At 43.8% G+C, this 144,179-nt stretch overlaps 1 protein-coding gene and 1 pseudogene across 6 annotated transcripts; both read left to right on the forward strand.

Annotated features, from left to right (window-relative positions):
• The first annotated feature begins 2,694 nt into the window (after positions 1-2,694).
• Positions 2,695-83,088, forward strand: LOC122552626 (N-acetyllactosaminide beta-1,3-N-acetylglucosaminyltransferase 4 pseudogene; annotated as a pseudogene). 5 transcript variants are annotated; one of them, XR_015758515.1, is made up of 4 exons: positions 2,747-2,760; positions 36,237-36,319; positions 79,403-79,498; positions 80,070-83,088. The product of XR_015758515.1 is annotated as an N-acetyllactosaminide beta-1,3-N-acetylglucosaminyltransferase 4 pseudogene, transcript variant X4 (transcript). The 5 variants fall into 5 exon arrangements; XR_015758518.1 differs by lacking the exons at positions 79,403-79,498; positions 80,070-83,088 and adding an exon at positions 37,485-37,631 and having other exon boundaries at positions 2,742-2,760; XR_015758513.1 differs by lacking the exons at positions 79,403-79,498; positions 80,070-83,088 and adding an exon at positions 46,060-50,093.
• A 22,899-nt stretch (positions 83,089-105,987) lies between these two features.
• cdc25b (cell division cycle 25B) lies at positions 105,988-142,287 on the forward strand. The gene is given in 17 exon segments (XM_043695578.2): positions 105,988-106,355; positions 106,357-106,499; positions 109,322-109,395; positions 112,920-112,971; positions 117,039-117,080; positions 117,940-117,973; positions 121,984-122,097; positions 125,057-125,167; positions 127,807-127,935; positions 131,440-131,526; positions 131,615-131,788; positions 132,717-132,818; positions 135,498-135,560; positions 136,235-136,333; positions 136,942-137,075; positions 138,250-138,367; positions 139,998-142,287. Coding segments are annotated over 17 exon segments (1,683 nt in total). The 5' UTR covers positions 105,988-106,289; the 3' UTR covers positions 140,139-142,287.
• The last annotated feature ends 1,892 nt before the right edge of the window (positions 142,288-144,179 follow it).

Raw genomic sequence — 144,179 nt, forward strand, 5'->3', positions numbered from 1 at the left:
CAGAGAGTGGTGGTGTCCGACATTGAACAACAACATGAACACTCTATAAAGAGTGTTCAAAACAAAACAGACCATTGTTTCTTATTCACCAAAGGAAATGTTCCTTCCTCCTCTGTAATCTTTCATGAGGTGTGCCAGAACATTGTGCTCTCTGATTAAGCTGGTCTCAGAAATAGTATTGGGCAGGGAAGTTGTGGCCCAATGATGAAGAGCCTTCAGGAAGCTTTTTAGTAATATATCCTTCATTGTTTTATCAGGGGAGGTGATGGTCTATTGCCAATATCACTGGACTGTTAATCCAGAGATTTATGTTCTGGGTTCAAATCCTGTCATGGTAGATGGTGCAATTTGAATTCGATGGTAATGTGGAATTGTGAGTACTCCAGCTGTGGCCTAACTAAAATCCTTTTGTGCTCCAAGATAACCTCCCTGCTCTAATAACCTATGCCTTGATTGATAAAGGCAAGTGTCCCATACGCCTTCTTAATGATTCTATTAACCTGATCTGCTACCTTCCAGGATCCATGGACAAGCATCCTGAAGATCTCTCTGTTCATCTGAGCTTCCTGGTATCCTGCTGGTTATTGACTACTCCCCTGTCTTGTTTCTTCTTTCAAATCACTTCACATTTATCAGGATAGGATTCCATCTGGCACTGACGTGTCCATCTGTCTAATCTGTCTTTATCGTCTTGTAATTTAAGACCTTGTTCCTCACTGTTAACCACCCAACAATCTTCATGTCATCCACACTTATCATAAAGCCCCACATTCTCTTCAGTATCGTTTATATACATCACAAATAATAAGGGACCCAGCACTGGCCCCTAGGATACATCATGGGACACCATGCTTCAGTCACATAAACAGCCTTCTACCCTTTGTCTCTTACCACTACTGTTGTATTCCCCAGTTTGCCAAGTCACCTTGAATCCTATGTGCTTTTGAGACATTGTCAAAGGCTTTGCTAAAATATACATGAGTTATATCAACTGTGCTGCCCTCAGATTTCACCTGATGAAAGAATAGCCCTTTGAAAGCTTGTGATTTCAAATAAACCTGTTGGACTATAACCTGGTGTCATGTGACTTCTGACTTTGTCCACCCCAGTCCAACACTCGCACCTCCACATCATGGCTACCCTTATCTACATGCTGGTCACCTCCTCAGAAAATTCAATCAAATTTGTTTGGCATGATCTCCCTCTGACAAAGCCACGCTGTCAAACCCTGATCAAACCTTACTCTTCAAGTGAAAATTAATTCCCCTTTGTAATTTTCTCCAATTGTTTCCCCACCAATGATGTAAGACTAACTGGTCTGTAATCCCCTGGTTTATCTTTATCATCCTCCTTGTAAAATGGAACTGCATTCATTGTCCTCCAGTCTCTCCCCTCTGGCCAGAGAATCATAGAATCCCTCCAGTGCAGAAGGAAGCCATTCAGCGCATCAAGTCTTCACCACCTCTCCAAAAACCATCTCACCCAGACCCACCCCCTACTCTATCCCTGTAACCCTGCAGTTCCCATGGATAATCCACATAGCCTGTACATCCCTGGACACTACAGATAATTTGAGTGATGCCAATCCACATACCCTGCACACCTTTGGATTGTGGGAGGAAACCAGATCACCCAGAGGAAATGTACACAGACACGGGAAGAATGTGCAAACTCCACACAGACTGTTGCCCGAGGCTGGAATCAAACCCGGGTCCCTGGCCACACTGAGACATCGTGGCACTCCCTAAACATTTGGGCAGAGCCCCTGTAATTTCCTCTCATGTCTACCACTGAAGCCTGGGATATAACTCATCTGGGACCTGGGGATTTCTCCACTTTGAAGCTCATCAAAGCTTCCAATGCTTCCTCACTGTCCCTGTCAAACTGCTCAAGATCCTCACAATCCCTCTTCTCCAACTCTGTATCTCCATTCTCCTTCTGGGTAAAGACAGTTTTTTAATTCATTGGATGAGGGCGTCACTGGCTAGACCAGTGTTAATTACCCATTCCTAATTGCCCAGAGGGCTGTTAAGAGTCAACCACATTGCTGTGGGTCAGGAGTCACATGTAGACCAGACCAGGTAAGGATGGCCGTTGCCTTCCCTAAAGGACATTAGTAAACCAGATGGGGCTTTCCAACAATTAACAATGGATTCATAGTCATCATTAGACTCTTAATTCCAGATAGAATTAGAATAATCCCATGGTGGAATTCAAACTCAGGTCCCTGGAACATTACCAGGGTCTCTGGATTAACAATCCAGCGATAATGCCATTAGGCTATTGTTTCTCCTCATTAAGCACTCTGCCATCACACACACGGATTGGTCCTTAATGGGGTCTTGTTCTTTCCCTGGTTGTGGGCTGTTTCAGCAGGAACAATGGCAGGGGGGTTGGCATTGCGCCCTAGGCAGAGGGCCTGAATCAGCAAGAGGGAGTGAGCACAGGGCATGTGAAGCTGGATTTGGGAGGAGGGGGGGATGCGTGGGGTCACTGGAGAGGTTGGACGGCATGAAGGGCACGGTACTGGCTATCACTGACTGATTCCACGTCTCTCAGTCAGGCAGAAAATGCCAACTGATTAAACAAAACAGCAGGAAAGGTATGTGAACGAGGCAGGCACTAGGACCCAGTGAGCATGTGTGGCAGCTTCCCTACGTCACAGGGCATCTCATTCTAGAATAAAGTCGCTGCATGGAATGAGCTACTGGTTAGATGAAGCTGGTACTGGTTTGCTGCAGTGAGAGGGCAATCTATCAGGTGAGTACGCCTTATAGTTTAATTTCAATAGAAATGTTATAGGGCACTTAAAGCTTTGATTGCTGTTTGCAGAGAAATACAAATTACAGCAGGAATGAAAATCAAGCCTTGTAGTTTTTGTTCAAAGTGTTTACATTAGAAAGGAAAGGTCTACACTAGAAAGGAAAGGTTTACATCCTGACAACCAAAATACTGACTTTAAACATTTTCCCTTGTTAACACTATCATATTTGTGAACTGAAAGTTTTAGAAAAGGGGAAGTGATTACAAAGTAAAAGGAAGCTGTTATTTTTATGGCTGAAAATGTCTGCCTATTTCATTCTGGCTGACTGTTTGCTCACCTTTTCTATTAAATTGCGTAACTTGAGGGCATACTCTTCTAATAACTGGAGGGTGTTTGAACCATTGCGATGAAGCAGTCTCCCAGCAAATACTGCTTTCAAAGGCTCGATCCAGAAATGAGCTTTCTGTTTTGTTTCTCGTGCAAGTCAAGCTTTTTCATTGTTAAGAGGAGCAGAATTAGGAACGGACTTATATACTCCTTAGGTTTGTTCTACTGTTTAGTAGTGTCATTTCTGGTCTTCCACTTAAGACTGAGACAAAGAAAAATATTTTCACTCAGGAGGTCATGAGTCTTTGAAATTCTTTTCCCCAGAAAACACTGGAGGCAGGGTCTCTGAATTATCTTAAGATGGAAATAGATAGATCCCTGACGAACAATAGATTCAGAGGTTATTGGGGTAAGAGAGAGGGTTGAGTCAGGTCAACCATACTCTCATTGAACGACAAAGCAAGCCCAAGGGATCAAATGCCATACATTCATAGAATCTCTACAGTGTGGAAGCAGGCCATTTACCCTATTGAGTTTACATCGACCCTCTGAAGAGCATCCCACCCAGACCCAACCCCCAACCCCCAACCCCCAACCCCCAACCCCCAACCTTATCTCTGTATGTCCCATGGCTAATTCACCTCACCTGTACATCCCTGGATACTGTGGGTAACTTAGCATGGCCACTCCACCTAATCTGTACATCTTTGGACTGTGGGAGGAAACTGGAGCAAACCCATTTAGACAGTCACCTGTGGGTGGAATTGAACCCGGGTCCTTGGTGCTGTAAAGCAGCACTGAGCCACTGTGTAACCCCAAATGCCCCACTTCTACATCAAGTTGATAAGTTCATTTTATATATGTTTGTGAGTGAAGTAAACCAAAATACTGCATGTGCTGGAAATGTAATGCATAATGTTACAAACATAAACTGGCCAGATAACATCAGCAGAGACTGAAAAGCCCAGCCAGGGTATTGCATGGAAACATGTAAACAAGCTGTTCAACCAGAAGTCATTGCTGAACTACATGGAGACACAGAGAGGTGGGATAGGTCTGACTTGAATATTGAGGTTGTCTTGAAGGTTCAAAATGATCAATTTCAAGAATATTGCAAAAGTCAACTGAAGAACTTCTACCTTTTGGTGCTTTTAAGACTACAAATTAAGTCTCATGTCTGCCAATTAGCACATTATCAAAGCTCAGCAGGAACTAGGGAAGGCAAATGGACTTTTTTTATTTCAAAATATGAAAATGGGGAATTAATATTAAATCTATACAAGGTGCTAATCAGACCACACCTGGAAGACTGAGTAGTTCTGGGCCATTATCTAAGGAAAGATATACTGACATTGAAGTCAGACCAGAGATGTTTTGCTAGCTAAATTCCAGGCATGAATGAATTTTGTTGTGAAGTTGTACAGGATGTTGGTGAGGCCTCTTCAGGAATACTGTGTCCAGTTCTGGTCGCTCTGTTATAGGAAGGATAGTATTCATCTGATTTACCAGGATGTTGCTGGGAATGGAGAGTTTGAGTTATGAGGAAATGTTGGATTGGATGAGACATTTTTCCCTCAAGAGTAGGAGATTGTGGGGTGACCTTACAGAGATTTATAAAATCATGAGGGGTACAGATAAAGTGAATGGCAGGTGTCTTTTCCCTAAGGTGGGGGATTTCAAGACAAGGGGGCATGTTTTTAAGGTGAGAGGAGAAAGATTTTAAAAAGTCACGGGGTGGAGGGGCAATTATTTTACAGAGAGTCTGTGGTTTGTGTGTGGATTGAACTTCCAGAGGAAGTGGTGAATACAGGTAGAGTTACAATGTTTATTGGGGTAAGAGGGAGGGTTGAGTCAGGTCAACCATATTCTCATTGAACTGCAAAGCAGGCTCAAGGGATCAAATGTCATACAATTATAGAATCCCAACAGTTTGGACGCAGGCCATTCGGCCTATCGAGTCACACCGACCCTCCAAAGATGCTTAAAAACATGTTTAGAAGACATTTAGATAAGCACATGAATAAGAAATGTTTGGAGGGATTTAGGCCAAGTGTGGGACGAGTTTAGTTTGAGATTATAGTTGACATGGACTGGTTGGACCGAAGGGTCTCTCCCATGGTGTATGACTCTCTGACTTTGAAAGATTGAATCATTTGGGCTTGTAATCAGTGGAGTTTAGAAGAATGACAGGAGACCTTAGATTCCTATGAGGGGCCCTGACAGGGTAGGCACAGTGAGATTGTGTGTGGGAAAGTTTCAGGTCAGAAGGTATAATCTCAGAGTTAGGAGTCGCACATTTAAGATAGCGATGAGGGGGATGTTTTTCTCTCACAGAAGTCTGTAGAATTCTTTATCACAGATAGCCATCATCACTATGTCATTAGGTATGTTAGAGGCTGAGAAAGAGTTTTACTTAGTCAGGGGATCAAGGCTTATGTGGATAAGGCAGGAAAGTTAAGCTGAGGATCATCAGATTACCTATGATCACATTGAATGGCAGTGCAGATGGGCCAAATGGTCTACTTCTGCACGTTTAGCTTATGGAGCAGATAAATTAATGGGGGGAGAATGTTCCCTCAGGACTTTGCTCATAAGCATATAAGACATAGCAGCAGGAGTTGACCATAAGATCTTACATGCCTGCTTCACCATTCAACATATTCAATACCTTTCTTCCATTCAATCTCCACTTCCTCCCTCTCCCACCTCCTCTCTCAGCATTCTCTCATTCCCAGAGACCCCAAATATGTCTCTATCTCAGCCTGGAATATACAATGATACATGACTCTGTAAACTTGAGGTTTCCAAAGATTCAAAACTCTGAGGGAAGAAATTTCTCCTCATTTCAACACAAATAGCCACCTTTCGTGAGACTGTGTGCCTACCTTCTAGAATTCCCAGCAAAGGAAAACGATGTTCACTGTGAAAAATCATCTCAAAATCTTGCATGTTTCGATGAAATCAACTCTCATTTTTCTAAAGTTGCAGACATAGGCTCAATTTTCCCAGCCTTTCATCATACCAAATGCACACACTATTCCAAGTCTGGTCTCATCAGTGCTCTGTACAATCATTGTTAGATGTTCATTTTTGTGCTCCAATCCACTTATAACAAAGGGGAACATGCTACTTGCCTTTGCATTGGCTTGTTGTTCCTGCCCGCTAACTTACTTGTTCCTTTTGCGACTGCAAGCAAGTGGAATCTGGAGGGTGTGTTCCTTCCCTGGTGCCAGGGTCAAGAATGCCATTCTGAAAGGCGAGGGAAAATAGCCAGCAGTTTTGGTCTGGTTTGGTAAAAGAAGAGGAAAGAGGTCTTGCAAGCAGAATATAGAGAGCTAGGAAATAAATAGGGTGGCACGGTGGCTCAGTGGTTAGACCGCAGCCTTACAGTGCCAGGGACGTGGGTTTGATTCCAACCTCGGGTGACTGCCTGTGCGGAGGTCGCACATTCTCCCAGTGTCTATGTTGGTTTCTTCGGGGTATTCCGGTTTTCTCCCACAATCCAAAGCTGTGCAGGTCAGGTGAATTAGCCAATGCTAACTTGCCCATAGTGTTTGGTGCATGAGTCAGAGGGAAATGGGTCTGCGTGGGTAGCCTTTGGAGAGACGGTGTGCACTTGTTGGGCCAAATGGCCTGTTTACACACTGTAGGGGATTGAATCTAAAAAAATTAAAAAGCTTGATCTCAAAAGGTAGTAATATTAGGATTACACTCAGCGCTACAGGGTAGAGAATTCTGGAAAAAGAGAATAGAACAGCCAACGGCATTTATTGTAGATATAATCCTCAGTAACATGTAAACTCTCCCTAAACTCCCACATCCGACAAGAAGAGCATATCATTCTACTAAGGGCCATTTTTGCTTTTTCCAATCTGCAGATCCAGAAAATAGCCCATTCTTATTCCTCTACAAACACTTCTCCAGGCTTACTTAATACTTATCGTTTTTATTTTTAAGTTTAATCAAGAGACATATCTCAATAAAACATATAATCAGGAAAGAACCCACTGTATTCACTACAGCAGACTTACAGCAAACCCTAAGGCCACACTTAAAACTATTCACTTATCTGTCTCTGTGTTGTGACCTTTCCCAAACAGGTTCCTCCAAGATCAGTTGTGAATGTCACTGTTTGTTAATTTTCCCAGGTGCACTCTGATGTCTAGCGATACATGAATTCAACAGTAAAGACAGTAACTGCGCAGGTTCACTGCTCTGTCAGTTAGCAGTATGGTTTTCTCTCCCTCTCTCTCTCTCTCTCACACACACACACACTCTCCTGCACTGACCTCGCCTTTGTCTGTTCCTCACACTTTTAAAAGTGCCGTTGTTTTGACTTTTTTTTCTCCAAAGTTCCAAAACAATGCAACATCATATAAAACAAAAACATAAATTGCTGGAGAAATCCAACAAGTCTGTCAGCATCTATGGAAAGAAAGTAGGATTAACTTTTTTAATCTAATGATCCTTCTTCACAATGGGTCCCTCTTTATCCATGACACTTATTCTGGGCTTTAGTATAGAGTTCATATCCCATACACATTATCATAGGCTTTATGCCATATAAATAAATAAAATCCTTTGCGTTAGTTGCAGTAGTTGCTGCTCCTAAAATTCGAGGAAATCACCTCCAACATCTAAAATACCTCAAATAAAGGAGCAGCCTGTTTCAGCCAGAAATTTTTCCCGACCTCCATCTTGGATTGGATTACCCAGACCAGTTGAATGCATAGTTGAGAGAATGATGGAGAAGGAAGGGATTTAAATTCTTACGACATTGGGATCAATTTTGATGAAGTTGGACAAGTTGACAGGTCACACAGCAGCAGGACTGGGATCAAAATCCATGTGGGAGTATTTACTAGAGCAGTGGGGAAGGGTTTAAACAAGAATGGCAGGGGCTTGGGATCTGAGTGGGAAGGATACAAGGAAGGAAACAACAATGGAAATGAAAGATAGGAAGGTAGAAAGCAAAATTGCAAAGCAGAGGAAACATGACCAAGAAGCAAGTAGGAATTCAGTAAACGAAAGTAAACTTGTTCAATGCATGCCTGTTTTTAAAAAAATTAAATGCACTTACTTCATCACTAGTTTCATAATGTCATGTCTACTGGTTTTACCAAAGTGAGAGATCATTGATCATAATGTATAAGCCTCAAAAATTCTTCTAAAAACAGGGATAAACTTACAGGCGAAGATTTAACTTTTGGAAGGAAAAATATTTTCAATATTTGATTAGATAAATCCAGAATTGTAGAAATCCAATGGCTAACAATAGACATTTCAGCAAAAAAGAAAATACATTACTTTTCACTTGTTTAACAGCAGGCAAAGAAAATGAGACATTTATTCACAAATTCAACCCTTTTCTTACCTTTCTACTGCAGTCTCTGAATAGACAAATAACATTAGGGATTGTATCTTTTTATTTGGTTCATTGATGCAAATGTAACACCAAAAATGTTGTGAAATTGCATTCAAGTCAATTGAAAAAACGCAGTTAATGCAAATGATTTTATTTGTTTATATGACATAAAGCCTATGATAATGTGTATGGGATGTAAACTCCAAACTAAAGCCCAGAATAAGTGTCATGGATAAAGAGGGACCCATTGTGAAGAAGGGTCATTAGATTCAAAAAGTTAATCCTGCTTTCTCTCCATAGATGCTGACAGATCTGTTGGATTTTTCCAGCAATTTCATTTGTTGCTTTAGATTCCCAGCATCCACAGTTGTAAAATGCAAACACAGTTAATAATGCAAACTAACAGGATTTATTGGACAATAAATGGAAGGACTTAGAACAAGGGCAGGCAGAAGGGGTTAGTTTCAGTTGGAGCCACGCTGGGCACAATGTTGTGGGCCGAAGGGCCCGTTGCTGTGCTGTACAGTTGAATTAGAATTAGAATTCCTACAATGTGGAATGTTCTATGTTCTAATAAGATTAAGACTTAACCTTCTCCTATTTGTGGCACAACTTAGTGTATGTGTCAGTATACAATTCTGTAGACATCAGGATAGAACATAGAACATAGAAAAATACAGCGCAGTATAGGCCCTTTGGCCCTCGATGTTGCGCCGATCTAAGCCCACCTAATCTACACTAGCCCACTATCCTCCATTTGCCTATCCAATGCCCGTTTAAATGCCCATAAAGAGGGAGAGTCCACCACTGCTACTGGCAGGGCATTCCATGAACTCACGACTCGCTGAGTAAAGAATCTACCCCTAACATCTATCCTATACCTATCACCCCTTAACTTAAAGCTATAAATTAATCTTTGGGGTTTTCTCTTCGTGGTTCCTTGGAGCTTATCCCTTGTTTCCCAATCTCTTGAAGCTAGTCTCTCAACTCACGATATACTTTAAGCTTTTATCTTAGTCAGTTTAACTAATGTACAAGCAAATCTGCCTGGCAGCTATATGACTTCAATTCTGATTGCCCATTCAACCTGAACCACTGTAACCATAGATACTCACAGAATACTTCTCTCACTCTCTGTTAGGATAGGCTGGGACTTTTTTCACTGGCGTGTGGGTGATTGAGGGATGAACTTACAGAGATTTATTAAACCATGAAGGGCATAGATAAGGTGAACAGCAAAGGTTCTTTTTTTTTCCCCCGAGGATGGGGGAGTTCAAAACTAGGGGGCACAGTTTTAAGGTGTGAGGAAAAAGATTTAAAAAGGACATGAGTGGCAACTTTTTCACACAGAGGTTAGTTTATATGTGGAACAAACTGCCAGAGGAAGTGATGGAGTCTGGTGCAATTACGACATTTCAAAGACATTTGGACAAGTACATCGAACAGGAAAGGTTTAGAGGGATATGGACAAAACACAGGCAAATGGGACTGTGTTTGGGAAACATAGTCAGCATGGACTGGTTGAATGGCCCATTTCTGTGATGTATGACTTGATGACTGTATGATCCCTTCTGAAAGGAGTTTCCACAAAATTTCTCACTTTGGTTGAGTTTCTCCTAAGGCCCACTGGTGATTTCCAACACTGATCCAATACCTATACTTGGATATGTTATGGCAAACCCATTATCTTATACACAGACTCCTTGAGTTAGAACTTATGAGCAGGAGTAAGACATTCAGCCCTTCAAGTATGCTCTAGCATTCAATAAGGTCATGGCTGATCCGGTTATGGTCTCAGCCCAACACAACCTATCTTGCTCCACCCCAACCCAAACCCCAATAGCCCCTAACTCCTTCAAATCAAAACTCAATTGTATATTACCTTGAAAAATTCAATTACACACCCTCCGCTGCTTTCTTAGAAAGATGATTCCTCAGTCAGACAAAATTACACCTAATTTCCATCTTAAAAGGGATACGTTAATCTTAAACACCGTTCCTGAGGTCTGAACCCCCCCCAAAAAGGAAATATCTTCTAGTTTTTACTCTACCATGTTCCCACAGATTCTTATGTTTCCACAAAATCATGGTTCATTTTTCTAAACTCCATCAGTCACAGGGCAAAAGTGAAGACTGCGGATGCTGGAGATCAGAGTCAAGATTAGAGTGGTGCTGGAAAAACACAACAGGTCGGGCAGCATCCGAGGAGCAGGAAAATCGATGTTTCGGGCAGGACCCCTTCGTCAGGAATGGCCTGAGGAAGGGCTCCTACCCGAAACGTCAACTTCTCTGCTCCTCAGCTGCTGCCTGACCTGCTGTACTTTTCCAGCACCATTCTAATCTTGACTCCATCAGTCACAGGCCTACCCTGTCCAATTTTCCCTGTTGTTCCTGAACATAGTCAAGTACATATTCCTATTCCGCTTTGAATGCAACTGTATCCTTTTTCTAATAAGGAGACCTGGGTGTTCTTGTAAACCATGCAGTAAAAGTAGTTTTTCAGGGGCAGTAGACAATGAATGGTCTGTTGGTATTCATAGTGAGCGGATTCAAGAACAGGAGCAGTGACTTGGCTGAGACCACTTCTGGAATGTTGTGTGCCGTTTTGGTCTCCTTAACTGAGGAAAGATAGTCTGGCTGTGGAAGCAGTACAACAAAGCTTTACCAGATTAATTCCTGGGATGGCAGGATTTCTGGATGAAGAGAGACCATGGTCTCTCAGCAGTTAGGACTATGTTCATTGAAGTTTAGAAGAATAAGAGGAATATCAATAGAAACCTGTTACATTCTAACAGGACTGATAGTAAAGTGGCAAAGTGTTCTTTAAACATATAGTTAAAATATATATTAATAGTAAAAGATTAATGAGGGATAGAGTGGGGCCCATAAGGAACAGGCAGGGTAAGCTGCTCACTGGAGAACAGGGTATGAAATGAATACTTTGCTTCTGTCTTTGCTAAATTAGAAAATGGTGACAATGGCCCAGTTGAAAATATGGGTGTTGAGCAACTGAGCAGTTTGGTGATAAATAAAGAAGAGGTGCTAACAAGGCTGGCAACATTCCAGGTGGAGGGGTTGCCAGGCCTAGATGGGATACATTCTCAATTGCTGAGAGAGGCAAGGGAGCAAACTGCAGAGTCATTGATAGAAATTTTAGAAGTGTCTCTGAATGCAAGATTAGTCCAGGGGGAATGAATGATTGCAAATGTGACACTGGTGCTTAAGAAATAGGCAAAGGATAACCAAGGAAACTACAGAGCTGTCAACTTGACATCAATAGTGCAGAAACTGATGGAGACCATAATACAAGGTAAGATAAATATACATGGAGAGAAAAATAAGCTAACATTAGACAGTCAACATGGCTTTGTCAAGGGCAGGCCATGTCTGACCAAGTTAATTGTGTTCTTTGAAGAAATGACCCAGGCAGTGGATGAGGGTAGTGCTTTGGATGTTGCATGTTTGGACTTTCAGAAATCATTTGATACTGTGCCACACGGCAGGTTGGTTGCAATTTAGTAATATTTGAAATTGATAGGTCCTTGGCAGCATGGATTAGAAGTTGCTAAAAAATAGAAAACAGAGTGTAAGATTAGATGAAGACAAATTGAAAGTGGTGTTCACAAGGTATTGGGATCCTTGCTTTTTCTGAATGATGTGTATGAACAATTTGGAAATGGGTGTTGAAGGTATAAAGTCTAAATTTGCTGATGGGTTTAGGGTGAGGGGGAAAAATTCAAACTGGACTTAAGGGGCAACTTTTTAATGCAGAGGGCAGTGCGTGTATAGAATGAGCTGTCAGAGCAAGTGGTGGAGGCTGGTACAAAACAACATTTAAAAAGCATCTGGATGGGTATATGAATAGGAAGGATTTAGAAGGGTATGGGCCAAGTACTGCAGAATGGAACTAGATTAGGTTTGGTTATCTCGTCGGCATAGACGAGTTGGACCGAAGGGTCCTTTTCCGTGCTGTACATCTTTGTGACTCTATGATTCTATGGGGAGAATAGTGAATTATGAGGATGATGCTGAATGACTTCAGAGGGACATTGAAAAGTTGGCCAAATGGATAGACACCTGCCAGATTAATTTCAATACAGAGAAATGTGATAGAAGAAATACAGCGAGACAGTACAGGCCTCAATGGTACAACTTTGAGGAGAGTACAGAGTAGAGGAACCTCGGTACTCCTGTGCATGGTTCTCTGAAGATGGCCAAGCAAGTTGTATCAGTTGCTAAAAGGCTTATAAGATCCTTGAGTTTATATATTGAGGCATAGATTATAAAAACAAGGAAGTTATGCTACACCTCTACAATTCATTAGTTAGACCATATTTGGAGTATTGTGTTCAGTTCTGGGCACCTTATTTAAGAAAGGATGTTAAAACTCTGGACAGAGTTCAAAGGAAATTTTCTAGACTGATGCCAGAAATTAGGGATTTTAGATACAAGGAAAGATTAGAGAGATTGGGCTTATTGTCCTTGGAGCAGAGACATGACCGTATTGAGGTACTCAAAATTATGAAAATGTTTGAGAGAATAAAGAAGGATATTCTGTTTCCATTAGTTGGTTTGTGAGTAACTTGGGGTCACAATTTCAAGATTGCCAGCAAGAGAGCTATGAGGGTGATGAGGAGAAACGTCTTTACTCAGAGAGTTGTTAGGATTTGGAATGCACTGCCTGGGAGAGTGGTGGAGGTGGATTCCTTATGGGATTTCAAAAGAGAGCTGGATATATATTTGCACGGTGGCGCAGTGGTTAGCACTGCTGCCTCACAGCGCCAGAGACCCGGGTTCAATTCCCGACTCAGGCGACTGACTGTGTGGAGTTTGCACATTCTCCCAGTGTCTGCGTGGGTTTCCTCCGGGTGCTCCGGTTTCCTCCCACAGTCACAAAGATGTGTGGGTCAGGTGAATTGGCCATGCTAAATTGCCCGTAGTGTTGGGGTAAATGTAGGGGTATGGGTGGGTTGCGCTTCGGCGGGTCGGTGTGGACTTGTTGGGCCGAAGGGCCTGTTTCCACACTGTAAGTAATCTAATCTAATCTGATAGGGATGAATTTAGAGGGTTATGGATATAGGACTGGAGAGTGGGTCTAGCTGAATAGATCGTTCAGGAGTTGATACAAACATGATGGGCTGAATGACCTCCTTCACTAGTGTAAAATTCTGATTCTATCATGAGACAGAGTAAATGTAAGAAGGAATTTCCTGACAACTGGGAAGTCCAGAATCTAGAACCAGAGGACCCAGTCTAAGAAATTAGGATTGGAAAATAGTGAGCCTTTAGAATATTCTGTCCTAAGCAGTTGAGGTCAAAATAATGAATGTTGTCAAGAAAAGGAGTAGACTAGAATTGCAAGTATAATGCTGTTTCACCTGGAAGGTGGGTTTGGAGCCTGGGACAGTGAGGATGGAGGAGGTGACTGTGTTACACTTTCTGCATGGAAAGGTGCCATGGGGTAATGAAAAAGTGTTGGGAGTAATGGAGGAATGGACCAGGATATCACGGAGGAGATGGTCCTTGCAGAATGCTGACAGTAGAGGGGAGAGAACAGTAGATGTGATTGATGGTGACAACCGGCTAGAGGTGGCAGAAATGGCAGAGGGTGATCCTTTGAATGCGGAGTCTAGTGGGATGGCCTTATAGTTGTTCTGGGAAGGGACAGAAGTGGTGAGGTCAGAAGTGTGATAGATAGGTTGGACACAGCTGAGGACCTGGTCCATCACAATGTGGAGGGTGAAGTCCTTAACTGAGGAAAAAGGATGTCGTGTGGAGGCAGCCCAGTGAAAGATGGCATCATCAAAACGAATGTCATGGAGTTAGAGCAACTCTGAGAAGGGAATGGAATCCTTGCAGGGACCAGGAAGTGAGGTGAGGTAAATGTAGGAGTTGGTGGGTCTTGAATGGATATTGGTGGTCAGTCTATCCCCAGTGTAGTCAAGGAAGGAAGGGTACTCCCTATTCGTTTTTCTCCATTGCTCTTTCAAAAAAGGCTAACATTCAAAGGATAAAGAGAACAAAGATCAATACAGCACAGGAACAGACAATTTGGCCCACAAGCCTGAGTCAATTCCTATTCCTTATTTATATCCGCTACTTATTGCCCATGTGCTGTTCCTATCCCTCTATTCACTTCCCGTTCACATGTCTTATCAAGATGTGACTTAAATGTTGACAATGTGCCTGCTTCTACCACCTCCACTGGCAGTGTGATCAGGGCACCTACCACTCTTTGTGTGAAAACCTTTCCCCGCACCAATCCCCTAATCTTTCCCCCTCTCATCTTCAACCTGTGAGCTCTTGTAGTTGGCCTTTCACCATGGGAAAAGAGCCTCTGACTATCCAATCTAAGCCCCGTATAATTTTGTAGACCTTTATCATGTCAGTCCTCAGCCTCTGTCTTTCCAGTGAAAACAATCCGAGTTTGTCAAACCAGTCTTCATAATTAAAATCCTCGGGATCAGACAATATCCTGGTACACCTTCTCCATATCCACTCCAAAGTATCCACACCTTTTTGCTAGTGTGATGACCAGAACTGCACGCAATATTCCAAATGTGGCCGAATTAAAGTTTGATATAACTGTAACATAATACGATGCCCTGGCCAAGGAAGGCAAATGTGCTGCATGTCTTCTTGACCACCTTAACCACCTATATTGCTACTTTCAGGGATCTGTGGACCTGTCAAAGATCCCAGGGGTCTACCATCACTGTGTAATTTGCACCTGAATTTGATCTTCCAAAATGCATCATCTCACATTTATCCAGATTAAACTCCATCTGCTAGTTCTCTGCCGAAACCTGCAACCTATCTATACCCTGTCGTATCCTTTGAGAGTCCTCCTCACTATTTGCAACTCTGCCAATTTTGGTGTCATTCACAAACCTACTAATCAGACCACCTACATTTTCTTCTGCATCATATATACATATTATAAACATATTTCCCACACTGATTGCTGCAGAACATCATTAGTTATGACTTCTATCCTAAAAAATACCATTCCACCACTACTCTCTGTCTTCCGTGACCTAGCCAGTTTTGTACCACCTAGCCAGCACACCCTAGATCCGATGAGACTCTACCTTCTGCACCAGCCTGCTATGAGGTACCTTATCAAATGCCTTACTAAAGTCCATGTTGACAATAACCACTGCCCTTGCAGCATCAATCATTCTTGTCACCGCCTCTGAAAACCCAATCAAGTTGGTGAGACATGAACCTCCTCTCACAAATTTGTGGGCCTATCACTAATAAGTTCAGTAATTTCCAAATGTAAATAAATCCTCTCTCTCAGTATCTTCTCTAAGAGCTTCCCACCACTGAAATCAGGTTCACTGGCCTGTAATTACCTGGATTACCTCTGTTCCCCTTCTTAAACAAGCAACATTATTGGGCATTCTCTATACCTCTTGAACCTCACCTGAGGTCAAGGTGAATGCAAAGATATCTGTTAAGGCACCATCTATGTCCTCCCTTGCCTCCCATTGTATCCTTGATATATTCCATCTGGACCTGAGAACTTGTCTACCTTAATACATTTCAAGACATCCAACACTTCCTCCTTCATTATGTTGTTCTGCCCAAGAGTAGTTATACACCTTTCCCTAACCTCAACATCCATCATGTCTCTCTGTGGGACGCTAGGGAAGTGATTGTTGGGCCCCTTACTGAGATATTTATTTCATCAATAGTCATAGAACATAGAACATAGAACATTGAAGAATACAGCACAGTACAGGCCCTTCGGCCCTCGATGTTGCGCCGATCCAAGCCCACCTAACCTACACTAGCCCACTATCCTCCATATGCCTATCCAATGCCCACTTAATTGCCCATAATGAGGAAGAGTCCACCACTGCTACTGGCAGGGCATTCCATGAACTCACGACTCGCTGAGTAAAGAACATACCCCTAACATCTGTCCTATACCTACCCCGCCTTAATTTAAAGCTATGCCCCCTTGTAATAGCTGACTCCATACATGGAAAAAGATTCTCACTGTCAACCCTATCTAAACCCCTAATCATCTTGTACACCTCTATCAAGTCACCCCTAAACCTTCTTTTCGCCAATGAAAACAACCCCAAGTGCCTCAGCCTTTCCTCATACGATCTTCCTACCATACCAGGCAACATCCTAGTAAACCTCCTCTGCACCCGTTCCAGTGCCTCCACATCCTTCCTGTAGTATGGCGACCAAAACTGCACACAATACTCCAGATGTGGCCGCACCAGAGTCTTATACAACTGCAACATGACCTCAGGACTCCGGAACTCAATTCCTCTACCAATAAAAGCCAGTACACCATATGCCTTCATTACCGCACTATTTACCTGGGTGGCAACTTTCAGAGATCTGTGTACATGGACACCAAGATCCCTCTGCTCATCCACACTACCAAGTATCTGACCATTAGCCCAGTACCCCATCTTTTTGTTACTCTTACCAAAGTGAATCACCTCACACTTAGCTACATTGAACTCCATTTGCCACCTTTCTGCCCAGCTCTGCAGCTTATCTATATCCCACTGTAACCTGCCCCATCCTTCCTCACTGTCTACAACTCCTCCGACTTTCGTATCATCTGCAAACTTGCTCACCCAACCTTCTAACCCCTCCTCCAGGTCATTTATTAAAATGACAAACAGCAATGGTCCCAAAACAGATCCTTGCGGAACACCGCTAGTGACGGCACTCCAAGATGAACCTTTGCCATCAACTACTACCCTCTGCCTTCTTCCAGCCAGCCAACTCCTAATCCAAACCTCCAACTCACCCTCAATGCCATACCTCCGTATTTTTTGCAGTAGTCTACCATGGGGAACCTTATCAAACGCCTTACTAAAATCCATATACACCACATCTACCGCTTTCCCCTCGTCCACCTCCTTTGTCACCTTCTCAAAGAATTCAATAAGGTTTGTGAGGCACGACCTGCCCTTCACAAAACCATGTTGACTATCCTTGATCACATTATTCCTATCCAGATGTTCATAAATCCTATCCCTTACAATTCTCTCTCAGACTTTGCCCACAACAGAAGTGAGACTCACCGGTCTATAGTTACTAGGGTTATCCCTACTCCCCTTCTTGAACAAGGGAACCACATTTGCTATCCTGCAGTCTTCTGGCACTATTCCTGTAGACAACGAGGACATAAAAATCAAGGCCAATGGCTCTGCAATCTCCTCCCTTGCTTTCCAGAGAATCCTAGGATAAATGCCATCAGGTCCAGGGGACTTATCTATTTTCACCCTTTCCAGAATTTCCAACACCTCTTCCCTCACATACCTCAAAGCCATCCATTCTACTTAATTGTGACTCAGTATTCACATTGAAAACAATGTCCTGTTCCTGAGTGAATACTGATGAAAAGTATTCATTCAGTGTCTCCCCAACCTCTTCAGCCTCCACACGCAACTTCCCACTACTATCCTTGACTGGACCTATTCCTACCCTAGTCATTCTTTTATTCCTGACATACCTATTGAAAGCCTTAGGGTTTTCCCTAATCCTACCAACTAAGGACCTTTCATGTTCCCTCCTTGCTGCTCTTAGCTCTCTCTTCAGGTCCTTCCTGGCTACCTTATAACTCTCAATCGCCCCAATTGAACCTTCACGCCTCATCTTTACATAGGCCACCCTCTTCCATTTAACAAGGGATTCCAATTCCTTCTTCAACCACGGGTCCCTCACACGACCCTTCCCTCCCTGCCTGACGGGTACATACTTATCAAGGACACTCAATAGTTGCTCCTTGAACAAGCTCCACATATCAATTATGCCCTTGCCTTGAAGCTTACTTTTCCAAGCCACACATCCTAAGTCATGCCTCACCGCATCATAATTTCCCTGCCCCCAGCTATAACTCTTGCCCTGTAGTGCACACTTATCCCTCTCCATCACTCGAGTAAAAGTCACCGAATTGTGGTCACTGTCCCCAAAGTGCTCACCTACCTCTAATTCTAACACCTGGCCTGGTTCATTACCCAGAACCAAATCAAGTATGGCCTCACCTCTTGTTGGCCTATCTACATATTGTGTCAGGAAACCCTCCTGCACACATTGGACAAACACTGACCCATCTAACGAACTTGAGCTATAGCTTTCCCAATCAATATCAGGAAAGTTAAAGTCGCCCATAACAACCACCCTATTACTTTCACTCTTCTCCTGAATCATCCTCGCAATCCTTTCTTCTACGATTCTAGGACTATTAGGAGGCCTGTAAAAAACTCCTAACAGGGTGAGCTCACCTTTCCTATTCCTAACCTCAGCCCAAACTACCTCAGATGGCGAGTCTTCATCCATCGTCCTTTCCACAGCTGTAATACTATCTTTGACAAGCAATGCCACACCTCCCCCTCTTTTACCCCCACCTCTGACCCTACTAAAACATTTAAACCCTGGAACCTGCAACAGCCAATCCTGTCCCTGTTCTACCCATGTCTCCGTAATAGCCACAACATCGAAGTCCCAGGTACCAACCCACGCTGCAAGTTCACCTACCTTATTTCGTATACTTCTTGCATTGAAGTATACACACTTCAAGCCACTTTCCTGTTTACAGGCACCCTCCTTTGAAATTGATGCCATGTTCCTAACCTCCCTACACTCCAGGTCCTGCACCCTAAAGCTACAGTCTGTGTTCCCATGCCCCTGCAGAGTTAGTTTAAAAACCCCCCAAGAGCACTAACAAACCTCCCACCAAGGATACTGGTGCCCCTCACGTTCAGGTGCAGACCATCCTGTTTATAGAGGTCCCACCTTCCCCAGAAAGAACCCCAGTTATCCAGATACCGGAATCCCTCCCTCCTGCACTATCCCTGTAGCCACGATTTAACTGTTCTCTCTCCCTATTCTTCGACTCTCTATCACGTGGCATGGGTAACAAACCAGAGACAACAACTCTGTTTGTTCTAACTCTGAGCTTCCAACCTAGCTCCCTGAAAGCCTGCCTAACATCCTCAGCCCTCCTCCTACCTATGTCATTGGTGCCAATGTGGACCACGACTTCGGGCTGCTCCCCCTCCCCCTTAAGGACCCGGAAAACACGATCAGAAACATCACGTATCCTTGCACCTGGGAGGCAACATACCAAACGTGAGTCTCTCTTGTTCCCACAAAACCGCCTATCTGTGCCCCGAACTATCGAGTCCCCAATTACTATTGCTCTGCTCTTCTCCACCCTTCCCTTCTGAGTAACGGGGACAGGCTCTGTGCCAGAGGCCTGAGCTCCGTTACTTACCCCTGGTAAGTTGTCCCCCCCAAAAGTATCCAAAACGGTATACTTGTTCTTGAGGGGAACGGCCGCAGGGGGTCCCTGCACTGGCTGCTTCCTCCCAGTCCCCCTCACTGTCACCCATCTATCTGCCATCTTTGGAGTTACTACTTCCCTAAAGCTCCAATCTATGACCCCCTCTGCCTCCCGAATGATCCTAAGTTCATCCAACTCCAGCTCCAGTTCCCTAACACGGTCTTGGAGGAGCTGGAGATGGGTGCACTTCCTGCAAGTGTAATCAGCAGGGACGACCATGGCATCCCTCACCTCAAACATGTTGCAAGAGGAGGTGAGGTGCCAGAAGACTGGAGATGGCTAACATGCTGCCACTATTTAAGAAAGGTGGTAAGGACAAGCCAACTTGACGTCAGTGGTGGGCAAGTTGTTGGAGTGAATTCTGAGGGATAGGATTTACATGTATCTGGAAAGGCAAGGACTGAATAGGGATAGTCAACATGGCTTTGTACATGGGAAATCATGTCTTATGAACTTGATTGAGTTTTTTGAAGAAGTAACAAAGAGGATTGATGAGGGTAGAGCGGTGGATGTTATCTATGTGGACTTCAGTTAGGTGTGCGACAAGATTCCCCATGGGACCCTGGGTAACAAGGTTAGACCTCACGGAATACAGGGAGAACTAGCCATTCGGATACAGAACTGGCTCAAAGGTAGAAGACAGAGGGTGGTAGTGGAGGGTTGTTTTTCAGACTGGAGGCCTGTGACCAGTGGAGTGCCGCAAGGATTGGTGCTGGGTCCTCGACTTTTTGTCATTTGCATAAATGATTTGGATGCGAGCATAAGAGATACAGTTAGTAAGTTTGCAGATGACACCAAAATTGGAGGTGTAGTGGACAGCGAAGAAGGTTACCTCGGATTAGAACAGGATCTCAATCAGAGAGACCAATGGGCTGAGGAGTGGCAGGTGGAGTTTAATTCAGATAAATGCAAAGTGGTGCATTTTGGGAAGTAAATCTTTGCAGGACTTATACACGTAATGGTAAGGTCCAAGGGAGTGTTGCTGAACAAAGAGACCTTGGAATGCAGGTTCGTAGCTCCTTCAAAGTGGAGTCGCAGGTAGCTAGAATAGTGAAAGAGTTTGGGATGCCTTACTTTATTGGTCAGAGTATTGAGTATAGACTTTGGGAGCTCATGTTGTGGCTGTACAGGACATTGGTTAGGCCATTTTTGGAATATTGCATGCAAGTCTGGTCTCCTTCCTATCGGAAGAATGTTGTGAAACTTGAAAGGGTTGAGAAAAGATTTAAAAGGATGTTGCCAGGATTAGAGGAGAGGCTATAGGCTGGGGCTGTTTTCCCTGGAGCATCAGAAGCTGAGGGGTGATCTTATAGAAGTTTATAAAATCATGAAGGCGATATAGGTAAGGTCTTTTCCCTGGGGTGGGAGAGTCCAGAAGTAGAGGGCATAGGTTTAGGGTAAGAGAGGAAAGATATAAAAGAAACCTAAGAGACCTAAGGGGCAACTTTTTCACGCAGAGGGTGGTGCGTGTTTGGAATATGCTGCCAGAAGAAGTGGAGGAGGCTGGTACAATTGCAACATTTAAAAGGCATCTGTATGGGTATAAGGATAGGAAGGATATGGGCCAGGTGCTGGCAGGTGGGACTAGATTAGGTTAGGATATCTGGTCAGCATAGACGAGTTGGACCGAAGGGTCTGTTTTCATTCTGTACATCCCTATGACTCTCTGAGTTTTTGACTCTGGATAATAGGTATCCCAGTTTTGGCTTCTGATTATTGATATTGTCAGACACAAAGGAGCTCAAATGCAAAATGTATCCAACCATAACCTTAGAATTTACTCCTGTGTTCTTTTTTACCCCTTAAACACTGAAGGAGCATATTTGGCACTCAAAAAAATGCTAAATTAAATCTTTCTTAAAAATATCACATTAATACACAAGTCAGGATTTTTAATCACTAAACTTATTGGGTAGTATTCAGTAACTTAAGCCTTACTAATTATACAAATATGTCAATGTGGATGCATGCAATAAGACTTATCCTGAAACCCAACCCCACTTGCCTTCAATGTACGTTTACTCTCCAAAGGATGTTGGTAATTCATTTATTTTGGCTGAATACTGCATGTGTTAAAGTAAAGAACCATAACTCTTAACCAGGAGGAAGTGAGGACTACAGATGCTGGAGATCAGAGTCGAGAGTGTGGTGCTGGAAAAGTACAGCAGGTCAGGTAACATCCAAGGAGCAGGAAAATCCCCTCTGATGTTGCCTGATCTGCTATGGTTTTGTAGCACCACACTCTTGACATAAATCTTAATCTTTTACTGCTTTCCCCTGCTTTGACGCTATTTGCTGCTGTTTTCTTAAGTCTGCAGCCTTCCTGATGAAATCTGGGTATGATTATCAAAGTAAATACTGCATTGCTGCCATATCTCTTTGTTTGTAAACCTACGTACTCCTCCCCCGAACCATCCCCCCTCACCCTATTCCCTAATTAGTTTCAAGTTTTTCAACAACTCCACTTATTCTATTTGCCAGGTTCAAATGGCACCCATCCCGTTGGAATAGGTGTCTGATGTTAGTGCCCCATTAACCAAAACCCATTCCACTTTGACCAAGCTTTGAGCCATATTGCCCGTGGCTCAGGGAGTCATCTTCAGATTATTACCTTGGCTGGGCTCTGCTTGTTAGTTTCACTCCAACACCTTTTTAGCAGAACCTCCATCCCAATCTTATCAAAGTCACTAGTGCCAATGTGGATGAGGACAACTCATTAGTGGGCGGCACGGTGGCACAGTGGTTAGCACTGCTGCCTCGCAGCGCCATAGACCCGGGTTCAATTCCCGACTCAGGCGACTGACTGTGTGGAGTTTGCACGTTCTCCCCGTGTCTGCGTGGGTTTCCTCCGGGTGCTCCGGTTTCCTCCCACAGTCCAAAGATGTGCAAGTCAGGTGAATTGGCCATGCTAAATTGCCCGTAGTGTTAGGTAAAGGGGTAAATGTAGGGGTATGGGTGGGTTACGCTTCGGCGGGTCGGTGTGGACTTGTTGGGCCGAAGGGCCTGTTTCCACACTGTAAGTAATCTAATCTAATCTAACTCAATCCCTCTGCTCCCTCTCCAAGTTCCTCTCCAGCTCCCACTCCAGGGAAAAAAAACCTTGTCTATATCCTCAATCCATGCGCTTCATGATTTTATAAATCTCTATAAGGTCACCCCCTCAGCCTCTGATGCTCCAGGGTAAACAGGCCCAGCCTATTCAACCTCTCCCTACAGCTCAAATCCTCCAACCCTGGCAACATCCTTGTAAATCTTTTCTGAACCCTTTCAAGTTTCATAACATCCTAGCGATAGGAGGGAGACCAGAGTTGCACACAATATTCAAAAAGTGGCCTGTACAGCCGCAACTCCTGTACTTAATAGTCTGACAATAAAGGAAAGCATACCAAATGCCTCCTTCACTATCCTATCACCTGCGACTCTACTTTGAAGAAACTATGAACCTGCACTCCAAGGTCTCTTTGTTCAACAACATTCCCAAAGACCATACCATTATGTGTGTAAGTCCTGCTCTCATTTGCTTTTCCAAACTGCAGCACCTCGCATTTATCTAAATTAAACTCCATCTGCCACTCCTCCGCCCATTGGCCCATCTGGTCAAGCTCCCCTTGCAATCTGAGGTAACCTTCTTCGCCGTCCACTACATCTCCAATTTTGGTATCATCTGCAAACCTCTTAACTACATGTCCTATGTTCACTTTTAAATCATTTATTTTTGCATGAATTCTAATTATGGAACCATTCTGTATTCCGGGAACTGCTCGTAAAGTTTACTGACATGAATGACAGCTCATAATTAGGCTTGTTTGTCTTTTAAAATTCATGCAATTTAATGACTAACCAAACAAGGATGTTATATTTTAAATTTTATTGTCATACAGTCAGTTTACAAGCTTGGAAGTTCCTCTAATAGGTCTGTCCACTTATGCAACTGCATTTTTGGTGCACAATTGGAAGTGCAGGAGACGGTAAAGAAGGTTACTTCAGAGTACAATGGGATCTTGATCAGATGGGCCAATAGGCTGAGGAGTGGCAGATGGAGTTTAATTTAGATAAATGCGAGATGATGCATTTTGGAAAAGCAAATCAGAGCAGGACTTACACACATAATGCTCTGCTCTCGACATTTCCTTCTTTTGTACTGGTTCAGGGATTGCCTTTCACTGAGTGAACATTCAGATTCTCAGTTAAATTGAAATCCATGCATATCAGGGAAAACTCCACAAAAGCAAAGATTCTTGCAATAAAAGAGAAAGTATCTGTGCTTCAGGATCGTGTGCAAGGTTCAGCCATCTTCAGATACTTCATAATCTTCCCTCCATCACAAATTCTGAAGTAGAACTGTTTGAAGAATATTTAGTCTCATTCTTAATGCCTCAGAAAATGAAACAGTTTGAACCCCTTATGCAGAAAGACTTGGATCACATCTAGGCATGAATTGAAAAGTAGGGTCTAGATTAGAGTGGTGTCGGAAAAGCACAGCAGGTCAGGAAGCAGCCGAGCAAAAGCCCTTCACCAGGAATGCCCGAAACGTCGATTTTCCTGCTCCTCGGATTCTGCCTGATCTGCTGTGCATTTCCAGCACCACTCTAATCTAGACTCTGGTTTCCAGCATCTGCAGTCCTTGTTTTTACCTATGAATTGAAAAGTCATATTTGTGCAACACAAGTTGCCATCAATTATCATCTCCAGGAGAGGAATTAACTATCTCCATTCAATTTCATTCACTCCTGGAATTTTGGAATTGCTGGCTGGGCCAACTTTTGGAACATAGGACATTGAATGTTACAGTGCAGTACAGGCCTTCCGGCCCTCAATGTTGCGCCGACCTGTGCAACCAATCTGAAGCCCACCTATCCTACACTATTCCATTCTCATCCATATGTTTATCCAATGATGATTTAAATACCCTTAAAGTTGGTGAGTCTACTCTTGGTAGTCTGGATGAGCAGAGAGATCTTGGTGTCCATATATAGGGTGCAGGCAGAGTGTTGCAGGCAGGGTGTACCACGCCCCTACTGCTCTCTGAGTAAAGAAACTATCTCTAACATCTGTCCTATATCTATCACCCCTCAATTTAAAGCTATGTCCCCTCATGCTCGCCGTCACCATCTGAGGAAAAAGGCTCTCACTGTCCACCTTATCTAACCCTCTGATTATCTTATATGTCTCTATTAAGTCACCTCTCAACCTTCTCTCTAGTGAAGATAGCCTTAAGTCCCTCAGAATTTCCTCGTAAGACCTTCCCTCGATAACAGGCATTTTCCTGGTAAAACGCTTTCCAAAGCTTCCACATCCTTCCCATAATGCAGTGACCAGAACTGTCTGCAATACTCCAAGTGCAGCTGCACCAGAGTTTTGTACAGCTGCAACATGACCTTGGTCTCCAAAACCCAATCCCTCTACTAATAAAAGCTAACACACCGGATGGCTTCTTCACAAACCTGTCAATCTGGGTGGCAACTTTCAGGGACCTTTGTACCTGGACACCGAGATCTCTCTGCTCATCTACATGACCAAGAATCTTACCATTAGCCCAGTACTCCACATTCCTGTTATTTCTTCCAAAGTAAATCACCTCACATTTTTCCACATTAAACTCTATTTGTCACCTCTCAGCCCAGCTTCACAGCTTATTAGAACATGAAGATAAAACATAGAACATTACAGCGCATTACAGACCCTTCCACCCTCGATGTTGCACCAAGCTGTGAAATCAATCTGAAGCCCATCCAACCTAAACTATTCCATTTTTCATCCATATGTTTATCCAAAGACCATTTAAATGCCCTAAAGGTTGGCAAGTCTACTACTGCTGCAGGCAGTGCATTCCACGTATCTACTACTCTCTGAGTAAAGAACCTATCTCTGACATCTGTTCTATATCTATCATCCCTCAATTTAAAGCTATGTCCCCTCGTGCTAGCTATCACCATCCGTGGAAAAAGGCTCTCCCTGTCCACCCTATCTAACCCTCTGATTATCTTATACGTCTCAATTAAATCACCTCTCAACCTTCTTGTCTCTAACGAAAACAACCTCATGTCCCTCAGCCTTTCTCATAAAATCATCCCTCCATACCAGGCAACATCCTAGTAAATCTCCTTTGAACCCTTCCCAAAGCTTCCACATCCTTCCTATAATGTGGTGACCAGAACTGTACACAATACTCCAAGTGCGGCTGCAGCAGAGTTTTGTACAGCTGCACATGACCTCATGGCTCCAAAACTCAATCCCTCTACCAAGAAAAATCAATACACCTTATGTCTTTTTATCACCCTGGGTGGCAACTGTCAGAGATCTATACACACAGACACCAAGATCTCTCTGCTCATCTACACTACCAAGAATCTTACCATTTGCCCAGTACTCTGTATTCCTGTTATTCCTTCCAAAGTCAATCACCTCACACTTTTCCACATTAAACTGCATTTGCCAACTCTCAGGCCAGCTCTGCATCTTATCTACGTCCCTCTGTAATCTGCAACATTCTTCGGCACTATCCACAACTCAACCGACTTTAGTGTCATGTGCAAATTTACTTACCCATCCTTCCACACCCTCATCCAGATCACTTATAAAAATGACAAACAGCAGTGGCCCCAAAACAGATCCTTGTGGTACACCACGAGTAACTGAACTCCAGGATGAACATCTCCCATTAGTCACCACCCTCTGTTTTCTTTTGAATACACAATTTCTGATCCAAACCACTAAATCACCCTAAATCCCATGCCTCCTTATTTTGTGCAATAGCCTACCATGGGCAAACATGATCAAACACCTTACTGAAATCCATAAACTGCTTTAACCTCATCCACCTGTATGGCCATCTTCTCAAAGAACTCAATAAAGAACACCTTCCCTTCACAAAACAGTGTTGACTATCCCGAATCAACCTATCCCTTTTAGATGTTTATAAATCGTATCTCTTATAACCTTTTCCAACACTTGACCCACAACTAAAGTAATGCTCACTGGTCTATAATTACCAGGGTTGTCTCTACTCCCCTTCTTGAACAAGGGGACAACATTTGCTATCCTCCAGTCTTCTGCCACTTCTCCTGTAGACAATGATGACATAAAGATCAAAGCCAAAGGCTCGGCAATCTCCTCCCTGGCTTCCCAAAGAATCCAAGGATAAATCCCACCCAGCCCAGGGGATTTATCTATTTTCACACTTTCCAGAGTTGCTAACACCTCCTCCTTGTGAACCTCAAACCTGTCTTGTTTAGTAGCCTGTATCTCAGTATTCTCCTCGACAACATTGTCTTTTTCCAGTGTGAAAACCGATGAAAAATATTCATTTAGTGCTTCTCCCATCTCCTTGGACTCCACACACCACTTCCCATTACTGCCCTTGATTGACCTTAATCTTACTTTAGTCATTCTTTTATTCCTGATATTTCTATAGAAAGCTTTAGGGTTTTCCTTGATCCTATCTGCCAATGACTTCTGGCTCTTCTTAGTTCTCCCTTTAGATCGTCCCTGGCTAGTTTGCATCTCTCAAGTGTCCTAACTGAGCCTTCACGTCTCATCTTAACATAAGCCTTCTTCTTCCTATTGACAAGTGTTTCAATTTCTTCAGTAAACCATGGCTCCCTTGCTCGACCACTTTCTCCCTGCCTGACAAGTACATACTTTTCAAGGGCACGCAGTAGCTGTTCCATGAATAAACCCAACATTTCAATTGTGCCCATCCCCTGCAGTTTCCTTCCCCATCCTATGCATCCTAAATCTTGCTTAATCGTGTCATAATTGCCTTTTCCCCTAGCTATAACTCTTGACCTGTGGTATATACCTGTCCCTTTCCATCGCTGAAGTAAACATAACCGAATTGTGGTCACTATCACCAAAGTGCTCACCTACCTCCAAATCTAACACCTGGCTGGATTCATTACCCAGTACCAAATCTAATGTGGCCTCTCTCCTTGTTGACTTGTCTACATATTGTCAGGAAACCCTCCTGCACACATTGGACAAAACTGACCCATCTAAAGTACTCAAACTATAGTATTTCCAGTCAATATTTGGAAAATTGAAGTCCCCATAACAATTCCCTGTTACTCTCGCTCCTATCCAGAATCAACTTTGCTTTCCTTTCCTCTACATCTCTACAACTATTTGGAGGCCTATAGAAAACTGCCAGCAGGGTGATCTTTCCTGTTTCCAACTTTGTACTACCTCCTTTCTACTACCGTAACACTGTCCATGACTCACAATGCCACACCTCCCCCTCTTTTACCATCTTCTCTGTTCTTACTGAAGTATCTAAATCCCGGAACCTGCAAAAATCATTCCTGACTCTGCTCAATCCATGTCTCCGAAATGGCCACAACATCAAAGTCCAAGGTACCAACCCATGCTGCAAGTTCACCCACCTTATTCCGGATGCTCCTGCATTGAAGTAGATAAACTTCAACCACCTTCCTGCCTACCAGTGCACTCTTGCAACCTTGAAACCTTATTTCTAACCTCACTACTCTCAACTTCCTGGACACTGTAACTACCTATTCCTCGCCTTGCTAGCACGTGGCATGGGCAACAAACCAGTTTGTTCGAGCTCCAACAGAGCCTATCCATAGTTGCCCTTGAGAAGGTGGTGGTGAGCTGCTACAGTCCATAAGCTGTGGGTTGACCCACAACGCCAATAGAGAGGGAATTCCAAGATTTTGGCTCAAGACAGTGAGGGAACGGCAATATGCTTCCATGTCAGGAGGGAAAGTGGTTTGGAGGGGAACATGCAGCAGGCGGTGTTCCCATGTATTCTGCTGCCCTTGTCCTTCTAGATGGAAGTGGTCGTGGATTTGGAAGGTACAGTCTGAGGATATTTGGTGAATTTCTGTAGTGTATCTTGTAGGTATTACACATTGCTGCTACTGAGCTTCAACTGTAAAGATGTTTGTAGATGTGGTGTCAATCAATTGGGCTATTGTCCTTCTAGATGGAAGTGGTCGTGGATTTGGAAGGTACAGTCTGAGGATATTTGGTGAATTTCTGTAGTGTATCTTGTAGGTATTACACATTGCTGCTACTGAGCTTCAACTGTAAAGATGTTTGTAGATGTGGTGTCAATCAATTGGGCTATTTTGTCCTGCGTGATATCAAGCTTCTTAAAATGTTATTGGAACTGCACCCATCCAGGCAAGATGAGAGTATCCCACCACACTCCCAACCTGTGCCTTGTAGATGGTGGACAGGCTTGGAGGTGAGCTGAGTTACTCACCACTGTATTCCTGTTCTCGCATAGCTATTGTATTTATGTAATGAGTCCAGTCGACTTTCTGGTCAGTGTAACCCTCAGGATGTTGATAGTGGGGAGTCAGTGATGGAAAACAATTAAATTTCAAGGGTTAGATTATTCCTTAACGCAGATGGTCATTGACTGTCATTTTCTGCAGCAAGTTATTTGCTATTTTTAGCACCTTCCGTCACTTTACAGTAAACTGATAGGGCAGTAATTGGATGGAGGTTTCAGGCAAAAGCCTTTCATTAGGAACGGCTTTTGCCCGAAACATCAATTTTCCTGCTCCTCGGATGCTGCCTGAACTGCTGTGCTTTTCCAGCACCACTCTAATCCAGAATCTGGTTTCCAGCATCTGCAGTCATTGTTTTTACCTCAGTAATTGGATGGGCTGGGGGATTTGTCCTGCTTTTTGTGTACAGCAATTTCCCACACTGTCAGGCAGATGCCAGTGTTGTAACTGCACTGGGACAGCTTGGATATTGTCCAGGTCTTCGTGGATTGAACTTGGATTGCTTCAGTATCTGAGGAGTCGTGAATGGTGCTGAATGATGTGCAACCATCAGCAAGTGTCCCCACTTCTGATGTCATGATGAAGGGAAGGGCATTGATGAAGCAGCTAAAGATGGTTGGGGCTAAAACACTACCCTGAGGAACTCCTGCAGAGATGCCCTGGAGCTGAGATGACTGATCTCCAACAACCAAGACCATCTTCCTATGTGTCAGGTATGACTCCAACCACTGGAGAGTTTGCCCCCAATACCCATTGATTCCTGTTTTGCTAGGGCTCCTTGATGCCACACTTGGTCAAATACAACCTTGATGTCAAGGGCTGTCACTCTCACCTCCCCTCTGGAATTCAACTCTTTTGTCCATGTTTGAATCAAGGCTGTAATGAGGTCAGGAGCTGAGTGGCCCTGATGGAACCCAAACTGAGCATCACTGAGCAGGTTATTGCTGAGTGGGTGCTGCTTGATAGCACTGTTGATGACACCTTCCATCACTTTACCGATGCTTGAGAGTAAACTGATATGGCGATAATTGGATGGGTTAGCTTTGTCCTTTTTTTTGCGTACAGGACGTACCTATGCAATTTTTCACATTGTCGGGTAGATGCTGGTGTTGCAACTGTACTGGCTGAGCTTGGCTAGGGGAGCGACAAGTTCTGGAGCACAAGACTTCAGGATTATCGCCAGAATGTTGTCAGGGCCCGGAGCCTTAACAGTATCTTGCGTCTCCAACCGTTTCTTGATACCATGTAGAGTGAAGTAAATGCCTAAGACTGGTACTTGTAATGCTGGGGACCACTGGAGGAGCCAGAGATGAACAATCCACTCAGCGCACAGATCATTGCAAATGCTTCAGCTTTATCTTTTGCACTGATGTGCTGGGCTCTTCCATCTTTCAGGATGGGGATATTTGTGGAGCTTCCTTCTCCAGTGTGTTGTTTCACTGTCCACCACAATTCACGACTGAATGTGGCAGGACTGCAAAGCTTATATCAGATCTATTGGTTGTGGGACCATTTAGATCTATCTATCACTTGCTACTGGTACTGCTCCTGGCATGTCCCCTTTGAATCTGGGTTGATCCCCTGGCTTGATGGTAATGTTTGAATGGGGGAATATGCTGGGCCATGAGGTTACAGATTATGCTGGAGTACAATTCTGCTGCTGTTGATGGCCCACAGTGCCTCATGGATGCCCGGACTTGAGTTGCTAGATTGTTTTGAAGTCTGTCCCACTTAGCATAGTGATAGTGCCATACAACAGGATGGAGGTTATTCTCAAAGTAAAGGTGGGACTTCATCTCCACAAGAACTGTGCAGTGGGCACTCTTACTTATACTAACATGGACAGTTGCATCTTCAGCTGGCAGATTGGAAAGGATGAGGTCAAGGAGGTTTTTCCCTCTTGTTGTCTCTCTCACCACTTGCCACAGACCCAGTTGAGCATGTACGTCCCTTAGCACCAGATTAGCTCGATACATAGTGAAACTGCTAAGCCAGTCTTGGTTGTGGACGTTGATATTCCCCACCCAAAGTACATCTGGCTCCCTTGCCACTTTCAGTGCTTCCTCTAGGTGTTCAACGTGGAGCAGTACTGATTCATCAGCTGAGGGTGAATGGTCAGTGGTAAACAGCAGGAGGTTTCCTTGCCCACAGAGTCAGAGAATAATATAGCATGGAAACAGACCCTTCGGTCCAACCAGTTCGCTGATGACATCACCATAGTCGGTCGAATCTTAGATGGCGATGAAACAGACAACAGACCTGGAAGACCTGGAAAAATGGAGCACTGAGAACAACCTAGCTCTCAATGCTGGCAAAACCAGGGAACTCATTATTGACCTCTGGCAGGATGTTACTCATGCCCCCCTCCACAATAACAGCACAGAGGTGGAATGAGCGGACAGTGTCAAACTCCTGGGAATGGTCATCCACAACAAGCTTTCTTGGACTCTTCATGTGGATACACTGGTTACAAAGGCCCAACAACATCTCTTCTTCCTCAGGCGGCTGAGGAAATTTGACATGACGGCAAATACTCTTGCCAACATTTATAGGTGCGCCATCGAGAGCATTCTGTCTGGATGTATCACTACCTGATATGGCAACTGTACCATTCAAGATCGGAGACGGTTACAGAGAGTGGTGAACTCGGCCCAGACAATCACAAAGGCCAACCTCCCATCTACAGAATCCATCTACCAGGCCCGCTGTCAAGAAAAGGCCGCCAGCATTCTCAAAGATCCATCCCAGCCTGGCAATGTTTTTCTACAACCTCTACCATCAGGGGGAAGGTACAGAAGTCTGAACACACGCACCAGCTGGTTTCAAAACAGTTTCTACCCGACTGTTGTTACAATACAGAATGGACTCTCAAACTCTTAACATTCACCTTTACCTGTGTTTTGTTTTTACCATAAGACCATAAGACGTAGGAGCGGAAGTAAGGCCACTCGGCCCACCGAGTCCACTCCATCATTCAATCATGGCTGATGGGCATTTCAACTCCACTTACTCGCATTCTCCCCGTAGCCCTTAATTCCTTGTGACATCAAGAATTTATCAATTTCTGCCTTGAAGACATTTAGCGTCCCAGCCTCCACTGCACTCTGCGGCAATGAATTCCACAGGCCTACCACTCTCTGGCTGAAGAAATGTCTCCGCATTTCTGTTCTGAATTTACCCCCTCGAATTCTAAGGCTGTGTCCACGGGTCCTAGTCTCCTCGCCTAACGGAAACAATTTCCTAGCGTCCACCCTTTCCAAGCCATGTATTATCTTGTAAGTTTCTATTAGATCTCCCCTTAATTTTCTAAACTCCAATGAATACAATCCCAGGATCCTCAGCCGTTCCTAATATGTTAGACCTACCATTCCAGGGATCATCCGTGTGAATCTCCGCTGGACACGCTCCAGTGCCAGTATGTCCTTCCTGAGGTGTGGGGACCAAAACTGGACACAGTACTCCAAATGGGGCCTAACCAGAGCTTTATAAAGTCTCAGTAGCACAACGGTGCTTTTATATGCCAACCCTCTTGAGATAATTGACAACATTGCATTCGCTTTCTTAATCACGGACTCAACCTGCATGTTTACCTTTAGAGAATCCTCAACTAGCACTCCCAGATCCCTTTGTACTTTGGCTTTACGAATTTTCTCACCGTTTAGAAAGTAGTCCATGCTTGTATTCTTTTTTCCAAATTGCAAGACCTCGCATTTGCTCACATTGAATTCCATCAGCCATTTCCTGGACCACTCTTCCAAACTGTCTAGACCCTTCTGCAGCCTCCCCACTTCCTCAGTACTACCTGCCTGTCCACCTAACTTTGTATCATCGGCAAACTTCGCAAGAATGCCCCCAGTCCCTTCATCCAGATCATTAATATATAATGTGAACAGCTGCGGCCCCAACACTGAACTGCTTGTCACCGGCTGCCATTCCGAAAAAGAACCTGTTATCCCAACTCTCTGCCTTCTGTCAGACAGCCAATCCTTAATCCATACCAGTAGCTCACCTCAAACACTATGGACCCTCACCTTGCTCAGCAGCCTCCCGTGTGGCACCTTATCAAAGGCCTTTTGGAAGTCTAGGTAGACCACATCCACTGGGTTTCCCCGGTCTAACCTACTTGTCACCTCTTCAAAGAACTCCAACAGGTTTGTCAGGCATGACCTCCCCTTACTAAATCCATGTTGACTTGTTCTAATCTGACCCTGCTCTTCCAAGAATTTAGAAACCTCATCCTTAATGATGGATTCTAGAATTTTACCAACAACCGAGGTTAGGCTAATTGGCCTATAATTTTCCATCTTTTGCTTTGATCCTTTCTTGAACAAGGGGGTTACAACAGCGATCTTCCAATCATCCGGGACTTTCCCTGACTCCAGTGACTTGAAAGATCTCAACCAACGCCTCCGCTATTTCCTCAGCCACCTCCCTCAGAACTCTAGGATGTAGCCCATCGGGGCCAGGAGATTTATCAATTTTAAGAACTTTTAGCTTTTCTAGCACTTTCTCTTTTGTAATGGCAACCATACTCAACTCAGCCCCCTGATTCCCTTTAATTGTTGTGATATTACTCATGTCTTCCACTGTGAAGACTGACGCAAAGCACTTATTAAGTTCTCCTGCTATTTCCTTATCTCCCATCACTAGGCTTCCAGCATCAGTTTGAAGTGGCCCAATGTCTACTTTTGCCTGTCGTTTGTTTCTTATGTATTGAAAGAAACTTTTACTATCATTTCTAATATTACTGGCTATTTGATATTTGATCCTCTCCTTCCTTATTTCTCTCTTTGTTATCCTCTGTTTGTTTTTGTAGCCTTCCCAATCTTCTGATTTCCCAGTGCTCTTGGCCACTTTATAGGATCTCTCTTTTTCTTTGATCGATTTCCTGACTTCCTTTGTCAGCCATGGCTGTCTAATCCCTCCCCGGATAATCATTCTCTTCTTGGGGATGAACCTCTGTACAGTATCCTAAATTTTACCCACAAACTCCTGCCATTTTTGCTCTACTGTCTTCCCCGCTAGGCTCTGCTTCCAGTTTATTTTCGTCAGTTCCTCTCTCATGCCCTCATAATTACCTTTATTTAACTGTAACACCATTACATCCGATTTTGCCTTCTCTCTTTCAAACTGCAGACTGAACTCTACCATCTTCTGATCGCTGCTTCCTAAGTGTTCCCTTACTTTAAGATTTTTTATAAAGTCTGGTTCATTACATAGCACTAGGTCCAGAATAGCCTGCTCCCTTGTGGGCTCCATGACAAGCTGTTCCAAAAAGCCATCCTGTAAGCATTCCTTGAATTCCCTTTCTTTGGATCCACTGGCAACATTATTTACCCAGTCCACCTGCATATTGAAGTCTCCTATGATCACCGTGACCTTGCCTTTCTGACATGCCTTCTCTATTTCCCGGTACATGTTGCGTCCCTGGTCCTGACCACTGTTAGGAGGTCTGTACATAACTCCCACTATGGTTTTTTTGCCTTTATGGTTCCTCAATTCCACCCACACAGACTCCACATCATCCGACGCTATGTCATTCAGTGCCATAGATATAATTTTGTTCTTAACTAACAAGGCAACCCCACCCCCTCTGTCCACCTCCCTGTCTTTTCGATAAGTTGAAAACCCTTGGATGTTTAACTGCCAGTCCTGACCCCCCTGTAACCACGTCTCTGTGATGCCTACCACATCATAATCATTCACGATGATCTGTGCCATTATTTCGTCTGCTTTGTTACGAATGCTACGAGCATTCAGGTAAAGTGCCTTAATGCTAACTTTCTTATCATTAGAGATATTGGAAGTCATAAGATGTCCTAAGTTATCCTTCCTTTTTGCTGCATTCCCAGTCTGTCTCAAGTTTAAATCTGCCTGCACATATGCTATCCTGCCGCTTATCTTTCCATTTAACTCCATACTCACTGTCGCTTTCACTTTCCCTTCCCCCCAACTCAGAAGTTTAAAGTCCTACTGACCACCCTATTTATCCTCTTCGCTAGAACATTGGTAGCTGATCGGTTCAGGTGGAGACCGTCCCAACGGTACAGATCCCCCCGGGTCCAAAACTGATGCCAATGCCCCATGAAGTGGAATCCCTCTTTCCCACACCAATCCCTTAGCCACGTGTTTACTTCCCTAATTTTCTTGTCCCTATGCCAATTGGCACGTGGCTCGGGCAGTAATCCGGAGATTATGACCCTTGAGGACCTGTACTTCAATTTCCTTCCTCGTGCTCGATAATCCCCAAACAGATCCTCCGCCCTAGCCTTGCCTATGTTGTTAGTCCCAACGTGGACCACAACAACTGGATCCTCCCCCTCCCGCTCCAATATCCTTTCAAGCCGGTCAGAGGTGTCCCGAACCCTGGCACCGGGTAGGCAACACACCATGCGAGACTCCCGATCCGACTGGCAACGGATAGTATCTGTCCCCCTAATTATAGAATCCCTTATAACAACTACTTTTCTTTTTGCTCCCCCCTCTTGAATGGCCTTCTGCACCATGGTGCCGTGGTCAGCTGGCTCATCCTGTCCAGAGCCCTTTTCCTCATCCGTACAGGGAGCAAGAATCTCATACCTGTTGGACAAGGTCAAGGGCTGAGGCTCCTGCACTCCTGAACTCAGGTTCCCCCTATTTGCCTCACTTACAGTCACATTCTGATGTCCCTGATCACTAACTGAATGTGAATTACTTAATCTCCCAGGTGTGACTGCCTCCTGAAACAAAGTGTCCAGGTAACTCTCCCCCTCCCGGATGTGCCGCAGTGTTTGAAGCTCAGATTCCAGATCATCAACTCTGATCCGGAGTTATTCCAGCAACCAACACTTGCTGCAGATGTGGTCACTGCCATTCACAATGGGATCAACCAGCTCCCACATCATACAGCTACAGCACACCACCTGCCCAGCCATCTCTGCTTAGTTAATTACTTTATTACTTTGTACAGGTTTGAGTTAAAATACTTTCTGATACCTCTCTGCTATAGTCTTTTTCTAAAAACCAATTAATAGATAAATAAAAAGAAGTAATTTTTTAACCAGACACTGATAAAGAAATAGAAAATCCTTACCCTAAAAAAACCCAGAGTACTTAATAAGGGGGTTAGGGGAGGAGGGCAGGTGGGAGACACTACGGTTGTAGAGTCTCAGGTTTAGCCGCCTTCCTGGTTTATATACTCATTGCTTTCCTTCCCAGCTGCCCCTCTGGTCGTCGTCACTTCCCCCTGCTGCTCCCGCTCTTTCTGTGAAGAGAAAAAAAAACACCGCTGCCCGCTACCGGTAAGTAATTTTAAAACAAACTGTCTTACCTTAGCTGTAGCCTTCCGGGTTCATTTAAACTCAGCTGCTGCTCGCTGTTTACCTATTATTTACTTATCTTTGCTTCTTAACTCTGTGATCTGCCTGTATTGCTCGCAAGACAAAGTTTTTTATTGTGTCTCGGTACATGTGACAATAAATTCAATTCAATTCAATTCAATTCAGTTCAATTCAGTCCATGCCAGACACAAACCACTGCCTGCTCCTCACCCATATCCCCCCCAACCTTTCCTATTCACGTATCTATCCAAATGTCTTTTCCCATGTTTAACATGAAGCCATGACACTTCATGGAGGTCCAGAGTCAATGTTAAGGACTCCCAGAGCAGCTCCCTCCTGACTGTATACAACTGTGTCATCACCTCTGCTGGGTCTGTCCTGCCAATCGGACCGGACATACCCAGGGATGGTGTTGGTGGTGTCTGGGACATTATCTGTGAGGCATTTTCTGATAGGTTATTGAGTTTGTTAAGAAGCAGCAGTTTAGACATGCTCCATTTGATAATCAGATAAACGAAGCATACAACTCAGTTCTGAGGAAGGATCAATCGACCCAAAATGTTAACTCTGATTTCTCTCCACAGTTGCTGTCAGACCTGCTGAGTTTTTCCAACAATTTCTGTTTTTGTCTCTGATATCCAGCATCCACAGATCATTTGGTTTTTTGTAGACTGATAATTGTTGACATTAGTTCAATGGGCATTTTGACTTCTGTGTTTTGTGTAATTCCTCGCTTTGTTTTCATATGCGTGAATTTTAGAAAGTTAATTCCTGCTGTAATAGCTTTTAAATGAAGTGTAATGCTACACAGTGAATGCTCAGAAAACACAGCTTGCAATGGACCCAATATTCAGCAGGTCTAATTGTTACCACTTTCCTCCTTTCCCCCAGGAAAAATATGTTAAGTCTAATAAGTTTCTATCATCGGTGAATAAGTTTTAATTAGTGTTTGGATCATTTGCAAATAGTCCACTGAGAGCTGTTTTAATCACTTATTGGTTTATTAAAAAGAGTAGATCAGAAACTGATTTGGACTAACCACATAAACGCAATGGTTACTAGAGCATGTCGAAGATTGGGAATACTGCAGTGAGCAACTCACCTTCTAACTCCATTTTCTACAAAGCACAAGTCAGGAGTATAATGGAATACTCCCAACATGCCTGCGTTAACGAAGTTTGAACAACACTCAAGAAGCTCAACACCATCCAAGTCAAAGAAAACCATGTGACTGGCAACCCATCCATCATTTTAAGCATTCACTGTTATCACCATTAATGTCCAGCCCTTTTAGACCAGAGGTAGGGACACAACCACTGTGCTGCAAAAGCTCTCACAGGGAACCACTTCTTAGATATGTGCTACAGTTAACATCGTCTCCTCTTTTGGGTGGCACTGTGGCACAGTGGTTAGCACTGCTGCCTCACAGGGCTAGAGACCCGGGTTCAATTCCTGCCTCAGGCAACTGTCTGTTTGGAGTTTGCACATTCTCTCCGTGTCTGCGTGGGTTTCCTCCAGGTGCTCCAGTTTCCTCTCACAGTCCAAAATTGTGGAGGTTAGGTGAATTGGCCACGCTAAATTGCCCGTATTGTTAGGTGAAGGGGTAAATGTAGGGGAATGGGTCTGGGTAGGTTGCTCTTCGGAGGGTCAGTGTGGACTTGTTGGGCCGAAGGGCCTGTTTCCACGATGTAGGGAATCTAATCTAATCTTAATGATACCTGGAGCATTCCTGTATCTACATTCAATTAGCTCAGCATTTGCAATGTAAATGTGTACCACCTGTAAAGAGAGTTTTGTTGTCACCTTTGAGCTTCATGAGTTGATTAAAACTTGTCCTGGAGGTATTCTATAATGTGCCTGAAAAGGTTGATTAAAAATAATTTCTGTTGCTTCCAAAAAGACTCTCTTAGTATTTTAAAATACTGCATAATGCACAACAGACCCCGCGTCCAAATCTCCACAATGCTTCTACCGAAAGGACAGGGTCTTTGTGGTGCAGTGGTATTGAATCTAGATCCAGGTTACATTCCACCATGAGGATGTGATGGACACAGAGGTGCTCACATGGCACATTAAAAGCAAAACAATTTCAGTGACCTGCAAGATGCCTCCTTGCAATTTGCCAAGGCTCTGTCAGCATCATCTGCCAAAACAGTGATCTCAGTTGGAAAAACAAATAAGGGCAACAAATGCATGCGTTTGTAGAATTTTATTGTGCAAAAGTTGATGACATTTCATCGATGAAGGACGTCCTGAGGTCATGCAATCGTGACCATGAGAAATAGGAACGTGAGTAGGCCATTTGGCCCCTCAAGCCTGCTCCATCATTTAATAGGATCATGACTGATCTGTCATTCCTCATTTCCACTTTTGTGCCATTTCCCCATAACCCCTGCTTCCCCAGAGTGATTGAGAATCTATTTATCTCAGCCTTAAATATACACAAGGACTCTGCCTCCACGGCTCTCTGTAGCAAGGAGTTCCAAAGACTCTCAACTCTCTGAGAGAAAAAAAATTCCTACTCAGTCTTAAATTGGCACCCCTTTGTTCTGAGACTATGCCCTCTGGTTTTAGACTGTCTCATAAGGAGAAACTTAAAAAAACATTGTAAGTGCAAGTCCTCCTTTTGTAAAGTGAAATGCATGTCATTTGTAAGCAATGTATCTTGAAAAATTATTTTTGCAATGCACAGATGATTTGATTAAGTTTGAGGGGCCTTTAAATTGCTGCACAATAAAATTTAAACGGGCTGATCTTTGCGTAGCTCTGGAGCATAAAGAGATCTTGCTTCTCCTTTTACTCAGAGTGTAACTTGACTACGTCTCGCCAGAATAACTTTCTTTTTAAAACAATATTAACCATCACCTCTAACCTGATATTCATATCAGCACTAAGACTGCACTTTTCACCTCAGTAACGTCATTCACTCTCACCCCTGCCTGAACCCATCTGAAGCAGTAACCCTCCTCCATTCCTTTGTTACCTCAAGATACAACTATTTTAAATAACACTGCACTCTCATGATCTATCCTTGTTAAACTTGAGGGCATTCAAACCCTGCTAATACATATCTAAATTCACTGAAAATACGGATCCTCCTATCACCCCTGTGCGTGTGATGTACCTTGACTCCTGGCCAAGGAAATAATAATTCTTATCTTTAGTTTCACATTCTGGTGACCTGGCCTCTCCCTGTCTTTGTAACCACACTGAGCCAGTAAGTTCAGTGCTCCTATTACACATCCATAATTTTATTCTCTCCACTCTTGTGGCTCTGCCTTCATAGAATCACACAGTACAGTAAAGGCCATTTCGCCCATCAAGTCTGCACTCGCAAAACTATTCTAGTTATACATTTGTCACACTTTCCAGTTCATGGCTCTTAGCCCTGAATGTTATGAAACTTCAAGTACTTATCCACCTCTTTTACGGGTAGTGAGGTTTCCCACCTCATCTTCCCTCCCAGATAGTGCATTCCACACCCCAACATCCTCTGGGAGAAAACGTTTTTCCTCAAATCGCCTCTAAATTTCCTGCCTTTCGTCTAAACATTATGACACTTTGTTATTGACCCTTCAACTAAAGGGAGCACCTGCTTTCTTTCCACCCAGTCCATGCCCCCTTATAATTTTATACCATCTACCATGTTTCCTCTCAGCCTTCTTTGTTCTAAAGAAAGCAACCCGAGCTCACCCAGCCTGACTGTGGTGACTGTTGAAGCTTTTCATTGTAGTTTATGCTATTATTCACAGGGAAATGCAAGTAACAAAAAATAAATAAGTTGTTAAATCACATCCTGGTGAATCACCTCTGCATCCTCTCCAGCGTGCTGTGACCAGAATGGCACATGGTATTCCAGCTGTGGCCTAACCTTGTGGTGCCCCGCAAGGCTGTGTACTCAGCCCCTTGCTATATTCCTTGTACACTCAAGACTGTGACCGAATTCTGCTCTAACTCCATTTATGAATTTGCTGATGACACCACCGTAGTGGGTGGAATCTCAAACAACCAGACAAGAGATAGACAGTTTGGTGGCACAGTGTGAAAGCTACAATCTCTCCCTCAATGTCAGCAAATAGAAGGAATTGATCATCAATGTCAGGAAGTGGAGTGGAGGACATGCCCCTGTCTGTATCAATGGTGTTGACATAGGGGTGGTCGGCTGTCCTGGTCCATCCGCGTCGACATTACAATCAAGAAAGCACACCAACGCCTCTACTTTGTCAGGAGGCTAAGGATATTCAGCATGTCCACAATGTCACTTACCAATTTTTATACATGCACCATAGAATGCATCCTATCCAGATGCATCAGAGCTTGTTGTGGCAACCGTTCTTTCCAAGACAGCAAGAAACTACAGAGAGTTGTGAACACAGCCCAGTCCATCACACAAACCAGCCTCCCATCCACTGATTCCATCTATATTTCCGCTGCCTCGGGAAAGCAGCCAACATCATCAAAGACCCCTCCCGCCTCTGGTTATACTCTCTTCCATGCCCTTTTGTTGGGCAGAAGATACAAAAGTTTGAAAGCACGCACCAACAGATTTAAGAACTTCTTCACTGGTGTTATAGAGTTATAAGCACAGGAATAGACTCTTCAGTCCATGCCAGACATAAGCCCAAACTAGGCAAAAGTGGATACTGCAGATGCTGGAGATTAGAGTCAAGATTAGAGTGGTGCTGGAAAAGCACAGCAGGTCAGGCAGCATCTGAAGAGCAGGAAAATCAACATTTTGGGCAAAATCCCTTTATCAGGAAAGCCCTTCGTGATGAAGGGCTTTTTGTCAGAAACATCGATTTTCCTGCTCCTCGGATGCTGCCTGACCTGCTGTGCTTGTCCAGCCCCACTCTAATCTTGACTATAATCCCAAACTAAAGTAGTCCCAGCTGCCTGCTCCTGGCCCATATCCCTTCAAACATTTCCTATTCATGTACTTAGCCAAATGTCTTTTCAGCATTGTAATTGTACCCATATCCACCACTTCCTCAGGAAGTTCATTTCAGATACAAACCACCCTCTGTGTAAAAAAGCTGCCCCTCGTTTCTTTTTTAAATCTCTCTCCTCTCACTTTAAATATGTGTTCCCTAGTCTTGAAATCCCCCATCCTAGGGGAAAGACAACCACCAGCAACCCTATCTAAACTCTTCTTGATTTTATAAACTTCTATAAGGTCATCTCCCAACCTCCTACGCTCCAGTGAAAAAAGTCCCACCCTATTGAGCCTTTCCCTTTTAACTGATACCTTCCATAACCAACAGCATCCAGGTGAACTTCTTCTAAAGTGCAGCTTATTAATATCCTTCCCTATAATTGGGCAACCAGAACTGGACACAGTGTTCCAAAACAGGCCTCACCAATGTGCAGTACATCATTAACATGATGTCCCAACTCCTACACACAAAGGACTGAGCAATGAAGGCAAGCATGCTAAATGCCTGTTTAACCACCCTTCTATATGTGATGCCATCTTCAAAGAATTATGTATCTGAACGCCTACGTCCATCTACTCTACAACACTTTCCAAGGCCCTGCCATTAATTGCATAAGTCTGACCACGTATGAACGGACCTCTTATATTTTACAATTGATCGTTCTCTTCACCTTTTCTGTAGCTGTGAGACTAAATTCTGCAATCTATTCTGATGTAATTATGTCTGACTAGCACATAAAACACTTTTCACTATATCTCATTGCATGTGACAATAATAAATCAAATTAAAATCAAATCTAAGTCTTTCTCTCTCTCTCTCATTGCTGCAATGTTTAGAGTCATAGAGAGCATGGAAACAGACTCTTCAGTCCAACTTGTCTATGCTGACCAAATAACTATATTAATCTAGTCCCATTTGCCAGCATTTGGCCTATATCGCTCTAAACCCTTCCTATTCATATACCCAACCAGATGCCTTTTAAATGTTGTTATTGTACCAGCCTCCACCATTTCATCATTCTGTAAACGCAGTTTCCACTGTGTGAAATAGATCCCATTTAAGTCTTTTCCCTCTCACCTTAAACCTATGCCCTCTAATTTTACACACCCTTACCCTGGGGAAAAGACCTTGCCTTATCAATACCCCTCATGATTTTATAAACCTCTATCAGGTCACCCCTCAGCCTCCAACACTCCAGGGAAAACAGCCCCAGCCTATTTAGCCTCTCCCTATAGCACAAACCCTCCAACCCTGGCAACATCTTTTTAAATCTTTGCTGAGCCCTTTCAAGTTTCACAATATCCTTCCTATACGAGGGGAGACCAGAATTGCACATAGTATTCCAAAAGTGGCCTAACCAATGTCCTGTACAGCACAACTCCTATATTCAGTGCACTTAAATGCCACTTGACATTTAATGGCATTACCATCACTGAATCCCTGACTATCATTATCCTGGAGATTACCATTGACCAGAAACTGAACTGGACAAGCCGTACAAAGTTCTGAGAAAGGTCACTTGACCCGAAATGTTCACTCTGATTTCTGTCCATAAATGCTGCCAGACTTGCTAACCTTTTCTGATTTTGTTAGCCTTATAAATATAGTGGCTACAGGAGCGGGTCAGCTCCTGCAGCAAGTAACTCAACTCCAGACTCCATTAAGCCTCTAAAAGCACAAGGCAGGAGTGTGATGGACTATCCCCCACTTGCCTGAATGAGTGCTACTCCAATAACACTCAGGAAATACACCATCTCGGGCAGAGCAGGCCACTTGATTAGCACTCCTCCTGTCTCCAACATTCACTCCATCCACAAATAAAAACTAAAGTACTGCAGATGCTGGAAATCAGAAACAAAAGCAGAAATTGCTGGAAAAAATTAGTTGGTCAGGCAGTATCTGTAGAGAGAAAGCAGAGTCAGCATTTCAGATCTGGTAACTCTTCCTCAGAATGGTCCCCAGTAGCAGCTATTGATTCTCCCAAGCTGAGCTTCATCCACTCCTTTGTCTGCCCATCTCTTTTTCTCTCTCTCCAAGCTCCACCTACTGTTTACTCCTCACCCCTTCCACCACATTATTTTTTAGATTAGATTACTTACAGTGTGGAAACAGGTCCTTCGGCCCAACAAGTCCATACCGACCCACCGAAGCGCAACCCACCCATACACCTACATTTATCCCTTCACCTAACACTACGGGCAATTTAGCATGGCCAATTCACCTCACCTGCACATCTTTGTGATCTGTAGGAGGAAACCGGAGCACCCGGAGGAAACCCACGCAGACACGGGGAGAACGTGCAAACTCCACACAGTCAGTCACCTGAGGCGGGAATTGAACCCGGGTCTCTGGCGCTGTGAGGCAGCAGTGCTAACCACTGTGCCACAGTGCCGCCCACATCTTCAATACATATACCAATCTTTTCTTAGCTACCATTAGTTCTGAAGAAGGTGTACCTACACTGCATGGCGTACAATGTTTCACGAAGGCAGCTCACTGCCACTTGCTCCAGGGCATTTAGAAATACACAATAAATGGCCAGGGTTAGTGACGCCCACATCCCGTGAATGAATAAAATAAAAAATTGTGATAGTCAATTAATACTGGTCTTGTCAGCACATCATCAGAGAATCAATTGTAAATATATTTTATGAAGATTAGTCATACAATCCCTACAGTGTGGGAACAGCCCCTTCTGCCCAACAAGTCCACACTGACCCTCTGAGGCGCAACCTACCCAGACCCACTCCCCTACCCCACATTTACCCCAACTACCTAACCTACACATTCCTGGACATCCCAACAAGTCCACACTGACCCTGTGAAGCACAACCCACCCAGACACAGTCTCCTACCCTACATTTACCCCAGCTACCTAATCTACACATCCCTGGACACTATGGGTAATTTAGCATGGCCAATTCACCTAACCTGCACATCTTTGGACTCTGGGAGGAAACCAGAGCACCCGGAGGAAACCCACGCAGACACGGGGAGAATGTGCAAACTCCACACAGACAGTCACCCGAGGCTGGAATCAAACCCGGTCCCTGGTGCTAAGAGGTAGCAGTGCTAACCACTGGGCCACTGTGCCACCCATTTTTACACATGAATAAAGTTAATCACTCCATTTTATTTATGCATCCAAAGTGATTGTCAAGTCTTCTTTCTTCACCATCGAACTGTTTGTTAAACATTCTGACATTTTTCTTTTCTTACAGCCACTGATGTAGAAACCTAAAGAGTTGTAAACAGAGAATGTACACATAAACACAGTGGCTGCAAGAGCAGATCAGAGGCTAGGCATACTGCAGTGAATAACTCACCTCCTGACTACTGAAAGTCTGCCCACCATCAAGGGACAAATCAGGAGTGTGATGGAATACTCCCCACTTGCCCAGATGGGTGCAGCTCCAACAACACTCAAGAAGCTTGACACTACCCAGGACAAAGCTCTCGCTTGATTGGCATTACATCCACTCCCCTCACCACTGATACTCAGTAGCAGCAGTGTGTATTATCTACAAGATGCACTGCAGAAATTAGCAAAGATCCTCAGACAGCACCTTCCAACCCCATGAGCACTTCCATCTGGAAGGACAAGGGCAGCAGATATGTGGGAAAATACCACCACCTTCAAGTTGCCCTCCAAGCCACTCACCACCCTGCCTTGGAAATATATTCCTTCACTGTCACTGGGTCAAAATCTTGGAATTCCTTCCTTAGTTGTGGGTCAACCCACAGCAGGTGGATGCAACAGTTTAAGAATGAAACTCACCATCACCTACTCAAGAGCAACTATGGACAGGCAATAAATGCTGGCCCAGTCAACGATGCTTATATTCCATAAATGGATAAAAAGATGAAAGCTTCCAGTATCTAGTGGTGAACTGTAATGAAACCAAACCTGAGGTTCATGTTTGAAGCAGAGCAGGGAGTATCTATCCCATTGAGGCCCTGAAACATAGTGAATCATGACATTTGAATGAATTAAAGTATTTGAAGAAATAGATTATAGAAATCAGTTGACTACAAAGTAGAATTGAAGGTTATGAAGAAAACTTCATTTCTCATGATGTTCCACATATTAGAGATCAAAATAGTGAATTAATTGCATTTGTTTTGAGGTGGATTATATTCAAACACAATAGTTTGCGTTTGATTCTGTACAGTGATCTTTGATGGGCCAAATGGCCTTTACTATTCAAGGTTCTATTGAAATCAAATGGAAATTGCTGAAGAAACTCAGCGGGCTTGACCAGCTGTGGAGAAAAAACCTTTTTTTTCATTCCCAAGATGAGGGTGAAACTTACCAGGTTAGTATCCATTGCCCATCCCTAACTGAGAGGATAGTTGGGTGTCAACCACATTGCAATGGGTCTAGATCCACATGTAGGCCAGACCTGGCAAGGATAGCAGATTTCCTTTCCTGAAGGATATTAGCAAACCAGATGGGCTTTTCCGCCAATCAATGATTACCATGGTCATCAGTAGACTTTTCATTCCAGATTTGCTTTTTAATTATTTCATTTAAACTCCACCACCTGCTATGGTAGGATTTGAACTCAGGCCCTCAGTAGTTTACCTGAGTCTAGTGATAACACTACCATGCAATTGCCTCCCCTAAGCATTTTCAGTCCAATATGCCTTCTGCAGTTTTGGAAGAACCCTAACTCAGAAATCAATACCTATTGCTTTTCATAATCCCCAACCATAATGTCTTCTTATGAATAAACTTTCAAGTTGTATCTTTTCTCCCCTCTCAAGCTGCAGTTATGACCGTCGCTGTGTTGACACGTGGAATGAAAGGCATCCTGATATTTTCAGTTGTGGTCATAGTTGGTTTCACTTTATACAACCCGGTTATCATCACGAAGAAGAAAGTAGAGATCCTGTCGTACCTCGACAAGTTCATGTGGCGTTCCAAGGTTCCGCCAGCTGCAATAAATTCCAGTAACGTGACTCAGGCTGAGGCGCGCATTGATCAGCCCAGAGCAGAGCCAACTCCAGGCCCCTGCCATCCCAACCTGGCTTACAACAGTCTGACCTCCAAGCTCAAGCCAATCTACAAGGACTTCATGATGTACCGACACTGCAGGGAGTTCCCGCTCCTGTGCAGGGCTGCCAGCTGTGATGGAGAACACACCTTCCTGCTATTGGCAATTAAGTCGCTGGCAGAGCATGCAGACCGGCGGGCATCTATCCGCAGCACATGGGGGCAGGAGCGGATTGTTGGAGGGGCAGTGGTGCGCCGCGTCTTTCTCCTGGGCCTCACAGAGAGTCAGATCCGCTCTCAGGCTGTGCAGGCCTTGGTTGACCATGAGAGCAAGCAATACAATGACATCATCCAATGGGGCTTTCGTGAGTCCTTCTTCAATGTCACACTGAAGGAGACCCTTTTCTGGAAGTGGTTCTCCCAGGACTGCCGGTCCGTGAAGTTTGTCTTCAAGGGTGACGACGATGTGTTTGTTAACGTGGACAATGTTGTGGAATATTTAAAGGAATACAATCCTTCCCATGATCTTTATGTCGGGGATGTCTTCCAAAACTGGTACCCGACAAGAGCAGAGCATAGCAAGTACTTCATCCCACTTTTTCTATACGGCCAAAAACCTTACCCTCCCTATGCTGGCGGGGGTGGTTACCTGTTGTCTGGAACGTCAATCTTCAAACTACACAAGGCCGCTGAGGATGAGGAGCTCTTTCCCATTGATGATGCTTTTGTGGGAATATGTGCACAGAGGGCCAAAATTGAAGTGATTGCTCACAGGGGCTTCCGTACTTATGGGAATATTCCATACGACCCATGCATTTACCGAGGATTAATGGTTGTTCACCGAGTGATGCCCAATGAATTATGGTTGATCTGGAGCTTGCTAAAGATTAACAGGAAGCCGTGCAGTCAGTTTACAAGAGTTTCAGTTAAACCATGAAGAAATGGCTCTATCTGTGCCATTAACTATCTGAAAGCAATACCCAATCCTTTGGATTCAAGCAGAAGACATTAAAGACAATTCAAAGTTCTGCTGTTCTCTGAATCCTTCCCACACACCACTGAAATGTTCTGAATGTTGATCTTGCTGAGGATAGCTAATTGGACACCAATCAGCAACTCTGGGAATGTGTAGCCCAAGGCCTGACACTTGGCATTTGTCTTTTGGGGCAAGATGCACACCTGTCAGCTCTAGCTGCCCTGTTTGTCAAAGAGCAAAGGATCCCTCCTGGTATCTTGGCCAATGCTAATCCCTCACTCAACAGGATTTCAACAGGTTATTTGGCCACTGCTTTTAACATCTCCTTGCTGTGAGCAATTTCTCAAGATTACAGGAGGCACTACACTTCCTGTGGCTGTGTGCGGGCACTCAGAGATTGTGAAAGGATGTCCTCATGTTCTTTCTAATTAACTTCTAAAACTAAACATCGGCGCATTATACTTGTTGAGATCCTGAGTTTTTTTTTAAAATAATCACGTTGTATCACCTCAGAAATTTTGAGGGGTTGTTCTCCTCCACTATTTCCCATGGGATCTGAGCATCGCTGACGTGTCTAGTAGTTCCCCTTGAATGGCTTCCTCAGCCTTTGCAGAAGGCAGTTAAGATTCAGCCACATTGGTGTGGGTTTGGAGTCACGTTCAGACCAGGCTGAGAAAGTATGGCAGATTTCCTCCTCCAAAGGGAACCAAATGCATTCTAACAAAAATTGACAGCATTTTATTCCGGAAGGATGTTGCAACACCAGGAGGCTGGTAGATATATGGAAAGTGCTACCTGAGAGGGTAGTGGAGGCAGTACTCTTACAACATTTAAGAAGCATCTGGATGAGAACTTAAAATGCAAGGGCATAGGAGCTATGGCCCAAGTGCAGGTAAATGGGATTGGTATAGTTTGGAAGTAGAATGAAGAACTGCAGACAATGGAGATCTGAAACAAAAACAGAAATTGTTGGCGAAACTCAGCAGGTCCGGCAGCATCCGTGGGAAGAAAACAGAGTTAATGTCTTGATTCCGGCGACTCTATGTCAGAACTGCTGAATCCAGGACTACTGAGTTTTTGCCAGAAGTTTCTGTTTTTGTTAGTGCAGTTTAGTGTTTATTGATCGGCATAGACAGGGTAGGCCGAAAGGCCTGTTTCTAGACTCCATGACTCGCTGACACATTTCAATAAGGCTTTTGCACATCCCTTTCACATCACACTGAAGGAGATGATTTTCTGTAAGTGGTTTACAGGCATTGTATATGTGAGCTTTCAAAATGTATCTGATAAAACACTGCACAACAGATTTTCTCTCAAAGTAGAAACACATGGGATTAAAGGGATGTTGCTAATCCGGGAATATACAGTAGTAAGCGAAGTGTTAGGTAACAGTCACAGTGAGGTGGAGACAGTGGGATTCCAGGGCATAGGTTCAGGGTGAGAGGGGAAAGATATAAAAGAGACCTAAGAGGCAACTTTTTCACGCAGAGGGTGGTACGTGTATGGAATGAGCTGCCAGAGGATGTGGTGAAGGCTGGTACAATTGCAACATTTAAAAGGCATTTGGATGGGTATATGAATAGGAAGGGTTTGGAGGTTTATGGGCCGGGTGCTGGCAGGTGGGACTAGATTGGGTTGGGATATCTGGTCGGCATTCGGTTGGACCGAAGGGTCTGTTTCCATGATGTACATCTCTATGACTCTATGACAGAACAGTGCAGCACATGAGTAGGCCCTTCAGCCCACTGTGTCTGCACCGACTATGATGCCTTTCTAACCAAATGCCATCTGCCCGCATGTGGTCCTTCTCCTTCTCTTCTTTGCCTGTGTCTATTTAAATGCCTCTTACTTATTACTATTGTATCAGCTTCTACCACCAACCTTGGCAGTATTTTCCAGCCATCCACATCCCTTTGTGTAAGGAAACTTTACTTGCACATCTCCCTAAACTGCCACCCCACCTTACATCTGTGGCCTGTAGTATTTGACATTATCTTCTGGAAGAAACGTTCTGACCATTCACACTATCCATAACTCTTATGGTTTTATAAACTTCTATCAGGTTGCCCCTCAGCCTCCAATGCCTTGAGCAAAATCAATCCAAGTTTGTCCAACCTCTTCTTATAGCTAATACACTCCAACCTTGGCAAACCTCTTCTGCACTCTCTCCAAAGCATTCACATCCTTACTCTAGTGTGGCAACCAGAACTGAACACAATAGTCCAAATGTGGCCAAAGTTTTGTACAGCAGCAACATGACTTGCCATAGTTTATACACAATGTCCCAGCTAATGAAGGCCAGCATGCTGTATGCCTTCCTTATCCACTTGTGTTGCCACTTTCAGGGAGCTATAGACTTGTACCCCAGGATTCTTCTGGATATCAATGCTCCTAAGGGTCCTGCTATTTACTGTATACCTTTCTCTTGCATTTGACCTCCAAAACAGACCACCTCACACTTATCCAGATTAAACTCCATCTGCCTTTTCTCTGTGTAACGTTCCAACTGATCTATAACCTGCTAGATCACATACATTTACATTCAAATCAATATTACAAATGACAGCAGTCCTAGTAATGATCTTTGTGGAATACTACAGGTCACAGATCTCCAGTCAGAAAAACATCCCTCCACAACTACCCTCTGTCTTCTATGACCGAGCTCATTTTGCATCCAACTTACCAACTCATGGTGGATCTCATGTGACATAATCATCTGGACCTATCTACCATGAAGGACCTTGCCAAATGTTTTAGTAAAGTCCATGTAGGAGAAGGTGAGGACTGCAGATGCTGGAGAGCAGAGCTGAAAATGTGTTGCTGGAAAAGCGCAGCAGGTCAGGCAGCATCCAAGGAGCAGGAAAATCAACGTTTCGGGCATGAGCCCTTTTTCAGGAATTCCTGAAGAAGGGCTCATGCCCCAAAATGTCGATTCTCCTGCTCCTTGGATGCTGCTTGACCTGCTGCGCTTTTCCAGCAACACATTTTCAGTAAAGTCCATGTAGACAATATCAACCTACCCTCATCAATCATCTTCATCACTTCCTCAAAAACATTTCAATCAAATTTGTGAGCCAAGACCTCCCCAGCTCAAAGCAGTGGTGACTATGCATAATAAGTTCATTCTTTTCCAAATGTAATTAAATCCTGTTCAAAGAGTCTTCTCCAATAATTTAGCTACTATTGATGTAAGGCTCACCGACCTGAAATTTCCTGGATTATCCCTGTTGACCTTTTTAAACAAATGAATAACATTGGTTATTGAAAACAACAAATGCTGGAGATCACAGTAGTCAGAGAGAGAGCAAGCTAATATTTCAAGACTAGATAACTCTTCATCAGAGCTGAAGTGAAGAGTGGAAGGGGCAGCATTTATGCTATAGCTAGCAGGGGGAGGTTGTGGTGGGATGTTGAGTGCTGGAGGAGAAAAGATGTCGATAGTTCAGATTAAGTGATCGGACCCGCTGTGATCACGAATGTTTGTTGTTTTCAGTACAGATTCCAGCACCTGCAGTCATTTGCTCTAATATTGGCCATTCTCCAGTTTTCTGGGACCTTGCCCATGGCTAAAGGGGATACAAAGTTCTCTGTCAAGGCACCAGCAATCTTCTCCCTTTCCTCCTTCAATATCCTGGGAATATATCCCCTCAGGCCCTGGAGACTATTCTAACTTAACATTTTTCAAAACTCTTTAAATCTCCTCCTTCTTAATATCAACATGCCCTCTCGGATACCAATCTATCCCTCCCTAATCTTACAACCATCTAGATCTTTCTCCTTCGTGAATACTGATGCAAAGTACTCACTAAGGTCCTACTTCCTCTGGCTCCTTGCATAAATTCCCTCCTTTGTCCTTGAATGGACCTATCCTTTCCCTCACTACCCTCTTGCTCCTAATTTACACATAAAATGCCTTAGGTTTCTCCTTAATCCAACTTGCTAAGAACATTTTATGGCCTTCCCTAGCTTTCCAAATTGCTTGTTTAAGTTCTTTTCTGCTTCCTTTATATCCCTAGGGGTCTTGTCTGATTTCAGTTTCCTTATGCTTACATATGCTTTCATTTTCTTTTTGACCAAACTTCCAATATCTCTTGTCATCCAAGGTTCCCAAACCTTGGCTCATTTCCCAATATAAGGTCTAGTATAGCCCCTTTCCCAGTTGGACTATCTATATACTGTTTCCTGGAGGCTAGTGACAAATCCTGCACGCTCTAAGCTCCTGGCACTAAGACAGGCCCAGTCAATACGAGGTACATTAGAACCACCCGATATAACAACTCTGTTGTTTTTACATCTTTCCATGACCTGCTTCCACATCTATTCCCCAATCTCCAACTGGTTATTGGGAGGCCTATAGTATAATCCTGTCTTAATGACTGCACCTTTCTTACTCCTGAGTCTGACCAATATGGCCTCACAGGATGAGCCCTCCAAGATGTCCTCTCTTAGTGCAGCTGTGACATCTCCTTAATCAGTAATGCAACTCCTCCACTGTTTTTATGTCCTTTTCTACCTCGCCTGAAACATCTAAACCCTGGGGCATTAAGCTGCCAAACCTGCCATCTTCTCAAGTTTCTGAAATGGCTCCAACAGCATAATTCAATGTACTAATCCGGGCTCTAAGATCATCTACCTTACCTTCCTCGCATTAAAGTTAATACACTTCAAACCACCAGCCCCACCATATTCATTCACGTGGTCCTGCCCGTTCATCCTACTGGACATAAATGACTTGATCTCTACTTTCTCCTCAATCCCTCCTGCTACCGCTCTGGTTTCCACCACACTCCCCTGCCTCACTCCGACCAACACTACTTTAAACCCTCCCAGTGGCACTAACAACCCTACTTGCAAGATTATTGGTGCCCGTCCGGTTTAGGTTAAACATCAACTGCTTTTCCTGGGCCAAGAGATGGCAAAGGAAATTTAATGTGGATAACAGTGAGGTCTTGTCTTTTGGAAAGTCAAATCAAGACAGGAATGTCATAGCAAATGGTAGGGTCTTGAGGAATGTAGCGAAACAGACGGACCTTGGAATTCAGGTGCACTGTTCTCTGAAAGTGGAGTCACAGGTAGACAGGGCAGGGAAGAAAGCTTTTTGGCACACTGGCCTTTATCAGTCAGGGCATTGACTAGAGAAGTTGGGAAGTTATGTTGAGTTGTACAGAATGTTGGTGAGACAGCACTTGGAGTATTATGTTCAGTTTTGGTGACCATGTTACAGGAAGGATGTTATTAAACTGGAAAGAGTGCAGAAGGAGTTTACAAGGATATTACCAGGACTCAAAGAACTGAGTTCTGGGAAGAAGTTGTACAAGCTAGGACCTTTTTTATTTACAGCATCGAAGATTGAGAGGGGATCTTATAGAAGTGTATAAGATCATGAGAGGTATGGATAGGGTCAATGCACTCAGTCTTTTTCCCAAGGTTGGGGAATCGAGGATGAGAGGGCATCAGTTTAACATAAGAGGGGAAAGAATAAATGGGAACCTGAGGGGCAACTTTGTTACACAGAAGGTGGTACGCATATAGAATAGCTGCCAGAGGAAGTGGTTGAGGTGGGTACAATAACAACTTTAAAAGCATTTGGATAAATACATGGAAAGGAAAGGATTAGAAGGATATGAGCCAAGTGCAGGGAAACGGGGTTAGTGTGGATGAATATTTTGGTTGCGTGGAGCAGTTTGGGCCGAAGGTTCTGCCTCTGTGCTGTAGGACTCTATGACTCTATGACTAAATGATTTAGATTACAGTGTTAAAAATCACTAGCTTTCGGAGTGCTGCTCCTTCATCAGATGGAATCACCTGATAAAGGAGAAGTGCACCGAAAGCTAGCTCTTCCAAATAAACCTCTTGGACTATAACATGGTGTTGTGTGTTTTTTAAGTCAGTACACCCCAGTTCAACATCGGCACCTCCAAATCATAGATTTCAATGCAGGGAGTACAACTTTGAAGATTGCAACTGATATGAATCTTGACAACGTGGCAGATGTTGATCAGCATAGTAGCAGACCAAAACGATTTAGACTGCCTGTGCAAACAGGCAGTCATATGGTGTGTTATAGACCAGGCCAGATCCCCTCAAAACATTTCAAGGAAGTAGCCTGGACCCTAACTTTGCCAGTTGTTTTAAGCAGGTGTTAGGTGGATATTCCAGGAGGGAACAGCTGGCCCAACCACTGAGTTTTAAACAAAACAGAATTTATTTGCAAGATTACCGAATGAAACACAAACAAATGAGAACAAAATACAGAATAATTTAACCAATCTGAAAACCCAACAGATTATCTCAACTTAATGAAGCTGTTCTAAATACTTGCAACAATCCCTGTAAACACCCCTTGACACAAAAGGTAAAATCAAACACAGAGTCTTACAGGAAAGAGAGAGATGGCAGGGAGAATCAGGATGAAACACCTTCTTCCATGTAGCTGTTTTTTGAACCAGCAGCCTCAAAATACTGGTAAAACCAAACCAAACGAGAGAAAAGCTGAGCTGGGAGAACTGGCCACTCCTCTTTTGTTGTACAAGCGGTTTTTTTTTAACTTGAAAGCCTTTTTGCCTGTGGCAATATCTGTTTGCTATAATCAAACTGGCCCTAAAACCCTTCAAACCTCGATCTCCCAGAGTCTGTGTCTTTACCACCTCCTGAAATAAACAAGGACAACGTAACCTTGTTAAGGGAGCAGCATCATCACAGATGTTGCAATTTAATGTGGGGAAGTATGAAATAATGCACATTAAGGAGACACACTGAGGAGAGGCAAAATAATCCCACATTATTTTGAGGGGGACTACAAAAGAAGAGATGGGACATGAATATTCACAAATCTTTCGTGGAAACACAAATTGATAAGATATTTAGGAAGAAGTCATATGGGACACACCACAGTGTCAATAGATGCATCGAGTACAAGTTCAAGGAAGTAATGCTAAGATTTTAATAATCTCTGCTGGAGCATTTTGTATGTTTCTAGGCACTGCGTTTTAAGGTATAAGTTACGAGGGTGCAGAGGAGGTTTTTAAAGGATAAAGGCATTCAGATTTTGGCAGAGTACAAAATACAAGATACAAAAACTGGAAAGCGCGTATTAACAGATTCAAAAGCAACTTCTTCCCTGCTGTCATCAGACTTACGAATGAACTTCTCATATATTAGAGTTGATCTTTCTCTGCAGCTTCTCTGTAGCTATAACACGATATTCCACATTCTGTTCTCTTACCCTGTTGTACTTAAGTAAGCTATAACTTGTCTGGATAGCACACAAAACAATACTTTTCACTGTAGGTCGGCACATATGACAATAATAAATCAAATCAAAAAGATCGAAGAAACAGGGATTGTATGCCTTAGAACAGAGAGATTTTAGGGTATGCAGAATTTCGAAGGGATTTGATAGAGTAGATGGTGAGAAGTTTAAATCAGTCAAGAGGGTCAGCAACCAAAGACCACAGATTGAAAATAATTGGCAAAAATACTTGTGAGGAAAAAAAGGAGAGACCTTTTAAAATTCTTTTTGAGATTTTGAAAGAGTGATGAAGAGTGATGAAGTGAGATTCCAGAAGAAGTTTTTAAAAGGCAATTGAGCACGTACTAGAAAAGAATGAACTTACTGTGTTCTGTGTTGGATTAAAATGGAGAGCTCATTCAAAGAACAAAAAGAATAGTTTGAAAAGCGTGCTGTAATTCCAAGAAATTCTGTGGTTGCTGTGCCACAAGATTTGTTTTAATGGGCGATGGTGACATGCTTACCAATGTAAAAAAATCTTGTGCAATATTGGAAGGACTCCTCAAGATCATTGCATTACAATAGTCTCCAAACTCTGGCCCTAAGGACAGTGAAACATCTATCTCTTTTTAAATGGAAGCGAGCCTGCCCATTGACATAGTAATGCACATCTGTTACCTGCAGTATCAGTTGAAAGGCTGCACCAAGTCTCCAGCCAAAGGAGCTTTTGTGAACTTACAGTCATCTCTCCTCCGCACTCCCTCTTTGCAGCACTGAAAGGGCTTGATGTTCACTGATGCAAACCCAGTTACTTGTTAAAATTAAGTCAGCAATGTCAACTAGGATTAAATACTTCAGACACTGGAGGGAAGACAAAGCTGACCTTCGGACTCCAAGGTGAAAGTATACCTGTCTGTGTCACAGCTCACACTTACAAAGACCCTTCATGCAGAGTTGAAGCTCAGAAACCCTTCAGAATAGATGACCCCTCCTTTTAGTCTTGACAGGCAGGATAAAATTAACGTTAATTGATCAGTTTAGTTCTAAAATAGAATCAGTGAGGAAATGAAGTGTACTTCTCGCTTTATTTATAATTGTATGAGTGAATTTATGAATTAATATGAATTCTGGACATTGTGTCTCAATGTGAATTTTGCCTTCCTCTGGGCTATGTAATATGCAGATAATTATCAGATTAAAGATTTTATTTTAATTTACCTGGAGCGTTTTGTAATTTGTTACTTTTTCAAAGGAAAATAAGGTGAGTGCAATTTGCCCTGAACTTCTGTTCTGTTGAGAATTTTGTTTGCCAATTTAACTTTTACATGGGACTGCAACACTTTGCAGATTTGCTGAGCTGAGAGATTCTCAAATGGACCCAATGGCAGAGCAACAAAGACGCTGAGTGAGCAGAGATGTACAAATCCGCACAAGGAAGCAAGTGTGGACCCCACAAGTGTGGGTGTTCGCAGATTTGTAACTAAATTGCTGTTTCAGCACTTTCTAGGTATGAGTCATAGAGATGTACAGCACGGAAACAGACCCTTTGGTCCAACCCGTCCATGCCGACCAGATATCCCAAACCAATCTAGTCCCACCTGCCAGCACCCGCCCCATATCCCTATAAACCCTTCCTATTCATATACCCATCCAAATGCCTTTTAAATGTTGCAATCGTACTATGGTCCACCATATCTTCTGGCAGCTCATTCCATACACGTACCACCCTCTGCGTGAAAAGATTGCTCCTCGGGTCTCTTTTATATCTTTCCCTAAACCTATGCCCTCTAGTTCTGGACTCCCCCACCCCAGGGAAAAGACTTTGTCTATTTACCCTATCCATGCCCCTCATGATTTTATAAACCTCTATAAGGTCACCCCTCACCCTCCAACACTCCAGGGAAAACAACCCCAGCCAATTCAACCTCTCCCTGGAGCTCAAATCCTCCAACCCTGGCAATATCCTTATAAATCTTTTCTGAACCCTTTCAAGTTACACAATATCATTCCAATAGGAAGGTGACCAGAATTGCACACAACATTCCAAAAGTGGCCTAACCAAAGTCTTGTACGCCACAACATGACCTCCTAACCCCTGTACTCAATACTCTGACCAATAAAGGAAAGCATACCAACCACCTTCTTCACTATCCTATCTACCAGAGACTCCACTTTCAAGGAGCTATGTATCTGGACTCCAAGATCTCTTTGTTCAGCAACACTCCCCAGGACTTCACATTTAAGTGTATAAGTCCTGCTAAGATTTGCTTTCCCAAAGTGCAGCACCTCGCATTTATCTAAATTAAACCCCATCTGCCATTTCTCAGCCCATTGGCCCATCTTTAGATTAGATTAGATTAGATTACTTACAGTGTGAAAACAGGCCCTTCGGCCCAACAAGTCCACACCACCCTGCCGAAGCGCAACCCACCCATATCCCTACATTTACCCCTTACCTAACACTATGGGCAATTTAGCATGGCCAATTCACCTGACCTGCACATCTTTGGACTGTGGGAGGAAACCGGAGCACCCGGAGGAAACCCACGCAGACACAGGGAGAACGTGCAAACTCCACACAGTCAGTCGCCTGAGGCGGGAATTGAACCCGGGTCTCTGGCGCTGTGAGGCAGCAGTGCTAACCACTGTGCCACCGTGCTACCGTGCTGCCCACATCTGATCTGATGGGATCTGATCAAGATCCCATTGTAATCTGAGGTAACCTTCTTCGCTGTCCACTACACGTCCAATTTTGGTGTCATCTGCAAACTTACTAACTCTACCTCTTGTGCTCACATCGAAATCATTTATATAAATGACAGAAAGTAGTGGACTCTGCACAGATCCTTCTGGCACTCCACTGGTCACAGGCCTCCAGTCTGAAAAACAACCCTCCACCACCACCTTTGAGCCAGTTCTGTATCCAAATGGCTAGTTCTCCCCATATTCCCTGAGATCTAACCTTGCTAATCAGTCTCCCATGGGGAACCTTGTTGAATGCTTTACTGAAGTCCACATAGTCAACATGTCTTTGTGTGTGGGAAATCATGTCTCTCAAACTTGATTGAGTTTTTTGAAGAAGCAACATCAATCAATTTCCTTCATCAATCCTCTTTGTTACTTCCTCAAAAAACTCAATCAAGTTTGTGAGACATGATTTCCCACACACGAAGCCATGTTGACTATCCCTAATCAGTCCTTGTCTTTCCAAATGCATGTACATCCTGTCTCTCAGGATTCCCTTCAACAACTTGCCCACCACCGATGTCAGGCTCACTGGTCTATAGTTCCCTGGCTTGTCCTTACCATCCTTCTTAAACAGTGGCACCATGTTTGCCAACCTCCAGTCTTCCAGCACCTCACCTGTGACTATCGATGATACAAATATCGCGGGATGTCCATTAAATTTTTAAGAAGTATTCTTTCATGGGATGGGGGCATTGCTGACTGGGCCAGCATGTAGCCGAAAGGGGAACTCACAGGGGTGATGTTTCCATGGTTTTATCATGTCATCAGACCCTTGATGACTTGTTGCAGTATATTTTGTAGTACACACTACTGCGAGCATGCTTTGGTGGCACAGGGAGTAACAGCTTAAAGTACTGGATGATAATGCCAATGAAGTGGGCTGCTTTGTCCTGGATGGTGTCAAACTTCTTGAATATTGTTGGTTCTGCACCAGCCAGGCAAGGAGGGAGTATCTATCACATTCCTGAGTTGTGCCTTGTGGCTAGTGGACAACACTATTTAATAACAAATTTCTGCCCTCCATTCTGATCTTGTAGCTCCGTACAAGACTGCATTTCTTGGTTTCAGTTCCTGCATGTTCAAACTCTGATAATCATAAACCAACCTGATAATTGGTGTTAAATCCAAACTTTCATACAGACAAATTTTTATTAGCACAGCAGCTACTTACCATCTCCTTACAACCTTTCATCAAAATAATCAACGTAATAAATAAGTGGATGAGGATTGTTGGTTGAGAATTGTCCTTGAGGCTGTTGTCCAGGTCTTTCTCTGTTTGGATATGGACTGCTTCCATAGTTGAGGATTCATGCAAACATTGGTGAATATCTTAGAGATTTCCCCTTGATTCCTATTTTCATTGGCCACTTTTGGAATACTGCATGCAATTCTGGTCTCCCTGCTATAGGAATGACGTTGTGAAACTTGAAAGGGTTCAGAAAAGATTGACAAGGATATTGACAGGTTTGAAGGGTTTGAACTATAGGGAAAGGTTAAATACATTGAGGCTATTTTCCCTGGTGCATTGGAGGTTTATAAAATCATGAGGGGCATGGATTGGGCAAATAGACAAGGTCTTTTCAACAGAGTGGGGGAGTCCAGAACTAGAGGGCATAGGTTTAAGATGAGATGGTAAAGATTTAAAAGGGTCAAGATTAGAGTTGTGCTGGAAACGCACAGCAGGTCAGGCAGCATCTGAGGAGCAGGAAAATCAATGTTTCGGGCAAAAGCCCTTCATTCCAGTAGTCCAGGAGGTAACTCATGTTAAACGAGTAGGTTTTAAGCAAAGGGATAATGGACAAAGAAGGAATAGGAAGGAAAATAAAGCTAAGAGAAGGTATAGTAAAAAGAAGGGTAAATTTAAAGAAATGCAGGTTTTATATAAAACTAAGAGACAGTACCTAGCAAGAACCCTAATGGGGGCCCCAGTTAGGTGCGAATGTCCCCTTAGTAAGGAAGACTTGGAAGATTACTATAAAGAGAGATTAACTAACCCTAATGATAAGAATAACTTAAGAGGTTTTGCAAAATACAAAAGTCAAGGGGAGTGATCGGTAGGTGGGATTCTGACTGGTCCTGTGACAGTGGAGGACATGAATCTAGCCATAAAGGTGATGGACGTAAAAACCGCTGCAGGGCCGGATAGGGTAATGCTGAAGGAGATAGTTAAGATATTTAATAAAGATAATACATTACTTCCTAGATTATATACTATTTGGATAAAAACCGGCAAAATACCAGATCAAATGAAAATAAGCAGAACTGTATTGATTCCCAAAGTGAGCGAAGAAGAAGGGTTAAGGGATATTAATAATTGGAGGTCAATAACTATAGGGCCAATTATGCTCAGAATATTTACAAACATTGTAGCAAATAGATTAAGTAAAGTGATAAATCTAAATAAAAGACAGAAAGATTTTATGGCCGGTGTAGCAGGATGCGTGGAAAACATTAAAATCCTGGAAAATATTATTAATGGGGCTAAAATGTACAAGAGAGATTTAGCGGTAGTTTTTGTGGATTTAGCAAAAGCTTTTGATACAGTAGGCCATAAACTAATTATAACAGTTCTTAAAAGACTCCAGCTTCCTTTAATATTTATTAAACTGATTACAAATTTGTGGGCGGCACGGTGGCACAGTGGTTAGCACTGCTGCCTCGCAGCGCCAGAGACCCGGGTTCAATTCCCGCCTCAGGCGACTGACTGTGTGGAGTTTGCACATTCTCCCCGTGTCTGCGTGGGTTTCCTCCGGGTGCTCCGGTTTCCTCCCACAGTCCAAAGATGTGCAGGTCAGGTGAATTGGCCATGTTAAATTGTCCGTAGTGTAAGGTAAGGGGTAAATGTAGGGGTATGGGTGGGTTGCGCTTCGGCGGGTCGGTGTGGACTTGTTGGGCCGAAGGGCCTGTTTCCACACTGTAAAGTAATCTAATCTAATCTAATCTAAAAAATGTGTAAATGATAATAATTTTACTCAAGTGGAAGGTTTTAATTGTAAAACCGGAAAAATTAAAATTTTAAGAGGAGTCAAGCAAGGTGATGCATTGTCACCGATTCTTTTTACTATTGTAATGGACCCTTTGATAAGTACCATTGAAGAGAAGAGGAAAGGAATATTTTTAGGGTTAGATAGGAACAGCTATCACTGCGCAACATTAGCATTCGCAGATGATATAGCATTAATTAGTCAATCGTACGATGGTATGGTCTACAATCTAAAGCTTGTGGAAAAATTTTGTAACAATACGGGAATGGAGGTTAATATAAAGAAAACGAAAGGATTTTACTTTACTTATAGAAGTAAGACAGTTATATATAATGATAAAACTAACTGGAAGTTAAATGATGGGATCATACAATTTATAGAACCAGGAAACAGGCATAAATACTTAGGTGCCAAGATAGATCCATGGATTGGAGTAAGCCAGTCAGACTGGGAAAGCCAATTAGATATATGGATAGGAAATTTAAAAAGATCCCCCTTAAAACCAGTACAGAAATTAGAACTTTTAAAAATGTATTTTATTCCTAGACTGTAATATTATCTAATTTTATCAGAAGTTTCTATTAATTATCTTAATAAACTAGACAATATTATTAAAAGCGCAGTTAAAGAAATTTTACACCTCCCGCAATCCATCACGGATGGAGTGTTATATGCCAAATCCCGTGACGGTGGCCTTGCTTTAAACAGACTGTCAACCTTCATTCCAATTTCGATTATGAGGAAGTATGGGACGCTACATAAATCTGAGGACAAAATTTTGCATGCATCGTTTCGGTTCGAGGGTGATAGTGTGGCGGTGAAAATGCATAAATTGAGTAAACTAAAAGTATTGGAAAAGATCTGGAAGCCGAATATTAATTGGCAATTGGATGAAGAGGATATTATCATGGAAGATAGTGAAGATGAGATGGAAGAGTTTAATAGTACCAACTATGCCAATTGGAGATCCATAGAGGTACAGAGGTGGTGGCCCTCCCCTGTCAAGGGGCAGGTGTTCATTACTATAAGAATGATAATATATCCAACAACTGGTTGACAAAACTACAATTTATGAACACGTCCGAAGTTATTAATTCGATTTTGCTGAGAACAAATTTATTTCCAACATGGGCGTCATTGTCGTACGGAAGGCCATTTAATATCAAGAATTGCATAAGGTGTAATGATATTTCGGAAACGTTTGTGCATATTTCTGGGTGGTGCCCTTACGTTAAAAACATGAGAATTAAAAGGCATAATAGGATAGCAGAAGAGTTAGTCAAGTTTGTTAGGAAGAACGGGTGGACTACATATATAGAGTCGCGAATGAAAGATGATGCCGGAAAACTTTGGATACTGGATTTAATCTTTAAGAAAGAACTACTGGAGGAGGCCAAGATGGATCATCCACTAGGCATTTCTGGTTGAAGATTATTGCAAATGCTACTGCCTTATTTTACATGATTTGCTCCTCCATCATTGAGGATGGGATATTTGTGGAGCTTCCTCCTCAAAAGAATTGTTTAATTATCCACCACCATTCATGTCTGGATGTGGAAGATCTAATTTGTTGGTACCAACTGGGGACGATATTTCATCCTCACTAACACTCAACACTGGAGCCCCCCAAGGGGAGCATACTCAGCCCCCTGCGTTACTCATTGTATACCCATGACTGCGTCGCCAAATACTAGACTGATGCTATTTACACGTTCGCTGATGACACCACCATAATCGGTCGAATCTCAGATGGCGACGAAACAGACTACAGACGGAGGTGGAAGACCAGGAAAAATGGTCCACTGAGAACAACCTAGCTCTCAATGCCAGCAAAACCAAGGAACTCATTATTGACTTCCGGCAGGATGTTACTCATGCCTCCCTACACATTAACAGCACAGAGGTTATACGAGTGGAGAGTGTCAAGCTCCTGGGATTGGTCATCACAACAAGCTTTCTTGGACTCTTCATGTGGATGCGCTGGTTACAAAGGCCCAACAACATCTCTTCTTCCTCAGGCAGCTGAGGCAATTTGGCATGACAACAAATACGCTTGCCAACTTTTATAGGTGCGCCATCAAGAGCATTCTGTCTGGATGTATCACTACCTGGTGTGGCAACTGTACCATTCAAGATCGGAGGCGGTTACACAGAGTGGTGAACTCAGCCCAGACAATCACAAAGGCCAACCTCCCATCTATAGAATCCATCTGCCAGGCCCGATGTCAAGGAAAGGCCGCTAGCATTCTCAAAGATCCATCCTAGCCTGGCAATATTTTTCTACAACCTCTACCATTGGGGAGAAGGTACAGAAGCTTGAACACATGCACCAGCTGATTTCAAAACAGTTTTGACCCTACTGTTGTAAGAATACTGAAGGGACTCACAAACTCTTAACATTCGCCTGTACCTGTGTTTTTGTTTTTGCTGCTGTTTACCTATTATTTACTTATCTATGCTACTTAACTCTGTGATCTGCCTGAATTGCTCGCAAGACAAAGCTTTTCACTGTGCCTCGGTACACGTGACAATAAATTCAATTCAATTCAGTCAGTTAAATAAATAGTCATTGATTCCCATAATGATTCTTCACCTGGCCATTCCCAGTGTGTGTTTCATCTTTACCAAAGTTAGATTGCGAGCTAAATATGAGTTAAGTCTATGTTGCAGCTCATCCCCATCTATTTTTTAATCTAAAGTATTCTATCAAGCCAGCAATTCCCTTATCCCATGAATGAACAAAGGATATCGGTCTCAAAAACAGCCTAACGCTTTGCGGCATAGGTTACATGGGCTAACAGATAGGAAACCTCAAAGGTTTAAGGGTGGCATGGTGGCTCAGTGGTTAGCACTGCTGCCTCACAGTGCCAGGGACCTGGGTCTGATTCCTTCTTTGAGTGACAATTTGTGTGGATTTTGCACATTCTCCCAGTGTCTGCATGAGTATGCTCTGGTTTCCTCCCACAATCTAAAAGATGGAGCATCGGAGGCTGAGGGGTGGGGGAGTCCAGAACTAGAGGGCATAAATTTAGGGTGAGAGGGGAAAGATAGAAAAGAGACCTAAGAGGCCACTTTTTCAGGCAGAGGGTGGTACGTGTATGGAAAGAGCTGCCAGAGGATAAGGTGGAGGCTGGTACAATTGCAACATTTAAGAGGCATTTGGATGGATATATGAATAGGAAGGGTTTGGAGGGATATTGGCCGGGTACTGGCAGGTGGGACTAGATTGGGGTGGGATATCTGGTCGGCATGGACGAATTGAACTGAAGAGTCTGTTTCCTTGCTGTATGTCTCTACGACTCTATGTGCAGGTCAGGTGAATTGGCCAATGTAAATTGCCCATAGTGTTAGGTGCATTAGTCAGTGGCAAGTGTAGGGAAATGAGTCTTGGTAGATTACTCTTTGGAGAGTCGGTGTGGACTTGTTGGGCCAAAGGGCCTGTTTCCACACTGTGGGGAATCTAATCTGTATCATCGGTTACTCCACACTTTCAATACGACACCTTTGCTTTGAACATTGCCTATATCAGGGCAGTATTAGACCATTCAAGCTGCTCCTCCATTTAATTAGATCAAAAATCAAATCTCCTTGACCAACACAATCACCAGGAAATATGACCAAAAAGACATTGGTAAAGAATGTTTCAATGCTGGATTTAAATGATGAACCAATCTGCCTTTACCCTTCTTCTCCTGTTTGGAGCAACAATTTTTCCTCTTTTTTTTGGCCAGGGGCTGATGTCCCTGCCAATGATCCCTCAACTCCCAATCCTTTTCCAATCATTTTCTCAACCTTTTACATAATTATTCGACAAAAGAATTGTGCTTAGTTGCTGCTCAGTGTTCATAGCTCTGATGGAAACAATGCATGTCAAACCAATTCCTGTGATTAGAGCCACAGTCAAACAGCATGGAAACAGATCTTTTGGTCCAACCAGTCTGCGCCGACCTTCATCCAAAACTAAAGTAGTCCACTTGCCTGCATTTGGCCCATATCCCTCCAAACATGTCTTATTCATGTACTTAGTCAAATTTGTCTTTTAAAGGTTGCAATTGTACCTGCATCCACTAATTCCTTTGACAGTTCTTTCGACACACAAACTACTCTCTGTGTAAAAATGTTGCCCCTCAATTTCGCACCTTAGGGAAAAGACACCTGATCTTCACCTTGCAGGTCATTTTGCAGACAGACATAGGTGTTCCACAAAGCCATCACCCAGTCTGCTCTTCATCTTGCCCATATCTCTTCCCTACCACAACAGCAATAGGGTCTCCCTGGTCTCACTTACTATCCCCCCATCCACATCCAAAGGATCATTAGTTACCATTTCTGCCACCTCCAGCGAGATGCCACCACCCTTCTCCTCCCTTGTCAGCCTTCTGCAGGAACCATTCTCTCTGGGATACTCTGGTCCAATCCTCCCATTACACCCCCAATACACCTTCCTCTGCAATAGCAGAAGGAGTACAGTATAACCTGTCCATTTACCTCCTCCCTCCTCACTATCCATGGTCCCCTACACATCTTCCAGGTGGAGCAGTGCACTTCACTCAATCTAGTCTACTGTATTCGCTGCTCACAATGTGGTCTTCTTTATTCTGGGGAGATAAAGTGCAGACTGGCTTTGCATTACACCTATGTTCTGTCCACAAAAAATGACCCTGAGCTTCCAGTTGCCTGCCGGTTCAACACACCACCCTGTTGCCTGGCCAATACCTCTGTCTTAGGCTTGCTGCAGCGCTCCAGCGAAGCTCAGCATAAGCTGAGCAAATAACACCTCACCTTCCACATGGGAACATGGCAATCATTAGAACTCAACAATTTTAGAGTACGAACACCTTTTATGTCCTTTACTAACCGCCACACCCAGGTCCTGTAAGGAAGTGGTTTTTTTTCCAGCAATGATAGTCCTCATTGTCAGTTATTGAGCTTCTCTTCTTCCTGGGCTTCCTGTCAATAGTCCCTTTGTCTGTCTACCTTTCTATCTCTCACACTCTCTCTCTCTGTTTCTCTAAGCCCTAAAACCAACCATTTAATCATTCTTCCCTTCCCCCCATCATCATCAGCATAAATTCAACCTTACCCCAGCTGCTATCAGTTCTGAAGGAAGGTCATCGAAATCAGAACATTAACTCTGTTTCTCTCTTCATAGATTCTGCCAGACCTGCTGGGTTTCTCCAGCAATTTCTGTGTTTTCCTATGTTCAATATCTTGAGGAGTCTTATCAGGGTAGATGTGGCAAGAATCTGGGACTTGGAGTCATTTTTTAAAAATTTGTGTTCAACAAATTAAAACAGAAATAAGGCCTTTTTTCTTCACTGAAGGTTTGATTAGATTAGATTCCCTACAGTGTGGGAGCAGGCCCTTCAACCCAACAAATCCACACCGACACTCTGAAGAGCAACCCACCCAGACCTATTCCCCTACACCTAACACTATGGGCAATTTAGCCCAATCACCTAACCTGCACACCCTTGGACTGTGGGAGGAAACCGGAGCACCTGGAGGAAACCCACGCAGACACGGGGAGAACGTACAAACTCCACACAGACAGTGCCCGAGGACGGGAATTGAACCCAGGTCCCCAGCACTGTGAGGCAGAAGTGCTAACCACTGAGCCAGAGCCACCATGTCGCCCTGGCTGTCAGCCTTTGGAATGCTCTTCCTGAAAAGCAGACAGAAGCAGATCCTTGGTGTTTTTTAAGTCATTGTTAGATAGATTCCACAGGAAACATAGGAAAAGAAGTAGGTCATTCAGCCCCTGGAGCCTGTTCTGCCATTTAATGATGAACTGTTTCCTAGCTCCATATACCTGCCTTTGGTCAATATCGTTTAATATCTTTGCTTAACAAGAAAAAATCTCAAATTTAAAACTAACAACTTCTGTGTATACACTGTCACTTGCAGAAGAGATTTCCAAACTTCTAGCATATTCTGTGAGTAGAAGTGGTTCTTCACATCTCTCTTGAACTGTCTGGCTCAAATTTTTAGACTATGCCCCCTAGTTCTAGATCTCCAACCAGTGGAAATAGTTTATCTTGATCTGCCTTGTCCTTTTCTGTTAAGTGAGGGGAGAACGATTATTGGGGATGAGGTGGGAATGCAGATTTGGGTTTGCAACCAAACCGGCCATGATCTTATTGAATGGTGTAGCAGGGGCGAAGGGCTGAATGGCCTGTCCTTTGTTCACATATTCATATATCTGTTTGTCTGGTGATCATAGAGCAGGAGCAGTTGACTGTAACGCAGATTCCTCTATCTGTTTGTGTCACGATGCTGTCACAGGTGTAATACTTGCGCTGTTATTGTCCTAGATATGATTCAGAGTCACATGGAGAATTTTTTTTCTCTCTGTTAATCGCAACAACAAGAAAGTGCACAACATTTCCACAGCAGCAGAAACAGTGCTTTGGAAAATACAACAGCTCAGTCAGTGTTCAAAGAAGTGGTTTGAGCTCTGCAAGTACTTAAATTATTAACCCAGTGGCTCTGTATCCTAACATCTCAGCCTAAACAAAGCTTTGCCAAGAGGTGCAGTCACAGCCAGAGACACTGTCGGTTCGACTTAACCCTGTTTGTGAGACTGTGGATCACTGGAGTCACACTCTGGTCTCCACGCCCACTGCTCTATCCCGTGGGCTTCCCTATGGTGATGTAACTGGGCCTGTCAGTGCAGCTTCAGTGTAATAATATGTATTTAATGAGACGGGCCAATCCCACACTCATTCCCCTCTACACCCACAGGAAACATAAAGAAAGCCAACTCACTCACTGTGGGACCTCAGCCAGGACACTTCAGGGCCTGAGGGCATTGATGTGTTTTTTTAATATTGCTGCCAGGGATTCATATGTATTCTCTCTGGATACTGTTAGAGACTGGTCTCTTTTTACACGATTACTGTTCTTTTTGATCTCTAGCACTGCCAGTTTGTCCTTACCCTGGAGTAAGCCTCTCTCACTCTGTCTAGTACTGTATCATTCTATTTACACTTATTACAGGTTACAGGAGATTGAATACAACTCCGTCGTGCAGACTCCACAGTTCATCTTCTGCTCTATCCTGTTCTGCTCTGCTTTCTTTAGTTGGAGTAATATCACCAGTCAGATAATTATCCTTTTTATATTCCATCATTCAACTGGTAGTGTTTCCATGTATTTGACGCTCTTGTCCTTTTAGATGGTGGTGGTTGTGGGTTTGGAAGGTGCTCGGTGAGCGACTGCAGTGCATCTTGTACATAGTATGCACTGCTGCTACTGAGTGTCGGTGGTGAAGGGAGTGGATGTTTCTTGATGTTCAGCCAGTCAGGTAGATTGCTTTGTCCTGGATGGTGTTAGGTTCTTTGGATGCTGTTGGAGCTGCACTTATCCAGCCAAATAGAGAATATTCCATCACATTCCTGATTTCTTTCATGTGGATGGTGGACAGTCTGTGGGCAAGCAAAGAGTAAGCTACTCATTGCAGGAATTCCTAACCTTTGACTTGCTCTTGTAGCCATTTATATGTCTGAGAAACTTTAGTATTGAGTTAATGGTGACTCCCTGGATGTTGGCAGTGGGGGAATTCAATGGTGGTGATGCCATTGAATGTCAGTGGTCTATCAAAAGATTCTCCCTTGCTGAAGCTGGTAAAACTATACAAAGAACTAGCCAAACCACAGCTGGAATAGTGTGAACAGCTTTGGTCCCTTTATCTAAGGAAAGACATACTAGCGCTGGGTGCAGTCCAGAGAACGTTCATTAGGATTATGAATGGAGGGACTATCTTCTGATGTGAAGTTGAGTCAGTTAGATATGTATTCAGTTGAAGAATGAGAAGGTCCTCATTGAAACATATAAGGCTGTTAGGGGATGTAAGAGAGTAAACATGTAAAAGTTGTTTCTCTTCTTGGATCAGTCTAGGACCAGACAGTAATAAAGAACAAAAAAGAACAAAGAAAATTTACAGCCCAGGAACAGGCCCTTCGGCCCTCCAAACCTGAGCCGATCCAAATCCACTGTCTAAACCTGTCGCCCAATTCATAAGCATCTGTATCCCTCTACTCCCCACCTACTCATGCATCTGTCCAGACACATCTTAAATTAATCTACCGTGCCTGCCTCTACCACCTCTGCTGGCAACGCCTTCCAAACACCCACCACCCTCTGTGTGAAGTACTTGCCGAGTGTATCCCCCTTAAACTTTCCACCTCTCACCTTGAAAGCGTGACCTCTCGTTATTGAATTCTTCACCCTGGGAAAAAGCGTGTCTCTATCCACCCTGTCTATACTCTTCATGATTTTGTAAACCTCAATCAGGTCCCCCCTCAATCTCCTTTTTTCTAATGAAAATAAACCTAACCTACTCAACCTCTCTTCATAGCTAGCACCTTTCATACCAGGCAACATCCTCATAAACCTTCTCTGCACCCTTTCTAAAGCATCCACATCTTTTTGGTAATGTGGTGACCAGAACTGTACACAGCATTCTAAATGCAGCCGAACCAATGTCTTGTATAATGTTAACATGACTTGCCAGCTCTTATACTCAATACCCTGTCCAATGAAGGCAAGCATACTATATGCCTTCTTGACCACTCTATCCACGTGTGCAGCAACCTTCAGGGTACAATGGACCTGCACTCTCAGATCTCTCTGCCCATCAACTTTTCCCAAGGCTCTTCCATTCATTGTATAATTCGCACTAGAATTAGACTTGCCTAAATGCATCACCTCACATTTGTCTGGATTGAAAGCCATCTGCCACTTTTCTGCCCAACTTTCCAGTCTATCTATATCCTCCTGTATTCTCTGACAGTCCCTTATGCTTTCTGCTACTCCACCAATCTTTGTGTCATCTGCAAACTGGCTGATCATACCAACAGTGCCCTCTTCCAGATCATTTATGTATATCACAAACAACAGTGGCCCTAATACTGACCCCTGTGGAACACCACTAGTCACATAGAACATAGAACATAGAACATAGAACATAGAAGAATGCAGCGCAGTACAGGCCCTTCGGCCCTCGATGTTGCGCCGATCCAAGCCCACCCAACCTACACTAGCCCACTATCCTCCATATGCCTATCCAATGCCTGCTTAAATGCCCATAATGAGGGAGAGTCCACCACTGCTACTGGCAGGGCATTCCATGAACTCACGACTCGCTGAGTAAAGAACCTACCCCTAACATCTGTCCTATACCTACCCCCCCTTAATTTAAAGCTATGCCCCCTTGTAATGGCTGACTCCATACGTGGAAAAAGATTCTCACTGTCGACCCTATCTAAACCTCTAATTATCTTGTACACCTCTATCAAGTCACCCCTAAACCTTCTTTTCTCCAATGAAAACAACCCCAAGTGCCTCAGCCTTTCCTCATATGATCTTTCTACCATACCAGTCAACATCCTGGTAAACCTCCTCTGCACCCGTTCCAGTGCCTCCACATCCTTCCTATAGTATGGCGACCAAAACTGCACACAATACTCCAGATGCGGCCGCACCAGAGTCTTATACAACTGCAACATGACCTCAGTACTCCGGAACTCAATTCCTCTACCAATAAAAGCCAGTATGCCATATGCCTTCTTCACCGCACTATTTACCTGGGTGGCAACTTTCAAAGATCTGTGTACATGGACACCAAGATCCCTCTGCTCATCCACACTACCAAGTATCCGTCCTTTCGCCCAGTACCCCATCTTTTTATTACTCTTACCAAAGTGAATCACCTTACACTTAGCTACATTGAACTCCATTTGCCACCTTTCTGCCCAGTTCTGCAGCTTATCTATATCCCGCTGTAACCTGCCACATCCTTCCTCACTGTCTACAACTCCTCCGACTTTCGTATCATCCACAAACGTGCTCACCCAACCTTCTAACCCCTCCTCCAGGTCATTTATAAAAATGACAAACAGCAATGGTCCCAAAACAGACCCTTGCGGAACACCGCTAGTGACGGCACTCCAAGATGAACCTTTGCCATCAACTACTACCCGCTGTCTTCTTCCAGCCAGCAAACTCCTAATCCAAACCTCCAACTCACCCTCAATGCCATACCTCCGTATTTTTTGCAGTAGTCTACCATGGGGAACCTTATCAAACGCCTTACTAAAATCCATATACACCACATCTACTGCTTTCCCCTCGTCCACCTCCTTAGTCACCTTCTCAAAGAATTCAATAAGGTTTGTGAGGCACGACCTGCCCTTCACAAAACCATGCTGACTATCCTTGATCACATTATTCCTATCCAGATGTTCATAAATCCTATCCCTTACAATTCTCTCTAAGACTTTGCCCACAACAGAAGTGAGACTCACCGGCCTATAGTTACTAGGGTTATCCCTACTCCCCTTCTTGAACAAGGGAACCACATTTGCTAGCCTCCAATCTTCTGGTACTACTCCTGTAGACAACGAGGACATAAAAATCAAGGCCAATGGCTCTGCAATCTCCTCCCTTGCTTCCCAGAGAATCCTAGGATAAATGCCATCAGGCCCAGGGGACTTATTTATTTTCACCCCTTCCAGAATTTCCAACACCTCTTCTCTACATACCTCAAAGCCATCCATTCTACTTAATTGTGACTCAGTACTCACATTGACAACAATGTCCTGTTCCTGATTGAATACTGACGAAAAGTATTCATTCAATGTCTCCCTAATCTCTTCAGCCTCCACACGCAACTTCCCACTACTATCCTTGACTGGACCTATTCCTACCCTAGTCATTCTTTTATTCCTGACATACCTATAGAAAGCCTTAGGGTTTTCCCTAATCCTACCAACTAAGGACCTTTCATGTCCCCTCCTTGCTGCTCTTAGCTCTCTCTTCAGGTCCTTCCTGGCTACCTTATAACTCTCAATTGCCCCAATTGAACCTTCACGCCTCATCTTTACATAGGCCGCCCTCTTCCGTTTAACAAGGGATTCCAATTCCTTATTAAACCACGGCTCCCTCACTCGACCCTTTCCTCCCTGCCTGACGGGTACATACTTATCAAGGACACTCAATAGTTGCTCCTTGAACAAGCTCCACATATCAATTACGCCCTTGCCTTGAAGCTTACTTTTCCAAGCCACACATCCTAAGTCATGCCTCACCGCATCATAATTTCCCTGACCCCAGCTATAACTCTTGCCCTGTAGTGCACACTTATCCCTCTCCATCACTAGAGTAAAAGTCACCGAATTGTGGTCACTGTCCCCAAAGTGCTCACCTACCTCTAATTCTAACACCTGGCCTGGTTCATTACCCAGAACCAAATCCAGTATGGCCTCACCTCTTGTTGGCCTGTCTACATATTGTGTCAGGAAACCCTCCTGCACACATTGGACAAACACTGACCCATCTAACGAACTTGAGCTATAGCTTTCCCAATCAATATCAGGAAAGTTAAAGTCCCCCATAACAACCACCCTATTACATTCACTCTTCTCTTGAATCATCCTCGCAATCCTTTCTTCTACGTTTCTAGGACTATTAGGAGGCCTGTAAAAAACTAACAGGGTGAGCTCACCTTTCCTATTCCTAACCTCAGCCCAAACTACCTCAGATGGCGCGTCTTCATCCATCGTCCTTTCCACAGCTGTAATACTATCTTTGACAAGCAATGCCACACCTCCCCCTCTTTTACCCTCACCTCTGACCCGACTAAAACATTTAAACCCTGGAACCTGCAACAGCCAATCCTGTCCCTGTTCTACCCATGTCTCCGTAATAGCCACAACATCGAAGTCCCAGGTACCAACCCACGCTGCAAGTTCACCTACCTTATTTCGTATACTTCTTGCATTGAAGTATACACACTTCAAGCCACTTTCCTGTTTACAGGCACCCTCCTTTGAAATTGATGCCATGTTCCTAACCTCCCTACACTCCAGGTCCTGCACCCTAAAGCTACAGTCTGTGTTCCCATGCCCTTGCAGAGTTAGTTTAAACCCCCCCCCAAGAGCACTAGCAAACCTCCCACCAAGGATACTGGTGCCCCTCAGGTTCAGGTGCAGACCATCCTGTTTATAGAGGTCCCACCTTCCCCAGAAAGAACCCCAGTTATCCAAATACCGGAATCCCTCCCTCCTGCACCATCCCTGTAGCCACGCATTTAACTGTTCTCTCTCCCTATTCCTCGACTCTCTATCACGTGGCACGGGTAACAAACCAGAGACAACAACTCTGTTCGTTCTAACTTTGAGCTTCCAACCTAGCTCCCTGAAAGCCTGCCTAACATCCTCAGTGCTCCTCCTACCTATGTCATTGGTGCCAATGTGGACCATGACTTCGGGCTGCTCCCCCTCCCCCTTAAGGACCCGGAAAACACGATCAGAGACATCACGTACCCTTGCACCTGGGAGGCAACATACCAAACGTGAGTCTCTCTCGTTCCCACAAAACCGCCTATCTGTGCCCCGAACTATCGAGTCCCCAATAACTATTGCTCTGCTCTTCTCCGCCCTTCCCTTCTGAGTAACGGGGACAGGCTCCGTGCCAGAGGCCTGAGCCCCGTTACTTACCCCTGGTAAGTCATCCCCCCCACAAGTATCCAAAACGGTATACTTGTTCTTGAGGGGAACGGCCGCAGGGGGTCCCTGCACTGGCTGCTTCCTCCCAGTCCCCCTCACTGTCACCCATCTATCTGCCATCTTTGGAGTTACTACTTCCCTAAAGCTCCGATCTATGACCCCCTCTGCCTCCCGAATGATCCTAAGTTCATCCAACTCCAGCTCCAGTTCCCTAACACGGTCTTGGAGGAGCTGGAGATGGGTGCACTTCCTGCAAGTGTAATCAGCAGGGACGGCCATGGCATCCCTCACCTCAAACATGTTGCAAGAGGAACATTGCACTGCCTTCACTGCCATCCCTCTGAAAGTAACCTTTTATAAAAAAAAACTGGGTCTAAAGAATACAACAAGCAAAATGCAGCACTTACCTACTTACCACAACGGGTCTTATTATTTAGGTTAGAGGAGGAGGGCGGGTGGGAGGCACTACCTCTGTAGTGCCTCCCACCCGCCCTCCTCCTCAAACCTAACCTAACCTAACCTAAAGCGCGCAGGAGAAGAACCCGAGGCACTACCTCTGCAGTGCCTCGGGTTCTTCTCCTGCGCGCTTTTAAAGGGAAACAAAAACCTACCCGGCTGTCCCTCTGGTCTTCGTCACTTCCCCCTGCTGCTCTCGCTCTTTCTGTAAAGAGAGAAAAAAAAACACCGCTGCCCGCTACCGGTAAGTAATTTTAAAACAAACTGTCTTACCTTAGCTGCTGCTTGCACTCAAAGTGACCGTTGGCGTCGAAGGGTGAGTATTTATACTCACTGCTTTCCTTCCCGGCTGCCCCTCTGGTCTTCGTCACTTCCCCCTGCTGCTCCCGCTCTTTCTGTAAAGAGAGAAAAAAAAGCACCGCTGCCCGCTACCGGTAAGTAATTTTAAAACAAACTGTCTTACCTTAGCTGATGCTCGCACTCAAAGTGAAGTCACCTTTCTCCATTTCAAGAAACTCCCTTCAATTACTACTCTCAGTCTCCTGTTGCTCAACCAGTTCTTTATCCACCTAGCTGGAACACCCTGCACACCATGTGACTTCACTTTCTCCATTAGTCTACAATGGGGAACCTTATCAAATGCCTTACTAAAATCCATGTATATGACATCAACAGCCCTTCCTTCATCTATCAACTTGGAAATTTCCTCGAAGAACTCTATTAAGTTGGTAAGGCACAATCTCCCCCACACAAAACCATGTTGCCTATCACTGAGAAGCTCATTCTTTTCGAAATATAAATAGATCCTATCCCTCAGTACCTTCTCCAGCAACTTCCCACCACTGACATCAGGCTCACTGGTCTGTAGTTACCCGGAATATCCCTACTACCCTTCTTGTACAGGGGGATAACATGAGCAACCTTCCAGTCCTCTGGCACCTCACCTGTGTTTAAGGATGCCACAAAGATATCTGTCAGGGCCCCAGCTATTTCCTCTCTCGCCTCCCTCAGCAACCTGGGATAGATCCCATCCGATCCTGGGGATTTGTCCACCTTAATAACCTCTCGCCTACCCAACACATCTTTCCTACTTATATCATCGTGATCCAGACTAATCAAACTTCTATCTCTAATCTCAAAATCCATTATGTCCCTCTCCTCAGTGAACACTGATGCAAAGTAATCATTCAGAATCTCAGCCATTCTCTCAGGTTCGACACACAGCCTTCCTTAGTTATCTTTTAGTGGACCAATCCTTTCTCTAGTTACCCGCTTGCTACTTATATAAGAATAAAATGCTTTGGGATTTTCCTTAATTCTGCTCGCTAAAGCTATTTCATGACCCCTTTTAGCCTGCTTGATTCCTTGTTTAAGATTTATCCTACTCTTCCGATATTCCTCCAGGGCCCGTTCTGTTCTTAGCTGCCTCGACCTTATGTACTCTTCCCTTTTCCTCTTGGCTAGTTGTATGATTTCTCCTGTCATCGACGGTTCACGAATCTTGCCCCTCCTACCCTTTGCCTTCAACAGGACATGCCTACCCTGCACTACCATTAACCAAAGGTTGAAAGCCTCCCACATCTCAAATGTGGACTTCCCTTCAAATAGCTGTGTCCAATCCACATTTCCCAGCTCCTGCCTATTTTTGATATAATTGGCCTTGCCCCAGTTTAGTACTCTTCCCTTAGGACCACTCTCTTCTTTATCTATGAGTATTCTAAAACTTACAGAATTGTGGTCACTGTTCCCAAAGAAATCCCCCACTGCAACTTCTCCCACCTGGCCTGGCTCGTTCCCCAGTACCAGGTCCAATATGGCCCCTTCCATTGTCGGACTATTGACATACTGCTCTAGAAAACTCTCCTGGATGCTTCATACAAATTCTACTCCATCCAGACCTCTAACGCTCAGTGTATCCCAGTCAATGTTGGGAAAATTAAAATCTCCCATCACCACTACCCTATTGCCTCTACATCTTTCCATAATCTGTTTACCTATTTGTTCTTCTACCTCACGCTCACTGTTGGGAGGCCTGTAATACAGTCCCAGCAATGTAACTGCACCCTTCTTATTTCTCAGCTCCACCCATAATGCCTCACTACCTAAGACCTCCATAGTGTCCTCCTTTAGCACAGCCATGATATCGTCCCTGACCAGCAATGCAACTCCACCCCCTCTTTTACTTCCCTCCCTGTCCTGTCTGAAGCGTCTATATCCTGGAACATTTAGTTGCCAATCATCATGCCCTTCCTTCAACCAAGTCTCTGTGTGGCAATAACGTCATACTCCCAGGCACCAATCCAAGCCCTAAGTTCATCTGCCTTACACACAGTACTCCTTGCATTAAAGTAGATGCATTTCAGGCCACCAGTTCTTTTGCACTCACCTGCTTTCTGCCCACTCTTCCCTTTATTAATGTTATCTTCATAATTCTTACCGTTTTCAGTCTCCACCTCGCTGCCTACTGTTTTCTCTTCTGGTTCCCAGCCCTCTGCCACATTAGTTTAAAACCGCCCCAATAGCAGTAGCAAAAACTCCCCCAAGGACATTGGTTCCAGTCTGGTTCAGATGTAGACCGTCCCTTTTGTAATAGTCCCACCTTCCCCAGAACTGGTCCCAATGTCCAACAAATCTGAACCCTTCCCTCCTACACCATTTCTCAAGCCACGTGTTCATCCTGCCTATTTTTTCATTTCTATGCTAGCTGGCTCGTGGCAGTGGTAGTAGTCTTGAGATCACTACCTTTAAGGTCCTCCCATTTAACTTCTCTCCTAGCTCCCTGAATTCTTCTTTCAGGACTTCATCTCATTTTCTACTTATATCATTGGTGCCTATATGCATCACAACAACTGGCTGTTCACCTTCCCCTTTTAGAATGCTCTGCAGGCGATCGGTGACATCCCTGGTCCGAGCACCTGGGAGGCAACATACCATCGGGGAGTCCCGTTTTCGGCCACAGAACCGCCTATCTACTCCCCTCACAATAGAATCCCCTATGACTATGGCCCTACTAGTCTTTTTCCCTCCCTTCTGAACAGCAGTGCCTGCCACGGTGCCATGATCATGACAACTGCTGCCCTCCCCTGATGAGCCATCTCCCCTAACAGTATCCAAAACGGTATACCTGTTTTGGAGGGAGATAACCGCAGGGGACACCTGCACTGCCTTCCTACTCTTTGTCTGTCTTTTGGTCACCCATTCACTGTCTCCCTCAGAAATCCTAACCTGCGGTGTGACCAGTTCACCGAACATGCTATCCACCACCTCCTCAGCATTGCGGATGCTCCACAGTGAGTCCATCCGTAGCTCCAGAGCCATCATGCAGTCAAACAACAGCTGCAGCTGGACACACTTCTTGCAAGAGTAAGAGTCAGGAATGTCAGGTACGTTCCTAAGCTCCCACATCAAGCAAGAATCACATGCCACGGGTTTTGAGGTCCCCTGCCATTGTAAGCTTAGCTTTATATGAACTAACTAAAACCAAACAATGCACTTAAATAAATGAAAAAGCAAGATAAGAAATAAAAGCCTTACCTTACAGGGTTTTTTTCTTCCGGTTGTGGGGGGGGGGGGGGGAGGGGTGCGGGAGGGAGCTACTACACATATAGTATCTCGGGTTTAGCCACTGCCCAAATATAATTTAAGCCCTCACTTCACTCCTCCTTCTCTCCTCGCCGCTCTGGCAAAATGGAGGCATACTTAAAACAGAGATCAGAACAAATATCTTCTCTCAGAAGATGGTGAATCTGTGGAATTCTTTACTGCAGAGGGTTGTGGAAACTAGTATATTCAAGGCTGAGTTCGACAGAGTTTTAATCAGTCAGGGGATCAAGGATTATGGGGAAAAGGCAGGAAAGTGATTTTAGGGTCAGCTAGGATTTCATAGAACATAAAATATAGAACATTATAGCACAGTACAGGCCCTTCGGCCCTCGATGTTGCGCCGACCTGTGGAACCAATCTGAAGCCCATCTATCCTACACTTTTCCATTTTCATTCATATGTCTATTCAATGACCATTTAAATGCCCTTAATGTTGGCGAGTCTCCTACTGTTGCAGGCAGTGCGTTCCACACCCCTACTAATATTTAATAGCGGAGCAGTCTTAGGCCAGATGGCTTGTTTTTGCTCCTACATTTTATAGATTCAGACGTTCTTGCAATTGTCAAATAATTGAATTTTGGCATGAAAGGTGACATCTTTTAATATGAATTCTTTGATATGCAAATCTCAGAACTTCTTTTAAGACACATTCTGAAGATAACTTAAAGTTTTATAACAAAAGGTGACATCTCAGCTTAGACTGAGCTCAGTTCAGCTCAGACTCAGGTGAGCAGAGATGCCACCTTTTGTTATAAAACAAGTTATCTTGAGAATGTGACCTAAAATAAGTTCTAGGATTTACATATTAAAGAACTGAAACCAGCAAACTCATTCTAAAAGACTTAACAACCTAGGTTTGTTCAATATACCATTTCAGCTGCATGACACTGTCATATGTTGTTATAAATTCTGTGTGCTATGGTCCTGCTTCATAACTGCCTGATGAAGAAGCAGCACTTCAAATGCTAGTGCTTCCAAATAAACCTGTTGGAATATAACCTGGTGTTTCAGAAACTGTTTAAAACTCTCAGATGACAGGTCGATGTCACTTTGATCAATGACAAATCAGTTAACCTTTGAGAGATTTGGATTAGCACATTCCATTATACCACAGTAGCTACCCTCAGCTCTTGAACGAACCATTTCCCTGATGATTAAGTACATGTTTATATACTGAGGGACACAGAGTCATAGAGCTGTACAGCACAGAAATGGACTTTTAGTCCAACCCATCTATGCCGACCAGATATTCTAAATTAATCTAGTCCCGTTTGCCAGCATGTGGTCCATATCCCTCTAAACCCTTCCTATTAAATATGCATTCAAATGCCTTTTAAATGTTATAATTGTACCAGCCTCCACCACCTTCTCTTGTAGCTCATTCCATACATGCACCACCCTCTGGGTGAAAAGGTTGCCCCTTAGGTCACTTATAAATCTTTCTCCCTCAACCTAAACCTATGCCCTCTAGTTCTGGACTCCTCACTCCAGGGAAAAGACTTTGCTTATTTACCCTATCCATGCTATCGTAATTTTATAAACCTCTATAAGGTCTATATCCCCTCAGCCTCCGACGCTCCAGGGAAAACAGCCCCAGTCCATTCAGCCGCTCCCAAAAAGCTCAAACACTCCAACCCTGGCAACATCCTTGTTAAACTTTTCTGAACTCTTTCAAGTTTCACTACATCCTTCCTATAGGAGGGAGACTAATACTACATACAATATTCCAACAGTATGTCCTGTACTGCCGTAACATGACCTCCCAACTCCTGTACTCAATACTCTGATCAATACAGGAAAGGCGACACGGTGGCTCAGTGTAGCCTCACAGCGCCAGGGACCCAGAGTCGATTCCAGCCTCGAGCAACTGTCTGTGTGGAGTTTGCACATCATCCCTGTATCTGTGTGGGTTTCCTTAGGGTGCACTGGTTTCCTCCCACAATCCAAAGTTGTGCAGGTCAGGTGAAATTGCCGTATTAAATTGCCCGTAGTGTTCAGGGATATGTAGACTAGGTGCATTAGTCTGGGTGGGATATTCTCCAAAGGGTCGGCGTGGGCTTGTAGGGTCAAATGGCCTGTTTCCACATTGTAGCAATTCTATACTAAACACCTTCTGCATGATCCTGTCTAGCTGAGACTCCACTTTCAAGGAACTATAAACCTGCACTCCAAGGTCTCTTTGTTTAGCAAAACTCCCCAGGACCTTACCATTAAGTGTATGAGTCCTGCCCGGATTCACCTTTCCAAAATGCAGCACCTCACAGTTATCTAACTTAAACTCCACTTGCCACTTGTTGGCCAGTTCACCCATCTGATGGACCTCCCTCTGCATGAAAAAGTTGCCATTTATGTCCCGTTTAAATCATTTCTCTCTCACATAAAGCCATGCCATCTAGTTTTGGACTCCCCTGCCTTGGGAATAAACTTTGGCTATTCACCCTATCCATGCCTCTTATGATTTTATAAACCTTTAAAAGGTCACCCCTCAGCCTCCAAAATAGCCCCAGCATATTAAGCTTCTCTCAACAACTCAAACCCTCCAACCCTGACAACATGTTTGTAAATCTTTTCTGAACCCTGTCAAGTTTCACACCATCCTTCTTCCAGCAGGGAGACCAGAATTGAACACAGTATTCCAAAAGTGGCTGAACCAGTGTCCTATACAACTCCCAACTCCTACACTCAAAGCACTGACCAATAAAGGTAAGCAAACTAAACCCCTTCTTCACTATCCTGTCTACCTGTGACTTCACTTTCAAGGAACTGTGAACCTGCACTCCAAGGTCTCTTTATTCAGCAACTCTCCCAATCTGCTCCAGAGATGTGATATAATGTGTCTGATTCAGGTTGATTTGAATAACTATTGTTATAGCTGGTATTAGAGCCAGGCTTAGAGACATTGAAATTGAGGAGAAGAGAGCAACCATAAAAGTGAAGGGGTAAACTGTAACATAACAATGACATTCTGGATGCAGGTTTGCTCGCTGAGCTGGAAGGTTTATTTTCAGATGTTTCATCACCATACAAGGTAACATCTTCAGTGAACCTCTGGATGAAGCTCTGCTGATGTTTCCTGCTCTCTATTTATATATTTGGGTTTTCTTGGGTTGGTGATGTCACTTCCTGTGGTGACATCATTTCCTGTGGCAATATAATTTCCTGTTCTTTTTCTCAGGGGGTGGTAAATGGGGTAAATGTGTTTGTTGATAGAGTTCTGGTTAAAATACCATACTTCTAGAAATTCTCATGCATGTCTCTGTTTGGCTTGTCCTAGGATGGATGTGTTGTCCCAATCGAAGTGGTGCCCTTCCTTATCTGTATGTAAGGAACCTGTTCACATCAATCAACATCAGCCTAGCCAAGGAAGCACTGACTGCACTATTAGAAGACCCAAAAACACATACACCCAAACACCACCAACTTCATCAGCAAAGACAGTACCGTCAAACTAGTGGACCTATGCCTTACCACCCACTTCACCTTCAACAACAAAACCTACAGACAAACCAACGGAACACCCATGGGACCTCTCATATCAGGGTTCTTAGCAGAGGCAGTAATGCAGAGACTCAAACAAACAGCTCTGCCAACCATCCAACCCAAGCTTTGGGTCCGCTACGTGGATGACAACTTTGTCATCAGTAAACAAAACAAATTAGAGGAAACCTTCAAGACCATCAATAATTCCCTTATTGGCATAAAATTCACTAAGGAGGAGGAAAACAACAACAAACTGCGAGTCCTAGATGTCACAGTAGAGCGAACAGCCAATGGGGAACTTCAAACCAGCATCCACAGGAAAACAACACACACAGACAAAATACTGAACTACAGAAGCAATCATCTCAACACCCACAAACAAAGTTGCATCAGAACATTATTTCAATGAGCCACCACACACTGTAGCACAGAGGAACTATGCAGAGCAGAAGAAAACCACCTATATATACAGTGTATTCAAAAAGAATGGGTATCCAATGAACACAGTTCACCGATTTCTTAGCAAAAAACTCAACCAAGCAGATAAAACACATCCAGAAACCCTAGCCACTCTCCTACATCAAAAACACTTTAGAAATGACTGCTAGACTACTCAGACCACTTGGCATCATGGTAGCCCACAAACTCACCAACATACTAAAACAGCAGCTAATGAACTTGGAAGTCCCTCTACAGACAAGCAAAACTAATGTAATTTACAGATACTGTGCAAGAACTTTAACAAACACTACATTGGACAAACAGGCAGAAAACTAGCTACCAGAATACATGAACATCAACTAGCCACAAAACAACATGACCCTCTCTCACTAATATCCTTACAAACAGAAAAGACAGGACACCACTTGGACTGGGACAACACATCCATCCTAGGACAAGCCAAACAGAGACATGCACGAGAATTCCTAGAAGCATGGCATTCCAACTGGAACTCCATAAACAAACACATTGACTTGGATCCCATTTACCACCCCCTGAGAAAAAGAATAGGAAGTGACATCACCATAGGAAATGATGTCACCACAGGAAATAACATCACCAACCCAAGGAAACCCAAACATACAAATAGAAAGCAGGAATTATCAGCAGTGCTTCGTCCGAAGGCTCACTGAGGATGTTACCTAGTGTGGTGACGAAAAGTTTGAAAACGAGCCTTCCAGCTCAGCGAGCAAACTTACACCCAGAAACTCAACCTGAGCTACAAATCTTCTCAAAACTTGATAACAATGACATGCTGGTCTAATAATTCAGGGGCTAATGTTCTGGCAACATAAGCTCAAATCCCACTATAGGATTCAAACTACTGTCTGAAGGGGAGAGAAGGGTTAGTACCCTTGACAAACTGACTCAGAAGCAAGTGTTAACAACAAACCAAGCTGCTACTGCCCACTTCCCCTGATGAAAGAGCAGTGCTCCAAGAGGTTGTGATTTCAAATTGGACTATCACCTGGTGTCATGTGACTTCTGACGGAGGATGTGGTGGAGGCTGGTACAATTGCAACATTTAAGAGGCATTTGGATGGGTATATGAATAGGAAGGGTTTGGAGGGATATGGGCCGGGTGCTGGCAGGTGGGACAAGATTGGGTTCGGATATCTGGTCGGCATGGACGGGTTGGACTGAAGGGTCTGTTTCCATGCTGTACATCTCTATGACTCTATGACTCTATGCATTTTTGAAATTTAACAGTTTGTCTGACAAGTTACATTCTTTCAATTCAAAGAATTCCTTCAATTTATTTGCTAACATTTTTCTCAAATTTTGTTGTTTTTCACCTGTTGCTGGTCTTTACGTTTAGGATCTCAACGTCTGTGTACATGTCATAGAGTCATAGAGGTATACAGCATGGAAACAGACCCTTCGGTCCAACACATCCATGCCCACCAGATATCCTAATTAATCTAGTCACATTTGCCAGCACTTGGCCCATACCCCTCTAAACCCTCCTTATTCATTCACCTATCTAGATGCCTTTTAAATGCTGTGATTGTACCAGCCTCCACCACTTCCTCTGGCAGCTCATTCCACACACCACCCTTTGCATGAAAAAATTGACCCTTAGGTATTTGTGTGATATTTCGGTATTTATAACTTCTCACATTTGTGGCAAGTTAGAACAGCGATATTTCAGCAAAAATAGCAACGGATCATAAAATCAAAATTATATGATAGCAGGTGATTCTGCCCATTGGTTATTGCCAGTTACTTCCTTTAGCAATTGAATATTAGGAGAACATTTTCCCTGCAATTCTTGTACTTTCTTCTGCTTTTCTTGTCAAAAGACACAATATTGCTGACTCTATCAACTGCCTCAAAAAAAAAAATTCTCCCTCCTCATTCTTACTGAAAACAAATTAATGTTTCGTATGAAGGTCATGACTTCAGTTCATTGACTAACACATGCCTTGCAAGTATTTTTTGTAATTTTGGAGACAGGACAGATGTCTGCAAAGAATTAAGAAGGTTCAGTATAACTAATTAACTCAGTATGAGTAATTAAACTGGACAGACAAACCCAACATTGACCTAGCCACTGACAATGTCAATGGACAATACGGCCCTATCAGCTTCATGGCATCAGGTCAAACATGGGCAAGGCATCATTGGAACGTAGTGTAGTGATGGTAGCCAGGTGGACATCATGAGCTCCCTGATTGGGGCTGTTAAGCTTGTTCAATCAGGGAGCCCTGGCTGACAGGAGCTTCAGACATACTGTTCATTTTGAGAGCTGCCTCCGAATGAGCTGGATCAGTGTCAAGGACTCTTCACATATAATAAAGGGTGACTTGGTGACGAGATACTGGCCTCTGTGGAGTCATTTCAGTGTAAAGCACATTCTGCAGAAATTCACTCACAACTGTCTTTGAGTTTGAGTAAGCATTGCTATTATTTGGGAACCCTGACTTGTTTGATCTTTCCATCACAGACCAGCCCAGTGTGTGAAAAGAATGTTATTTTTTCTGGGCAGATGAAAAGCAACGAGTAATTAGATTAGATTCCCTACAGTGTGGAAACAGGCCCTTCGGCCCAACAAGTCCACACTGACTCTCTGAAGAGCAACCCACCCAGACCCATTCCCCTACATTTACCCTTGACTAATGCACCTAACACTACAGGCAATTTAGCATGGCCAATTCACCTGACCTGCACATCTTTGGACTGTGTGAGGAAACCAGAGCATCCGGAGGAAACCCACGCAGACACGGGGAGAGTGTGCAAACTCCACACAGATAGTCACCTGAGGCAGGAATTGAACCCAGGTCCCTGGCGAGTGAGGCAGCAGTGCTGACCACTGAGCCACCATGCCACCCTGTCAGCTTGGAGACCTGCAACTTTTTCAGTTATTTGGAACCTAACATTCCCTGAGGCACCAGATACTAAAACCTTTCAAGAGTTGATGGATTTAGATAAGGCATATTATGCCAAGCCTCCTCTAATTCTAAGATTCTATCGTTTTTACTCGGCAATTCAAGAAGCAGGAGAATCCATGGATTTTTGACAAGGTAACGATGACTGGCAGAAGCATGTGACTTTGGTTTATCTCTTAATAAGATGCTGAGGGACTGTTTGGTGTGTGTGATTAAATGTCACCATCCAGAAACGCTTACTAGCTGAAGACCAACTGGACTTCAATCAGGCACTACAACTGGTTTACCATTGGAAAATGCAGCAAGTGGAGCATGTGTTGCAGGGTATTCTGACAGAAGTCGACACCCTCGCCAGTTGATTGAGTTGGGGAACACCACTTGAGTGAAGGCAATTTCATAGCCTTACTCAGGACACATCCTGAACAGAGGGACTCAACCTCAGCCCACAGCAAAATCCCAAAACAAAGCCAAGCCTCAACCAAACAGTTAAAATTTTCTTCAGGATCCAGGCTGGCAAGCCATTGCAGTTGCTGCCAGTATGCGGACTCAAGACACAAAGGAGTTCTGCTAGAGCTAAATGGAGTAAGAGAACTCATGGGCTAGTATCCAGGACAGCGCACACCCTGGAAAGTCCACCTACATCTGGTTTCTAACAGTTACATTGGTTCTAATTTGGATTTTGCTAAGCAATCAAAATAAATGTCTGGTTAAATGGTCACCCGGTTCTGAAGGAGACCAAAACTAGCACGATTGTTTCAATAATTGCAAAACCAGTCTTTAACAAAATTTGCTCTGGACTCCAACACTCAGCCAGTCCTCAGCTAATGTGAACATACACCGGGAAACCTTTGCAGATTAAAGGTACGATTTTGGTTCTCTTATGAGAAGTAGCTGGCTCAGTTACAACTGATTGTAGATAAAGGCTCAGTCCTTGCATGGTATTTTGTACACTACATTAGTTTTGCTCATGTTGGGTATCGGGTCCTTCGTTCTGGTGAGTTGTTGTCTGAGCGTGGCTGTTGGTTTGTGTGCCGTTATGAGTCTTAGGGGTCGCAGTAGTCTGGCTGTCAGTTCTGAGATGCTCCTGATGTATGGTAGTGTGGCTAGTCCTTTTGGTTGTGGTATGTCCTCATTCCGTGGTCTTTCTCTTAGGCATCTAAGAGAAAGACCACGGGTATCCGTTTTTGGCGAATACCTTGTATAGGTGTTCCTCTTCCTCTTTTTGCAGTTCTGGTGTACTGCAGTGTGTTGTGGCCCTTTTGAATAGTGTCCTGATGCAGCTTCGTTTGTGTGTGTTGGGGTGGTTACTTTCATAGTTTAGGACTTGGTCTGTGTGTGTGGCTTTCCTGTATACCTTTGTGGTGAATTCTCCGTTCAGTGTTCTCTGTACCATCACGTCTAGAAATGGGAGTTGGTTGTCCTTTTCTTCTTCTCTCGTGAATCGGATTCCTGTGAGTGTGGCGTTGATGATCCGGTGTGTTTTTTCTATTTCCGTGTTTTTAATGATTACAAACGTGTCATCGACATATCTGACCCAGAGTTTGGGTTGAATTTGTGGTAGGACTGTTTGTTCTAACCTTTGCATAACTGCCTCTGCTATGAGTCCCGAGATTGGTGATCCAATGGGTGTTCCGTTGATTTGTTCAACGGAACACCGTTGTTCAGTAGTTTAAGTATGCTGTAAGTTGATAGGTTCAGCGTCCTGTTTTCTGTTCTGTATGTCCAGTAGGTTGGCTATTGTTTCTCTGGCTAGGGTTTTGTCAATCGAAGTGAACAGTGCCGTCACGTCGAATGATATCATGGTTTCTTCTTTGTCTATGTGTATATTTCTGATGATGTCCAAGAATTCCTTTGTTGATTGTATAGAGTGTTTGGATCCGCTGACCAGGTGTTTCAGTTTCTGTTGTAGTTCTTTGGCCAGTTTGTATGATGGTGTCCCTGGCAGTGATACTATGAGTCTGGGTGGGATGTCTGGTTTGTGTACTTTAGGTAATCCATAGAATCTGGGGGTGTTGTTGCTTTCCGGTTTCATTCTTTGTAGGTCAGCTCTGGTTATCTGTCCGTTTTTTTGTAGATTCCTTAGTGCGTTATTTATCCTATTGGTGAGTTGTGGTGTGGGGTCAAATTCCTTCATTTGGTAGGTGTTGATATCTGCAAGTAGTTGTTGTGCTTTTTGGATGTAATCAGATTTATCTAGGATGACCGTCATTCTGCCTTTATCTGCTGGTAGTATGATTATGTTCTTATCGTTTCTTAGTGATTTCAGTGCTTCCCTCTCCTTGGTGTTGAGGTTATGTGTTTGTCTTTTCCTTGTTATCAGGGGTACGATACTTTGTCTCACTGTTTGTTGTGTCTCTTCTGTCAGTCCATTGTTCCTGAGTGTGCATTCTAGTGCTGCTAGGAAGTCTGCTGTCTTGGCGTCCCTGTGGTTGTAGTTGAGTCCCTTGGCCAGTATTGTTCTTTCCGTGTCTGTGAGCTGTCTGTGGGAGAGGTTTTTAACCCAGGTGTGTGTTGTAGTGTCCTCTTTGTTGTGTGTTAGTTTGGCCATTTTTTCTTTTAGTGCCGTTTTTTTGCGGTGTGTTGTCCTGTTCTGTCCTATGGTGACAGCCTGTTCTATGGTCCGGGTCCATTCATGCTTCGTGGTTTTTGAAATTAACTACTTTTGGCGCGCAATTTCATGTCTGTATTTGTGAAGTCGGTTGTGCGCGTCTGTGATCATTACCTGAATCATCCTGAATCCGTTCTGCTTGGTTGTTTCCCTGGCTTGTGGGTTGTTGACTGGTGGTCTGTATCTGACACAGTGTGGAAGGATTCGATTCTTTCGGCATTCGTGTAACAGCCATGCTCAGACAACAACTCACCAGAACGAAGGACCCGATACCCAACATGAGCAAAACTAATGTAGTGTACAAAATACCATGCAAGGACTGCACAAAACACTATATAGGACAAACAGGAAGACAGCTAACAATCCGCATACATGAACATCAACTAGCCACGAAACGACACGACCAGCTATCCTTAGTAGCCACACACGCAGACAACAAGCAACATGAATTTGACTGGGACAACACTACTATCATAGGGCAAGCCAGACAGAGAACAGCCAGGGAATTCCTAGAGGCATGGCATTCATCCACAAACTCCATTAACAAACACATCAACCTGGACCCAATATACCAACTACTACAGCGGACAGCTGAAACTGACAACCGGAAGCGGCAGGGACAGACCACTATAAACACCGGAGGAAACATCAAAGAAGCACTTTGCAGGAGGCTCCCAAGCACTGATGATGTCGCCTAGCCAGGGGACGAAACGTTTGCAACAAAAACTTCCAGCTCGGCGAACAGAACCACAACAGAAAGATTCACTTTGCTTGGCTCAACATTTTTCAATTAGAAAATGGCTACCTGAGTGATGTCCTAATTAAATATTTGGAAGTTTTTTAGGAAGGTCTAGGGACTATCAAAGAAGCCAATGGCACCTTGCGTGTTGACCAGGAAGTAATTCCATGATTCTGCAAGGCCTGCCCAATAATATTTGTCTTACGGGCAAAAGTAGAGGCAGAAATCATAAGGCAAGAAATTGGAGGACTCACAAACGAGCAGTTTGGGGAATGGGCAGCATGCATCATAACGATTACGAAGCCTGATGGGTCCGTTCATCTTTGTGGGGATTCTAAATAAAGGTAAACAGTTTTTTGCAGCTGGATAAATACCCAATCCCTCGCATAGAGGGCTTATATGCCAAGCTACATGGGGACTGTCCTTCACAAAGCTGGACATGAGCCAGTGTACTTGCAATTGTGGTTAGATGAGGATTCCCAGAAGTAGGCCATAATTAATACCCATAAGGGTTTGTCCCAATGTAAGTGACTGCTATTTGGGGTATTGTCAGCCTGTGTAATTTTTCAGAAGATGATGGAGAACATTCTATAAGGTCTACCCCAGGACACCATTTAGCTAGAGGATGTGCTAATAACAGGGAAGACCAATAAGGAGCACTTAGAGGACTTGGACATAGTTGTTAGATGTTTCTCCCAGTGGTCATAAGTCTTAGAAGGGAAAAAACTGAGTTTCAAGCACCCCAAGTGACCTACTTGAGCTACAGAGTCGACAAGGCCAGGTTACACCTGTTGGAAGATAAAGTGAGAGTGATTAAATGTGCCCTGGCTCCTATGTCTGTGTCAGAGCTTAGATCTTTCCTTGAGCTGGTAAATTATTAGGGAAAGTCCATACATAACCTAGCCTCCATCCTGGCACCTTTCATCAACTCTTACAGAAATGTCAGCCTTCGAATTGATCGTATGGTGAAGCCATCGCTTTCAGGGAAGTGAAGAAACAGCTATCATCCTCTAAGGTGTTGGCACACCATGATCCCAAGCAAGATCCGGTATTGACATGCAATGCCTCCCCATACAGCATCAGGATAGTATTAGCTCATAGGTGGCCCAATGGAAAGGTACATCCAATAGCATATGCATCACAGACTTTGGCTAATGTGGAGCATAAATATACCCAGATAGAGAAAGAAGCCTTGGCGATCACAGGTGGGGTCAGGAAATTCCACCAATATTTTTATGGGCGTGAATTTGTAATAATATCAGATTACACACCCCTACTAGGTCTAGAGGACAAGGCAGTGCCTCCCATAGCTTCAGGCCAAATTCAGCAGTAGACTGTAAAATGAGGTACATATAATTACAAGTCGGAACACCATTTGGGAGTAGCAAATGTGGATGCATTCCTCCACTCTGTTATCCTATACTTACCCAAGACTAAAGCACCCTGAACACGATGGGCAATTTAGCATGGCCAATTCACCTAACCTGCACATCGTTGGATTGAACCGGAGGAAACACATGCAGAAATGGGGAAAATGTGCGAACACCACACAGACATTTGCCTGAGGCTGGAATCGAACCCATGTCCCTGGCGCTGTGCGGCAGCAGTGCTAACGACTGAGCCACCATGCCGTCCCAATAGTAAATACATCGGTGGTGGGCCTGTCACTAAATTTTAGATTAGATTAGATTCTCTACAGTGTGGAAACAGGTCCTTCGGCCCAACTAGTCCACAACAACCCTCCCATGAGCAACCCACCTAGACCCATTCCTCTACATTTACCCCTGACTAATGCGGAGAAAGTGAGGACTGCAGATGCTGGAGATCAGAGCTGAAAATGTGTTCCTGAAGAAGGGCTTATGCCCGAAACGTCGATTCTCCTGTTCCCTGGATGGGGAGGGGGAGCAGCCCGAAGTTGTGGTCCACATTGGCACCAATGACATAGGTAGGAGGAGCGCTGAGGATGTTAGGCAGGCTTTCAGGGAGCTAGGTTGGAAGCTCAAAGTTAGAACGAACAGAGTTGTTGTCTCTGGTTTGTTACCCGTGCCACGTGATAGAGAGTCGAGGAATAGGGAGAGAGAACAGTTAAATGTGTGGCTACAGGGATGGTGCAGGAGGGAGGGATTCCGGTATTTGGATAACTGGGGTTCTTTCTGGGGAAGGTGGGACCTCTATAAACAGGATGGTCTACACCTGAACCTGAGGGGCACCAGTATCCTTGGTGGGAGGTTTGCTAGTGCTCTTGGGGGGGGTTTAAACTAACTCTGCAGGGGCATGGGAACACAGACTGTAGCTTTAGGGTGCAGGACCTGGAATGTAGGGAGGTTAGGAACATGGCATCAATTTCAAAGGAGGGTGCCTGTAAACAGGAAAGTGGTTTGAAGTGTGTATACTTCAATGCAAGAAGTATACGAAATAAGGTAGGTGAACTTGCAGCGTGGGTTGGTACCTGGGACTTCGATGTTGTGGCTATTACGGAGACATGGGTAGAACAGGGACAGGATTGGCTGTTGCAGGTTCCAGGGTTTAAATATTTTAGTAGGGTCAGAGGTGGGGGTAAAAGAGGGGGAGGTGTGGCATTGCTTGTCAAAGATAGTATTACAGCTGTGGAAAGGACGATGGATGAAGACTCGCCATCTGAAGTAGTTTGGGCTGAGGTTACGAATAGGAAAGGTGAGCTCACCCTGTTAGGAGTTTTTTACAGGCCTCCTAATAGTCCTAGAAACGTAGAAGAAAGGATTGCGAGGATGATTCAAGAGAAGAGTGAAAGTAATAGGGTGGTTGTTATGGGGGACTTTAACTTTCCTGATATTAATTGGGAAAGCTATAACTCAAGTTCATTAGATGGGACAGTGTTTGTCCAATGTGTGCAGGAGGGTTTCCTGACACAATATGTAGATAGGCCAACAAGAGGTGAGGCCATACTGGATTTGGTACTGGGTAATGAACCAGGCCAGGTGTTAGAATTAGAGGTAGGTGAGCACTTTGGGGACAGTGACCACAATTCAGTGACCTTTACTCTAGTGATGGAGAGGGATAAGTGTGCACTACAGGGCAAGAGTTATAGATGGGGGCAGGGAAATTATGATGCGGTGAGGCATGACTTAGGATGTGTGGCCTGGAAAAGTAAGCTTCAAGGCAAGGGCGTAATTGATATGTGGAGCTTGTTCAAGGAGCAACTATTGAGTGTCCTTGATAAGTATGTGCCCGTCAGGCAGGGAGGAAAGGGTCGTGTGAGGGAGCCGTAGTTTAATAAGGAATTGGAATCCCTTGTTAAATGGAAGAGGGCGGCCTATGTAAAGATGAGGCGTGAAGGTTCAATTGGGGCGATTGAGAGTTATAAGGTAGCCAGGAAGGACCTGAAGAGAGAGCTAAGAGCAGCAAGGAGGGGTCATGAAAGGTCCTTAGTTGGTAGGATTAGGGAAAACCCTAAGGCTTTCTATAGGTATGTCAGGAATAAAAGAATGACTAGGGTAGGAATAGGTCCAGTCAAGGATAGTAGTGGGAAGTTGCGTGTGGAGGCTGAAGAGATTGGGGAGACACTGAATGAATACTTTTCGTCAGTATTCAATCAGGAACAGGACATTGTTGTCAATGTGAGTACTGAGTCACAATTAAGTAGAATGATGGCTTTGAGGTATGTAGAGAAGAGGTGTTGGAAATTCAGGAAAGGGTGAAAATAGATAAGTCCCCTGGGCCTGATGGCATTTATCCTAGGATTCTCTGGGAAGCAAGGGAGGAGATTGCAGAGCCATTGGCCTTGATTTTTATGTCCTCGTTGTCTACAGGAGTAGTGCCAGAAGATTGGAGGCTAGCAAATGTGGTTCCCTTGTTCAAGAAGGGGAGTAGGGATAACCCTAGTAACTATAGGCCGGTGAGTCTCACTTCTGTTGTGGGCAAAATCTTAGAGAGAATTGTAAGGGATAGGATTTATGAACATCTGGATAGGAATAATGTGATCAAGAATAGTTAGCATGGTTTTGTGAAGGGCAGGTCGTGCCTCACAAACCTTATTGAATTCTTTGAGAAGGTGACTAAGGAGGTGGACGAGGGGAAAGCAGTAGATGTGGTGTATATGGATTTTAGTAAGGCGTTTGATAAGGTTCCCCATGGTAGACTACTGCAAAAAAATACGGAGGTATGGCATTGAGGGTGAGTTGGAGGTTTGGATTAGGAGTTGGCTGGCTGGAAGAAGACAGAGGGTAGTAGTTGATGGCAAAGGTTCATCTTGGAGTGCCGTCACTAGCGGTGTTCCGCAAGGATCTGTTTTGGGACCATTGTTGTTTGTCATTTTTATAAATGACCTGGAGGAGGGGTTAGAAGGTTGGGTGAGTAAGTTTGCGGATGATACGAAAGTCGGAGGAGTTGTAGACAGTGAGGAAGGATGTGGCAGGTTACAGCGGGATATAGATAAGTTGCAGAACTGGGCAGAAAGGTGGCAAATGGAGTTCAATGTAGCTAAGTGTGAGGTGATTCACTTTGGTAAGGGTAATAAAAAGATGGGGTACTGGGCTAACGGTCGGATACTTGGTAGTGTGGATGAGCAGAGGGATCTTGGTGTCCATGTACACAAATCTTTGAAAGTTGCCACCCAGGTAAATAGTGCGGTGAAGAAGGCATATGGCGTACTGGCTTTTATTGGTAGAGGAATTGAGTTCCGGAGTACTGAGGTCATGTTGCAGTTGTATAAGACTCTGGTGTGGCCACATCTGGAGTATTGTGTGCAGTTTTGGTCGCCATACTATAGGAAGGATGTGGAGGCACTGGAACGGGTGCAGAGGAGGTTTACCAGGATGTTGCCTGGTATGGTAGAAAGATCGTATGAGGAAAGGCTGAGGCACTTGGGGTTGTTTTCATTGGAGAAAAGAAGGTTTAGGGGTAACTTGATAGAGGTGTATAAGATGATTAGGGGTTTAGATAGGGTCGACAGTGAGAATCTTTTTCCACGTATGGAGTCAGCTATTACAAGGGGGCATAGCTTTAAATTACGGGGGAGTAGGTATAGGACAGATGTTAGGGGTAGGTTCTTTACTCAGCGAGTCGTGAGTTCATGGAATGCCCTGCCAGTAGCAGTGGTGGACTCTCCCTCATTATGGGCATTTAAGCGGGCATTGGATAGGCATATGGAGGATAGTGGGCTAGTGTAGGTTAGGTGGGCTTGGATCGGCGCAACATCGAGGGCCGAAGGGCCTGTACTGCGCTGTATTCTTCTATGTTCTATGTTCTATGATGCTGCCTGACCTGCTGCGCTTTTCCAGCAACACATTTTCAGCCCTGATTAATGCACCTAACACTATGGGCAATTTAGCCAATTCACCTGACCTGCACATTTTTGGACTGTGGGAGGAAACCGGAACATTTGGAGGAAACCCACACAGACAGTTGCCCAATGTGGGAATTGAATCCAGGTCCCTGGCACTGTGAAGCAGCAGTGCTAACCACTGAGACAACATGCCACCCCAATTTTCTGTACACACATTCAGTCACAGTAGACAACATCAGACATTGGAGTGGAAAGATTCAGACTTGACAAAACTAAAACAGCTGGTGATGATGGGGGAAACCAAAGGGCAGTCGTAATCAGAATTAAAACCTTTTTGGACTCGGAGAGATCAGATCACAGCAGAGGACCGCATATTATTATTGAGGGCAAGAATGATTGTCCTGAGCAAAGGTCACTGCCAGATACTGGCTGAGCTCTATCAGGATCATCTGGGGGGTTTCCAAAATGAAGATGTTGGCGAGAAGTTATGTCCAGCGGCCAGGATTGGATGCAGGCATAGCCATATTGGTAGGGCAGTGCCCAGAGTGCCAACAAGGTCAGAAATTACTTCAGCTCCCACCCATTTGTGGGAATCATTGGGTGAATTGTGGACTCAGTTACATGTTGACTATGCAGGTCCTTTCATGGGCTGAATGAATTTAGTCATTATGAATGTTCGTAGCGGCCTTTAGTCAATGTGGCTGGATGTTCATAGAGTCATTCGTCACACAGGAGGACGACAATAGAAAAACTGCATGCATCTTTTGCAGTACGTGGACTCCTGGATTATTTCCATAAAATTCCCATATAATCCCGACAGAGTGGAAACAGATCCACATTGACTCTGAAAAGCATCCCACCCAGACTCAACCGATCCCTGTACTCCTGCATTTTCCATGGCTAACCTACAAATCTCCAGACACTATGGGTAATTTAGCATGATCAATCCACCTAACCTGCACTTTTTTGGACTGTGGGAGGAAACTGGAAACCCATCGTGGACATGGGGAGAATGTGCAAACTACACACAGTAGGTCAAGCGTGGAATCAAACCCAGGTTCCTGGAGTTGTGAGGCAGCAGTGCTAACCACTGTGAACCCTCATTATCTGTTGGTCACAGATAACAAGTCATCATTTACCAGCAGGGAATTTGAGTATTTCCTAAAGTTAAATGGTATTTCACATATAAGGACAGCTGCATACCATCCATCATCCAATAGTCTGGCAGAAAGAGCAGTCCAAAGTTTGAAGGCAGGATTAAAGAAATAGCCAACAGCTTCATTAGAAACCAAACTGTCCCACTTCATATTTATTTATAGGACCACCCCTCAGGGAACTACAGGGATAGCTCCGGCAGATTTGCTAATGGGGAGAAGACTCCGCACCAAGTTAAATCTGATTTTCCTAAACCCGGAGGGAGGGTGAAATTACGCCAGGAATGCCAATGCTATAAACAAGACTACGCTAAGTGAGAGAGACCGTTTACTTTAGGGAATGAAGTTTGGTCCAGAAACCACAGGTTTCTGCTGCATGGATCAGAGGCATAGTTGATGCAAGGTCAGATCCAGTGACGTATAAAGGTTTAGATAGGTGCGATGGTCCTGACCTAGCATGTAAACCAAATGAAACTGCAAACTCACAAATGGGGTGGGAGCAAAATATGCCTGGCTCCTGGGAACAATTGGAAAGTTTGGCAGAACCTGTGGGTTCTCAGTTTCCTTCAAGAATTGAAAATGTCTCAGATCCTGAAATGGACACAGCAGATAAAGCCTAAAGAAGAGAATGAATTTCTTCTGAGATGCTCTGGGCTCAAGAGGAGCATTAACCAACACCCCCTCTCCCCACCTTGTATCAGAGCAGAACTGGAGGAACCTGACCCAGAGCTAAAACGCTCCAGGAGGAACTACAAAAAAAAGGATCTAGCCAATGTCCTCCGACTCATGGGGTAGAGTGGTAGTGGTTGTAATCGGGTCATCCAGGTGGTTCTCATAGAATATGAGTTGCCTGATTGGATCAGATTAACAGCCCCAATCAGGGAGCCCTGACTGGCAGCTTAAAACAGGCTGGTAAGGGCAGTGTTTGTCACTGGCCACCCGGGTGTTTTCCTATCTTCCTGGTGGTGGAAATTGAATAAAGATTGGCGCACTTTGTGTCTTTCACTGTGTCTCACACCTGCACACACACACCATGGGTGCTGGGGATAAAATAAGCACTACCGCACTTAGGTGGTAGTGTGGGGGTTAAATAAAAAAGAGAAGAAAAAAAAGAAAAAAAACAAAAATGAATGGGAGTGTCCACTGCCCTTTGATGTGAAGGGCAGTGCTTGTCACTGGCCACCCGGGTGTTTTCCTAAGAAAAAAGTAAAACAGGCTGGTAAGGGCAGTGTTTGTCACTGGCCACCCGGGTGTTTTCCTATCTTCCTGGTGGTGGAAATTGAATAAAGATTGGTGCACTTTGTGTCTTTCACTGTGTCTCACACCTGCACACACACACCATGGGTGCTGGGGATAAAATAAGCACTACCGCACTTAGGTGGTAGTGTGGGGGTTAAAATAAAAAAAAAGAGTATTTCACTGTTTTGAAAAAAAAGAAAAAAAAAACAGGCTGGTAAGGGCAGTGTTTGTCACTGGCCACCCGGGTGTTTTCCTATCTTCCTGGTGGTGGAAATTGAATAAAGATTGGTGCACTTTGTGTCTTTCACTGTGTCTCACACCTGCACACACACACCATGGGTGCTGGGGATAAAATAAGCACTACCGCACTTAGGTGGTAGTGTGGGGGTTAAAATAAAATGGAAACACCCCTTTTTAAAGGAAAAATAAATAAATAAATAAAAAATAAACAGGAGTGGGAATTTGAATAAAGATTGGTGCACTTTGTATCTTTCACTGTGTCTCACACCTGCACACACACACACCATGGGTCCTGGGGATAAAATAAGCACTACCGCACTTAGGCGGTAGTGTGGGGGTTAAAATAAAAAAAAAGGAAAGAAGAAAAAAAGAAGAACAGGAGTTCCACTGTGTCTCACACCTGCAGAAAAAAGAAAAAAAAAATGAAAAAAATAAAAAAATAAAAAATAAAAAAAGGAAGTGTCACTGCCCTCTGATGTAAGAAAAAAAAATAAACAGGAGATTTTTGATTTAATCCCTCCCCTCCCCTTCACTGTTTTGATCACACAGCACTGTCCCTTGATGTGAAGGGCAGTGCTTGTCACTGGCCACCCGGGTGTTTTCCTATCTTCCTGGTGGTGGAAATTGAATAAAGATTTGTGCACTTTGTGTCTTTCACTGTGTCTCACACCTGCACACACACACCATGGGTGCTGGGGATAAAATAAGCACTACCGCACTTAGGTGGTAGTGTGGGGGTTAAAAAAAAGAAAAAAAAAAGAAAGAAAAAGAGAAAAAAAAATAAAACAGGCTTGTAAGGGCAGTGTTTGTCACTGGCCACCCGGGTGTTTTCCTATCTTCCTGGTGGTGGAAATTGAATAAAAAAGTTCGTGCACTTTCTGTCCTTCGCTGTGTTTCACACGTATACACAAAAAAAATTTAAAAAAAACAGGAGATTAACATTGTGTGCATTGCATTGATGTCTGTGATAGGAGAGTACTTGTGCATGCGGACAGAACTGAGGGCCATTCCCGTGAACACTGGACCCAAATCTAACCTGTGACACGTTGTGCAGAATCCTGAGCACTCAGCACCTCAGATTTGTCCAATTGTGAATGAAACTGCCCAATGACCAGTGTTAAATATTTAATTTCAATGTTAACAAGACTTCTCGACACAATGCAATAACATTGAATCCTTAAAAGAAAATAAAAATAAAACAGGCTTGTAAGGGCAGTGTTTGTCACTGGCCACCCGGGTGTTTTCCTATCTGCCTGGTGGTGGAAATTGAATAAAAAATTCGTGCACTTTGTGTCTTTCACTGTGTTTCACACGTATACACAAAAAAAAAACAGGCTTGTAAGGGCAGTGTTTGTCACTGGCCACCCGGGTGTTTTCCTATCTTCCTGGTGGTGGAATTTGAATAAAGATTCGTGCACTTTGTGTCTTTCACTGTGTCTCACACCTGCACACACACACCATGGGTGCTGGGGAAAAAGTAAGCACTACCGCACTTAGGTGGTAGTGTGGGGGTTAATAAAAAAAATTATCTGGAGTGTTCTTCCTAAAAAAAAACAGGAGATTCAGAGTCTCCTCAATTTAGGGGATTGACTCTGTGCTGTTACAGCTTTCCTTTTTTTTTGGAGGGGGAACCTGATTCCTGAACTGGCTGAATTATTTAGCCAGTTTGTTAACTGGCATTCCTCTTAGTGAGGACTGGTTGTTAAACTCCTGATGCACATAATGTGTTTCAGGTGTAACTCAGTTCTCATTATGGGATTGTTGTTTCACTGGCTGGTTACAGTTTGTGTTACTCTTGTCTCTTTTTTTTGAGAAAAGGACAATGTTAAAAGAAAAAATAAAAATAAAATAAAACAGGCTTGTAAGGGCAGTGTTTGTCACTGGCCACCCGGGTGTTTTCCTATCTTCCTGGTGGTGGAATTTGAATAAAGATTCGTGCACTTTGTGTCTTTCACTGTGTCTCACATCTGCACACACACACCATGGGTGCTGGGGATAAAATAAGCACTACCGCACTTAGGTGGTAGTGTGGGGGTTAATAAAAAAAAATTATCTGGAGTGTTCTTCCTAAAAAAAAACAGGAGATTCAGAGTCTCCTCAATTTAGGGGATTGACTCTGTGCTGTTACAGCTTTCCTTTTTTTTTGGAGGGGGAAACCTGATTCCTGAACTGGCTGAATTATTTAGCCAGTTTGTTAACTGGCATTCCTCTTAGTGAGGACTGGTTGTTAAACTCCTGATGCACATAATGTGTTTCAGGTGTAACTCAGTTCTCATTATGGGATTGTTGTTTCACTGGCTGGTTACAGCCTGTGTGTTACTCTTGTCTCTTTTTTTTTGAGAAAAGGACAATGTTAAAAGAAAAAAAATTTTAAAAACAGGCTTGTAAGGGCAGTGTTTGTCACTGGCCACCCGGGTGTTTTCCTATCTTCCTGGTGGTGGAATTTGAATAAAGATTCGTGCACTTTGTGTCTCACACCTGCACACACACACACCATGGGTGCTGGGGAAAAAATAAGCACTACCACACTTAGGTGGTAGTGTGGGGGTTAAATTAAAAAAATATATAAAAAAAGAAAAAAAAGCAGCTGTGGCATGGGTGCTGGGGTAAAAAATAAGCAAAGAAAAAAAATAAAATAAAACAGGCTTGTCAGACATTCTCCAACTCTGAGAGCTGCAGCAGTGTTAAAGACTCTCCACATGTAAATAAAGTTAAAAATCGTACAACTTTGTACACCCCAGTCCAACACCGGCATCTCCAAATCATGACTACATGTAAATAAAGGGTGACTTGGTAATGAGGTGTTGGTTTTTGTTCAGTTATTTCACATAAGAATGGGATTAGACCAGTCAATCAAGCCTCTTCCACCATTTAATATGATCATGGCTGAACAAAGACTTTAATACCTTTTTCTCAAATTAACCCCAAAAGCTTATATGCCAATCAAATATTTAGCAATCTCTACTTTAAATATACTCAAAGATGAACTTCCACAACCCATTGAGTAGAGAATTTCAAAGATTCACAACACTTGCAGTAACAAAAATTCTGATCACAATGCGTCATTTTGTTTTATAACACTCTTACAAGCACCAAGGGATATTTGTTTGTAAAATGGTCACTAGACGCGAAATGTTGAATCCACAGGTGCTGAGATTCTCCAGCTATTTCTGTTTTTGTTTCAGATTTGCAGAATCTATATTTTTTCCCACATTTATTTACATGAAAGGTGCAGTTTAAAACAAAGCAAAACAACTTTTATTTATTAGATCTAGTAAAGAAGTAACAATAGCTATTACAGCAATGGCTAATGGTTATATGGTAACTCATTCCAAAACGTAAGGCAACACTGCAGTTCTATTATCGAGTTTAAAACTGCAACTGCTTTCAGAGAATTAGGTATTTGTTTGCACTGAACACTTCTGAAAAGCTGTGAAGAATACTAAGCAGTTGGGGGAGGGAATACTCTTGTCTGTGGGTGGTTTGGAATTCAAGGCTGTCACTGCCTGTCACACTCTGTTGTGTCCAGCTCCCATCAACGCTGCCACTGAATGAATGAATGAAAATCAAATGTGACCTCCTCTTGTTATTTCCACCTCGCTCTCTCTCCACACCTGTCGTACCCCGCCACAATCAAATAGAGCTCAATTAACCATTTTAGTTTAAAATGCACAACTGCCCCGAGTAAAAGAAACCACGCTGGGTTACCACTCCCAAATGACACATCAGCAATTGCCCCTGAACTCATTTAAAAGCCCGCTACAGCTGTCTCCCGCCAGAAACTGGATACAAAAATCCGAAGGATCCACTTGGAAAAGAGGATTGTCCCTTCATTATCAAATATATAAATGTCAAATAATAATTCCTTTCACTGGAGATAAAACAACAAGAAGAAATATAAAACAAATAGAACCGAATTAATTGTGCAGGGCTTTGGAAAATAAAGCTCGACTTCAATTTATTTTTCAGCTAGGGACAAATGCCTCCCTTTTTCTAGTCTAATGGCATGATCCAAGCCTAATTTCCGCGTCGCGTGATGTGACGGCGACGGCTATTGGTGAGATGCGGAGCGGTGAGAGTGGCTGTGTCTGATTGGTCAGATTCCCTCCAGCCCCCATGTGATTTGCCCCTTGGGTGGGACTGGGGGAAGGTGGGGACTTGGCCCCGCCCCATCACCAGGCCTCTGTGGGCGGGGTCAGGGTGTGGAGAGAATGTGGCTAATGATAAAGAGTCATAATGTGAAGGGGGGTGCCAGTGTTGCACTGGGGTAGACAGAGTTAAAATATTAAACAACTGTCTGTGTGGACATTCTCCCTGTGTTTGCGTGGGTTTCCTCCCACAGTCCAAAAATGTGCAGGTTAGGTGAATTGCCCATAGTGTTAGGTGAAGGGTTAAATGTAGGGGAATGGGTCTGGGTGGTTGTTCTTCAGAGGTTCGGTGTGGACTTGTTGGGCCAAAGGGCCTGTTTTCACACTGTAAGTAATCTAATCTAATCAAACACAAGGTTATAGTCCAACAGGTTTACTTGATTTGGAGATGCTGGTGTTGGACTGGGGTGTACAAAGTTAAAAATCACACAACACCAGGTTACAGTCCAACAGGTTTAATTGGAAGCACACTAGATTTCGGAGCGTCGATCCTTCATCAGGTTTTAGTCACAGCTACCTGATGAAGGAGCGATGCTCCGAAAGCTAGTGTGCTTCTAATTAAACCTGTTGGACTGTAACCTGGTGTTGTGTGGTTTTTAACTAGGTTTACTTGAAACTGCAAGCTTTTGGAGCCCCGCTCCTTCCTCAGGTAGCTAGTGGGGCAGGATCATAGGAAAAGATCAAAGTGTCATACAACTGATGCAGTGTATTGCACAAGCCTAGATTGCTGTTAAAAGTGTGGCACTGGAAAAACACAGCCAATCAGGCAGGCAGCATTCAAGGAGCAGGAGAATCAACATTTCAGCATAAGCTCTTCATCAGGGAAGTGGTGGGGACAGGAGGCTGAGAGATAAATGGAGAGGGAGAGGGGGTGGGGCTGGGGTAAAGTAGCTAGGAATGTGATAGGTAGATGAATGTGGGAGGTGATGGTGATAGATAGGAGTAGAAAGTGAGGTCTGCAGACGCTGGAGATCAAAGCTGAAACTTTATTGCTGGAACAGCACAGCAGGTCAGGCAGCATCTAGGGAACAGAAGATTCGACGTTTCGGGCACATGCCCTTCTTCAGGAATGAGCAGAGAGTGTTCAGCAGGAGAAGATAAAAGGTAGGGAGGAGGGACTTGGAGGAGTGGCGTTGGAAATGTGATAGGTGGAAAGAGGTCAAGGTGAGGGTGATAGGTCGGAGTAGGGTGGAGGCGGAGAGGTCAAGAAGAAGACTGCAGGTCAGGAAGGCGGTGCCGGGCTGGAGGGATTCGGCTGAGACAAGGTGGGGGGAGGGGGGATGAAGAAACTGGTGAAGTCCAAGTTCATCCCCTGTGGTTGGAGGGTTCCCAGTCGGAAGATAAGACGCTCCTCCTCCGACCGTCGCGTTGTTGTGGTTTGGCGGTGGATGAGTCCAATGACCTGCATATCCTCGGTGGAGTGGGAGGGGGAGTTGAAATGCTGTGCTACAGGGTGATTGGGTTGGTTCGTCCGGGTGGCCCAGAGGTGCTCTCTGAATCGCTCCGCAAGTAGGCGGCCTGTCTCCCCAATATAGAGGAGGCCACACCGGCTGCAGCGGATGCAGTAGATAATGTGGGTGGAGGTGCAGGTGAATCTGTGGCGGATATGGAAGTTTCCTTTGGGGCCTTGGAGAGAAGTGAGGGGGGAGGTGTGGGCGCAAGTGTTGCACCTCCTGCGGTTGCAAGGGAAGGTGCCGGGAGTGGAGGTTGGGTTGGTGGGGGGTATGGATCTGACAAGGGAGTCGCGGAGGGAGTGGTCTCTACGGAAAGCTGATAGAGGAGGGGAGGGAAATATATCCTTGGTGGTGGGGTCCGTTTGGAGGTGGCGGAAGTGACGGCGGATGATGCGCTGTACATGGAGATTGGTGGGGTGGTAGGTGAGGACCAGTGGGGTTCTGTCCTGGTGGCGGTTGGAGGGGCGGGGCTCAAGGGCGGAGGAGCGGGAAGTGGAGGAGATGCGGTGGAGGGCATCGTCGATCACGTCGGGGGGGAAATTGCGGTCCTTGAAGAAGGAGGCCGTCTGTGTTGTGCGTATTTTGAACTGGTCCTCCTGGGAGCAGATACGGCGGAGACGAAGGAATTGGGAGAATGGGATGGCGTTTTTACAGGGGGCGGGGTGGGAGGAGGTGTAGTCCAGGTAGCTGTGGGAGTCGGTCGGTTTGTAGTAGATGTCCGTGTTGATTCGGTCGTCTGATATAGAAACAGAAAGGTCTAGGAAGGGGAGGGAGGAGTCCGAGACTGTCCAGGTGAATTTGAGGTCGGGGTGGAAGGTGTTAGTGTAGTGGATGAACTGTTCAACCTCCTCGTGGGAGCACGAGGTAGCGCCGATACAGTCATCAATGTAGCGGAGGAAAAGATGGGGGGTGGGGCCAGTGTAGTTGCGGAAGATGGATTGTTCCACATACCCTACGAAGAGGCAGGCATAGCTGGGGCCCATGCGGGTGCCCATGGCTACTCCTTTTGTTTGGAGAAAGTGGGAGGATTGGAAAGAAAAGTTGTTCAGGGTGAGGACCAGTTCAGTCAGTCGAAGGAGGGTGTCGGTGGAAGGGTACTGGGTGGTACGGCGGGAAAGGAAGAAGCGGAGTGCTTTGAGTCCTTCGTGATGGGGGATGGAGGTGTACAGGGACTGGATGTCCATGGTGAAGATGAGGCGTTGGGGACCGGGGAAGCGGAAATCCTGGAGGAGGTGGAGGGCGTGGGTGGTGTCACGGACGTAGGTGGGGAGTTCTTGGACTAATGGGGACAGGACCGTGTCGAGGTAGGAGGAGATGAGTTCGGTTGGGCAGGAGCAGGCTGAGACGATGGGTCGTCCGGGGCAGTCAGGTTTGTGGATTTTGGGCAGGAGGTAGAAACGGGCGGTTCGGGGTTGTGGTACTATGAGGTTGGAGGCGGTGGATGGGAGGTCCCCTGAGGTGATGAGGTTATGGATGGTCTGGGAGATGATGGTTTGGTGGTGGGGGGTGGGGTCATGGTCAAGGGGGCAGTAGGAGGAGGTATCTGCGAGCTGGCGTTTGGCCTCAGCGGTGTAGAGGTCGGTGCGCCAAACTACTACTGCGCCTCCCTTGTCAGCTGGTTTGATGGTGAGGTTGGGGTTGGAACGGAGGGAGTGGAGGGCTGTGCGTTCCGAGGGTGAGAGGTTGGAGTGGGTGGGAGGGGTGTGGGAGTTCAGGTAGCGGTTAATATCGCGGCGGCAGTTTGCAATAAAGAGGTCGAGGGCAGGTAGGAGGCCAGCACGGGGTGTCCAGGTGGACGGGGTGTGTTGGAGGTTGGAGAAGGGGTCGTCAGAGGGTGGGTGAGGGTCTTGATTGAAAAAGAAGGCACGGAGGCGAAGGCGGCGGAAGAATCGTTCAATGTCACTCCGTGTATTGAATTCATTGACCCGAGAACGTGTGGGAACGAAGGTGAGACCCCTCCTGAGGACTGATCTCTCATCCTCAGAGAGGGGCAGGTCCGGAGGGATGGTGAACACACGGCAGGGCGGGGAGCTAGGACCTGGTGTGGGACTGGAGCTGGATGTGGGGGCGGGGTTAGGCCTGGGGGCGGGGACAGAGGTCGGCGGGGGGCGGGGTTAGGCGCGGTGACGGGACTCGGCCGGGGGGCGGGATTAGGCGCGGTGACGGAACTCGGCCGGTGGGCGGGGTTAGGCGCGGTGACGGAACTCGGCCGGGGGGCGGGGTTAGGCGTGGTGACGGAACGCGGCCGGGGGGCGGGGTTAGGCGTGGTGACAGAACGCGGCGGGGGGGCGGAGACACATGCGGCGATGTCCGAATGCAGGTCGCTGACATCACTGGGGGCGGAAGTAGCTGCGGCGACCACGGAGACAGAGTTTTTCCCCATACTCACGGAGGTTTCCAATCTGTTGGCGATTGTCTTCATGACGATCGTAGAGCAGGTTGTCTGTGCGGCGATCCCGGAGGCGGTTGTTTGGGCCGCGATCATGAACGTTGCGAGGTCGGTGGGGGCGGAAGTGACGTCATCGTCTGCGGCGTCTGCGGCTATTGCCGCGGGCGCTGTAGCGGCCGCGTGTGTAATGGCGCCGGACTGGAGGCCGATGGAAGGTTCTGGAACAGTTGAGGAATCCGGAGTTTGGGGGTAAGTGCATGAAAGTTTTTGGTACTTACTGCCTTTAATTTCTGATATGGCTAGAAAGAACTGTTTGTTCAGTCTATGGATTCTTCTGTAAATGAAGAACAGTAGAGGTCCTTTACAGGTCTGTGAGAGAGTTGTCCTGAGCTGGCGTAGGTCGAGCTGCAGGGAATGTAGGTACAGGCGCATGGCTGCAAGCGTGGAGTGGAGGATCCGGAGGGAGGTCCGTTGCTGGAGGCTGCGGATTTGTTGCAGGTACTGGTGGTCCTGGTTGGGTCCAAATTGTGTTGGTCGGAAGGTGATCTGGAGTCCATGGGGGATCAGTCGGTTCCGTAGGCAGGTGCTGAGAAAGGAGATATGGCTGTGGTAACGAGTCTGCTTCAGAATGTGGCTGAAGAGCTTCTGTGCAGAGGAGATGACCTGGGGTGTGCAGTGAGAGAGGGACTCACTGAAATCTTTATAGAGAGAGGCAGAGAGCTTCTTCAAGGAAGGCATCCTTGTAAGAGGATTCGCAGTAGGTTGAAATCTTCGAGGAGAAAGTGATAGATAGGAGTGAAAGGTTGAAAGGCGGAAAGGAATATAGACATGTAGGACACATTAACCACACAGGATCAATGTCAATTTCAGCAGTTTTCTCATCTCCCCTCCTCCAAGTCAGTACCGCCCTCTTGAATTGTCCTACCTATCCATCTTCCTTCCCACCTATCTGCTCCACCCTCTACCTTGAGTCAGACTGGTTCGGTTTCCAAATTGGAATTTATATAATGTCACATGGACTGACTGCCTACAGATTGTGTGCTTTTTGAACAAAAGAGAATGCATCTGCAAATACAAATCTACAAATGCAAATTCACCCCATAGATGTGTTGTGTGTATGTGAGAGGGTGTGTGTGTGTGAGACAGTCTGTGTGAGTGTGATTGTGTGTGTGTATATATATATATATATATATATACGTGGCCATGTTTATGAGTGTGTGAAAGAGCGTATAGTGTAGTGGGGTCACCTGTACTGTGACATGAACCCAAGATCATGGTTGAGGCCGTCTTCACCATTACCAACCTTGGTTATCAGCCTCTCTCGGTGACTCTGCGATGTGTGCCTTGGAAGACAGTCACCCGAAGATCCGAGGGGCCGAATGTCCTTGACGACTGAAGAGTTACCCCACTGGGAGGGAGTGTCTGGCAGGGTGGAGGAGGAGCGGTGGGCACCTCCCAGCCACATTGTCCTCGTCGGGAAGGGGCATGGCTGGAGGTTTGTCCGTCGGTTAAAGGTAACCCCGGAGAGGACGACTTCAAGGGGGATTGGGGGGGACGCGTTGCTGGAGATTGGACCCCTACCTCTTCAGTTTGAAACATAGATTCGAAGTGGGACCTCAGACATAATGTACATTAGGCGAAAGTGACTTCTGCAGATGCTGAAGGTCAGAGGTCAAGGTTAGCGTGGTGCTGGAAAAGCACAGCAGGTCAGACAGCATCCGAGGAGCAGGAAAATCGATGTTTCGGGCAAAAGCCCTTCATCTGGAATGAGGCTGGGACCCTTGGGGGTGGAGACATAAATGGGAGGAGGGTGGGGCTGGGGAAAGGTAGTCGAGAGTGCAATAGGCAGATGGAGGTAGGAGAGACTGGAGACTGGACGCCTACTCGCAGAGCGCTTCAGAGAATATCTCCGGGATACCCGCACCAACCAACCCCACTGCCCTGTGGCCAAACATTTCAACTCCTCCTCCCACTCTGCCAAGGACATGCAGGTCCTGGGCCTCCTCCATCGCTACCCTCTTACCACCCGATGCCTGGAGGAGGAACGCCTTATCTTCTGCCTCAAGACCCTTCAACCCCATGCCATCAATGTGGACTTCACCAGTTTCCTCATTTCCTCTCCTTCCACCTTACCCTAGTTACAACCTTCCAGCTCAGCACCGCCCTCATGATCTTCCTTCCCACCTATCCACTCCACCCTCCTCACCTTTACCCCACCACCATCCACCAATCACACTCTCAGCTACCTTCTCTCCACCCCCCCCCCGCCTCCCATTTATCTCTCCACCCCGGAGGCTCCCAGCCTCATTCCTGAGGAAGGGCTCCAGCCCAAAACATCAATTTCACTGCTCTTCTCTTGCTGTGCTTTTCCAGCACCACGTTAATCTTGACATAAAGTGCATTGTCTAACCTGAGATATGATCTCCTGTACCTTTAATTATCTAGGGATAATGAAAGGAAACTGGATTTTGCACTTTAATCAGCATTCTACCTCTTAATTGATTAAAGGGTTGAACAAGGCCAGCTGTTTTAAAGTTCACTTTTTGCTTATAAATTCTGTTTTGTACCTCCCCATCATAACATGCCTGAGGAAGGAGCGGAGCTCCGTAGAGCTTGCAATTTCAAATAAACCTGGTGTTGATTAGTTTCTTTTTGACCGAGACCACACCAGTCCTGCTCCAGCACCTCCTTCCCTTGGTGAGGGCTGCCCAGGAGGTGGATCTTCTCAGTCACATGATCCTGTCGGGAACGGGCGTGGTCATTCCCCGGCAGCTGATGACGACTGCAAACGTGGGGCGCGGCTGGAGATTAGACCCCGCCCTTTGCGAAGGAGGGGGGGCTGTGGGGGTGGAGAAAGCAGGGTTCGGTGCCCAGGTGCCACGTGACCCGCACGGGGTGGGAGGCTGATCTCTCTCATTGACAGGTGAAGGCGAGCGCGCGCCGCTGGAGCTGAGAGACCCCGCCCGCTGAGTGGGAGCGGGCGAACGATTGGCCTTCGCTGTCACGTGGCACCGCGAGCGTGCCCGCCCGGAGGCGGGGCCTATGGGCGTTGTTATTTTTCGAAATAAAGGCGGTGGCGCGAGCGGCGGCTGGAGCTTGAGGCCTTCAGGGGCGCCATGGGACAGGGCAGCAACCGATAACTGGATAGACAGGGCGGGAGGGGAGCGGAGTGATAGGAGAGGGCCGGGCACCGCCAATGAGACACTGAAGAGAAGGCATTGGGGCCGGGGAGCGGGCCAACGAAAAGGAAACGGTCCCTGCTGCTCCCGCTTTAAACGCTCACCGTCCGCTTTTAATCCCCGGCCCGTTCCTCTCCCCACAAACGCCCCTCTCGCCGACACCGTATTTATTTATTTTTTTTTTAAAAGTGTCTATTCCGCTCCCTGTCGCCATGAGTGGGGTCACCAGTCCCCCCAGGCAGCCGTGTAGGAGCTCGAGCTCCGGCCGCAGCCCGGGGCAGGCAGCAGCAGCAGCAGCTGCTGGCCCCCCTCCCTCTGGAGAAAGGCCGCTCGTGTAAAGCCCTGTTCTCGTCCGAGCCCCCGGTGCTGTCGCCGGTCACCAACCTGGCCCTCAACATGGTCAACCTGAGTGGCCTGGGCAGGTAAAACAAGGGGTGGGGGACAATGTGTCTCAATCTTCTCTCCCCGCCTCTGTGTCTGTCTGTCTCGCTATATCTCTTCTCTTCCCCCCCCCCTCTTCTCTTCCCCCCCCCCCTCTTCTCTTCCCCCCCCCCCCCCCTCTTCTCTTCCCCCCCCCCCCCTCTTCTCTTCCCCCCCCCCCCCCCCTTCTCTTCCCCCCCCCCCCCCCTCCTCTTCCCCCCCCCCTCTTCTCTTTCCCCCCCCTCTTCTCTTCCCCCCCCCTCTTCTCTTCCCCCCCCCTCTTCTCTTCCCCCCCCTCTTCTCTTCTCCCCCCCCCTCTTCTCTTCCCCCCCCCCCCTCTTCTCTCCCCCCCCCTCTTCTCTTCCCCCCCCCCTTCTCTTCCCCCCCCCCCTTCTCTTCCCCCCCCTCTTCTCTTCCCCCCCCCTCTTCTCTTCCCCCCCCCTCTTCTCTTCCCCCCCCCTCTTCTCTTCCCCCCCCCTCTTCTCTTCCCCCCCCCTCTTCTCTTCCCCCCCCCTCTTCTCTTCCCCCCCCTCTTCTCTTCCCCCCCCCTCTTCTCTTCCCCCCCCCTCTTCTCTTCCCCCCCCCTCTTCTCTTCCCCCCCCTCTTCTCTTCCCCCCCCCTCTTCTCTTCCCCCCCCCTCTTCTCTTCCCCCCCCCTCTTCTCTTCCCCCCCCCTCTTCTCTTCCCCCCCCCTCTTCTCTTCCCCCCCCCTCTTCTCTTCCCCCCCCTCTTCTCTTCCCCCCCCTCTTCTCTTCCCCCCCCCTCTTCTCTTCCCCCCCCCTCTTCTCTTCCCCCCCCCCTCTTCTCTTCCCCCCCCCCTCTTCTCTTCCCCCCCCCTCTTCTCTTCCCCCCCTCTTCTCTTCCTCCCCCCTCTTCTCTTCCCCCCCCCTCTTCTCTTCCCCCCCCCTCTTCTCTTCCCCCCCCCCTCTTCTCTTCCCCCCCCCCTCTTCTCTTCCCCCCCCCTCTTCTCTTCCCCCCCCCTCTTCTCTTCCCCCCCCCTCTTCTCTTCCCCCCCCCCTCTTCTCTTCCCCCCCCCCTCTTCTCTTCCCCCCCCCCCCTTCTCTTCCCCCCCCTTCTCTTCCCCCCCCCTCTTCTCTTCCCCCCCCCTCTTCTCTTCCCCCCCCTCTTCTCTTCCCCCCCCCTCTTCTCTTCCCCCCCCTCTTCTCTTCCCCCCCCTCTTCTCTTCCCCCCCCCCTCTTCTCTTCCCCCCCCCCCCTCTTCTCTTCCCCCCCCCCCTTCTCTCTTCCCCCCCCCCTTCTCTCTTCCCCCCCCCTTCTCTCTTCCCCCCCCCCCTTCTCTCTTCCCCCCCCCCCTTCTCTCTTCCCCCCCCCCCTTCTCTCTTCCCCCCCCCCCTTCTCTCTTCCCCCCCCCCCTTCTCTCTTCCCCCCCCCCTTCTCTCCTCTCTTCCCTCCCCCCCTTCTCTCCTCTCTTCCCTCCCCCCCTTCTCTTCTCTCTTCCCTCCCCCCCTTCTCTTCTCTCTTCCCTCCCCCCCTTCTCTTCTCTCTTCCCTCCCCCCCTTCTCTTCTCTCTTCCCTCCCCCCCTTCTCTTCTCTCTTCCCTCCCCCCCTTCTCTTCTCTCTTCCCTCCCCCCCTTCTCTTCTCTCTTCCCTCCCCCCCTTCTCTTCTCTCTTCCCTCCCCCCCTTCTCTTTTCTCTTCCCTCCCCCCCTTCTCTTCTCTCTTCCCTCCCCCCCTTCTCTTCTCTCTTCCCTCCCCCCCTTCTCTTCTCTCTTCCCTCCCCCCCTTCTCTTCTCTCTTCCCTCCCCCCCTTCTCTTCTCTCTTCCCTCCCCCCCCTTCTCTTCTCTCTTCCCTCCCCCCCTTCTCTTCTCTCTTCCCTCCCCCCCTTCTCTTCTCTCTTCCCTCCCCCCCTTCTCTTCTCTCTTCCCTCCCCCCCTTCTCTTCTCTCTTCCCTCCCCCCCTTCTCTTCTCTCTTCCCTCCCCCCCTTCTCTTCTCTCTTCCCTCCCCCCCTTCTCTTCTCTCTTCCCTCCCCCCCTTCTCTTCTCTCTTCCCTCCCCCCCTTCTCTTCTCTCTTCCCTCCCCCCCTTCTCTTCTCTCTTCCTCCCCCCCCCTTCTCTTCTCTCTTCCTCCCCCCCCTTCTCTTCTCTCTTCCTCCCCCCCCTTCTCTTCTCTCTTCCTCCCCCCCCCTTCTCTTCTCTCTTCCTCCCCCCCCTTCTCTTCTCTCTTCCTCCCCCCCCCTTCTCTTCTCTCTTCCTCCCCCCCCTTCTCTTCTCTCTTCCTCCTCCCCCCCCTTCTCTTCTCTCTTCCTCCTCCCCCCCCTTCTCTTCTCTCTTCCTCCCCCCCCCTTCTCTTCTCTCTTCCTCCCCCCCCCCTTCTCTTCTCTCTTCCTCCCCCCCCCCTTCTCTTCTCTCTTCCTCCCCCCCCCTTCTCTTCTCTCTTCCTCCCCCCCCCCTTCTCTTCTCTCTTCCTCCCCCCCCCCTTCTCTTCTCTCTTCCTCCCCCCCCCCTTCTCTTCTCTCTTCCTCCCCCCCCCCTTCTCTTCTCTCTTCCTCCCCCCCCCCTTCTCTTCTCTCTTCCTCCCCCCCCCTTCTCTTCTCTCTTCCTCCCCCCTCCCCCCCTTCTCTTCTCTCTTCCTTCCCCCCCCCCCCTTCTCTTCTCTCTTCCTCCCCCCCCCCCCCCTTCTCTTCTCTCTTCCCCCCCCCCCCCTTCTCTTCTCTTCTCCCCTAAGTGGGGTGGTAATTCGTGCGGCTGGTTCCCTTTTGCTTGCGCCTCCCCACCCCTCCACCTTACTCACACGGAGCGCTTCCAGCCCCCACATGGCTTGTACATGGAAATTTCAATGACTTTTTTTTGTCCCTTTTTTTTCAGTAATTGCGATACACCGAAACGCAGGCCAAGTGGAGCCGTGTTACTGAAGACGCTCTCATCCGATTCTGATGCAGGTTGGTACTCGATGGGAGTTTAGCATGTCTGAGAAACTGATCTATCCATGCTCCTCCTAATTTTGTAAACTTGTATCAGGTTGCTCCTCAGTCTCCAATGGCTGCAATGAAAACCATCCAAGTTTGTCTAATCTGCTTGACTGATTTCAGTCCTTGAATGTTTGCCATTGCCTCAACTGGCACAAATCAGATTCCATAACACTGGATATGGCAACATTGAAATTGAAATGTTCAGTGATGTTCAATTGTTCGTAACCAGATTGAATAACCGATATCAGGCACCAAGCTTATAATTCAAACAGGAGTTCATTGACCATGTAACTTTAGCACAAAAGCAAATACGATTAATCTATCCAGCTTCTGCAGACTGCTAGGAATGTTTACTTAAGTTACTAGGCTTTTCTCAAACTTTGACTTGGACTATACCTAGACTTCCAAAAGGCCTTTGATAAGGTGCATCAATGGAGTATGCTGAGTAAGGTGAGGCCCATGAAGTTTGAGGTGAGCTACTGGCATGGTTTGAGGATTGGCTGCCTGTCAGAAGGCAGAGTTGGCATAAAAGGTTCTTTTTTGGAATGACAGCTGGTGACAAGTGGTGTCCTGCAGGGTTCAGTGTTGGGTTCGCAGTTGTTATAACTGATCTGGGCGAAGAGTGGGGCATTCTGGTGAAGTTTGCTGATGATACGAAGTTAGGTCGACAGGCAGATAGTTCTGAGGAGGTAGGGAGGCTACAAAGCTTTAGGCAGTTTAGGACAATGCATTCCTGGCATTTCTTGGACCAGTGAGAGGTCTTGAACTTTGGAAAAATGAATACCGGTATGAACTATTTTCTAAACAGTGAGAAAATTTCTAAAGCCAAAGTACAAAGGGATCTGGGAGTGTTAGTCCAGATTCTGTAAAGGTTGACTTGCAGATGGTTAAGAAAGCAAATGTAATTTTGTCATTTATCTAGAGGGTTGGAATGTGAAAGCAGCGATGTGCTACTGAAACTCTATATAAAGTTCTGGTTCGGGCCAATTTAGAATACAGTGCCCAGTTTTGTGCCCCATACCTCAGGAAGGACATACTGGCACTTGCGCGTCTCAAGCGGTGAATCTCACGGATGATCCCTGGAATGGTAGGCCTAAATACGATGAATGGCTGAGATCTGAGGATTGTATTCATTAGAGTTTAGGAAGTTGAGGGGAGGTCTAATCAAAACTTACAAGATGGTGCATGGCTTAGAAAGATGGACGCTGGGAAATGGTTTCTGTCAGGTGGGGATGCTAGGACTTGTGGGCACAGTCTTAAAGTTAGAGGGGGGTCAATTTAGAATGGAAATGAGGAGACTTGTCTTCAGCCAGAGAGTGGTGGGCCTGTGGAATTCATTGCCCATGAGCACAGTGGAGGCCATGATGTTAAATGTCTTCAAGGCAGAAATTGATAATTCCTTGCAAGATTATGAATTTAAGGGATGGGGGAAGCGTACTGGTAAGTGGTGTTGAAATGCCCATCAAGTTCAAAGTCATCTGACTGTCAGGGCTGAGTGGGACTGAGAACAAAGGTTACTATTTCAAATTTTGTGGTTAACAAGTGAAACATTCATTTTATTCAAGTTAAAAGCAATTTCTTGGTGTGGCTGACTGATCTACTGGTCTCAGCATTTTGTTTGAAACTAGTTTTGTAATATGCAAGTTTGCCCTTGTTGTTTTACAAGTATTTGTAAATTTCATTGGTTGGCTGCCAACTTGTGGTTTCCTGCTAGTTCATTGAATGCTATCTTTTGCCACACCCAAGGTAGAGTTGTCATTAGCTGTTAGCCTGCCTGAGTGGCACAGACTGCTCCAGTTTACCACATTAACTCCAGATCAAGGAAGAATCCTGAGTGGCCTAAAAAGTGTATTGATCTCTGGACAAACAATCTTCCATTTTACATGGACAAACCATTCTGCACTACTTTGCAGTGATATTTCCATTGTTAGTAAAAGCACAAGTTTAGGCTTGTAAATGCAAAAGTTGATTCCTGACTGCTTGTTGCTGATGCTATCAGATTGTACCCCATGTTCCACACATGCAACTGGAAAAGTCAACATGATTTACGTTTAAATGCTTTGCCTTTTTCACGTCTTGTGTGCATTAATTGCTGCTTTATTGCCGCAATATAAAACGGTTACATCAAGGAAGAAATGTACCGAACCAGAGGACACAGCTTAAAAATACGGGGTAGGCCATTTAGGACAGAGATGAGAAACTTCTTCACCCAGAGAGTAGTGGCTGTGTGGAATGCTCTTCCCCAGAAGGCAGTGGAGGCCCAGTCTCTGGATTCATTTAAGAGTTGGATAGAGTTCTCAAATATAGTGGAATCAAGGGTTATGGAGATAAGGCAGGAACAGGATACTGATTAAGGATGATCAGCCATGATTATATAGAATGGTGGTGCAGGCACGAAGGGCAGAATGGCCTACTCCTGTACCTATTATCTATTGTCGTCTTCTATATTTTATCAAATTAATTTGATAGCAAGTTCCATGATAAAGGAAGTTGAGTTGAATAGCGCAGATGCATTTAAGGAAAGTATAAAGGTAAATATTTTGTTTTATTTAAATTTGACTCGTGTTACTAGTTCATTTTTGAATGACCTTTACGAGAATTGATCCAAACAAGTACTACTTGCATTGTGGCTATTGTGTATAATTTTATGGCAGAAAATCTGAATGCCACCTCCCATTCTACCAGTTTTTTCAATTTTAAGGTTTCTTTCAATCTATAGAGTAAATGTAAAATTAAGAGCTATCCTGGGACCAAACAAAGAGTACCACAGCTTTGAAATTCGCTTTGATTCACTTCACTGTACCTGTTTTGATACTACTTGGAGTCCTTCCACTGGCATCTTGCTAGCTGCTCTCAACTCCAGCACTTCAGAGGTAGTCTTTGGATGTACAAGGAGCTTGAGATGGTCATAACTTGTCTTCCTATGAATAAAGAGGAACTGCAATTACTGTACAGTAACTTGATTTTTATTCCATTTGTATAGTCAATATTCAGTTGGGATTTACTTTGCACTTTAGATGTCAGCTGCCTTTATGCAAAGAGATACTTGGTTTACAGGAAGTGTAAAAAAGTGATTTCTGGAATGAGGGATTGCTTGACCAGTAGATGTGCTGTAAAATCTCTATAATCTTTAATATAGAAGCTGATATATTGAAACATCTAAAATTGGGCTGAAGGCCACTGTACAGAATGATCTCTTGGCTAGAGTTCTTGAAGCCAGGCATCCATCTTTACAGTTTGTGGTTGGCCATTAAGATTTTCATGAGGATTTGTTTTACTCAAGGTTGTGAATGTTTGGAATTTTCTAGCCCCAGAACTATGCAGGTGCCATGTCATTATGTTGAATTCAAGCCATTAGCAAGGCAAGTGAAGTTAGTTCAGCCAAAACTGGAATTGAATGGTGGAGTAGGCTTGAGAGCCTGATAGCCGAGTCCTATTTTTACTTTGTGTTAAGAGACAAGTAACTGATTAAATTGTCCTAATTGTTTTACTAGGGCTTTGTATGGATTCCCCAAGTCCAATGGATGAAAAGGCAATCAATGAAACGTAAGTTTCCACTCCCCTTGGTTAAGCTTGGATGATGATTAGGCAAAGTATTAACTAAAAATACTTGGCAACCAATGGAAATTTCATACTGGTTGCTACTGTGTTTAAAAAGGTATGTGTATACCAATGGCTTGCATTTTGCAAATTGAAGTGACCAGAACATTTTGCTGCTTTCACTCTGGCTATATGTAAAATTCAATTTCTACCTAAATTTACTGATTCTTCAGCTATTTGTGTGGCTTTCTCCATTCATCAGACTTGCTGACACCTATTTCCAGATTCCTGGGCTTGCTGATATTAATTACGTGCTCTTCTACTCCCAACAACAGCTTCTGCAAGTAGCACTTTACAATACATGAAACTGCCTGGTGTGTCTGTGCTTGTACCTTCTGAGAAGTTCTTTTAATTTGCTGTTTTTGTCCCATACTAACCTGCATTTTACCCCCCTCACCAAAACTTTCATGAGTTTTGACATTCTTGATTCAATCTTCATCTTTGCTGCATTAGCAATATTTCCACTATTTAAATTTTATCTCCAGTCTTCCTTCCGCGTTGTTAAAAATCACAACAACTTTGTACACCCCAGTGCAACACCGGCATCTCTAAACCAAGTTATGTGGTTTGTATGATGGGAAATGGCTGATATCACTCCATATAAGCATTGTTTCAGTTTCAAAATGGTGGCTCTTGTTTCACTTCATTTTATCCTCCAGTTCCAAATGTTGTTTCGAGGTGTCTTGCTAGTGCATGTGGATAGAATTTTGGATAAAAAGTTGTATATTTCTGTTGCAGTGCATCCAGTTGAGTACCATATTGTTCTTGCCTCATGAACAAATGTTTGCAGTAGAGGGTTGTTGCCCAATGAATGGGACTAAAGTGAGGGTATTCTTTTCTAGCTACGTTCAGTTGCGCACATTGTACTACCTAACACCGTCAGTTTTGGCCATGTGCTGTCTTCATGTTTTTGGTTCAGAATCAGCCCCATTGTGTATACCTTTCTTCAATCAGGTCGGAAGTTTTAATTAGATTAATGGCTAATTGTGCTTTGGTGTTTTTTAACTTTGAATGTCATTCCTGCTGTTTAGGTTCTGAATAATTCTTAAAGGAAATTGTATAGTGCCTATGACTTCTGCTTGTACTGAGTGTACGTTGGCCTTGGGTAACTAGTTGGCTGTGGATATGTGAATGAACTTCAGTGTGTGAAGTTTGTGCTCTGGATTTGGTGGTAGTATCTTTGTTCCAAGCAGTTCAGCCCTATATCCTTGCTCAAGAGCATCTGAACTCTACTGAAAATCAATTATCCCTAGATTTGTAATGTCATCAAGGTCCTGTCTGTCTAAGGTCAAGGATACTGCATATTCAAACTAGTTTTTTAAATAGTTTGCATATCAAATAAACCAAGAAATAGGAATAGCCTTCAACTTGAGTGGATTATGCCTCCGCTGACATTCCTCACATTTGCAGGCCTCTCTTCTCAGTGGCCCTTGTGTCTCCTACCAATCTATCCATCTTGACCTTGAGAAAACACAAGTGTTCTGCCCCAAAGCTCTGGCAAAAAATTCCAAAGGGACTCAACCCTCAGGAAATTCCTTCTCTCTCTCAAATTGGCACCCCCTGTTCTGTTAGCATGGATAACTGACTAAAGATGTGGAGGCAAGGTGTCCCCATTTCTAAAACATGTGGAGCAGCAAAATTTCCTCTGCATGAAACTTGAAGAATTAAGTATAAGCATTCAGGTCAAATGTGAGGGCAGAAATGAATTTTTTCAGAATGTAGCCTGGGCCTTGTGCTCTTATTTTTTATACTGTCTGTGGTTTGTGGTGTTTATTTCAAATCCATTATCAACAAATAATAACAGATATTACCTCCTGTTAATAATCTGACATGTTTAATCTGACAAATCAGATGTTAAAAAAACTAATGGGAAGAAGCCAAAGAGCATTGACAATCCTCCGACCTTCTTACATGCAATGTCAGTTAAATTTTAAAAGGCTTAAAACTGTATGGTTGCAGTCATATTATTGAGAAATTCAGCCAGTTATGGAGAATAAGTTTTTTAACTGCCCTATTCAACCAGTGCTTGTTAATGCTAACTCACCATGTAAGTAAGTAGGCTCAATAAATCATCAATGGATTCCCCACTCCATCTGCTCTTTACGAAACATTCAACTGCAACCTATATCCAACTCAGTGAATTCTACAGTCTTGCTGTGCTAAATGTTTCATTAAAATCCCTTTAGTTCTCAATTTTCTACTTATCCTGTCCCATCCTTGCTCAATTGCAAGCACACTTATGTTTTTAATTTCTAAACTGAAGCCTTGTTTCCCCTCAACTGAAATATCTGAGAAAATCATCTCCAATATTGTAATGTTCATTAGTACTACTCATTGAGAATAAACACTTCGCCTCTTAACTTTTGATTCTTGTAGAAATTACTTTATCAGCCTGGAGATTTAAGCAACCTTCATTTCATGAAGTGAAAGTGATCAACTCTTTAAAAATCACTCTTGCAACTCATGCAATAGTAGCCATGTTGTTGTCACTTGCTCTTGTACCTCTCACCCCAGGGTTCTATTGCCTCTGTCAGGGTTGTACAGTACTACAGAAGTGGTTTGACTTTGTATGGAATCAATCTCCAACTGGTTATTAGTGATGACCTTTCCTAACATTGTTTTCAATGGAGCTGTTTGCTGTGGAGCCTGTTGCTTTTTCACTCTGTATAAAAAGGCCAGTTGCATGCTGGTGAAGTTGTAATTATTCGTTGCACCAGCTAGTCGTCTGGGTTTGACTTCCAGCAGCAGTGTTTTATTTGCATCTTTTAATTAACAAGGCCAGACTGTTTGACATCACTGGCAAATTTCCCCACAAATCAATTAGACTTGAGTCAGGCAATACTAGTTTTTGTTTCTCATCTGCCTCAGATACTGCTTCAATACCTGCAAGCTTATGTCTTATTCTGTGCTCAGTCTCAGTTCGTACTTATTTTTATTTAGATGTTTTGGCCATTGATTTATTGCATTTGTTTCATTTTAAGCTTGCTGTTGCTGCTCATCTTTAAGATTGTTTGCTATTTAAGGATATTGGCTCACTAACCATTTCCTTCAGTTGTAGCAATTTTTGAAAGTGGACTCTTGCCAACTTTACAGTTCAATAGCTATAGGTTATTATCTTGTTTAATATTTTGCACTTAGTACAGGCAAACTCATAAAAGCAGCATTAGAATTTCCATTTTAGTGAGCTATTTATTAACTTTTCAATAGAGGTCAAAATCATTCTCTCATTGCTGTCTGCATGCTACTGCAATAAACTCTTCCAAGAGACTTTCATTTAATTGTAGGGTTGGTGCATGCATAGTCCCATCTGTTGCTGTCTTAGACAGCTGTACATGGTTAGTAGCACATCCTGAAAGGAAAAAGCCTGTCTCTTCTGCTTGACTAATTCTGTTGTGCTGTCTTTGTTACGCCACACTTGTGTCTTCCTGACTGTGGCACTGATTAAATGTGGTCAGCTGTAGGGTCAGCCCTTTAGAACTCCTTTGGATGGCATATGGCGACTGAGGCTAATCTGTCTGAGACAAAAGAGGTTCATTTGCATACAGGTGGCAAGCAGTGAGCCCAAAGGCCATCATGTGAATATGCTAATGCAAATTTTGCCCCCATTCAACTGAGCTGAGGGTGCTTGGAATCTTCGTAGACTTTGTAGAATGCCTATATTAATCACATTTAAGTTCACTTGCTACTAATGGACAGATGTGAAGCCACTAAGTATTAAAGATGTCATGAGTTTAACCATGTGAATATAGTGCTATCTACCAATATTGAAACAAGGTTTTGAAATGGTGAATGTGTTTTCAGTTTTCAAATAATGCTTTCTGACCAATGTTACATGAAAAACTGGTTTTGAAATAACAGAACCTCACCTCATTTTGTTTATACGTGGTACAAACGTAAACCTAAGTTCTGGCTAATTCATTGACCTGCTCTAGTTTTGTCATGCCTCTTTAAAAGCTGCTTTCTGATTTGGTAGTTTATTCTTGATTTGATATCTGTTTGTTACTTTCTTATAGGTTTGAAAAGGCAATATTAGAATCTGGAAAAGTGAACACTAAGTAAGTAACCCTGTGGCCTGAAGTTTCCTTTTTTTAGCACTCCGCATGGTTAATATATACATTGTGAAAAGGCATTGAGGTCATCTAGTGAGGTTGTTGACATGACTTTTAAAAACATTTTGCAGCTGTTCTTTTAGTGGTAAAGCTGGATTATTTGACAGAGTTGAATTTTTCTTTTTCCTCGTTTTTCCTGACATGGTTTACTCTTGCACACATCAACTCCTTGTTCCTCTTGTTTTCCTTCCCACTACCCTACCACCACCCACCAAGCTAAACTGACTATTAACAAATCTGCAGGACTGTTTTGTGTTTTAAGTGCTTTATTCTCCATTCCAGGGTGACAGTGATTCCATGTCTATCTCTGCACATTCCATTAGAATTGATATATAACTGGGATGCATTCTTATGGTAATGGTGGCAGTGTGAGTCACCATTCTTTAATAAATTTGTAGTTTTCCCCTCTTCCCTCATTGCTGTGATCTTGACTGACTGGAATGAACCTGTTAATAGTAGTGTTGGCTTTAACGGGTCCAGGAAAATACCTCTATTGTAGCTGTCTGATTCTTGGTGCACTCTTTACTCATCAGGCCAGTACATCCATCATTTATGATTAAAGATGAACTCAAATTGATATTTGGTACTATTCAGAATCATAAAGCATGATTTTTTTTTAAACCACCTTGTTTGTGGGAAGTTGAGACCTGATGTGGTTGGGGTTGACCATTGTATATGTTTTAGACTGGAGTTCTTGTAAAAGGGGTTAAATATTGAAGTCCTTTTATGGTGAAGAAAAAGGGGGAGAAGTTTGTCAACTCTGACAAGCCGTTTTGTTAACAATCTTTCTATGGTTTTTTTTCAGAAAAATCCCCATAAGAAGAATAAACTCCCTTCCGGTGAGTTCTTTCACTGGATACTGGTTTTATACACCATGGAACTTGACTTTTAAACTTAATTTTAGGAACCATTCTGGTTACAAATTGATATTTTTAAAACCTGCTACATAAGCTGTGGTGGCAACCAATGCAGGTTACCAGTCAAAACATTAGCCTTTTCCTATCCATAAGGTTTTAATAGTGGAATATAAGCTAGTGATAGAGTGGCACCTTTGTTTACAGAACAGTATATTTATTATTCCTAAGAATGTAACACAAGGGATCATCTAGTTAGCTCTTAAAAAAAAAATTAAATAGTTGCTAGAGGGTAAAAATAGCAGCAGAATATTATGCTTCTCGTGAAATGTGCACAATAAGTTTGAATGTCTTCCTGTATCTACAGGAAATGTCCAATTGCAGCTCCTGTCTGATCGCATGGATTGGATGCAGTGGCAATTGGAATAAGCAGGAGGTTTTAGAAACCTGTTCAGATGCATGACCACTAGAAGGGGCAGGGGTCCACTGTGGCTATCTCCCCAATTAGTGTACAGTTGGAGTAGGGGCAAGATGTCACACAATAGTGACTAAAGTCTGTACCAAGCATGCTGCCATTCTAAACTAATCTGAACTTATGGTAACTGGTGTTCAGGTTTCTTCAATTTCCATTAGCACAGTCATGGTAAGCCAGAGTCTGTTCCTGTGGTATTCTGTTGATCTGAAATTTCCTATTTCATGAAGGATGCTCCATTTGACAGGTGAGAAATCCTGTGATTCATCGATGTAGATCAGAAGAATTTCCTGGTGGCTTTATAAAACACTTTCAGTTTGTCAATGTTCAGTGCACAGATGAGCAATGAAAGAGCATAGTCTCTGGAAATGTGATGCCCCAAGATAAATCAATGTGCAGCTGCTAATCAGAATTGTCACAGTTGATGTAATCACCAGATGCCTATGTACACTTGCTTGAAATTCATTCTAGAAAAACAATCTGACCAGACTTGAAATCAATGCAACTTTGTGTGGTGCCTTTAACAATTCTAATTGGATTAGAAACAGTTGGGTGCCAGAGTGTGCTGTTTGTCAATCAAGTCCACTCAATTCAGCATATCTCTAGAAATCTATTGCTGAATATGTTCATAGGAAAAACTGCAAGTTTATCACCTTTTGAAGACATTTCTTCTAATCTCAGACTGAAATGGTTTATGTATTGTGACACCATAACTCATGTTCTGGCTTCTTGGCTGGGGGATGTCACTCCTCTATCCACTTGAGCAGTACTCAGATTTTATTGAGATTTCCTATCATTCTCAATCTCCAGTTAATGAAAGTCCAGTTGATCTGATCTCTCCTTGTCCCACAAATCAGTCTAGTGAACCTTTGCAGTACATTCTGACAATGCCTCTCATTGGGTAAGGGTATCAAACTATGCACTGTGTAGTCCAGATGTAGTCTTGAAGCCCTGTGCAATTGCAGTAAGACGACTTTGTTCCTGTACTCAAATGCCTTATGAAGGCTAACATGCCATTTGCCTCTTAATTGTTTTCATTTATGCGACATGGTCATTATGGCTGGTGTTGAGGACAGTGAAGGCAGGCCACATTGCTGTAGATTGCACAAAGCTGGAGCTGCTAGGAATAGCTGATTTCCTTCCCTAAAGGACATTAAGCCAAGGTTTTTATTATTGAGTTGTTGCATGTTTGACAATATGTAGTTTTATTCCAGGTTTTTATTGAATTTAAATTTCACCATCCCCCAGAACACCTGTTTCTAGTTTGGTAGTCCAGTGAAATCTCAGTCTGCATGCTTGCTTTCTGTGACTGGTCTGAAAGGCATCCAGATTTCTTTTGTACATCAGCATTTTTCCAATCTATCATTAAAATGTTCTGTTCATGCTGATGTGGACAACTTTAAATTTATTCCTATTAGTGGATTTGTCTCATTTATCGACTGATTCTAGTTTAAGGCCTTCTAGAGGTACTAGAAAACCTTAGGCGTTGGTCCTGGACCTGCTGTGTGTAAACTAGCTATACAGATTCTATTCCCCTAAATTGATCCTGATGCCTCAAGAATGTTAACCCTTTCCCCTCATCACCTGCACCATTTCACCAGCCATTAATTCATTTGGTTTGTGGATTAGTGGTGCTGGAAAAGCACAGCAGGTCCAGCACCACTCTAATTTAGATTTTGGTTTCCAGCATCTGCAGTTCTTGTTTTTACCTAATTCATTTGGTTTGTTCCTACATAGAAATACTAGCACCACTAAGTATGAACAACAGCAGAAACACAACTGTTAGTGGGACTGATAATCCACAGATCTAGCTAATTATCTGGAGACTAGCTTGAATTCTGTAACAACTGAATTTAAATTTGATTCCTAGGAATAAAAATTGTGCGAATTTAAAAACATTTGTAAATCTTTTTTCAGTGAAAAATATTGCCTTGCCTTTGCACAGTCTCGCTACCATCTGAACCAGCTTAAACTGAGCTCAATTACAAGTGGGCATAAGCATGGGAACAGGAGCAGGTCATTCACAATTCAACCTTGGCTAATCAAACATCTTGAATGCCCTTTTGTAAACCCCATCCTCATTTCTGATTATCTGTATGGACTCTGTCAATCTCTACTTTAAACCTACTCAGACTGAGCCTCCACACCCCTTTGTTGTAAACAATTAAGTTTGCAACCTGAATTAAAAAAAAACACTATTCTGCATCTCCAAGTGGCATCCCCCTTTGTGGCATGGTGGCTCAGTGATTAGCACTGCTGTCTCAGCGCCAGGGACTTGGGTTCGATTCCCACCTCTGGCAACTCTGGAGTTTGCCTATTCTCCCCATGTCTGCATGGGTTTCCTCCACAATCCAAAGTGTGCAGGTTAGGTGAATTGGCCATGCTAAATTGTCCATAGTGTTCAGGGATGTGTAGGTTAGATGCATTAGTTGGGGGGAATGTAGAGTGAAATGGGGACATCAGAGGAGCAGGAAAAATCAACGTTTTGAGCAAAAGCCTTCCATCAGCCCATTCCTGATGAAGGACTTTTGCCCGAAATGTTTTTTTTTCCCTGCTCCTTGGATGTTGCCTGACCTGTGCTTTTCTAGCACCACTCTAATCTACAGCATCTGCAGTTCTCACTTCCCCCAAAGGGGAATGGGTCTGGGTGTTCAGAGGGTCAGTGTGGACTTGCTGGACTGATGGGCCTGTTTCCACACTGGGAATTCCAGTTCTATTTTTGTTCCTTTTGCTCTACACACTCTCCAACCACGGGAAGTGCATTACTACCCTCTCTCTCTCCCTTTTAGTGTTTTGTAAGTTTCAATGCAGTCACATCTCTTAAACTTGAGAATGCAGGCCTAGTTTGCCCAGTCTCTCCCTTCATGATCATAGTCTAGTAAAGCTTTGCACTCCCTCTGGGAATATCTTTCCTGAGATAAGAGATCAAAACTTCATAGAGGAGTTCAGGTGTAGCTTAACTGAGCTCCATCCAATTGAACTAAAGTTTAAGATGCTGCACTCCTTGGTTCAAATCCTCTTGTAAGAAAAGTTACACTCCATTAGCCTTCTGAGTAGCTTGTGAAACTTTCATGTTAGCCTTCATGGGTTTATTGACAAGGAGACCTTTGTCCACTTGTACATCTTTCTAGTTAGGAAATAACGTGCATTTGATCCTCTACCAAAGTGGATAACCTTTTTCCAATTGATCTTATGCCTTTTAGATCACTTATTTTTGCAAAGGAAGTGTATTCAGGCAGAGTACCCTAAACGTTGGCAACCTTCTCTTTCAGTGTTTTCCCTGCCTATTCCGAGCATTTTTCAATAAATGGCTTACCTTACCTGTGCTGCCCACATCCATAAATGCTTAACCTAAACGCTATAGACAACAATGATATCTTTATGCATTGCAATTGACTGCCATCATTCTAGGTGCTCTGACAGATTGTGATCTAGGTCTACTGTAGAAATGATTTGGTCATATATACACAATATGCTGAAATGCTATAATGAGGTGCTAAGCCATTTGCTTTCTAATTTCTAGATGAGGCTTCTAGGATCAAGTCCTGCATTGAAGTCAAGCCAGTGCAATTCTCTGGATTCAGAAGTATTTCATGAAGGAAGTGGCACCCTCTCTACTGAAGAAAACAAAGAAAACGTAAGGTCCTTGAGCAAAACAATTTGTTCGAATTAAGTGTAAAATAATTGTATGTTGAGTCTGTTTACTTAAAACTGAAGCTTGAGTGACAGTGTTGCTTTTGGAAATACTGAAGGTAGAGTAAGGAAGTGATATCATCTGCAGTGATGTTAAACAGTTGGAAATACTGGATACTGCAGCAGCGATGGGCTGTGACAACATTCCAGCAATACTACTAAAGACGACTAAATTTGTTGCTTCCCCAGCCAAGCTGTTTCAGTATAGTTAAAACACTGCCTGGTAGATGGAAATGTGTAAAATTGCCCAGTTATATCCTGTACCTAGAGGACAAAATCCAACCCAGACAATTGCTGTCCCATCAGTCTACTGTCAATCATCAGTAAAGTAATTGAAGTTATCATCAGTGCTATGAAGCAGTACCTGCTCAGTGACACTCAGTTTGGGTTCCACCAGGGCCACTCCACTTCTGACCTCATTACAGCCTTGGTTAGAACATGGACAAATGAGCTGAATTCCAGAGGTGAGTGATAGCCCTTGGCATAAAGGCTGTACTTGACTGGCATCAAGGACCTAGAACATAGAACATTACAGCGCAGTACAGGCCTGTCGGCCCTTGATGTTGCGCCGACAGGTCAAACAATCTGAAGCCTACGCTATTCCATGTACTTCCATATGCTTGTCCAATGACGACTTAAATGTACTTAGTTGGCAAATCTACTACTGTTTGCAGGCAAAGCATTCCATACCCTTACTACTGAGTAAAGGAGCTCTAGCAAAACGAGTCTATAGGTACTGAGGATAAGCTTTCCGGTGGCTGGAGTCGTACCTGGCACAAGCTCCCTCAAAGTTACCACCCAAGTGGATAGGGTTGTTAAAGCATATGGTGTTTTGTCTTTCATTAACTGGGGGTTTCGCTCCAGCTCCATAAGTCCCTGGTGAGACCACACTTGGAATATTGTGTCCAGTTCTGGTCTCCCTACTACAGGAAAGATTGAGGCTTTGGAGAGATGTGCAAAGAAGATTTACCAGGATGTTGCCCTGGACTGGAGGGCTTGCCTTATAAAGAGGGGTTGACTAAGCTTGGACTTTCTCTCTAGAGAGAAGGAAGAAGTGCCCTGATTGAGGTATACAAGGTAATGAGAGACATGAAACAGTCATTAGCCAGAGACTTTTCCCAGGGCAGGATTGACTAGCACAAGGGTCATAATTTTAAGATATTAGGAGAAAGGTATAGAGGGGATGTCAGAGGTAAGTTCTTTACATGGAGAGTTGTGATTGCATGGAATGCGTTGCCAGTGTTAGTGGTGGAAGCAGTCATTAGAGACATTTAAGTGACTGCTGGATATGCACCACATGTGAATTGAGGGGTGTGTAGGTTACGTTATTTTTACATTAGGATTAATCCTCAGCACAATGTTGTGGGCCACAGGGCCTGTTCTGTGCTGTACTTTTCTATGTTCTGAGTTCCTCCGGGAAGTGTCCTAGGCCCAACCATCTTCAACTGGTTCACCAAAAGGCCTTGAGTGGGGTGGTTTGCTAATTGCACAATATTCAGTACTATTTGTAACTCCGATACTGAAGCAGTCCATTTTCAAATAAGATCTGGACAATATTCAGCTTGGGCTGACAATGGTAAGTAATGCTTGTACCCCACAAATGCTGGCTAGATCATTAAAAAGATGCAATCTAACCACCACTCCTTGACTTTTAATGGTGTCACCATCATTGAACCCCTCATCACAGTTATGACTAAATATCAACTGGACTCGCCTCAAACACTGGCTACAAGAGAAGAACAGATGAGGGATACTGCAGTGAGTAACTCTCCCCCTGTCCCCTCTACAGGGCTCCAGTCAGGAGTGCACTGAATACTCCCCCCTTTGCCAGGATGAGTTCAGCCCCAACAAACCAACTTGACAATCTCCAGGACACCAGTCCACTTGGCATCACATCCACTTCCTCCAACACTTAGTGTGCTATATATGATGCAGCAGAAATTCAAAGATTTTCAGACAGCACCTTCCAAACCACCTCCACCACCACCATCATTTCAATGTAAAAGTACAACAGATACAATGGCATTGCCACCTGGAGAATCCTCTCCAAGCCACTATTGTGATAGAACCCCTCTCTTCCATAGGAGTACAGCTTGAACAGCCCTAAAGCTTTGTCCTGGATTGTCATACAACCTGCTTGATTGGCACATCATTCACTCCATCCACCACTGCTCAGCATCAAGTGTATTGCCTTCAAGGTGCACTAAAAATTCACCAAGGCTTGTTTGTGTTTTCAAAGTGAAAAACTAAAGCCAAAAGAAAATCTGCTCCCTCTCTCCTTCAGTTACTGTAAGCTGTGATTTATGAAAGTCACTGACCGAGTGAAACAGTCAGCCTGTCTCCCATAAACCTGTGAAAGAATCTGGAGAAGAAAAATTAAGTGGTGGTCTGATCAGTTCAAGAATCATTTGAGAAAACTGATTCGGGACTGCTGACTGCTTTCCAGTCCTGTCCTTTACCCAGGACAGCCTTAATCTAAGGGCAGGTTAGCTTTACCCAAAGGTAACGTGCTGATTGATAATTGTTTACCTGAAGCTAAAGTCTGTTTTATCTTGTAATGAATAGTCATTCTTGAGTAAAAAAGTCTGGTCTCTGCTTTGTCAACCTGGGTATAAAAGACATGAAAATAGGGGAATTCTGCATAATTGTGTGATATCTTAAACTTGGTTTCTTTAGTCATTTTTTTAATTTCAGACTTTGGCTTGAGTGCCATTTAGGTTAACATCATGCCTTGTGACAATGGGTTAAATGCTGCTTTGTACTATTTTCTTTTTCTGTAACTGACCAGATGGTGCAATAATTTTGCACCAACTTTCTTTCAGATATTTGGGAGAAAATTGTGCATAGATGGGCTTTTGTGCTACTTGTTTTTGCAAATGAACTCACTTTCTGCCTCTTTGCAGGAAGGATTTGAGTTCAAAAAGCCAGTTCATCCAGTTTCTCGAAACCGTCTCTGTACCTTCTCTAGTGGGAGCCGACAAGATCAGAGACCAAGCTCTGCACCTGCATTAATGGCAAGTAACAATTTTTAATTACAGCTACTGAAAGGAGCTCAGTTGCCAAGCGTGATCTGGTGTTCAGAAGGACACCAGGCAACACCATAAGATAACTTTGTACTACAAAGAAGTTGGTTAACTATGGCATTGCTACTCAAAATGAGGTTCCCTATGTACTTTATACAAATTGTACATTTGTTTGCAGACACCAATCCCTGAATAACAATACACAGGTCCAAGAATTGAAATTATTCTGGTTGCAGACAATGTTTTAAGCTGTTCATTTTTAATGACCTTAACAAATGGGAAGCCTGTTGCTTTCTCTAAGACAATACCTCAGACAATCGCACTCAACAGCAATTTTTTAATGGTATTTAAATGGTCTTAATTAGCATTCTTGCATTCAGCCAGTTGATTAGCTTCACATATCTCTTTAAAATTGCTCTAAAAACTGCTAAAAATTTGAAGTAGGAAAATGTAAAATATTTTAGTGGCGATAGGAGAATTGATAGTGGTGAGTGGGGCAAGATGGTTGAATCTAAATAGTAATTTTCTGAAGATATGCAAGGAATTTGTCAAATAGATGACTGAGGGATTGTGTAACTGAAAAGCTTAAAAAAAAAAAATCTGTGCTTGAAAAATTGGTTGGATTGAGGGTTGATCAATGAACTTGAGTTCCTGCTGACTGGATTTACATTTGCTATTTTCCAATAGGAAAGAAGGGGCAGTGACAAAATACAGCCCTACTGTCTAGTAGGGTAGAGGTCTGACGAGAATGTGATAATTGAGCATTTAGAAATGGAAAGGAAAAAGCATTTTACAGAAAGATATCCTCTTGGCAGACTCTTGTCAATCTTACCTGTGGATGTAGCATATTTGATTTTCAGAAGGCTTTGCTAAGGTCCCACAGGCTAATAAATTTGGAACATGCCCATCTTGGATGGGAATGTACTGCTATGGGTTGGTTGGTTAATACAGCACAGACAAAAATGATCCACCTCAGGATGGCAGGTTACCAGTAGGTACTGTAAATTTGGTGCTAAGCCCACAATCTTGATTTGAGGGCCAATTATTTCCAATCTTGCTGATGACACCAAACTGCATTGGGGTGCAAGTTGGTTACAAGGAGGCTTCAAGGTTTGGGCTTGCTGTGAATGGGTTAGCACATGACAAGTGGAATATAATGTAAGTGTAGTTTTTCTCCTATATAATATACTGAAATTAGGGACTTAACTAATGTTCTGGAACCTGGGTTCAAAGCCCACAATTGAATTGAATTAAATAAAAATGTGGAATTGAGTCTATTGATGACTAACTCCATTGTCAATTGGGGAAAACACCATTTGACTTCAGGAAGGAAATTGCCACAAGTAACCTACATATGACTCCAGACACAACAATGTATTTGACTCTAATTCCCTCATAGCCTAGCAGCCAGGTATTGCTGTAAACAGTCAAATGAAACTGATGGACCACTTGGCAATTGTCAATGACAGTATCAGTGGAGACAACATTCCACCTTGAATTGAAATGCCCTCCATGTTAATAGGCGCTACTACTTTATAAACGAGACAGACTTCAAGACTGACATCTACAACTCAGCACTGGGCTATTAGCAGGAACAGATTTTCACTCCACAATCTGTCACCTCCTAACTTCTCCCCCACCTCACTCGGCCATTATCCCCACCCACTGACGACTCAGCTACTGAAGCAGTTCATGTTTGAATGCAACAATATTTGGACAATAACCAGTTTGGGCTGGCGAGTAACATTTATGCCACATCTGGGTAATGACCATCTCCAATAAAATCTAACTACCATCCTTTGACATTCAATTATTACTATCAGTAAGTCACCTATTAGTGACATCGTTGGGGCCTACCATTGACCAGAAACTCAACTGGAGTTCTGTAGTAAATTACTTGCCTGACTCCCTAAAGCCTGTTCATCATCCACAAGGTATAAGTCAGAAATGATGAAACTGATCTAGATGGGTGCAGCTTCAAGATCTTAATTCATTTGTGGAATGTAGGTGCTGCTGGCTGGCTTGATGTCAAAACAATTTGGATTGCTTGATGGGCACTGCGTCCACTCCTTCACCTGTTGACGCTCAGCAGTGTACCATTTACAAGATGCACTGCATAAATTCACCAAATCCTCCACTCCAAACTCATCACTACTATCCAGAAGATGTATGGGAACGCTGCCACTTGCAAGTTCCCTTCAGAGTCCACTCATCATCCTAACTTGGAAATATATCACTACTTCAGTTCAAAATCCTAGAATTCCCTCCCTAAAGTGAGAGTTAATCTACAGAATATGGACTGAAGTTCAAAAAGACAGTTCACCACACCTTGAGGGCAACTAGGAATGGGTAATGTTGGCTGGCTAGCCAGCCAGCAGCATGTCCCACAATTGCATAAAAAGAATTGCACTTGTTTTCTGCAGAATATAAATTGTACTAGTGCTTTCATGACGTTTGCCTGTATTCTTTGATTTTGCGTTGCTGTTAGAATTTTGGTTTTTCCAGCAGATGAAATTAAATTTGCTGGTTTTGAATATTACTGCTAGTAATCAACCCCAGTAATAATTGCTTAATTTTGAGCAAACCTTATTTTTAGCTTAACCATTAAAAAATTAACTTTTTTCATTTAGTTTTCGCCTAGTATAGGTGATGGGTCAACAGATGTTAGTAGTCCAATCCTTCTACGCAGATCATCACTAACCTCATCAGTTGATGATGAAGATGATGGGTTTTTGGAGTTGCTTGATGAAGATATTGAGGTAAAGCAATTTAGCTGTTAACTAAACGGAGTTTGTGCTAAATAGAGTTGCAGGCACTACTTGTGGAGTCACTTCACTAGCAGCTACTAAATTTTGCAGGTAGAGAAACATTGACTTTTGTTAGTCAGTTCTTCTATAATGTGATGGTTGCATTCTTGTGAAACCCTGTTATGGATAAATTGTACTTTAGAAACTGTGCTTAGTGTTGGAGCTGTAATTGTTACAGCCAACACTTTCAGCTGCAGAAGCTGTATCCCCATCCATCAATTGTGAATGATTGGATGAAATGTTATGACCTTGTAATATTTTACAAAATGCTGTACTCCTTGAATTAAACTGCCCTTTGTCCCTTTATAGAACATTACAAGCGCAGTACAAGCCCTTCGGCCCTCCAATGTTGTCGCCCTGTCATACTAATCTGAAGCCCATCCCACCCACACTATTCCATGTACATCCATTTGCGTGTCCAATGACGACTTAAATGCACTTAAACTTGGCACATCTACTACCGATGCAGGCAAAGCATTCCATACCCTTACTACTGAGTAAAGAAACTACCTCTGACATCTGTCTTATACCTATCTCCCCCCACTTTAAAGTGTGTCCCCTCGTGTTTGCCATCCCCATAATTGGAAAAAGGCTCCCCCTGTCCACCCTATCTAACCCTCTGATTATCTTGTATGTCTCATTAAGTCACCTGTCAACCACCTTCTCTCTAATGAGAACAGCCTTGAGGCCCTCAGCCTTTCCTCGTAAGACATTCCTTCCATACCAGGCAACATCCTAGTAAATGTCCTCTGCACCCTTTCCAAAGCTTCCACATCCTCCTTATAATGCAGTGACCAGAACTGTACACAATACTCCTGGTGTGGCAGTACCAGAGCTTTGTACAGCTGCAGCATAACCACCTTGTTATGGAACTCAATCCCTCTATTAATAAAGGCCAAAACACTATGCCTTAACAACCCTGTCAATCTGGTTGGCAACTTTCAGGGATCTGTGTACATGGATGCAGATCTCTCTGCTCATCTGCACTCCCCAGAATCTTACCATTAGCCTAGTACTTTGCATTCCGATTACTCTGTCCAAAGTGTATTACCTCGCACTTGTCCCCATTAAACTCCATTTGCCACCTCTCAGCTCAGCTCTGCATCCTGTCACTATCCACAACTCCACCGACCTTAATGACGTCTGCAAATTTACTAACCCACCCTTCTAAGCCGTCATCCAGGTCATTTTATAAAAATGACGAACAGCAGTGGACCCAATACTGACCCTTGCGGTACGCTGCTAGTAACTGGACACCAAGATGAACATATTCCATCAACTACAACCCTGTTTTCTCTCAGCAAGCCAATTATTGATCCAAACTGCTGTCTCCCACAATCCCATTCCTCTGCATTTTGTATAATAGCCTACTGTGGGGAACCTTATCGAACACTTTGCTGAAATCCATATACACCACATCAACTGGTTTACTCTCATCTACTTGTTTGGTCACTTTGTCAAAAAACTCTAAGATTCGTTAGGCACGACCTACCCTTCTCACAACCGTGCTGACTGTCCCTGATCAGATTATTCTTTTCGAGATGGTTATAAATCCTATCTCTTATAACCTTTTCCAACACTTTACCAACAAGTGAAGTGAGACTCACTGGTCTGTAATTACCAGGGTTGTCTCTACTACCCTTTTTGAACAAGGGAACCACATTTGCTATCCTCCAGTCCTCCGGCACTATTCCTGTAGACAATGATTTGAAGATCAATGCCAAAGGTTCGGCAATCTCTTCCCTTGCTTCCCAGAGGATCCTAGGATAGATCCCATCCGGCCCAGGGGACTTGTCTATTTTCACACTATGCAGTATTTCTAATGCCTCTTCCTTGTGAACCTCAATCTCTTCTAGTCTAGATGCAAGTATCTCTATCTTCCTCGCCAACATTTTCATTTACTATAGTGAGCACTGCCGAAAAATATTTAGTGCTTCCCCTATCTCCTCTGACTCCACACACAACTTCCCACTATTTTCCTTGATTGACACTAATTTAACATTTGTCATTCTTTTATTCCTGACCTACCTATGAAAAGCCTTGGGGTTAACCCTGATCCTATCTGCCAACAACTTCATGTCCCCTCCTGGCTCTTCTGAGCTCTTTTTAGGTCTTTCCTGACTTCCTTGTAACCCTCAAGCACCCTAACTGAGTTTTCACATTTTGTGAAAATAGGTGGCGCTTTGGTAAATTACAACAGTGCGGCCTTGTATAACAATCAGTTTAAATATAAAGTTTTAGACTTGAGTCTATAGACTTTGTTCACTTGTCCTTGTCACAGCAGTAATGAATTCCTGTTTCCATCAGCACTGAAACTGCCATTACATTTCAATTTATTTTTTGGCTGATAGAAGTAGTTAACTTGAATTGCAGAACTTGATTTGTAAGTTCATAACTTTTGACTGTAACCTCAATTTATTCCCATTATCCTGAACTCTTCAGCTCACTTAAATTTATAACCATGCCTTCAAATTTCCATAGATGCTGCTTCTCTTTCTAGGAGAGTTCCAAATCCACATTCCTCAGGGCAATGTCTGATTTTTCTTTTTAAGTTCGTGACCATCTAATTCTATTTCTTCCTGTAAGTGGAAGTGTCCCCTCCATCTACACAGTCAACACATCAGTCCATCTCAATTCAGTTGATTCTGGTCAACTCAGTGAAAAAAGCAATGTCTGTCCAGCCTCCTTCCTCGCATAACCTGTCAGGTCCAGATATTCTAGTAGATCTTCTCTGAACTATTTCCAACACCCTTAAATGTGCGCCGTACTCTAGGTGTGATATCACCAGTGCCCTGTATAATTGAAGTTAGCTTCAGTTATGGTATTCAGCTTCCCTTGTGATAAATTGGCATTCCTATTAGCTTTTCTAATTACTTGCTATACATGCATACCAAACTTTTCTGCACAATTACATGGATCTGCACTACAGTTCTGCAACGTCTCTCACCTTGAGTAATATGCTTTCTGGTTCCTCTTGCCAAAATGGGCAACTTTGCATTTTTACCCCGCTGCTGTAAAGATCCCCTAGATACTTTTCTGCCTTTTTACTAACTTTTGGAAAATTTTCTGGATGGTGGAGAGGGTTCAAGTGGCTGTGGAAGGCCTGTTTGGTTTTTCCTCCATTTGGGGCACTTAAGATTCGACCAAGCTTCTCAAAGTTCTCCTCCAACCCAGTGACTGTTCTAGTTATAACTTCACTAGGTCAAAATCTTGAACACCAAACAGCACTGTTCTAAAGACTATTGTGGCTTAAAAAGGCAGATCACCATGTTCCCCAGGATAATTGGAGCTGGGCAATAAATGTGGGCCCAGTTAGGGATGCCCAGATTAATGAACAAATTTCAAAATTCAGGTCTAGGTTGCTATGATGGTAGCAACATCAAAGCTGTAATGCCTGTTCATTCCTAGTCATGATTTTTGTTTGAAACACTTTTGTGCAACTTTCTCTTTTGACAGAATGATGCTGATGTACCTTCTGGCATGGCCAGCCTGCTGACTGCTCCACTTGTGGCTAGAAAAGAGATCTCTCCAGAAACTTTGGATGTGAGTTTATGGCTGTTTGGTTATAGTGAGATTTAGAATAGAGGAGAATTATAGTTGCAATTTGAAGGTAAAATTCTTTTACTTCTAGGAAGCTCCTCATAAATGGTCCTATGCTGGTAATGTTAAATCTCCAAATCTGGCCCCTGAAATGCGGTCCATTCTCAAGCGGGTGGATCGGCCCAAAGATGAAGAGACCCCAGTGAAGAATAAACGGAGGAGAAGTCTTGCTGGCATAACAGAAGAAACAAGTGCTGAGAAAGTGGTAAGCTTGTGGTCTTGTTTCTGGTAGGAACATCAAGTAGCTTGATTATCTCTTTTGATTTGAAAATGTTACCTGAGACTCTGGTTACAACTGAACTAACAAGGCATACATCTCCTTGGCAATGAACTGTCTGGAACATGCGAGCGCAATAAAGGGCGAGTGGTAAAGGATGGATTGAAGCAGCAATTCAAACATGGCTGAGTGTTGCAGTTCTAAGCGTTGTAGACCCATTTAGTGTAGAAAGGTGAACTCTACATTAAGCAGTCAATATTTTCTCTGAATAGGGTCTTTAAGCTGGGCTCCATATAATTAGTTTCTAATGGGACTCAATTCAGAAGTCCTTGTTGTTTGAGCTTAACTTCAATATACACTGTTTGGAGTGTGAACTTAGTCTTATTTCTCTTTGCCAGTCATGTCATGTTTCGGTTCTGGCCTTTCAACATTTTCTTACCCCTTTAACTGCAGCTTGTTGCTCGTTTGACTTGGTGCTTCACTTGGTCATTGTTGGGTTTCATTCAGTGAAGTGGATGTAGTTGGCTGGATGAGTCTGGCAGACTGACCAGTTCTGTTTGGACCTGAGCTGAAAATGTGTTGCTGGAAAAGTGCGGCAGGTCAGGCACATCCAAGGAGCAGGAGAATCGACGTTTCAGGCATGAGCCCTTCAGGAAGAAGGGCTTCTTGAAGGGCTCATGCCAGAAACGTTGATTCTCCTGTTCCTTGGATGCTGCCTGACCTGTGCTTTTCCAGCAGCACATTTTTCAGCTCTGATCTCCAGCATCTGCAGCCCTCACTTTCTCCTGTTTGGATCTGAGACTAGTTCGAGTAATTGAACAGTCAGATTTAATAATTGCTTGAGCAACATCACTTTTAAAGCTGGTCAGACTTACAGATACAATACCTATACTCTGCCTTTTTTCTACTTATTTAGAAGCAACATTCTCTATTGCGGTCAAAATCTTTCTGTGATGCTGAAATTGACAAAGTACTCCAAATTGATGATTGCAGACGCATGATTGGAGATTTTACAAAGGTATGGCATTTCTACAGTCCCTCCTAAATATATAAAACTACTTTCATGGATCTTAGTTTCTGTCTTGGAAAGCCTATTGAGTATTGATGGCAGCATTGTATATTAAAATGGCAAAATTTAAATTGGATCAACTTCTCCAGATCTTAGTGCACTTATCTCTAACTCTGCAAACACTTGTACTACAAAAGTGATTGCTTGAAGGGCTGGGGATAGCCTGAATGTATGCCTTGAGGACTACAGATGTTCAGAGCCATGTATTGGGCACCATTTAACAGGTAGTCCCATCTGCACTTATCCTGTATCAGTGCCTTGGAACCATAAGGAGAAACACTGGGAATCTGATTTCTTATGGAATCATGTAGAAACAGGTTGTTTAGTCAGTTGCATTTATTCTTCACACTGGCACACAAGTTTATTCACTTCAGACATTGATCTTTTTTATGAAATGTCGATGTTCTAAATGTTGTCCATCCCCAATGACATGGCCTTGAATTAAGACAATTCTGTATTTGAGGGTAATTAAGTCAACCACTACTGTGGATCTGATGTTGATGTAGGTCTTAAGGAATTTTGTGAATCAAATTTTTTTGGTAATCAGTGGTAGTTTCATTCAGTGTCATTGAGACCAGCTTTCACTATAGGTTTAATTTAATTTAAATCTGCTTCCATAGTTCATTATATTAACCAGGACCTGTGAAATTACTAGTCAAGGTGTTTTCAATATGCTGTCATCTCTCTGCACCATTTTAAATGCTTTGAAGTCACTAAATGTAATCTTTTAAGTCCTTAAATTTTATCTAACTTTCCTTTTCTAAGGGTAAAGATCTGATTCCTAATTTGAACCTTTTTCAGCTTTTAGTATAACTTTAAATTTTGGAACTAGGGCATAGGCTAGGGTTTTCAGTTTGTCATTCTAGCTATTTGGGTCATTGACTAGGGTGGGAATAACTAGAATTTGAGACTGAATCTAAGTACTGATGGAATCCTGAAAAAGGCATACATTCAAATACCTTTGGCCTATAGCCATATTTAGTGATATGCAAACAATTCCATCATAAGGAAAGATTGCTTCATGATTTTGAAAATTAGTTTGAAGTGTTGTTGAAAGGTTTAAGGTCAACAGTAACCCAAATTTCTAAATACCTCTGCACAGACTCTAATAATACCTCTGCAATGCACTCAATAATATTGATGTCTGAAAGATTTCTGTTGTATTATTTAAAAGAGATCTTTCAGACATCAATATTGAGTGCGTTGCAGAGGTATTATTAGCGTCTGTGCAGAGGTATTTAGAAATTTGGGTTACTGTTGACCTTAAACCTTTCAACAACACTTCAAACTAATTTTCAAAATCATGAAGCAATCTTTCCTTGTGGAATTGTTTGCATAAGTCATCACTATAATTATGTCTAGTGACCTTTTTTTGAAGTTAGAATCCAGGTTAACCACAAGCAATTTCCTGTTCTAAAACAGTTTTTAAAAATTTGTATGCTAATTTGGACTGACATTTAATCATGTTAAATGTCAGTGGTTGCAGTAAAGGTACTTGACATTTATGGCATTGTGTGAACAAGATTAGAAATTACCATGCAGACCCCTCTGCCTTTCAATAACCCAATTCAAAAAAGATTTCTGGCTTTGAGCTTGCTATCACCTGATCCCTGGACCGAGATTGTGGCATAGCACAAGTGCATTCTCGGAACTTGCATATAGCTGCAATTGAGTTTTAAGCTATCAAAACTAGCTGCTCGCAGTTTCTTCTGACTTTGGCTCCCTCACAGAGATGCAGTCCTGCAGGTAATAGATTCATGTGGTTCAATAATGTCATTGCTGCATTTAGCTGCAGGAACCCCATGCCTGTCTCCAGTGTATGTTCTTAAACTTGGATGATCAAGTAGAATGAATTAACACTTCTCTCTTCACTCAACCAATTGGTTGTAACTGCATCTAATTAGGGACGAGTTAGGGGCATGGTGGCTCATTGGTTAGCACTGCCACCTCAAGCACCAGGGACCTGGGATCATTCCAGCCTCTGGCGACTGTGGGTTTTCTCTGGGTGCTTCAGCTTCCTTCCATAGCCCAAAGATGTGCAAGTTAGGTGAATTGGTCATGCTAAATTGCCCATAGTGTTCAGGGATGTGTAGGTTACTAGCATTAGTCAGGGCTAAACATAGGGTAGGGTGAATGGGTCTGGGTGGGTTACTCTTCAAAGGGTTTGTCGACTTGTTGGGCCTGTTCCCACATGTAGGGATTCTGATACTATAATTCAGTTATCACTAAGGTGATGACAGCAACCTCCAATGAGATGACTTGCTTTTCTTTTTTGATTTGAACAAGGTTATTCTGGAAAGGCCAAGCCTGTCACAAATGACTGGCAATAGGTTTGTCAATGGTGAGGCTTGGACTTTGCCACTGCCTTGTAGAAGCTGACATCTGTTTGAGCTTCCAAGACCACATGGCCACCGATGGTTAAGGTCTGCTAACCCTCTTGATTACTTGGATTAAGTATTACACTTTGCAGGTAAGTCTTTTTCTGGCAGCAAAAGGAAGCTGTATCTGAATTGTTACACAGCATCCTTAGTTATAACATTGCCTTGATGTTCTTTGAGGAGAAGTTGTTTGATTTTTAGGTATTTTGAGCTATGTAACTGGCAAATGTTTTGCACTCTGTCTTTATAGCCCTATATATTGCCCACTGTGGAGGGAAGACACCAAGAGTTACAATATATAACTGCAGAGATGGTAAGTAATTACATATGTCAGTATTGTAACAAAAGCTGTCCAAAGTGTGGATTGACTAATGATGTAATGAAATTTAGTTTTATGTGCATTGATGTTTTTTAAAAATCACTGCTAGCCTTTTTGCAATGATGCATCTGTTTTCTACCAGTGTATAACAGTGGAGAGCTCTGCTCTCTCCAGATGTAATCCTGTTTTTAATATAAATAACATTGTAGATACTTGTTAAAGTAGACGTGAGATGTGCAGACATCTTGAGTGAGATTCTAATTAAAGCAAAATTTCTATTCAGCCTCTTAGCTTAAGTGAAAGTCTGAAACTTCTCATTCCTTTTGACGATGGTGGGGTTTTTTTTTTGGAAGCGTTTCTTTGCAGAGTGTCAGTGGATCAATTTACCTACTCAGCCATGCATCTGAGAGGGAAGCTTTATTCTGGCACTGTAGTTAGCTCCCTCATTTCAATTTATGCTTTGGGCCCAAAGTGCCCAAACTGAAGGCTGAAATTGATTTGGTTTTTGTTAATAATGCATAGCACAGTGGCTGTTTCCTTCCCTTTTGGACTAGAAGACCAGGTTAAAGTTCTAACTGCGTGAAAGGTGGGTTGAATAATACCTGGATTGCAGTACTCTTGTATTTTATGACCAGTCAGTGATGCTTGCTTTCCCTAATGTCTTGCAGGTAATTCAGTTGGTGAATGGGGAATTTGATGAATTTGTTGAGCAATTCCTGCTTTTTGACTGCCGATATCCATATGAGTATGAAGGCGGGCACATTAAAGTAAGTGAATTGCCAGGGTACTGCATGCTAATGACTTTCACATCCTGCTCTCTTGGTCATTGCTATTTTCAATCTTTGCCTCCGTTTAGTTTAACCACTGACTCAAACTGAAGGACTTGTGCTGTACGTTGCAACTTTCAGCCTAGTTTTGTGGTGAGCTATAAGCATCCACTATTCTTAATGGCCTTCAGGCTAGATCCCATCTGACACATTGCAATCCTCCACTGCCTTTAACAGTACATATGAAACCAAACACTTCTGCTTACTGTGCTCTGTCTAAACAAATGACTAAATGACTTCTCTATTTGTGTTCCTGCTGACTTGGGAATTGAAGCAATATTCGTCTATACTTTGTTAAAGTGCATTTGTCTTCTATGCATGCTAATCTATTGGAAACTGAGGTATTAGTTTTAAAACAGAAGTTTCTTGATTTTGTACTATAATCTCCACACTGCCACTTAAACTATCAATTTTGCTCACTTATTCAGGGCTGAGTTCTTAATTATTTAGTGGTAAAGGGGAAGGAACAAGGTGGTCATTGTCTTAATATAATCTATATATCTAGCATGCTTCACGAATCCAAGCATTGATTGTTAATTTGCCTTAAGGGTGCTCTTAATTTGCACATGGAGGAAGAGGTGGAGAGTTTTCTGCTAAAGAAACCCATTGTTCCAGTTGATGAAGCTAAGCGAGTGATTATAATTTTCCATTGCGAGTTCTCATCTGAGCGAGCCCCAAGAATGTAAGTTGCAGTCTGTGCAATTAGTAAATCTAGTGGTTTGAATATGACTTCCCATTGTTGCTGATAAGGGTCTAAAGGGAGAAGTCAGGATGTTAAAATGTAATTGAAAAGGCAAATGGGTGTCTGAATGTAGCCACTATTACAGACTGTGGCATACCTGACTGTGGTGCCCACTTTATTGGGGTGTGTACTGATAACTTGAATATATGGGAACTAATGGAATCCATTTTAATTTTCAACAAAATATTGTAACCTAGACACTTTAAGATGGTCTTTCTGCTACTATTTGGCTTATGGTTGATTGTAACGTTTCCAGATTCCTTGCCTCAATGTCTCTTTAAAACGTATACCTGCATTCTTACCCTCTCAGAACTGTTCTAGATTCCCACTATCCTTGGAGCAAATGCTTTCTGACATAATTTCTAAAATGGCTTGGTTCTAATTTATAAGAATTAGCCCTTGTTGTAGAGTTATTAGTACCTAATTCAAATTTCCTGACATACTAAATACCAGCCAATCGATTTCAGTGAACTAAATGTGTACTTAATAGGCAGATGGAATTTAGCTTATTCTATGAAGTAACTTTTGAGTCAGTCATTTGAATCATTGCCGTAATACGACTAACTTCCTATGAGGCTCCTTCAGTGTCCCATCAAAAATCCTGGTGTTCCTTCAATGGGCATTATGGCTCTATCTAAGCATGTAGATGGCAGTGTTTCAAGAAAGCTGCTCACCATGCACCTTAAGGGGAGCTAGCCATGGGGGATTAGCAGATGAGAAATGTGCTTGTAAAGATGAGCCTTGTAGTGTTATGATTTAGTCATTGCATTGTTTTGTTGTATCTGGAGTTGATTTGAGGGGTGAAATTGATTCTAAGTTTAAAGTCCAGATGAGCATTTATATTGCTCTCAAGAAGGCCATCTTGTGAAAGTCTGCCCATTCTGAATAGAGGTAAATGGATTGGTCTTCACCTAAAATAACTATACAGGCTAGGTCATGTTGGGTGCTTGGATCAGGGAAGTTGCTATGATTTAATGTAGAACTGAATATCTAATAAAACTACATTGGGCATCTGGTTCTAAATGGGGAAATTGCTATCTGTGTAAGCTTCGTTCTTAACCAGTGCCTTCAATAAATAGTGCTAAGTTTTCTGGGATTTTCTAACCCTTTTCAGGTGCCGTTTTCTGCGTGAAAAGGATCGTGAGGTGAATGGCACAGACTACCCAAAACTGCATTACCCAGAGCTATACATCCTGAAGGGTGGCTACAAGGAATTTTTCCCCAAATTTAAAGTAGGGATTTTTCCTGTTTTTAACATCTTAGTAGACTATACAAATGACCACAATTGTCTTTATACTGTCATTATTTAAAGATGCTGGTGTTGGACTGGGGTGTACAAAGTTTAAAAATCTCTCAACACCAGGTTATGGTCCAACAGGTTTAATTAGAAGCACTAGCTTTTGGAGTACCGTTCCTCCTTCAGGTGGTTGTGGAGGACACAATTGTAAGACACAGAATTTATAGCAAAAGTTTAGTGATGTAACTGAAATTATACTTTGAAAAATACCTTAATTGTTTGAGTCTTTCATCTGTTTGAGTACCACGATAGTTTCACTTTCATGTGTAAATCGCAAAGCACTTAAAGTTACATTCTCGGGTTAGCTGTAACATTTGGTGTTAGCCAGACAATATGTTGAAGGTGTTAGTCCCCTGTGTTCTCAGTGCCATAATGTTTAGATTGATATTTCTCAAGATTAGGCTTACATGAATTCATGCAGTTTTTGAGCAAAGTATAATGTAACTCTGCAAGTACAAATTCACCCCACAAACATATGTCTGTCTGGGGCAGGGGAGTTGAGTGTATATGGGAGTGTAGTGTCTAAGTCTGAGGGGGTGCATGTAGGAGTGTCTGGGGTGGGGGGGGTTGAGTGTGCGAGAGTGTAGTGGTCTAAGACTGAGGATGTGTTGGTGTGTATAGTGCAATGGTGGTCACCTGTAGTGTGACATGAATCCAAGGTCCAGGCTGAGGCCCTCCCTATGGTGATGGAACTTAGCTATTAGCCTCTGCTCAGCCACTTTGCTGCTCTCTGTCCTGAAGTCCGCCTTGGAGGATGGTCATCTGAAGTCTGAAGTTGCATGTCCTGGACCGCTGAAGTGTTCCATCCCAGACAGACTGATACGTGTGCACACAGGTGCGCAATACATATGTTTTGTGGGGTGAATTTGTACTTGGAGTTGCATTGTATTCTGCTCAAAAACTATGAATTCATGTAAGACTCTTATCTCTCTTTTTAAGATTAGAATCTGTGTTAAACATTATGGCACTGAACACCACTGGGTTAACACCAATTGTTAATTTTTTTTTTTAAAATTGATTTACACATGAAAGTGAAACTGTAATGGGTATTTGAACAGATGAAAGACTCAAACAAACAAGGTATTTTTCAATGTATAATTTCAGTTACATCACTAAACTTTTTGCTATAAATTGTCTTACAATTGTCCTCCACAGCCACCTGATGAAGGAGCAGTGCTCTGAAAGCTAGTGCTTCCAGTTAAACCTGTTGGAATATAACCTGGTGTTGATTTTTTTTAAACTTAAGACTGTAAGAGATCTTCAGCTTTTCCCATGCTTCCAAATTAACATGCAATTTTAAAGAGATGACTTGTGATTTTTATCTATCTTAGATTCTATGGATTTTGTTCATACAAAATGTGATCTGTATGATCTTGTATCTTGAGGTGGCTGCTATCTGCCTATATTAAAGATGATTTACACCTTTTTTCCTCTTGAGCCTGCACTTGAAAAGGTGTAAATAACTATATAACTTGTTACCAGACAATTTATTGTCACTTAGTCATAATTCTTTGTGCTGTTTCTTGTAAATCTAACCAAAGATAATGCATTTTCCATTTTTTTAGCTTTACTGTGAGCCACAGAGTTACCGCCCAATGAATCATGAAGATTTCAAAGAGGATCTTAGGAAATTCCGCTTTAAGAGCAGGACGTGGGCAGGTGAACGAAGCAAGAGGGATATGTACAGCCGGCTGAAGAAGTTGTGAAGATGTGGGCCTTTTATGATGGATGGAAGGCAGTTCTTTGAACTCCTGGGCTGGTTCCATCTTATTGTATAATAATGCCTCAGATTTGGTTGTCAGCGGGTACTGCAGTTAATTAGGATGCAAGAACTAGTTTTCAACACTTGCTGTTTCATTACCTGTGCTCAACAATGTTGAGCTAGTAAGATGTGGGCAGGGACCACAGATTCAACGTTTTAAACTTGTGCCTAGTTTGGAGTAGATGACTTCCTCAATATCCATTGGCGTGTAAAGCCAGTGGATGGAACTGCTGCATAAAGATATAAAAGGTTGATTTTAACCTATTGGGATTCTAGATGGCTGGCTGTTCTGATTGTGTACACCGTTGTAAATGCAGTAGTGTTAATTCTGGTACCAGCAAGGGTTTCTAATGTTGGATGCTCATAGAGCTGTCTCAACAGACAGGCCAGTTATACGAATAATGATTTTGAGGAAGGAAAAAAGTGAATGCGTTTCCTTAACATCCACTTGATCTTCCAATATGTAAATCCACCCCGTGAGGCCAGTGCTAACAAATATTTGGCCTTGGACTTAAACTCATGATTTAAGATCATTGCTAACTTCCAATTGTTCCACATGTAGATTGGAAGTTGAACTTTGAGTCAACTTAAGAAAAAGTTGAAGTAATCAGTCGAGCTACATTTGAGACTACACTTTGAGTAGTCTGGTCTGTTCCTTTTTTACTATATTAAAACCTAGTCCCTTTTTTCAGACTAGTTAAATTTGAGTATAGCACATGGTTAAATTTCTGATCTGCCAAACTATTTTGAAACCACTAATCCTGTGAAAATTCTGTTCATGCAGCACTTAACATTTGGAATGGGAGCTCAGCTCCTGTGACATTTTGCAATGAATATGGTGTCATATTTCATACATTAAGAACCAAAAACATTGCCAACATTTTTCTATTTGTGTTGTCCACATTTTGTTTGGCGTTCCTTTTTCAAAGATGTATTGGCTCAATCAGGTGAATAAGTTGATGTGTTGGAGTTTTGCATATAAGTTCCTAATTTAGTGCAAGTTTTGCTAAACAATAGATGTGCACACTTGGCAAGTTTCAAATGGCACATGGAGTAGCAAGTGAAAACAATGTCATGGTCAACCATGAATTTATTTTATAGGATTTTAATCTGTTCCTGGACAATTCAATCATAATTTACAAATTTCCATCACTTTCATATCTTGAATTTTAAGTTTACATTCTTTTCATATTATGAAAAGATCAATGGTAAGATGTGAGACTAGTGACTGAGTGGAAGGAAAGCCTTAAAATTTGGACTATTCAGTATGTTGCTGTTTGAGTGGGGGTTATTCATGGCCTTCCTGTGGTGGGCTATCTCCAGATTGGCTCCTGGACACACACTCCTGTATTTAACATCTTTGTTCATGCAACTTGCTAAAATATCAAGCTTTTTCCCACAAGTGAAGTACTGTGAGCGAAGCAATCATTACTATTTTTTCACTGCCTTAATTTAAATAAGCAGTGTATAACTTCTACAGGGGTGCAGATAAATTCAGGCAAGCACCTGAAGCTACTGCTGCTCATGGGAAGAACTCTCATTTTAGCCACTCACTTTTGAAGTCAGTTTGAGTAATTCTAAGGTTAAGCAAGAATGAAGTCCATGTATATGCAGTCTTGAAAGTTGAGCCACATGGTTTAACTTGTTAATCTTTTCTGGTTGCCATACTCTACATTTGAACCAACAGAACATTTGTAAATTTCAGTACACCACAGTAGGTTTGGACCAACTTAATTTATTACTTTACCCATAATGTGCATAAGTCTGATACTTGGCCAATTACTCAAGCGTGTGCCGTTTTGAACATAAACTGTTGGGGAAATTACATTTAAAATCTTGTATCAATCTCTATACTGCCTGAACTGATCAACGCTATATGTTCAATGCTGCATAAGCTTGGATATTGGTCATTACTGCCATGGAGATTGATTAATTGAACAGTGAAATGACTGGTAATAAGTATGGAATTGGTATGACTTAATGCTTGTTGCCATGTGGCTGTAATAATGAAAGTATGGTTTAATTGTTTGCTGTGGAGATGTACTTTAGCCAACTGCTTGACTGCAGGGAAATAAATGGCTACAGATGGAAAATCAAGTTGATCTTCAACAAATTTGCAAACTTTCTCTCAGTCATTGGCATTTTCTAATTTTAACGACCAACACCCTTCCATCAGACTTTAAATGGTTGACCTGCATACAACTAATGTCCCTGACAAGTTCTATTTTCTGCAAATAGTTGGCACGTTTGCCTTTCTGCTCTAGCTTCCCATTTTCAGCCTGCACTGCAGCTGCCAGCAAAGTCAAAAAGCCCAAATGTACAAGTCTACCTGTTGTGACTTATCAACAAGTCATGGAAATTGGATTGCTCATAACCCCAGAATAGTTTGAGGAAATGTGGTTTGGTCCCACTGGCATGTGAGCAGCATCTGGCACTTGAGCAAAGTTTGAAAGCCAGGGGATAAAATCAGGTTATGTCCAAAGCTGGGCTGATCACAAAAGATGACTTTTTTTTTATTTGGACATGTCCTACAACCAAACAATTAGACATTCCTTAGGCTGAATGAGAAGTTGAGGGAATGAGGTTTGGTTGCTTCTCCACAGGTTTTTGCTCTGATAACACAGGACCCTAACTTTCTTCAAAACAGGTGGTATCACTCAATGGTGAGACCATTATGTTCCACTGGCTGACCATTGCCTGCCCTAGTTGCATGTGCCAAGGCTTGTATTGTGCTGACCTGCTGTAGTCTACCTTACTAATGTTACTAGATCAGGCTATCTTAACATACACAGCTACCTGACAGGAGTCTAGGCCTATTGTGTATAAATGGAGAATAAAAGCTGCTACATTCCATTTTATGGGATCCCATCAAATGGCTTAAAAGGCATTCTATCACTTGACACCTAACCCCAATAGGACCAGTTTATCCTTGAGGATCTGCTCCACTAAAGCATCTGGCTGTCACAACATCTCACCTACTTAGCAATTCCGAACCTAAATGCTTTCCCTGAGTGGGGGAGAACTGAACACCCAAACCAGTGTTGCCATAAGAGCTTTATCTCTGCCCTTGCATGTAAGAGCACAAGTGATGTTCAGTCCATACTCATTCAGTGAGATCAGGGCTGTACTCCAGTTTCCTGTTCTTCAAACATCCTTGTTTATTTCCAAGAGTACAACTGTCAGCCATGCTACCTAATCTTTATATTTAAAAAAAAAAAAAAATGCTCCAAACTGGGGTTCTGATATTCCCACATATGGAAGTGAAATGGAATATATTTGTAGATGGTTTCAATATAGCACTTGCAGTAAAAAAAAAATTAACTTTGGAACCTATCAATTGTAAACAATAAGGTAGCAGAATCGACATTAATTCCTTTCTCCCCACAGATGCTGCAGTACCTGCTGACTACTTGATTTTTCATTTGAGATAGTCAAATGTACAACGTGGAGACTGACCCTTTGGCCTGATTTTGGTCTAGCTCAATCAGATATTCTAAACTAATCTAGTCCCATTGGCCAACTCTTGGCTCATATCCTGGCAAGCCCTATTATACTCTTCCAGATGCCTTTTAAATAAAATTGTACTAGCCTCCACCACTTCTCTGGCATCTTGTTCCATACGTGCATCACCATCTGTGAAAAGGTTGACCCTTTGGTCCTTTTTAAATCTTTTCTTTGTTGTGCCCCACTGCCCACCCTAACCTAATGTCCTGTAGTTCTGGATTATTCTCCTGTCCTCCCTGCTGCACACTTATCTATTTACCCTCTCTGTGCCCCTCATTATCTTGGAGATTTATAAGGTCACCCCTCAGCCTCTCCTGCTCCAGCAAAAAACAGCCCCAGCCTATTCAGCCACTCTATAGCTCAAACCTTCCAACCCTGGTGACATCTTTGTAAATCTCTTCTGAACCCTGTCAAGTTTCACAACCACCTGATACAAATGAGGGCCAGCAATCACTTCCCTAGCCTGAGTTCTAAGGTACAC

The sequence above is a fragment of the Chiloscyllium plagiosum genome, unplaced genomic scaffold, assembly GCF_037043375.1.
Source record: "Chiloscyllium plagiosum isolate Xiang-an unplaced genomic scaffold, Cpla_swu_hap1 HiC_scaffold_1, whole genome shotgun sequence".
Classification (NCBI taxonomy): Eukaryota; Metazoa; Chordata; class Chondrichthyes; order Orectolobiformes; family Hemiscylliidae; genus Chiloscyllium; species Chiloscyllium plagiosum.